The sequence below is a fragment of the Tenrec ecaudatus genome, chromosome 3 (genome assembly GCF_050624435.1).
Source record: "Tenrec ecaudatus isolate mTenEca1 chromosome 3, mTenEca1.hap1, whole genome shotgun sequence".
Lineage (NCBI taxonomy): Eukaryota > Metazoa > Chordata > Mammalia > Afrosoricida > Tenrecidae > Tenrec > Tenrec ecaudatus.
The window spans coordinates 74,067,745-74,194,866 of NC_134532.1; the positions used below are offsets into that span (position 1 = coordinate 74,067,745).

Consider the following 127,122-nt stretch of genomic DNA (forward strand, 5'->3'; position numbering starts at 1 on the left):
TCTCCTTAAACATCAGTATTTGTCCTTTCGAATTAAATGCTGACCTGGGGTAGTGCAAACAGTTAAGTACTTCATGATTAGCAGGAAGTTTAGCAGGCTGAACTCAAACAAAGGTGCCTTGGGAACCTGGCCTGGAGACCTGCATCTGAAAGGTGACAGCTTTGAAAACGGGATGGGGCCACTCGGCTTAAGTGCAGTGCAAACATTCTTGCCCCCAGTGTCATTACCTTGCCATATTCCCTTTTCTCTGTTGTCCCTGTGCACTAGCACCTCTTTCTCTACTCCAATTTTATGCTTAATGAACACGATGGGTTCCCAGAAACCCAATGTTTATCATTTAAAAATACAAGCAAACAACACCCCCATCTATTTTTCCATAGAAGGTTTTCTAAATTTTGTATTGTTAGTGTTTTGGGGAGGTGGGGTTGGCATCCTGTTTGTGTTTTGTATGATTTCCTCCATATGGAATTCGGGATCGGTAGCTCTATCCAGATGGTATCTGGATTAGTTATCTTGGGGCATGGCTGGGGAGGAACGGGGGAGGTGAGGAGCTAAGGACAATGGATGGGAGAAGAAAATGTTTTCAAGTTCATTGAGACGATTACTGCACAACTCCTCGAACATGATACAACGACGGCATTGTATGATACGTCAAGTGACATTGTGTGATGATACGTCAAGTGACATTGTGTGATGATACGTCAAGCGTATGCCGACAACGCTAAACATAAAAATGCCTCTGTGTTTAAGGTTTTGTCCACAGAGCAAGTCTAACCCTGTGACCCTTATAACCTTAGTCCTGTAACCTTTAACCTTTAACTCTCTACCTCTTAAAACTTCAGCCACTCAGATAGATGACATACGCCGTGCACATGCGTGTTCTTTTTGACAATGGAGAAGTAATTGCCTGCCTAATTTGACTTTTGCCATATTGCAAGGAGCCCATTAGTTGATGACAATGGTAACGTCTATGTGAAATGATGCTATTTTCATTCAACTTGTAAAAATAATGTAAAGAGAAGAAAAACTGCCATCGACTTGATTCTGATTCAGAGGTGGTGATTTTATTAATTTGAGGCTTAGTAGGATGGAGAGAGTGACTTTAAACTCTTCTTTCAGCAGCTGAGACGCTGCCTTCTGTATTTTTATGCGTGTCTGGATAAGAACCTCATTTCTTTTAGGAAGCAAAACATAAATGCTCATTAAAGCCTCTAAGCCCAGTTGATGTTTGTCTTACTCACTTCCTCATTCTGCCCTTGGTCCCTCATTGTCCTTCTTCTGCTCCTTAAACACCCCAGGATGCTGACCTAGACGTTTGGGAAGCTGTTTCTCAGTTTGGCCCTTCACTTCTTCCCAAGTACTTCCTCATCAGAAGTCATAGCAGAGCTCAGCCATCATTTCCCCAACTATCACTTCCCGGGCACACATGGAACGACACTCATCCCATGTGCAGACACTCACGACACTCCATCCTTCTTCTGAAAACTCATAATAGGGAACAAGCACTTGAGGGGCTGTCAGAATCCAAATCGCTGAGAGCTGAGACTACAGCTTTTTGATTCACAGTGGCAGTCATGGCCCCTAGTAGGACGTGCTGACATATTAGGCGTTCAGTAAATCTGACTGAAGGACTGAAGATGTTAGTAAAGGAAATAGAAATGACGACGACGATGAGGAAAGCAAGCCCATGCTGGGCTTCTCTGATGATGCAATTATGAAAGTACGGATAGTTCGTAAAAATGAAGCAGACAGTTTTGAACTGGGCTTCCATGTGACAATTCCCTATCCAATTCCTCTAAAATTTAACTTATTTTGTAATCCAAGACAGAAGAAGTAAAATAGGGAACAAAGTCAAGACTTTATTATTAATTACTCTTGAATTCTTCTTTTATGTGGCATCAGCTAAATTTCACCATCAGAGGACTTCTGCACGAGTTGGAAGCTTACCTTGCATAATAAATTCCTCAGAACACAATGAAGTCATCAGGCAAACTCAGAGTCAATGAAACAAATCTGTATGGGAATGGGATTTCCTCTGAGAGAATATTCACACACAGCATAAGGACCCATTGTAGTACTGTGGGTTAGGCACTGAACAGCTATCCACAAGGTCAGTGGCTCAAACTCACCAGTTGTTCTAAGGGAGAAAGATGAGATTGTCTGTTTTCAGGAAGATTTGCAGTCCTAGAAACCCTGTATAGCATCGGTAGGAGCTAGAATTGACTAGATGACATTAAGTTTGCATGCATATACTATCCACAACTCACATATGGCTGTGCAGAGCTAACACTATGCTTGTATTAGGCTTCTATCAACATATATATAGGGCTGTTATGAGTGAGAATCAACTCAATGGCAATGAGTTTATTTCTTTATTTTTATTTATTTCTATGTACCATGTATAACAGGTAAAATGAAAACTGCATTCTTGAATATTTGTATGAGGAAGAAACCATCATATTACTTTCTATTCAAATTGGAGATGTCAATTTGACCTTATAAGTCACTAAAATTGATAGCCACAAACAGTAATACATAAAAAACACCCGAGACCCCATAAAAAACAGGAGCACAACAACATACTTCTATTGTTTCTATCTTTAAAATGAGGAATGAGAGAATATAAAACTAGATTTGTGATTGCTTTTTAAATTCTCTGGTTCGCACATTCTGTATTTGTTCTGTTTGTATTTCCAGTTCTTCTGCCTTCTAGTCATGTTTGTTTATTACCAAACAGAGTGGACAGATAGTATGCCCATATATTACCCACACAATATGTAAATATTGTAGATATGTACAAATATATTTAAAGCTAAGTTAAAGATATAATTCATCAACATGGCTTTGCATTGTAAACTTGATTTTTATGTGGCTCACTTTAAGTTCTAAGCATATGGATTTGTTTTTCCTTTATTATATAAACCCTATCACAAATATTTTCAGCATTTAGAAAGTAAATGAGACAAAAAGACTGTCTTTTAACAAATGACTGGTTAGTCAAGAAAGAAAGATGAAGAAGACTAGATTCTGAAGCACAAGCAAAAGACTGATCTAATAAGAGTAGCTTAACTAGGAGTAACAGGCATTCAAAAATAAATTCAGTTTGGTTTACATGATCATTGTTTCTTAAGTTAACTAAACATATAGTTTTAAAAAGTTACAAATCTATGCCTCAAGTTTCCTAGATCAACTGAAGTGTTCCAGTCACGAAAGTGAAACGAATTCATAATTTTGAGCACTGCAAAATTCCAAAGGTTAAGTTGTTTGCTTATATATCCACACTATTACATACTATGGGTGATATGACCGACATTGCCATTTTCCTTCCTCCCATCCTACTAGTCTTTGGAAAGGAAGCTAATCTTGGATTGGAAATTCAGTTTCAATGAGTGAAACTTTTATGTTGCAAAGGAAAACACAGCAAAAGAAGGCAAACAGACAATACAAAAATATTTGTCCATTGCAATGGAAATTTTCAGTTGCCATAGCCCCCAAACTTTGTACTATGCTGCCAAAGATTTTCCTGAGAGCAGGAAATAAGAGAGGCAGCATACGACTCATTTAAAGTCATGTAGGATATAGACTTCTCCTAAACTATTTTAACAAAATATCTAAGTGCCCTTTGACAAGAATATTGAGATATGTGAGTGGGCATGGGGCACTATGTGGGAACATAATTTTGCACAGACACTCTGCACCGCAGACGGCAGAGGAAACTTGAAAGAGAAATACCAGTCGCATTCTCAGCTGATCATCCTTCCTACTCCATTGTCTCTCATTGAAGTGAATCAGGGTGGAACAGAAGAGATAGCATCGGCCAGACCGCAACCCTGCTTGTGATTTCCGTTTTAATAGTGAGTCAACTCATCTGGGGAAGTCTGACAAGTGACGAGAGACACCAGTTGTGGAAAAGGAAGACCGGATTTGATAAGATGTTCAAGATAGCAAACCCATGAATAAATGTTTACCGTTTTGCTGTCACTGTCTTCCTCACTAAAGTGTACCCTTGAACTATACCTGCTCGTTTGTCTGAAACAGGGGTTTCCTCCAGACAATCCAAAGCCCCGCCATTCGCATTGTTGCAGAAGTCTTGTAATGATGGGAACTGCCACTCTTGCCGTGTTTATACGTCTGCTTCCTTCTGTCCTTTTGGAATGCTTTCGAGGACTAGAAGTGCCCAAGGTCACACCTAGAGTCCTGATGGAAAGTCTAAGGGAACAAATCATGCAGATCTGCAAAAGATAATGTTTCCTAGAGGAAGTCAAGGACAGAGGGATGGGATGTTTGGCAAAGCTTCCTGAGCAAAAGGCAATGAGGTCACACCTTAGATTGGCCTACACGGAAAGCGCCTTCAGTTTCTGGTTTGGGTCTGCCTTTACGTTATTGGCAAAGTGGTATTTCATTAAGAGTTTCAAATCTCTCCACCTGCACATCATTATAATTGCAATTTTTCCTTTGAGCTGGCAGCAAAGTCTGATGCGAAAATAGATAAAGCCTAGTGGGAGGAAGGTCATGGAGACTGAAGAATAGGAAGTCCCTGCTCCTGAGAATAAAGAAGCACCTGACCAAGAGGTCTCAGAGCACCATGGCATGCTCGATGTGATCAGACATGAAGTGAGTAGTGACCACAAATGGGTGGAGTTGAAATTGGCACTCGGTTCTAAGCACTATCTGCCAGATGGAGCACAATGCTCTCTAAGACAAATATCTTACTTCTCATACATATGGAACTTTGGGTGGATCAGGTGGGAAATAGGTCAGATCTTACTAAAAGGTAGGAAGATTACGGAGTGGAGGAACTGTCTTCACTGATTGCCTATGCGAAATGAAAATTAGCTGGTCATGCCACCGTTAAGGGGTTGGAAAGAAATCAGGCACATATTAGACACCTATGGGGGACAACTGAAAGGTGGGCATTCGCAGACCAAGGACACCTAGGCACAGGTGAAAGTCAACTTGGACAAGAACACCAGGCACCAGCAAGAGTACATCACATATGCACCTGAACTCAGACACTAAGAACTGCCAAGATCCTCAAAAAACGTAACTCCCCACGACCACAAGTGAGGATAGGGGGTGTGGGGGGTGAGGGGGTGTTAAATAGCACAGACTGAGGGCAGGCCGCTCTCTTTCAGGTCAGATGGTGGGACCTCTGCCGTGTGCGTGGCGTGCCCTTGTGTGCCCTCTCAGGGCCTGTGCCCTTTCTCTCTCAGATATTCGCTTTCAGGTTAGGGAGGAGGGCGGGATTTCGGTCATGTGCACCCTGCCAGGGCTCGTGCTCGCTCACTCTCTCTCTTCAGTTTTTTTCCCGGTTCTCAGACACCTCTTTCAGTTCTGTGGACACCGCATTCTGACCATTTTCCACGTGATTTTCCTTAGAACTCGCTCCGAAGTTTGTTGAATTTTTCTAAGAGTCAAAATGTTTATTATCAGAGAAAAAGATATATTGGGGAAATTTTATCAATTCTGAGATAACTCGGTTATTACAAATTCAAGGCTCTCATATTCCCTTTGGCATAAATGGAGTTCAAGGGACAAGAGTCGTTCATTTATCTCACGGTTCTACAAGAGCACTCACTATAGTTTCAGACAGTCAATTGAGACAAAGCATTATAAACGATTATTTTCTACCAGATAATTGGTGACTTCAACAAATCATCAGTTTCTTTACTCTACACATACAGCAAAAGCAATATAAAAATAAAATGTCTACACTTGGGTAAACATAACATACATCAGTATTAGTTTTCTGCACACAAGTGTATTTATCTGTGAATGTTGATGATTGCTTTTGCCACCCCAAATTTACTAATGTGCATTTTATACCAGGCACTTACAATTTTGATATTTCCTTCATAAATGGGTGCTTTATATGTCACTGACAGCAAATACTTCCTCTGGGCTTAGAGACAATTGAAGGGTAAATGAAGGCTAGCAGTTAGTGATTGCACACTAGGAGGGTCATGCTCAAAATGTTCTTTAGGTCCAACGTTGATGATTAAACCAAACGTATCTTGGCTGAGTTGGTTCTGACGCCGGGAGGCCCTGCAGCCCCGAGTAGAGCTGTCACGTAGGCTTTGCAAGGTTGTCCATCTGATGACAGCAGGCTCTCACATCTTTCTCTCGCCACTCATAAGCAGCTCTTGCGAAAGAATCATCAAATATTTTGATTCTAACTCCTGAACACATCTCCTATTTCTTTCAAAAGGCAAGATATCAGTGCATTTTCAAATGTTAAAATATTTACATCATTTTATTTAATATTTTATGTTACACTAAATTATGTACATGCCCGGTAATAAATTAAAAATTAAAAAAAACAGAACAACACAACATGGTAGTTCATAGTCACTCTGTAAAAGTGATTGTGCTGGCTGCCAACCACAAGGTCAGAGGTGCAAATTCACCCAGAGTTTCCTCAGAAGAAAGTCCTAGAGATCTACTTTAGAAGGACGAGCCACTGAAAACTCTTTCAGAGCGAGCTTTACGCTGACACATATATAAGGACAGCTTGCCTTCTCAGCGAATGGCAACAGTTTTTTTGTTATGTTACTCTTTCCTGTCTTCTTTTCGGAGAATTTCTCTGAGCCAAGCTCCTGTTCATCCTCTTGTTAGAAAAATGTTCTGGCAGCCCATTTGAAATACAGTGTTTTGTTGTCCCTAAGCAGCACAACGATGTTTGTTAATAACAGAAATGCTGAAGATGATTAATCGCAATCAGGAATGGTAGTGGATGAACATTTGCACAATATGGGCAAAGCTCCGCAAAAACTCTTTAATATTCTTCTCCTCTAGTTCCTCGCATTCCTTGCATCCGGATTCGGTTGTATTCTGCCAAATTAAAAGAAAGGACTAGATGAGCTAGTCAACTTTACTTCTTCCCTGAGAATATCATATCTGAGCCGAATGATGAGATCTGGAGACATGGCAACCAGCAAATTGACACCATATTAGAAATCAATGGAAAAACAGAAGGGAGAGACGTGATAAGGGCTCTTTATCCCATCAGTGATTAGTAATATTGATAACAACACAATTAAAATAAGCCATGTGTATCAGACCGCAAACTTAGTATCTGAAGCCCTTGGCTGGCGTCTCATCACCTGTCCCTGGGAGAAGCCCACGCCTCTCTGCATGGCACGCAGACCTCCTGTGTGTTTCGGTTTTACCCATCTCTTGCACCAGTCCTCACAGCCTTAGACATGGTAGCCTCGGCACTCAGAGGTCATGCGTTTCCTTGAAGCCACACATCATACTAATGCACACTTCTAAGTTTGCTACATCCTTCCTGGTTGAGCTAGTACCACTCACACCTCAGAACTCTTAGGTGTTGTCTCTGTTAAGAAGGTGTCTCAGAATCCTTGAGATCCCAGGTGAAATACATATTTGTGCATTCTTAGAGCCCCCTGTTTAGAACTCAATCCCAGTGCTTCAGATATCATATTAATAAGTATTATGGGTGTTTAATAATTTTATACTATTATTCTCTTAGCTCTTCTAAGAACCCAAGGACATATTTGTGTTTGTTTGTTACCCCCACCTATACCATCATGTCTGGCACATGGCAATTATCCAGTCGGTACTGAGTAAACTTAGCTAGTGAGGGGAATACCATAAATTGTTGTGATATAAACACCTCAGGGATAATATGAGAATTTTCCCACTGGAATTTCATTGACATAAGCTATTTATTGTGTGACTAAATCTTTCTATTGATAAGGTGGAGATATATCATGGGAATAGTCCAACTAGAATATGCCAATCAAAGATGTACCTTCTTTATCATTGCCATCGAGTTGATGCTGACCCTGTAGGGCAGCGGTTCTCAACCTGTGGGTCACGACCCCTTTGGAGGTCAAACAACCCTTTCACAGAGGTCACCCAATTCATAACAGTGGCAAAATGACAGTGATGAAGTAGCAACAGAAATAATGTTACGGTTGGGGGTCACCACCGTATGAGGAACTGCATGAAAGGATGGCGACATTGGAAAGGTTGAGAACCACTGCTGATGATGGCAGAACTGTGCCTCTTTTGGGGAGTCGAAAGCCTTGCCATTCTCATGCAGAGCAGCTGGTGGCTTTGAACTTTAACCCTGTGGTTAGCTGAGCAATGCATACCTGCCATGCCACCAGGACATACATACACCTTCTTAGAGATACCTGTGCCACAAAAACTGACCCCAAAAAGTCAAAATTCAGTTTTTACAACAGTGAACATATGGGATCCCAATGTACCAACATTCCTCATTGCCAGAGAATGCTGTCCTGTTTAATTCTCAATGGAATCATTTCATATAGGAAGGTAGAAATATTCAATGACTCACCTCGTTCTCTAATCAACTCATATTCTCATGCCCAGGTCTCTGACTGTGCAGACCTGCCACTCATTCTGCCACATAGCCCTCCCAACTATGTCTTGATGAGGGTGACAGCAAAGGTACACAGGCGGCACAGTGGTTACACGATGGGCTACTAACTGCAAGGTCAGTGGTTTGAAACCATAAGCCCCTCCTAGGGAGAAAGATGGGACTTTCTCCTCCCGTTAAGAGTTACAGTCTTAGAAATCCAAAGGGCAGTTCTACCCTCTCCTATAGGCTCATTATGAGTCGGCATCAACTTGATGGCAGTGAGTTCAAAGTTCGGTTTGATTGCCATGAGTTATTAATTGTGCAGCTAAGTCTTTCCATTGATAAGGCAGAGATGTATCCTGGGAAGTATTTTGAACAATAACATATTTGCTTTGTAAATTTATCAAGGGTCTAGTCTATGCCAAGCACTGTCCTGGAACTGGGATAAATGCTGGGGGGTGGGGGGTGGGGGGCAGGTACAGTAGTACCAGCTTCCTTAAAGTTGATATTCCAGAAGGGGGAAAAATGTAAGAAATTCCAATATGGTATGGCATGCCATGAAAGAGTCAAGGCTTACAGATATGTAGTGCTTGCAGTAGGGATGGAATTGAAATGACCGAGAGGGTGAGATTTAAGCAAACCTTCAGCAGTTGGCATTTTAAGAGAGCATTCTAAGTGCCCCGTTACCTCTGTCCGAACATCCTTCCACAGGCATGTTCAAACTCACTTCCTCATATTTCTGGCAAACGCCATCGTGTCCGTTACGCCTTCTCTGATCATCCAGTTTAAACTAGCATCGCAACCCTCCAAACCCACCTGTGGTGCCCTCAGCCATGGAAGCGAGGGGGCTTGGTTCATGTGCGCCCCTCGTCTGCAGCGGGCGCCTCTCGCCTGTGCTCTCCTGGACCTCTCCCCTGCTCGTGTTTATTAGCACATGCGCACTCAGTTAATCACTCGAGTTCCTATCACTCTTCTATGAACTGCGTCTGTGTGACAGGAGGACAGACTCTGGAGTGCGACGGCTTGGCCCGGAATCCTTGCTTCCTTTCCCCAGCTGCATGACCACGGGTATTCACGTTCTCAGAACCGTCAGTTCGTTAACTCTCCAATCGGCAAGGCCATGCCTACCTCACAGGATGATTGTGAAGGTTAAACGAATGGTTCATTTAAAGCCTGAAGAATCATGACTGGCACATCTGAATAATCCAAGAAGTGTGCTTCCGTTGCTTCGATTCTGCTTGCTACTTAATTATGCAATCCTATGCCTGCTTATCCATTCCACATGACTACAGGCATTCGGAGGCCACTGAGCATGTAGGGCCGGCCACTATTCAATAAGTAGCTGTTAGTTAAGAAAGCCAGCAGCCATTTAAGAGTGCGTACCAGTAATACAGCTTTCAGAATCTGCTTATTCAGGGTAGTCGCTTAATGATTCTCCCAAGGAAACCAAAAAACATCAGTCATACCTGCACAGACTGTTAGAGAACTCACCCCATTAGATGATAAGCTGCTCTGTGCTAGGATGATCAGATTATCTACAGTTTCGTCAATCTCCATATTCCTGGATTCATGTGCAATAACTCTTAACTCAAGGATAAAGCAATTCATTGCAGTTACTTTGCAATTCGGCTGAAAATAGAATTATAAAAAACCAGTCTGAGCACCTTAAATTATTTTCAGATCATTCATTTTCACATGGACATAATTTTGAGTGTTTAAAGCTAATCCGAACCTTTTACATACTCAAAAAAGACCTCTAACAAATTTTACACAGGAAGCAGCTTGGTTTTTGTTTGCTTGTTTGTTTTTCCCTTTCTGGCTTTGAAATCCAAGTCAAGCCAAACAAATGAAACATAATCAAGAAGCATGGTGCTATTGTACAGAAAAAAAAAATTAAACTTGAAAGCCTAGAGCTAATAGGTTATTTTTTTCCCACTGAGTTTGTGCAGTCGCAAGATCGTATTGACCCTAGACTCTCAAAACATTGACATTACAAGCAAGAATGGTGGTAATTCGCTTATATTGTTAACACTCCAAATATTGGTGGCTATTAATCATGCTGTTCCCACAGGCTCAAGGTTAAAGGGCCAGAACTGACTCCAAAAATTCCACTCAGAATGTTTGTCCACTCAGATTAGGCAGTTCAGAAAAGGATCTCTTATGACCCTAGAAAATACATATCTCACAATAGTTAGTTTAACAAATGCCAGAATTTAAAAGAAAATGATTCTCTGTGGGGTTGGTCATGGACTGTTTGACTTGCCTGGGAGCCTGCAGACACTTAGTAATAAATTCTTCCTGAATGGGTGAAGAAAGGACAGAACACAGCCCCGTGACAGGCGTTGGCTGTGTCGCTCATCCCTCACTGGAGCTGTGCACTCCCGAAGGGGCAAATGTGTCACCCTGATAACAGTGGTGACACCGAGACTCAGAACCATATAGTGACTTCTAAGGTGGCACAACTAGTAACTGACTCAGTCACATAAAATATACATGTCAATCTCAGAGGCTTTCTACAGCCCAAGGCTTACAGGGTGACCTTCTTGCAAAAGAGTAATCTCACAATGCAGAGTGGTAGTAGAAAATGCAATATAGAGAGATGATGCTGAATCCAGAGGAGGAAGACAATCGTTACATGCAGTACCACTATCTTAGAGGTTAATCAGTACAATTTTCTCACTTTCTGGCTAACCCTATTTTCCAATGCTTAGGAGGTAGTCAGTTAAATATCAAATAATTCAGAGATGTTCTAAGTGAGAAGCAATTGAATAACTATTCTCACCCTTTGGAACACATCCAACATAGAGAGTGTTTTCCAAAGAGCAAGAATGTGGGGACCTGTTTCTTGGCTCTGTGTTCAATCCAGAGGAAAAGGATTAATGACATAACAGAAATCATACATGCCATTATCTTTTAATCCCAGTTTTCCACGAATTTTTGAAGTACCCTCACATTAATGAGCGATGTTTAATTTTGAATTCTGATTTATTTTAGGGGATGTCTTTTTTTTAAACACACAAAAAGTAACCAATTAGAGTTCTTTCTGACAAATGCAGACCTTCATGAAACATATAGATCATGGATGTGTTTAATCAATTTGTGGTCACAGGATTTGAGATGGTAATATACTACAGCATTGAAAATGAGTGATATATTGGATACTTTGAAATTGAGTAAGTTACCTGATTCTTGCATCTAATTTGCATCATGAGCTCAGTCTGTTACAAAGTCATAAAATGTCTCTTTTAGGCATTGATGGAATAAACCTTTTATATTTTTATTTTGGGCTATAACAATAAAGTTTTTGTCTTCAAGTCCTCATCAATAAATATCTCTAAAATTAATGAACCATTCTAGAAGTACATCAAAGTTAAATTTTAAAAAAGCACCTATATATATTAAATTGTTAAAATTTTAGTTTTAGAATATTTAAAGCTAGAAAATATAACAATTTTGAAAAAAAATTAAACTCACATGAGCATCACTTTCGGTATATAATGTGGCATCAAAATGTACAGACTGGAAGAGAAAAAAAATTAGGTAATATGAAAAAGTATGCCCTCCTTTAGGTATAATAAAACTAGACACATTAAGCCTTGTCAATCAGATTCTTATTTCTGAGATGATTTTAGCTTCATATGGGATCCCACGTATTCTGTGCCCATAACCTCAGTACACTATTGCAATTCTGAAACTGACATTGACACAATCCATCCACATTTCTGAGGTTTGAGTCAGGATTCACCTCCACAAGGGCCTCTCCTGGGGTTCCTCTTGTAGAACCACCTTCATCTTGTTGCCCACCATCCTCCACCACCCAGCTCTCTCACTCCGTATAACCACTTCTGTGGTCCCCAGTCCCCCCAATTTATTTCAAGAATGCAACTTGTTTACCCTTTGCCTTTTTGCTTCTTCGTCACACAGCACGATTTCCAAGTTGTTGAATCTACCAGTAATTTGTCAATAAAGTCAGCGAAGCCTGGTTATGTCTTTTTCAGAAGTTTGTAAATAATGAATGTAGTATCTTCAGTGGTTATAAGATATTTCTGATTATTTATTTCATTTGGGTAGTTTGTAGATTGAAGTCGCTTTTCCATTTCCTTAAAGTTGTCAAATCATCTGAGTGTACAGTTGCTCATAGTTTCTGTTAACTGTTGTAGTCATTGTTTCCTTTTCAAGGACTGCGGATTCCAGGGCAGTGTCCTTAGATTCACTTCTAAATGAATAATGTGTGTCTTTTCATCTGTGTAAGTATTTTATTGATTGTGTTAAAAATATTTGTTGCAAAATCTCTGTCTTTAATTTCTACTCACACACATATTATTTCCTGACTTCTCAATTCTCTCCTTTTTTTCTAGTTTCTTGATGGAGAGATTTAGAGGTTTCACCTGAGACCCTTTTCTTTCCCAATGTGCTCATCTAGTAATAGTAAGTTTCCTATTCCATGCTACTCTATCTCCATCGCACATCGCTCAGGGCGTTGCATTTTCATGTTGTCCCATTTCTACATAATGTTTATTTACTTCTAGACATCCTCTTTGCTCCATGGGTTATTTAGAAATACAGTGGTTATTTCAGGCATTTAGAGATTTTCCAGTTTTATTTCTGTTACTGCTTTCTCATGTTGTTTGACAATGGTCAGAGAACATACTCTGAGTAATTTCAGTTCTCATCATTTTGGGAGATTGTTTTGTGTCCCAGATATTTTCAGTCTTGATATCTGTTGTATGGATGCCTTCACAAACTAGGTACCTTGCCAATACAATGTGGAGTGTTCTCCAGACTTTAAGGAGATCCCATTCTCACAACAGTTCTTCTGCCTCTTTTTAGAGGTTCTTTTGAGTAGTTCTATCAGTTACTGAGAAAAGGTAGTGGTGAAATCCTCAGCTGCACTTGTAAAATTGTCTGTTTCACCACTCAGTGAATATGTTTACTTTATGTATTTGAGGTCTCTGTTGCTTAATGCATACATAACTAGTATCTTTTGCTTTCCTGGTGGATTGATCTTTTATTATTATGCAATGTCCCTTACTTACTGAATTCAAACATAATCAGGAAGATGGCACATAATCAGGCAATGATTTGTTCTGCTATCTATAATCTTGTCACCATGAATTGGATCTGACTTGATAACAAGTAACAAACCACTGTCCCTCTTAATCTCTGACAGTTACCTTTGAAATCTCCTTCATCTAATATTAATATAGCTACTTTGGTTCTAAAATATTAATATGTGCCTAGTATATCTTTCTCCACTATTTTCCTTCCAACCCACCTATTTAACTGTATTTCAAATGGATTTCCAGTAGGTAACCATACAGTTGTGTTGTGTTATGTTGTTCACTCATTTCTGTGTATTTCTTGAATGGTTAGAAAAAATCCATCTTCATTTATTTATATCTCTTTGCATCATTTTCTTAGTGGTTAACATAGTTTATAATCTACTTATCTAAGTGATCACCGTCCACTGGTGTCAGCATTTCACCAGTTCAAAGGAAGCAAAGAAACCTTTCTTCTCTTTATCTCTTCTACTCATAATATAATTGAGTATTTCCTCTACACACATTGACAATCACAATAGATAGTGTTATAATTTAGTTTCAATGATAAAACATAATTCAGGAAACTCAAAAGGAAATGACGAGTCCAGTATATTTATCTAAAATTTTACTCTTTCCATTATTCTTTCTTATTGGTGTTCAAAGTTGTCGTCTTTCTTTCTGATATTTGAGCTCACATTTGCTTGATTTCCTCTCCATTACTGAAGGGCAATTTATCTGGAAGCAGAACTCTGGGTTAACAGTTGTTTTCTTTCAGTTCAACCTTTGAAGAGTGTTTGACTCCCTCTGGTCTCCGTAGTTTTGTTGAGAAACCTGCTGTTCTTCAAATTGTTTTCCCTGCTGATAAGGTATCCTTCTCTCTCACTGATTTCTGTCTTTCTTTCTGTGTTTAGTTTTTAGGAGAACAACAATGTGTTTTGGTATGGATTTTTTTAAATTTACTTTTATTCCCTTTGAGATTCACCCTGCTTCTTGAATATGTAGATTTATGTCTTCTAATAAGTTTGTAGAATGCTTATCCATACTCTTCTAAATGTATACATATTTTTCATTCTCACCCTCTTTTCCTTTCTTTATAGGACATTGGTGACATATATACTATGCAATGAATTTTTGTTATTGTCCTACAGAGATCCCCCTTTCTTTCCCAGTCTGTTTTCTCTCTGGTGTTTTATCACCACGTTCACTGTTATTCAGTCTTCTCCTGGGTTTTTCCACTGAGTTTTATATTTCTGTTATTGTATTTTATAAGTACTATATTAGCAGTTGTTTCCTTTGTGCATCTTCTATTTCTTTGCTGATGTTGTCTATTGTTTCAGGACTATTTGTAATTTTTTATTGGAGCACATTTTCTGATAACTGTTGTGTTAGTTTGGGTAGACTTGAGAAACATATCCATAGACACTCACATGTGTGTAAGAAAGAGCTTTATATTCAAGAGCATTTCTCCAGATCAGGTTTATCTAGGCAGAAGACAGGAAATTCTGGTCCTCAGAGGCAAAGAGCACCTCTCCAAGTCACTGTTATTAGTAGGACTCCTCTTCAACATTTCCTGTTGATTCACCTGACCCCGATACATCTAGGTAGAGAATCAAATCGCCAGTCTGCTCAACAAAGACCAGTGGCCGTGGTCGAGGCCATGTTTTGTGGTGGGCTTTTCTCTTCAGATGTTGCCGAGTTAGTTTCTGTAGTTAGGGGAAGGTCGTCTCTGGCCTACAAGGGCAACGAGCTCCTTGGGCTGCTTGTACATGGTTTCAAAGAACATCAGAATATGAATCTGTAATCAAACGATTTGAAGCTTTACAAGGTTCATGATTTTCTACAAAATATTGTTCTAAGTGATACTTCATTAAGACTTGGAATAAAATAAAGGAGACGCATACTCTGTAGTGACCAAATGGAATATTTGGTGGAAAAATGAGTACTTACTTGAATAAGCTTTTCAATTTTTTCCAAATCACCCCTTACATCCTCCCAGTTAGCTTCTGTTTTCGGAAGACAGGCACTAACGCTGCTGAAATCAAAATATAATAAGAATAAGATTAAAGCATTTTGAACAATTTTTATCATCTTGATGAATACTACAAGCAAACTACCAACCAATATTGATTATTATTATCATCATCATCAAAATTATTAGCATGACCTGTGTAAAGACCACTATTATCCTTGTCTGTTTTTTTGGTAGATGAACATGAACACTAAACATAAAGTACAGCCTTGACTTATTAGGAAAGGCGACCTGGACTTGTGAGAAAATCCTGATTGGAGACACAATGTATAAATAAGTTCTATAACTTATCACAGTGAAATAGAAATAGTGGCTGAAATATAGGAAAATTTTAAGGAATGCTTTCTAATGAATTATTTGCTTTATCCAAGTAGAGGTCCCCTGAGACCTCTAAGTCACATAATTGAGTAAAATTATCAAAATGGACATTAACTGCTTCCAGGTAATGGCTGTGGCAATAATTATTCCTTAGAGCAGGTTGACTGTGTCCTTTCTGAGCCATTCACACTAGCACTTTGCTTACAGGATCTTTCTTCGAAAACATCACAGGCTTTAACCAAATCAGTGCTGAAGGGGCTTGTCTCTAGTAAAATCTAAATTTAATATCTGAACGAAAGATACACTGATCACATAAAACCATGGAATACATGTTAAGGTTTCAGGAAAAATGGTCGATCTCTGATGGCTCTTGTACAGTAGCATAATAGCCAACACTAATCTATCTTGGGAGGAAGATTTACCTGCACGAATCTATGATTCCCCATACCATGAAGGCATTAGTAGGGTAAAACTGAACTGGGAGCCAGACTACACACTACAAGTTGGGTGCTTTGGGTCAGTTGTGAGCATCTAAGAGAGAAGAAGAAGTTAATAAGCAGGAAAAATATGATTTTTAGGAAGAAAAGCAAAAAGTATAAATAAGGAAAAATATGTTTTAAACAGAGCTAGGATAGAGGCTCAAAGGACAGTGCCAGCCATAAATAAAGCAACAAGGACAAGGCCTAAGTATCTATCTTGTGAAATGCATGTCAATATCAAATTATAGAATGTTCTTCCAAGTTTAATTGCAAACCAATTCATTTGGGGATATATTGGGAATATTTCCAAAGTAGAGAAATTCTAAGTTAGGTGTTAATCAAATCTTTTCTCATTCTCCATAGCCCCATCTCTCCATATCACCATGGCTGTGATCACTTTTCAAATACTGAGTACCCAAAGATTTATGTCCACTGAATTCAATAAACCAATCAAGCATAAGAGGTTATTTCCACAGGACAGTGATTATAAGTATTAACATGTATGCCTAAACTGAAATTACCCTAAAATGAAAACATGAATGCCAACTTCATTTAAAAAATGACTGTTCAGAAGTAAACCCAAAAAGCACTGGATGGAGGTACTTCTCAGATACGGTTTCTGAAAAATAGAATTAGTGACAAAATTATTAGAATTATAAAACAGGAGATGTTAAAATAACATTGTATTTTATTTCTAGGTCTGAAAGGTATAAATTTATCATCATTTCAGAGACAGTATTTCTTAATAGAACTTTATAATGCGAATTAGTCTTTCGTGATTCCCCCACCTACCTCTACCTCTTTCCATGTGCAAAACTCTTTAAGCAGCATGTCTCCAGTAATATTTTAATGACACCACTTTTAACAGCACTTTCATATTTGCTCATTTACTTAAGTACTAATGTCTTCCACCACCTACATTTTTCTCCTTTCCATGTCCTCACCTCATCCTTTGCTCCTTTTTAATTAGCTGATATATTTTATATAGCAAATATTGGAAACATGTCATGCTAATGCAGGTTAATTATTAATGTATTAATTTCGTGTGACCATGTGCAAATACATTAGACATTGGTATAATTTGGAAAAAACTTGTAATAATTTAAGCCAACTAAAAGCGCTACATGCCATCCACAGAGCAATTCAATAGTAATTATTTGATGATTTAGGGAAAGTTTTATCTTAGAAGTTTCAAGATTTTATTATTTTTGCCTGCCTATTTTGGTTTTGTGCTGTCAAAGCCTTCACAGTTCCACTGATGATTTCATAAAGTCGTGCTTCCTGCCATCTTAACTACTAAGGATATATGCTTCATTTTCTCGATCCTGAATAATAGCCAGAACTTATCCTCAAAGACTACAGAATTTACAGAGAATATGCACATTTATTTCAAGACCAAAATGGAGTGGAATGAAAGAAATATGTTAATAATGAACTTGTATTAGTCTTACCTTTTTCAATATGTACTATATAAAATATGTTAACCAACTGAAAAAAGGGAGAAGAATAAACTGGAGGGTAAGAATGATGGAAAAATGTAAGTGGTGGATAGATGACAGTATATTTATAATGATGTAAAATGCATAATAAGGCTGCTAAATCATCAAAAAGAAACCTTATTTATTTTTTATTCTTGCAAAATAAGCATGATCCACATATAAGTAGATGTCTGTAACATCCTAAGATCATCAAAGAATAATCACATAACTTAAGAAACATCTAAGGCTCAAGTGACCTGCCAAGAAAAGTTCCTATACTATCTTAATCTAATTTTCTCTCACCGAAATTCTCATTACTCAATGCCACAGTAAATCCTTCAGTGTTGAAGAAGAGCTGGCTAAAGCAACGGATTTCCAGCAGTCATCCATCCAGAATGCCTCCTACGAGAGAATGCAGAATCAAGGATGAGTCATGAAAAACAAATGTGACCTACTTGGGCAGAAGTAAAGGAAAGGGATTAATATTTATTGAACAGTAGTACTTTTTAATGAGCTGCGCTTTAGTCATTTGTTCCAAATTTACTCACTTGTTCCAAATTTAATCCTCAAAACAAACCTGCAGCGTAGGGTTAGCAGTGGTTGGGTAAACTGTCTAATTCATAGTCTCTAACTACACGGACTTGAGCCTGGGTCTGTCTGATTATAAAGCGGAAGTCCTTTCTGCTCTGCTACACTCCTGAGGCGGCAGATTTCAAAGCCACAGTAAAAAGTGGAAGCATCAGAATACCTCGATCCATGTAACATATTGAGCATTAATGTTGCATTTAAGAAGTAGTCGCTACGTTTTCAGATAATGAATGGATGTTCTGCATCGTTGAAATCAATACTGTTTTGTTCATTAAAACATCATTTGAGAATTGTGAATGTCACAAGCAGCAACATTCTATTTTTTAATTAAAAAACAGTGAAGCATGTGATGATTCCACATTAGCATATTCAACACCATTTCTTTAAAAAAAACTTTTGAACACCATTTCATTAAGGAAAAATGTATAGCCAAGGCATATAAAATACAGACAATGACTTGCTGGTTCTTGAAAATGCAACTTACATGTTGACCAAAAAGGATGCAAAGCACGTCACCTCTCTTAAAATAAATACCCATTGCATCCAAGTCCAATAGCCCCCAATAATTAAATTATTTTACTTTCAAAATGTTTCTGAAATGTGAAACTGACTGCTTTAATATGTATTTTGAAACTTGGACCAGAAAGGCATATCAACTAGATATCCTACCCAGGACCTCTGTAACAAAGACCTGAGAAGCCAAATGAAATATACGTGAATGATACTGATAGAAAGTCAAAGGAAAGGATAAAGAAGTAGATCAAATACCAACCAGAAGAAGAAACGGATTAAAAATAGCAATAAACACACAGCATGACATAAGGAGGCTATTTTAAATTTCTGCAGCCAGCCACCCGGCAAAAACCCTCACAATTAGTCCCACTTATCCCAGACTACACCAGTGGCCACATCAGTGGGTAGGGATTAGAAAGGTACACGCTCCCACACCTTCCCGGTGACCCTAAGTTTGTCCCCTTCCTACCTTCACCACCACGCCTGTTGCTAGTAACATCCCCCAAGCTGCCACTGCTTGTCCTGTGGCCACAGATGCACGCACATGCGTGCTTCATCAATATTTGAAGGCACATGCTCCCTGTCCCCTTGGCCAACAGTCACCTCACTTGCAGCCATTTCCTAGGCCAGCAGAGTGCGCTGTCCTGCATTAGGTGCCCCACACCTGCTTCATCCTCAGGGAGCAAAAGCACCATCGCAGATTGGTCAGACTACGCATAACCTCCTTGGCTGGAAGAAGTGCCTGGATGTAATATATTGAGCAGGCGTCCAGCCCCTACCACCTCCTCATCTGGAAGAGTACTGTGGTCTGGGGACCCTGTTCCCCAGCATCCTTGGCTGGCAGGTGCGTATTCCCTGCCCCAGAACCTTACCATCCATCTCTTCAATTAGTAGAAGGTACCTCTGTGCAAACACCCTACCCCTACTGACTCTTCTGCCTGCAGATCCACCCCCACCTCCGCTCATTTTCGTCTCTTCTAATTTTCCTTTCCCTTTCCTCATTTTAATTTTTTTCTTTCCCCTCTTCTTTTTCATTCCTTATTATTTCTTCTCCCTTCCTCTTCTTTTTACTTTCCTTTGTTTTTTTTATTTCTCTTTTTCCCTTCCCTTTGGGTTATTATTTATTTTTAGTTTTTGTTGTGGGTATATTTTCCTCATTATTCTTTTTGTCTTAACTCAGCAAGAGTCAGAAATTGTGTCAATCCATCTTCAGAGACATCTTAGTTAGTCCCGAGGGAAATCTTTTCTAGTCAACATGTTAGAGCAGTCTCGTGCAGCAGATGGGCCCAGTGCAGTGCATCCCTTGTTTCTCAACTGCTTCCCCCATGGGAATTGAATGTGCATCTACGCAGGATGAAATCCTTCCTTTGTACACCTTCCAGCGATCTGCCACTTCTAAACTACAGGGCACCATTTGCCCAATCACAAAGTGAAGGAGGCAGGGAGGGAAAAGGAAAAAAGACGTAATCGAAATGGGAAATCCCAGGAGGAAAGTAAATGAGCGTTATTACGTTTGGGGGAGTGCAAGTAACAACACACAATGTGCATGAACTGTTGAATGGAAATCTTATCTGCTTTGTAAACTCCATCCAAAGCAAAATAACTAACTGAAAAATAAAGTGTGTGCATTCCTGTGCTTGTTTTGTTTTTGTTTTTTAATCTAACTAACCAACAAACCCACTGCAATGGAATTGATTCCTAATCTTAGTGACCTTTCAGGACTGAGTGGCATTCCTCCCAGAGGTTTCTGGGCTGCACATCTTCATGTGAAGAGACAGCCTCCTCTTTTTTCTTGTGGAGCAACTAGTAGGTTTGAATCACTGCCTTTTCTTTTAGCAGCCCAACGCTTGACCCCCATTATTGCTCCTCTAGTCACATCCCATTGCCTAGATTTCTATTGGCAGGCCTGGGAGACAGGGAGAAACGGATGCGCATATAGCCAGTGCTCCATGGAAATAGAGACAAAAAGAGGCCAAGGAATTTTAAGCATGTGAGTAATTGGGAGATTAAGTAGGGAGACTTCTCTCTTTTCTTTCTTTCTTTTAGACCACAAAATTTCACAGACAGAGCCCTATCTAACCCACGTCTTGAATAAGGAGTGCCTGCTTTATATAGCTTTCTGGCTAGAGGAAACGGCATGAGCAAGGACATAGGGAAAAATTTGCCATTTTGATGAATAAACTGTGAACACAGTGATAGATGTGTGCGAACAAAACGAAAGGCGATATGCAAAGCAGGAATTAGCATTCTCTTTTCTCTCAAGGGGCATGCAGTGAGTATTTAAGGTCTTGCAAGTGGCCAGCCTTTGCTGCAGCCACTGAACTCTCATTGCAGCACGGCCGTAGATAAGATCTTGCAAAAATAATGACTGTGGATGGGTTCCAATAGTTTTTTTTTTAAGTGATTTGGTGTGTTTGCCCATGGGTTATAATTGTTTGTCCCTTGATCTCTAAAAATTTCTTAATCTGTACTCATAAATGGCTGAGAAAGGGATTGCTTTATAAATCTTGAATTGTCTTATCATTAGTTGTCCTAGCAATTTTCCAGTAATTGCTCTCAAGCTGCTTTCAACTGACATCAGTATGATGAAATTTTCAAGTAGTCAAATCACTCAAACCCAATCTATGTTTAATAAATCGGAAAACAAACAAGTGAATGATGCTACCCTGGATCCGCAGTGGTATGAGTTTTGGAAAGTCCTGAGTTGACATTTAATTGCTCCCTGGAGCACGACATCATTTCAGTAGGTGCTGTAAATCCCAAGATTAATAAAAAACAAAGTAAATATATAGGTAAGGTATTTTTTATTTAAAAAACACTTCAGGAAGTATGAAGCAACATGGAGAAGTGGGCAAATGTAAGCTTTCGACTGTAGGGAAACATGAAAAAGGAAAGGCAGGCAGGCAGGCAAATATCGGCTATATTCGAACTCTGGAAATAAAAAAAAGGACCACTAAGTTAAGTCTGAATTAATTAAAGAAAGGGATTTCAAAATAGTTTCAAAGCTTGTGGCTTTTATCCTTGCTTTTTTAGCAGTCTATGCTGTTAGGTGAGTCAGGAGAAACCTCCAGCCTGATGTCTGACCCACAGAGACTTGGATGTGCAAAATCTATAAGCATGTCAGCCATTTCCTTGACATAAATTCAATAATCCCCCCTTCCTTTTATCTTCTTGCCCTTTTCCCATCTCTCTTTCTACACACACACACACACACACACACACACACACGCACACCCACACACAGGCATATTGCCTATATTAAATTTATAGATATAAATGTATGTTAATGATATATATATATGTGATATATAAATTTTTATATATCACTGATTTTGCTTATCTAAGGTCAAATAATCATTTTTACTCCAAATCCTATCTCTGTTCACTTTCCAAAAGTGAAAACCTAAGAACTGATCCTGCTGGCTCCCACATCACCAACTTTTCTGACTCTGGTGGACCATTCTTACCAGTCTGGCAACATGCTATTGCTTTTCTCAGCAGACATGAAAAAACAAAAAAAATGTAATCCATTTCTTCCAGCTACTTTCTAAATTTTCTGCTCCTCTATATAATTTAAATATTCTTTTAAATACTCTACATAATGAATAGGGCTGCAATCATTGAGTCTATAGGTGTGAAAGGGTGCTGCTGGTCTCGTCCTTATACCCCATATGAACATTAACTCAAAATGGATTAGTGATCTAAGGATAGATATTAAAATGACAAATTCTTAGAGGAAAACACAAGAATAAAACTGTGGTTACTAGTTTTTGATGACAGAATCTTAGATGTGGTATCAAAAGCCTGAGCAGCCAATGGAAAATTAGACAACATTACCAAAGTGAAAAACTTTGATAACATTAAGAGACTTCATTTTTTTAATAAATTCAAGGAAACCCACAGAATGGGAGAAAATATTTGAGAATCTATGTCTGAAAAGAATTGAATATCTAGGCTCTATAAATAACTCCTACAACTTGACAACCAAAGTATGTACAATCCAATTAAAAAGTGAGCCACGGACTTGAATAGCCATTTCCCTAAAGAAAACATAACAACAGTCAATAAACACGTGAAAAATGTTTTATATCATTAGTAATTATGTAGGAAAAAACACAATAAGACACCAACTCAGTCACTATCAGAAACATGGAAACCACCGCGTGTTGGTAAGGATCAAGAGGAATGGCTGCGTGCCTCACTGATGAGAGTGTAAAATGCCGCCATGAAAGAAAAAGGTGGGCATTCCCCAAAAAGTTAAAGATAGAGTAACAATAGGGCTTAGAAAACCCAAGATTAAGCACATACCCAATAGATTTGAAAGCAGGGACTCAAACCTTATCTTTGTCTTTGTCTGTAGCATTTCTCACAACAGCAGACAATCCCTGGTAAATGGATGGGCAAAGAAGGAGACCTTAAAAAATTGTGGGAAATGGAAATAACAGATAATGCAAGTTTTCCATGATCTGTTAGGCCCCCTCATATAAATATATATCTTAGAATATTGTTCTAACAAAAAGAGAAGTGAAATTCTGATACATGCTTTGATAGAGATAAGTCCTGAAAACACTAAGCTGGATGAAAAAGTACAAGCGGAACCAGCATATGATTCTTCTTAGATGAACTATTTAGACTAGCCAAAGACACGGAAACACGAAGTTTATTAGCAGTTGGTTCCCAGGGTCTAGTTAAGAAGAAACAAGAGTCGTTCGTGAAGGGATCGTGAGCTCCTGCGTGGGATGATATGCTACTTTAGGAAGTGGACAGTGGTGATTACAACTTGATGGGTGTAATTAAAGTCACCAATTTTGCAATGTGTTGTTATGGTTAGCTGCTGTCAAGGAGCCCCTGCATCGTGGCATCTTAGTTGTCTAGTGCGGCTGGAACAGAAATAACACAAGTGGGTGGCTTCCACCAACATAAGGGCGGGGGGCTAGAAGTCTGAATTCAGTGTGCTGCCTCCGAACATTGATCCTGGCTCATTAACATAAAAAGACAACAGATTCCCAAGTGGGATTAGAGCCACAGCCATAGACATTAGGAGTTACAATACACACTGGGATTTGCGGAGGAGGTCGACAGAGTTCAATGTAGGTTGCTGCTGAGTGCAGTGGAGTTGGTTCCAGCTCATAGCGACCCTGTCTACAACAGAACCCTGCCAGGTTCCAGGGCCTTGCTATCCAAGACGTGTCAGAGAAGAACTGTCCTCCACAGGGGTTTTCACCGGCTGATTTCAAGACACAAACTTCCAAGTTTTTCTTCCTTGTCTGGAATAGCTCTTGAAACAATTTTGCTCACCCATTCATGAGCATTACAGTAACAGAGCACGAGGCTCACTGATACACAAGTCGGTATTGGACTTGAAGTGCATCAGCCAGGAACTGGATCCAGATCTTCAAATGGCAAGTTTCATCACATATACTTCACCACAATGTCTTTTTTCAATTGTATATTTTTCTTCTAAGTCTTTTTCTTCTAGAATTCCCTCCTCCTTAAATACTGCCTGGAACATAGTAAGGTGTTCACCCTGTTTTCTGGTGAGTGACCAATGAGGTTCTCTTAATTTTATTTTTAACATATATTGGAAGCATCTAATAATAAGTCCTCTATCTATCTCATTTGAGGTTTCTTTCACATTACTTGGCATTCCATAAATAGTCACTGAATTAAAAAATTGACTGCATTATAAATGCATTAATTTTCTCCAGAAAGAATCCTAGGACTAGTGATAAGACCAAGCAAACCAGGAAAGAGTAAGTGCAATGGTGCCCAGTCCTCGATTCTTCACCACCCTCTCCTCTGCTCAGCAGATTTCCTGAGTACCCCTCTGAGTGCCTGCTACCAGGGTCACAGCTGCGCGGAAACCTAGTCCCTGTCCTTTAGGAAATTATGGAAACATTCACCATATTTTCATAACAGTATAATAAATGCTAAAACATTTTCCATGTCAGATTTTTGGGTTTAAGAAAACATCCTAGAGGATATAAAAATATAAATGACCATAAAGGATGATTACAGTTAGCCAATCTAAGAAAGGATAAAAGGGTTTTAGGCAGAGAAAAATTAATGAGAAAAGGCACAGACGCATGAAACAATACAAAGCACACAGGTAAACTCTAGGTGCCGCAATTGCACTAACACCCAAAGCTGGCCAGAGGAAGCGGTCTCATCACATGGTGAATGAGAAAGTGGGCGAAGTCACAGAAAGGTTTGCTTGACAAGAGACGCTGCTGGTTATTGTGTTCCTGAATGCAATGGCTTGATCACATCTGTCTTTGATAACGACGATCTTCGCCTATGTGCAGACGATGTGGAGTCCTTGGGTGGTGTCCTGGGTGGTACAAATAGTTAAGGGGAGCACGGCAGCTAGCTGAAATATTGCAGGTTCAAGTACATTCAAGCATCCTCGGAAGAAAGGCCTGGCGATCTATTTCCTTGAAAAATCAGCCATTAAAAAAGCGAGCACAGTTTTACCCTGAGACCCACAGAGTTACAGTGAATGGGAATCAACTTAGGGCAACTGGTGATGTGACTGCAGAGACTGTACCTACAAGACGTCACATAGAAGGAAGGAGATGAATGAATCAGCTAGCGTTTTAAGAGTCTATAGGAAGGACCTAAACTTGAGAAGCAGGAATACGAATTGTTTTTTACAAGACTGTTTTGGTTCATTCTTCCCAAAGATTATGAAAGGTCTTTTTGATTGTCTGGGGAGGGAAGAGACATGTAGAATGATTAACAGGTTTTATGGGTTGTAACATCAGAGTAGTTTAGACTGGAAGCCAATTAGGGTTGGAAGAAATTCAGGGCTGTTTTGAGAGGAAGGACGCCTCCGTGTTAAATACACATATGTTAAGTTCAGATGCCTGAGAGACATCGAAAAATGTTTCTGGCAGAAAGATGAATATACAAATCGGTGGCTCAAGAGATGGCCAGAATGGAGATAAACACATTGGCCTAAAACTAAGAGTTCGGAGGTCAAGCTGGGAGAGCTTGTCAAGAGAAAATTGCAGTCAGAAAAGGAAAGGAAACCAGCATGAATCTTTAACCTTTCCTCAGATAATAGCTTCAGTGAAAGGCCTCTACTTGCCCCAGGTTATTGGTCACAGCTAACACGATCTTCAAGCCAGCAATTACACCACTCTTGTGTTCTCTGGTAATAAATTTCCTTCCATGTAAGGAGCACTGTTTCTTTTTTTTTCCATTTGAACGATTCTGAAATTGAGTCACATCTTAAAAATGATTCCCACCCTCATTCCCCAGAAAAGCTGCTATTAAAAAAGTTGTGCTGCTTGGGGAAAAAAATATATATTTTCAGATCAAGTTCTGTTGGAAGAGAACTCAGAGACAGAGATTTGTGTGCAAGAAGTATACCAAGAAATGCTTTCAGGGCCCAGTCACTGAGCTGCTGCAGAGGACTCAGCAGCCTCCCCCTCGAGCCCCCTCGGTTCCCGATGCTCCCTCCCCCCTGCCCGCCTTCTCCAGCCGCCGCCTTCCGCAGGCTGTTTCCATCGAGGAAAAGGAATCGTATCGTATGTCCGCTATCCAGAACCTCCACTCTTCCGACCCCTTTGCTGATGCCAGTAAGGGTGATGACCTGCTGCCTGCGGGGACAGAAGATTATATCCATATAAGAATTCAACAGCGCAACGGCAGGAAGACCCTGACCACTGTCCAAGGGATCGCTGATGACTACGACAAAAAGAAGCTAGTGAAGGCCTTTAAGAAGAAATTTGCCTGCAATTGTACTGTGATTGAGCATCCAGAATATGGAGAAGGGATTCAGCTCCAGGGTGACCAGCGCAAGAACATATGCCAGTTCCTTGTAGAGATTGGACTGGCTAAGGACGACCAGCTGAAGGTTCATGGGTTTTACGTGCTTGTGGCTCACGGAAGCTTAGGTGAGGATTTCCTTGCAATGAGTAGAAAAATTCCCTCTGTCCCTTGTCACAAGTTTAAAACCTCACAGCTTGTATGATGTAACCATTTGGGGTCCACTTTTAACTTGGACTAGTGTCACTCCTTCATGCAATAAACTGAAAAGAGCCACACACAAAAAAAGAAATGCTTTCAGAATTGTTACCTGTGACAGAACAAAGCAATATGAATTTGTCAATGGGAGAAATATATCCTTGATCCAGTCATTACAAAAGATTTAACCTAAACCTGTGGAGCCTACAATGGGGATAGTTCTTCAGAGTTGCAAAAAATTTGAAGAAGATGACCAAGACTTTTTTTTAAACCTGCATGGGACACAGATTGTAGACTTCCTTGGAGAGAAGATGAGGCTCCGAGTGGAAATCAGCTAAGGTCAAGCTAATGGTGCTCCCAGCAAGGAGACAGAGCATCCTTACTTCCAGAAGGGTGGGACCTGGCCAGACCACACTGTCTACTCCACCTGATATTTAATAATGAAAGAAAATAGGTGCTTTGATCTCAATATGACCTGCTCTCAATATGATTATAAAATATTAAACATAAAATTGTTCTGGTACAACTCATTTGAAAGTCCATTATAGGAAAAGGTTGGGTCATCTGAGATTACACTTTGATTTGGATAAAGAAGAGAATAAGGATTATTCCTGGAAACGATAGCTATAGAATGATACAATCAAGCAACATGAGGTCTAAAAAATTCCCATGGACTTACTGAAAAAAAAAAGTTGGACAATGAGAATTAAAAAAATAATAATGGCAAGTGTTAATTCACTGGGCATTTACCACCCAAAGAAGATTGACCATGACATTTTTGCAATCTAAGCTTCAGAAAGAGTTCATAGGCAGCACAAACCGTTAACACTCTTGGATATGATCTACAGGGTTGGAGGATCAAGTTCACCCAGAGACACTTCAGGAGAAAGGTGATCCACTCATGAAAAATCATCCAGTCAAAACACAGTTCTACTCTGACACTCATGATGCCAGGATGAGGCAGAATTGACTCACTGAGAAATGGCTTCTTGATTATATTTAGAGACTCTAACTTGCATTGCTAGTAGTGAAGAATTAATAGCATGGGCCTGTAGTGGAGGCATGGAGGGCAGCCTGATTCGAAAGTCATCCAGGAATTTGCAGGAGGCTCTAGAAACAGGAAGACGCAAACACTTCCTTCAACCTATCAGTATATCTCCCACTTGTCTGGCAGTTTGTCCTACTGCAGTGGCTTGAGGTGTGATGCTGGATGCTCAATCACCCATATTTCAATTATCAGCAGGCACTCCTGGTGAATAGGTTTCAGCAAAGCTTCCAGCCTAAGACCAGAATGGGAAGATCTGAAAGATTAGCCACTGAAAACCTTATGAATAGCAGGACATTGTCCGATAAAGTGCCAGAAGATGTGCCCCTTAGATGAAAGGCATTTAAAGTAAGACTGAGGATGAGTCGCCTCGTTCAAAGAGTAGTCACCTGTAGTGCAATGGATGGAGTAAAGCTCTTAAGATTGTCATTTGCTGGTAGAGTGCACCTCAAAATGACAACAGTTGCAAACACCAGTAACAATCAGGACAAGAAATTTAAAAAGTATGAATCTAGAAAATTTGGAAGTCACCAAAGGTGAGGAAAAAAACGTATGCAATACCCCAGGCTTTAATGTGCTTAATTGGACCAGCACTGGTCATTTTGAAGCAAATATTTATGTTTTTTTTCTTATGCTTTTAGTGGGAAATTCAAGAAAGATGGCCTCACAGTGATCATCCTAAAGAGCATATGAAGATCTGTCATGAAGTGTAATGCTGTCTGTGGTGGGTATATGTTTGTATACACACAGATATCTCACATATATATGCATATAAATGTATATGCCCATAAGGAAGGCAATTTAATACAACTATGATTCAAATTCACAAACCAACCACGATGTCAATGATGAAGAAACTGAAGAATCCTACCAACTTCTTCAGTATGAAATTGTTCAAAGGTGCAATCAAAATGCATCCCTAATGACTGGCAATTATAAGGAAAGAGTGTGAAACAGAGGAAGGAATACTACTTGGAAAAAATGGGCTTGGTGATAGAAACGATGCTGAAGACCTCAGAGAATTTTGGAAGACCCACAAATTCACTGCAAACACTTTCTAACCCCCACATTAACATATAGAGCAACTGTACGCATGGATGTCACCATATGAAATACACAGGAATCAAATTGACTACACCTCTGGGAAGAAACAATATCATCAGCCCAAACAAGGAGACTGGCCAGCCATATAACAATTAATTGCTCATCTATAAATTCACGTTGAAACAAAAGGAAATGAAAACAAATCTACAAGACCCAAACCACAGCCCTACATGTATTTCTCCTGATTTTGGAGACCCATCAAGAACAAATTTAGCACACTGAACACTAATGAGCAAATACAGACAAACTGTGGGATGATTGCAAGAATTATACAGGGAGAAAATAAATGGTCATTAAAAAGACAAGGCAGAGGCCCAAAGTCCATCCACTTCCTCAGTGCATTACCATCTAAATAGATGCACATAGGCCAATGCCTCTATTTTTATGAATTAATATATTTACATATGGACACACTTATGTTATACCTCTATCCACAGCTTTGCTTCCTAGATCTATCCTCTGTTTCCTTTTATCTTCCTCCTGCCCCACCATCACGTTTTCCCTTATTTGCCTCTTATTAATTCCTCAAAGTTATATTGCTTTATTCCAACACCACCACATCTCTACGTCCTCCCTCACTGTGACTGTAGTGCTCCCAGACTGTTGACTTTAATTCGCTAGTTATTCCCTTGTCTACAGCATTGTTTGCTCACCACTCCCTTTCCCTGCCTCCTCCTCCTCCCCACAAGACCCTCTGAAACCATTGGTCCAGTTGCCTTCTCCTCTGGTTGTATATAGGGTCATGTTGGATTAAGGGTAAGATTGTTTAATTTTGCCCTCCGCTGGGTATAAAATGAGTCATTTTAAGAGAAGGAGAAGGGATCTTAGTAACATCAAGAAAGAAAGGGAAAAAAAGAGCCAGGAATGAAGTACATCCTTTGACCCCTGAGCTCTCTGCACAGTAAACCTGCAAGAACTAGGAGACAAGCAGCTATGAAACTAGAAGAGTCTCAGGGGAACAGACGGAACAGAGCCAGAGCAGAGGACAAAGCAGTGCGCTTCCAGGCCTACAAAGTGAGTAGGGCTCAAGTCCTCGGGCGAGGAGACTCACTAGTGAAGTAGGGTAGCTCCAGGTGCTTAATTGAGGAAGCTAGGCTTGCTGACCTACTGAGCTAGAGTTGAGCCTCTGTGAGCTTTTAATGTAGTTGGGCATTTATTGTTAGGTGCTATCCAGTTGGTTCTGACCCATAGCAACCATAGCCCAACAGAATGAAACACTGCATGGTCCAACACCAACCTTACAATCATTGCCATGGCCAAGCCCATTGTTGCAGCCTCTTGTTTAGGGCCTTCCTCTTTTTCACTGCCCCTCCACTTTACCAAGCATGATGTCCTTCTCCAAGGACTGGTCTCTCCAGACAATATGCCCTCAAAGAGCCTTGTGACATTGCCTGAGCAAGGTAAAGAACAAAGTGCCATATGACCCTTGGTCTGGTCAGGCATAAGAGAGAGGCATGCCTTCAGGCATGGAGGGGAAGAGGCTGCTCTGACTGGAAGAACTGTGTCCTGAGCATTTCTGATCCCGAATTGTTCAATTCCTTGGTAAGCCACATAATTATGAGCATGTTTGTGAGAATGCTCTGTGATTTCCCAAATCCAGCTGAGAAATTGAGAGTGCAGTGGGACTGATGGTGGGTGAAGGAGGACAGATGGTTGAAATGTGTCTGACTCCTGCATCACAGGAATCAGCTGTGAGCTGATTTGAAGTTTGATTCTCCTTCACCCTTGTGAAGTAAAAGCAGGTCATGCCTCACTTCCATAACATCTTTTACAATCTTCTTCCAAGCCAGATACTATGTTCTTCTTTGGTTGTGTGTGTATGAAAGAACTTTATATAAAGAGTAACTGTACATGAAGAACACATCCCAGCCCAGTCCAGATCAAGTCCATAAGTCCCATCTTAGCCCATATGTCTGATACAATCTAGAAAATCCTATTCAGACTCACGAAACACATGCAATGACGCTGAATGCAGGAAGATCACAAGCCAGTGGGTGGGAAGTTTTGTGGATCCAGTGGCATTGTAAGCATCTCAGCACTGTTCTATGTTCTTCTTTATGTAATCTAGTTTATAAAAAGTTTTTCACACCATACAGATTGAATAAATATTGTGTAAGGATTCAAAGCTGAAACATGCCTTTCTTGACTTTAAACCCCCTAATTCTGTTCAAACAACCACTTTGTGGTCTATGTACTGGTTCCACAATGAGCCCAATTAAGTGTTCTCCTCAATGGTATACATAATTTGTAATGATTCACATAGTCAAATACATTTTCATAGTCATCAAAGCACATGCAAATATCTTTTTGGTATTCTCTGTTTGCAGGGAAGATCCATTGGATGTCAGCAATAATATCCCTCCTGCCATGACCACTTATGAATCTGACTTGAATTTCTGGTAGCTCCCTGTCAAAGTACTATTGTTGAATTAGCTTCAGAAAAATTTTACTTGCATGGGCTATTGATGATATTGTTTGATAATTCCCACATTCTGTTGGGTCACCTTTGTTTGGAAGGAGTACATATATGGATTTTTCCTTTTGGTTAGCCATGGAGCTTTATTACTAGTTCCTAGACATCAGGGAGCACTTCCAGTGTGGTATCTGTTTGCTGCAGTGTCTCAGTTGGCATACGTTCCGATCCTGGAGCTTTGCTTTCACCAATACTCTCAGTGCAAGGTGAACATCCCCTTTGTACCATCAGTTCTTAATCCTATGATGCTTCCTGAAGTGGTCGAAAGATCAATTGATTATTTTTAATAAAGTGACTGATTATTCCTTCCTTCTTCTTTTGATGATGGGAAGCTAACAACAATGCATATGAGAAAAATACGTTTGGAAAATGACTGTTGTGTTGATGGCACAAATCTCCTTGACATGATCGAACGATTAAATTGTATGGAGTGCCGAGCATATTTCAATAAGATGATTTAAAAGGAAGTTTAAAAAACTGGCTCCATAATCATGAATTTTTTAAGTTTTTATTTTTTATTTGCTAATGATCAACACCACCTTTGCTCTCCAAAAGCCACAAAATGCCATTTGTTTCTAGAAAATAAGGGTAAGCACATAGCCCAATAACTAGATAAAACCTAAACACTCAGGTCTCTAGGAGATTCAGGACCACAGATTGAGGTTTCTCTGCCAGGTTGTTGGCTGTGTAAAAATGATTTATTGGTGCATTCTCTATAGGGTTTAACATTGTGACAACCATGGTAGAAACTTAATACATTTCCTTTTCTTTGAATTAATCAAAGACTAAATATTATGGTTCCATATAGTCATGCCTTGCTATTTATTAATCTCTCTTAACCATGATATAATCACAGCCACTGTGCATTCAGTTTTAAAGAGAAGATAAAAGAAGTAAAATAAGCACTAAATAAAAAACTTAAAATAACTATTTTATTGCCATATATACAAAAAATCATATTTTAGAGAGGAATATAGAAGGTATTCAATAAATATTTGTTGAATATTCCATACCTGTAATATAGAAGGCATTCAATAAATATTTGTTGAGTGATTTGAATAAATGAATCAGAAATAATAATGAATACATGAAAAAGCAACAGCTAATGAAAAATGTTTTAGGATGATGAAATAATCAAGGATACCCCAATCTAATATAGACATAGTATAATAGTACCATTAGAATATGTGGAAACATAAGAGATTTGGCTGATTGAAAAAATGAAGAAATCAACATTTTTATTATATTTGATTATATTTGAATTGGTTAATTAGTCAGATTGCACTGCGTCCTCAAAGTCAAGTTTAACCATCTAATTTAATTTGCTATGGAACAGATCCACTTTAGATTCCTGGGCAGCAATATTCTCTAATGCTTGTACTTGACAAGGATTAGCTAGTAAATAGATGCATCACTGAAGAGAAAGCATACACTGCTTTACATCAGCTAATATAAAAATTCAGACCAGTTGTTTAACTATCAAACAAAATGTTCTCATTCTGATAAACAGTTATTTTGCTTAAATAAATTAATTTACATTTACTGATCATCAACAATTGACCTTTCAATAGGAAGAGAGGGAGTATTGATTATTCAAGAGTGATAATTTCTTATTGGCTACATGCTGAATTTATGTATAAATTATTAGCTGGGTAGGCACAGGACTGAATCAGAGCTAGTTAAAATCTTTCTATAGACTGCCCCATATACATGCCAGCATAAGTTACTACCTAGATTTTAACACTCTTTCTTATTTTTGTTTCCTTAAGTCTATTTAAAGAAAATTTCCTTGGTAAAATATTCATATTTTTCCTGGATATTGACCTGCCCACTATTTCATTATTAAATTTCTACAAATGCATACATAGTATTATTGGGTTATAGCTACATTTTGAACTCTTTTTCCCCCAAAGTCTATACTAACCTGTTTGCCACCTAAAGCTTTAGTCAATCCCTTCAGCACCCCACCTTCACCTTCAAATAACTGTTATTTTAATTATGCAACATAAAGGAAATTTAGAGATGCTGCCCTATTATGATAAGACATAAAGATGCTGCCCTATTATAATAAGACATAAAGATGCTGCCCTTTTACAATAAGCCATAAAGATGCTGCCCTATTAGAATAAGCCAAAAGTTTGAGAAAACCTTGTTTCTCTATGAGAGCTGTTCATAGCACCACCGAGAGGAGACACCACATCTGCCATTCATTAAAAAAAATCATTTTAATGGGGGCTCTTATAGCTCTTATAACATTCCACATATCAATTGTATCAAGCATGTTTGTATATATGTTGCCATCATCATTTCCAAAACATTTTCTTTCTACTTGAGCCCTTAGAATCAGCTCATTTTCACCCTGCCTTCTGTCCTACCTCTCACCCTGTGAGTCCTTGATCAATTATATATTCTTATTATAAGTCTACCATTATTATGAGCACATCACACAGCCTCTCAGCTTTTCCAAACTGTCCTGAAGTTTTTTCCAATGTTGGTTTTCCAGTGTTTGTGTGTGCCCAAGCAGATAAATAAGCAAGAAAGCACGCTCTCTGATACGGTTGTACATATTGGAAGTGTGTCACGTGTGTTGTTGGCATGGGTCAGTGACTTTCTGACATGTATATGCTAGCTTGTACCTTCAATATGTTTTATCAAAAGTTTGATGCAGAATATTTGTTAATACTTGATAAAATTAATTTGGCCCACTTATTAATATTTTCCAAGATTAGACTAGCCTTCAAGTAAAGTTCTCCTATTCACATTTTTGTAGAGCACATTGGGATCTTAATGCAAGAAGAGAGCCTATGTGAGGAGAACAAAGCTGAATATTAGAGTATTAATCATTTATGTGGGAAGAGAACAGTTAAACCTGTCTTTGCTGTTAACTCTGAATAAATGTTCAGGAAAACTACAAGTCAGCAGAAACTATTTCTGAGGGGAGAAAGGTACACGAAAGGAACAAAGTCTTATATTAATAATCTCTGTAGGAATATTGCAATTCAAATGTTGTATCTAAGGTTGACTCTTTATCAAAACCTTGAGCAATTGTCTTGAAAAATCTCTTCTCAGCAGAAATTACTTCTACCTGAGCAATATGTTTGTGAATTAAATGGAAATCCACAGCTATACAGTGCCAAAAGAAAATGATTCTTGGCCTTAGGAACAACAAAATGAGTCACTTAATGTCTGAGCGTGATATACAACCAGTAGTTGTTCTGCACACACGATCCCGTAGTGAAGCCCACTAATGACTTAACTTGAGCTCTGGAAGAGATTCTGCAGGTTATTATCCGAAAAGATAGAAGGCCCTATCATAGGGTAAGAAGGCCATGCCAAATAATTGCTTATAGGGGAAAAATGTTTTCCAGTATCTAGTAAAAATGTATAAACACAAATTACATGGGAATGGCAAATATGTTAAGAATCCTATAGTTTTACTTTCATTTCCTCAGGCACCCATTACACGAGAGGCTACTTTTATCAAGCAAACATTAGCTGTGACCAAGATGAAAGAAAACCTTCTCCCCATTTATAGTATCTGAACACCTGAGCTCCGGTGAACCATTTAGCCACAACGAAATAGCCTGCCTCAACTGCCTTTCACTTACCCTTTAATTTGTTTATTTTAATGATTTTTTGCATTGTTTAGATTCCCTTTGGACACGGAGCAACCTGTTCTCAAGCAAAGCAAAAGATAACTATGAATTCTATTAGCCTTTCAAACGCTCTCTTCTCTTTCCTTTCACTCATGCTAATTAAACATAGACCAAGTTTGAAAGAAACCATGTTTAATTCTGAATCTCTTGTAAGAGTCCAGAGCCATCCAGAGCTGGAATCAAAGGATGTTCTGACAGTAAAAAGAAAATGTATAATAATGGGAGACAGCCAATGTCTCAGGCGCAGCTTAATTAAGGCAGAACAAGACCATACTGGAAACGAAGAGGCTATACAATTAAAGGGAGAAGAAAGGAGCATTTGGCTGGGCTGAACCTCATTAGCTAATCAGGGTACAAAGACATGTCCGCAGCATCAGAAGTTTAATGAGGAAGAATTGCCATGAAAATATATCCATTGCTTTGAATTCTGTTGAATTCATTGAGTGTTTCCCCAACTGTTGAATTCATTAAGTGTTTCTGATGTGAAACACTTCTCAGGTGTAAGAACACTATTAGAAGCAAACTGTTGAGCAGTGAAGATATTTGGTCCCTGACATCGAAAATATCCAAGGAAAATAACCAAAGAGCTTTGTTATCGAGCACAACAAAGATGGGTTGAAGGAGATGTTTGGAGTCCCTGATGGAAGGCTGGGGGGAGGAGAGCTATTCCATTAGAGAGCGGTGTGTGGTGTCTAAATCGGCAGGACGAGCACAGCTGGGAGGTAAGATGAAAGCCCAGGTTCTGAGCTTTTAATAGCTCGCAAGATGGCAAACCATAAAAACTATTTCCGATCAAATTTTATGAAACTTTATATCCAAGACATTAAGCCAGACAGGAAGTTTTGTAACAAGGCTTTCCATCACGTTTTCAGTGAAAACAGAACTAGCTGACAAGTCTCTGGTTTTCAAACAAAAGAATGGAAACAGCAATACAATATGCATTCAGTAGAATAAAGCACATAAAACACAGGAGATGGCTCACTTATGGACATGGGGTGGAGGGCATTAGCGTCCCTACCTCTAACATCCACAGTCCCACTCTCCCTCCGGCTATCATAAAATATTGCTATTGAGCTAGAAAATCAACACATTGGTTTTCAAAGCACATGGACTCAGTAGTTTTCCTATCAGAATCCTACAGCTTTATGAAGCCACGTACTGACAGAATGGCAGTGTAAAAAGAAAATAAAGCAAAAAGAGAAACAGATAAACAGCTGTTTTCCTAGCACTGACTGTGGCATCATTGCAAACATACAGTAGTATAGCTTCTTCAACAGTCGAAACTCTCTTTTGTTCTCTGCACACTGAATGAGAGCCTGAACAGTTGTGTTCTGTTCTGTATGGGATGCCACTTTCCAACTTCATTACCAGAAAAATCATTCCATACGTGCGTGTTACCCATAAGACACTGCCCTCCAGGGAGAGAAGTTACAGCCCAGGCCCCATTTCTAATTTAACTGTTCATTTAATTTCCTTTAAAACTTTAAAGTATCATATCATGTGATGTCATAGTTGGGCCATCATTTTTTGGAGAGAGAGAGAATTCATCAAGCTGACAAGGCCAGTGTGTCCTAAGATATAGCTCACAGAGAAAGGGAAAATCAAATTTGCCAAGGCAGAGCCATGTTGTCCACAGTATGCAAGAATCATGACAAGGATTAAAAAACACACAAACCGCAACGCATCCTCAATAGCAAAAATAGCAACATCTCATCTAAATAAGCATAAGCACATGTATGTTTCTTAAAACAAAATAAAATTTCAGTTAAATAGGAGGAGGGGGAAAGTGAAACATGTATGATGACCAGAATATAAACACTTGAAACATGATACAGAGTTGTTTTATGTCTAGAAAGAAAAACAATCCTATAACTTGTTCTAGTCTGACAAACCCCATACACGTTGACTTAATTTCTTTATGATATTTATGCACAATTTTCTGTACAAATTGCTCGCACGTTTCATGAGACTAAGAAGGTAAACATTTAAATCAAAATAACTGTTTCCAGCAACTTGAATGCAGATCAGAGAACATTACAGATGTCTGTGAAAAAATAATAATAGAAATATGAAACTGCTCATTTTATAATTGTTTGGGAACAGAGTTATGAAATTCGACTTGGTTTCTTCTAACTCTCAGTGGGGTTCTCTTTCCCAAACCTGTAGTATTTCTGATACAATGGAGCTGGCTGTAGTCTAAGAGACTCTCTGACAACTCCGTGCGACATCTCATTGGAGGAAAACAGATACTATCATTGTCTTTGGAAGACTCTGGGTGGTGGAAATGGTTTACAGGTAACACATAGCATGATATTAATCAAAATACTAAAAATATAGCATAACCTAATATTAAGTTTATTGACAATACAAAATGTACCAGCCCTTGTGGCAAAAATGCCTCTTAAGCTCAACTAGTAGGGATGCTCTAACTTAGAAAAGTGCTAAGGAGGCCTTAAAATAAGCAGGCCCTGAGCATCATTCATTCCGAAACCTCAGAGAATGGTGGTCTGGTAAGGCCCAGCCATACAAGGGCACAGGAAACTTCAAGGGATAATTGTCTAAAGACCACTGGAGAAATGTAGATACAGATAATTTTCTATGATCATTGCAAAACCTGTCTTTTCTTTTTCTGTCACATTGTTTAATTGTATCCTGGTATTTCAAAATGAGCTAATCGCTTCCTGCTATCATTGCAAGACCTGGTTAGTCACCTACTTTGGGGTGCTATAACTTGTGTGATTTTCACTGAATTCTTTAAGCAGTTTGGAGATAGAAAATGCTCCTCTTTCCTTCTGTCTCATGTTCCAGAGTTTTCCAAATCAACCCCATCTCTGCTTTTAGCTGAAACCGTGACAGGCAACCCTGAACCCTTATTTACCAGCAACATGATCCAGGATGTGAATTTATTGTTATTATTATTATTGATTGACTTTGTATCTTTTGAGGTTCCCTTAGTAGAGTGGTTCTCAACCTGTGGGTAGTGACCCCTTTGGGGGAGTCAAAGAACTCTTTCACAGGGGTCGCCTGATTTATAACAGTAGAAAAATGACAGTGATGAAGTAGCAATGAAAATAATTTTATGGTTGGGGGGTCACTACAACATTAGGAACTGTATGAAAGGGTTGCGGCATGAGGAAGGTTGAGAACCACTGCTTTAGTATATTACTACAGCAATAAGGGACTCTGAAATCAATGAATTACCTCTGAAAAATACATAAGAAAAATGAGGAGGGGGAGCAGGGAGGGAGGGGGAAGGATGAGGAGCTGATACCAAGGGCTTAGGTGGAGAGCAAATGTTTTGAGAATGATGAGGGCAATGAATGGACAAATGTGCTTTACACAATTGATGTATGTATGGATTGTGATGAGAGTTGAATGAGCCCCCAATAAAATGATTTTAAAAAGAAATTAAATAAAAACAAACCAAAAAAGAAATATGATTACTAAACAAAATAAACTGTAATGAGCATGACTCTTACGTAACTGAAATTTTGAAGTTTGTTTATAACATAAGCAGAGTGGCAATGGTTACAAAGAAGTGGTCAAAATACAAAACAGAAACAGGCAGACAAGTGCAGATCGCAGAAATATGAAAAGCATGCTGCTGCTGTTATTGTTAGCTCCTCTCATGGCCAATTTAGGAATTTCAAAAAGTTCATGGAAAAATGGATTAGGGATTATAATGAGAATTATCCATACATTTTTGATGCCTTCATGTATCATCGAACAAAATGTTGTCCAGTCCTGTGACATTCTCCTAGAGAATGAAAATGATATGAGCCCACTGTTAAGGCTGTAATGTAAAATACAACATAATCGCATTTTTGTCACCCCTGACCATCTAAATTAGCATCAGTGTGCATGGAAAATTTGTACTGAAACCATCGGTGGCAGTATGTTTTATGGAGGTACATAGTATGAACATATTTATCTAAAGAGCAATGTAGTTGATTTTGATAAAGGCTGCAGATACAAACAGGTCATCTGATAAATTCAGTATAGGAGCAAGGTTCTGGAGGGGAACTAACCCCAGGTGAGATTCTGCCACTGAGGAGTCTTGAAAGACATTACTTGGCCAACTGACAGGAAGAGATCCATATTTGTGCCCATTCCAAAGAATGGTGACCAAACAGAAGGCTCAAACTATAAAACTATATCATTGATATCACAGGCAAGTGAAATTTTGCTTAAGATCATGCAACAATGGTTGTAGCAATGCATTGACAGGAAACTGCCAGAAGTCCAGGCCCAGTTCATAAGAGGATGTGGAAGAAGAGATAACATTGCTGATGTCAGGTGGATCTTGGCTCAAAGCAGAGAACACCAGCAAGATGTTTACTTGTGTTTCATTGACTAAGCAAAGACATTCAATCAATTGTGTGGACCACAATAAACTGTTGACACCCTTGAGAAGAATGGGAATTCCGGAACGCTTCATTATTCAATTCAGAACTTGTTTAGGCATCAAGAGGCAGTGGTGTGAGCAGAACAGAAGGATATTTCTTGACAAAATCAGGAAAGGGGGCATCAGGGTTGAATCCTCTCACGATGCTTGTTTAGTCTATACGCTGAGCAAATAATCAGAGGAGCTAGGTTATGTGCCGAAGAGTGCGGCAGCAGGATTGAGGGAAGGGTTATTGTCAATCTGTGGCATGCAGATGACACCGCTGTCCTCGCTGAAAGTGAGAAGTAGAAGAAGCACTAGCTGGTGATGGTTACGGACTAGAGCCTTCAGTATGGATGACAACTCAGTGTAAGGACGACCCAAACCCTCACCATTGGACCAATTGACTGACTCGAGCCGTGGTCATCTCCATTGCAACATATGCATGTGAAAGGTGAACATTGAATAAGGAAGACCATAGATGCATTTGATTTGTGGAGACTATTGGAAGTACCATGGACTGCTAAAAGGACAAACTGATCAGCATTGCCTTAGAGGCAAGAACGGCAAGACTTCCTCTTACATATTCTGGGCACATTGTCCCATAAAAGACCAGTCCCTGGAGAATGACATCGTGCTTGGTAAAGTGAAGGGGCAGTGAAAAAGAGGAAGGCTCTCAATCAGAGGGATTGACCCAGTGGCTGCCTCCATGGGCTTAGTCAGAAGAATAGTTGTGCGGATGACACACAACCATGTCGTGCTTTGTTCTGTTGGGCACAGGGCTGCTGTGGGTCAGCACCAACTCAATGGCAGCTAACAACAGTTCTGAACCAGGCCTCAGTTTCTAGAAGCTCCTGCCAATGCGCTGCTACAACCATTGTGAGATGATTTTCAGCAACAGTTTACTTACATGTGATATCAACGATACTGTTCTATAATGTGAGCGTTCTGTCCGGTTACCTTTTTGCGGAAGGTATATAAATGGGGCTCTCTTCCAATCAGTTGGCCAATTGACTATCTTCCCAATGTCCTACAAGAGACAGTGGATGCTTCCAGGATTTCATCAGCTTGTTGAAGCATTTCACTCGGTATTCTATGAATTCCTGGAGCCTTGCTCTTGGCTAATGCCTTCGGTACAGCTTGAACTTCTTCCTTCCACACAATTGGCTCTTGATCATATCCTGCCTCTGGAAACGGTTGACTATTGACTAGCTCTTGTTGGTACAGTGCTTCTGTGCTTTCTATCCATCTTTTGGTTATTACTGAATCGTTCAATAATTTGTCTATAATATCTCGCAAAGTTATAAGTTACAGCTTGAATTTTTTTTATTTCTTTCAGTTTAAGATATTCTGCATATGTTCTTGCCTTTCATTTTTCTAACTCTAGGTCTTTGCACATTTTAATACTTGATTTTGAAAACAAACTTTATTTGGACTTCTGTAGCTGCTCTTTGAAATTTTCTAATAAGCTTTTTGAGGTCTTCATTTCTTCCATCTACCCTACGATTAAGAACAAGTTCCAGAATTTCTTATGACAACCACTTTGAACTTTTCTCTTTTTCAAACGACCTTTGGCTTTCTTCATGTATGATGTTATTGATATCAGCTTATCAGGTCTTCTATCATTAGTACCTCCACTGTCTCTCCTCACAGATGTAGTCAATTTGGTTGCTACATATTCCAACTCGAGATGGTCACATGTATAGTCACCTTTTGTGCTGTTGAAAAAAGACATGTGTGATGAAGTTGTTAGTATTGCAAAATTGAATCATGTGGCCTTGTTTTGTTTCAATCATCTGGATCTTATTTTCTAACTACCGTTCCTTCCTTTTTGCTTCCAATGTGTGCATTCCAATTGTCAATTAACAACACAGTCAAACAGATCAATATTTTCCTTGTGTCTTCAGTTTCAGGCCTGTCCCTGGAGCTTTTGGGGGTGCTGATTCAGGAAATTGCATCAGATAGATCCCATCAGCTCAGATTTCCTAGATATGGTGTTACACCATATTTTCAGCTTTTGTGTTATACTAGTTATTGCCATCCTAGTTTTAAACATGAGAAGAATTCAGACCTACAAATTCGAAGATAAGACATAAGAGGTAAGAAACATTTGAAAAAGAACGAGGAATTAAGGGACTTTTAAGGGAAGCCGTAGATGGACCCATGTTGGATAGTTGGTTATGCCAATCACAAGGTCAGTGGTTCGAACCCACCTGTCACTCTGCAGCCATTCTAAGATTCAAGCACTTGGAAATCAAAAGGTCAGTTCTTCTTTGTCTTGCAGGGCCACTGTAAATTGTAATTGATCAGATGGCAGAGCTTTTCTTTTTGGTGTGGGAGGCATTACAATATATACAGAGACTGCAAGTTGGATATTTCAAAGCCAGAACAGCGTGAGAAAAGTGGAAAAGAAAAATCTAAAGTCACACACCGGGATGGTGTGAGGGCAATTCAGAGTATTAAAATTATAGGATTCATAGCAATTTTCATAAATATCTTGGAGAGCTAAATGTTTCTTCTTTAAATTATGCAGTCAATATTGCAGAACACAGTTTAATATATAGATGCCAAATGATAATTCATTTTAATGTTTCAGAAGTGAGAGTGACTCAAAGCTTTTATATTAGAAAAACTCTTTTAAGAGTTTCTGTGCACAGATGGAGAAGTTGTGCCATCTTATAACAAGACTGGAACATATTCCTTTTAATTAAGAAATTTGAACTCTAACAGTGACCTTGCATGTTTTTTAGGATACAACTCTTTATGATCTCAGAGAGACTCGTCTTTCTCTTGCATCACTGAATCTGAAGAGCTGGCTAGCAGTCAGACATCTACCTCACTACACCCTCAGGGACCCTTAATTATTGTGCAGGGACTGTTATTTCTGGCCTCTTTTAAGGTAACACCTTAGAACTGCCTGCTTCAGTTCCTGGTGAGGGTGAAGTGATACTTGGGGGAAAAAATCCAGGTTCAAGTAATTTGCACTGTTCAAATATATCTTTGGATCAAAGCACACCATGTGAAATATAATTTGACCTAAATATTTAGTACAGCACAACTACTTTAAATAAAGCACGTGTGCATTTCCTCTACCTCGGGTGAGCTAACACTGCATTAAAATAGTCTTACAGGCAAGATTAAGATATTTTCAAGGGCAAGCAGAATGAAGAGTGGTATATAGTATACAAGGGGGTACCCCCCCAAAATGGATTTTCCCCAAAAGATATGTATTACATTTTTTTTAACAGAACAATCTTATTACCTTCAAAGTACTCTCCATTACACTTAATAAATTTGTCAAATCTGTGATTCCATTCTTAGAAATATTTTTCAACCTCATCTGTTTGAATGGCTGACAGCACCTCCCTCATCTTTTTTCTTCACCTCTTCTATGTCATCAAATCTCTGTCCTTTCATGTCTCTCTTCATTCATGGAAACAAAAAAGTCTCATCGAGCGAGGTCAAAAAAGTGTGCTAGTCCAGGTAGACTACAGAAAGAAATCCAGAGACACTCAGATGTGTATCAGAAAGAGCTTCATATAGAGAGTAATTGTATATTAAGAAAACATCCCAGCCTAGTCCAGATCAAGTCCATAATTCCAATATTAGCCTATATGTATGATACCAGTGTGAGAATTCTTCTTCAGACTCTTGCAACACATGACAAGACACAGAATGCAGAAAGATCACAGGCCAGGGGGTGGAAAGTCTTGTTGACTCAGTGGTGGTGGAGGCATCTCAGCACATGATTTCTTCAGATCCAGGGCTCCAGATCCATCAGTGTAACTCCATGTGTCTTAGCAGGAAGACATAGCTGAGAGTGTGGGTCTGGCCTCCAGTGAGCTATTTATCTCCTTAGCACCTCCAAATGAGGTCATCAAGCTGCAACCTGATTGACAGGCTAAACCCAACCATTCACTCTTAATAGTATCAAATTGACACCAGATTGTGTAACTACTACAGTAATTATGGTGTGTGGGGCAAGAGTGGTGCACTGGGATGGCTGTGTGAGCAGGTGTATTGTCCTGGTGGCAAAACCAGTCCCCCGTCTGCAACAAAGCAGGCCTTTGTTTGTTCCACACTACTACACAATCTTTTCAGAACCTTTAAACAGCAAGCTTGATTAACAGTCTGACCTGCTGGAACAAACTCAAAATGAATGACCAGTTGACATCTTCCTCCATTTGGGAAGTTGACAGATGTCTAGAACAAGGTTTGTGATAAGTAGGCATTTCAAACTTTTTTGAAACAAGAAAACCACTCATACACATGAGTTTTACCCATAGCACTGTCTTGCAAGCTGTGTTCAACATCACAACAGTTTCTGCGACATTTTTCCCACTCAGGAAGCAATTTCACAGCCGCATTCTGACCTCTTAAATCAGCCATCACAGATAAACAAGGTTTGAGGGAAACTGCTTTTATGAAAAAATTCACTGTGACAAAGGAGAATTTTCCCAGGTGATGCCACTGGGTGCACTAACTCAGAGCGCGTTGCTTGATGCTTGCTTAGCAAAGAAAAATGGGTACTACAAAAGTTCCACCCAGTGCAATTCCATTTTTACAGAGGTTCCCCCCTAATATTCTGTATCTCAAGCACTAGAGCTGATAGGGGGAAATTGGTGCTGTTTTGGAATCAGCGGATCCAATATATCCAGGCACAAGTTTAACATTTGTGCTACAAAATATGTGTAGGATTCTTATGTGAAACCCAAGGGCTTGTGCCTGATTGGACACTTTGGACCTCTTTTACGCAACCCTTGGTGACCGATTCCATGAGCTAAAGGCTACTGGGACTTTAGTGTCTTTTGTCGAGGCACACAATATCCCTTGTAGCCCACACCAGAAAGACGTGATATGGAAGCCCCTCTCATGAGCTGGACTTTTCCTCAAACTCACCTGAAGCCATTGGGCGTAAGTCTAAAATGTCCTAGTGTAAAAAGAACCAGAAGACTACTAGCCCCCAGACATAGAACTAGCATAGTTTGCCCAATGAATAGTGTCCCCCAACTACCATAAACTTACTATTTTAATGCCCTCCTTGCTTCGTTATGATATGTATTGATCTGGTAGGCATGGCTCTGCTGTTGTGAATGAATATTATCAGAAGAGTGCTTTGTGTAAATAGTATTGACACTTAAATTTGAATCTATACAATTCACTTCCTGTGGTCCATAGCTGGCCTATGCTCCTATAATTTCCTTTGTTCATCGTGTTTTAAATTCTGTGCTATTGACTAACCCCATGACACCAACAGTGCATATGGCTCTCAGTGGTCTGCTAATTGCAAGGTCCGCAATTCCAAACCACCAGCCAGGGAAAGGATGAGGCTTTCTACGCTTGTAAAGATTTGCAGGCTTTGAGATTCACAGAGGGCAATTCTATGATGCCCTATAGGGTCATTCTGAGTCAGCATTGACTTGATGGCAGTGGAAGTGATGACTCATGGGGTGATTAATAACCTTATCAAATATAAAATGACAATGATGTCTCTAAGATGAACCAAAGATGTAGATAAGCCATAGATGCAAAATAGATTTTTGGCTTGCACTTAATTCTAACCCCAAATCTAAGAATAATCCATTCTTATGACATGGCCCTCCCTACTTGAAGTACAGGCTCATGAAGAGCTCACTGAAGATATGGGCACTGTAACAAAGTGTGATGAAGAAACCAGATGGTGCCTGACTATCAGACAGAATAGTAGCTGGGGTCTGAAAGACTTGTTTTGAAAAAAGCAACCATATATGTGAGGCATCAACTAAGTCCACATAGAAGAAGTAATCCTAGCCTGTGTGATCCAAGAATTGTAAGTTATATAATCAAAATCTGAAGGAGGGATTGGGATCAGAGCTGGAATTATGAACAGCTCATATGCAGAGGCTGTGGCTAACAGTGAAAGTCTAAAGTCCATTTGCAGGGTCCATGCGTGATTTAAGCCTCCGGGGAATACCCCCTCTGATCATAGTTGAGGGATGTGAGCAGCCCTGTCATCAGACACTGTTTTCATCCTTCTCCATTGTTCCCAACTTCAGGATGGATTATAGCTCAGCCTAAAAACAATGAAACTACTCAGAACTGGACTAATAAGGAAACATGGAAAACAATCATGGTTAAACAGAGAAAAAATCGAAGTTGCCAGTGATTTAATTTAATCTTTGGCTTTCAATTCACGAGATGGCTGTCAAGAAATCAGTGTATTGCATTAGACATTATGCAATGCATTGCATTAGTAAACTATTGCACCATAGACCTCTTGCAAGTGTTAAAAAACAAAGACGTTACTTGAAGCCCATGGTGCAATATGGTATTTTCAAGCACCTCATAGGCTTTTAAAAGAGAGGCGATAAATAAGGAAGACTGTATAAAATTTGGAGTATGCTGTTGGAAAAGATATTTAATATATCACGGAGTTTCAGAAAAACGAACTAATTTGTCTTGTAAGATGTACTGTCAGATTGCTCCTTAGACGTCACACTGGTGCATCTTTGTTCCACATAGTCTGGTGATAGCCTCAGAAAGTGCCATTTCCTGGAAGGACATCGAGCTTTCTAGAGGAGCAGGGAAGAGAAGACACTCACCAAGATCTACTGACACCATAACAAACCTGCCAACAGCAGTGTGAGACCGGGCGATGCTTGATTCATTGTTTACATAGGGTTAATGGTTTAATTCAGACACTATCTGTGTTTGGTTTATCTTTTTTTTTTTCATTTTAAGTACACCCCACTATTTTTGAAGTTCACATTGCCTGTTTAGCAAGATTAAGAAAGAAGTATGTCTTTTGTTTTTCAGATTTGGCAAATAATAACTGACCATTGGTTCAATTGTAGGAAAGTAGGATGAAATTATATGAAATAGCAATTTTTGAGACACTTTTGTCTTTCTTAATTATTTTGTAATGCATAATGGATGTCTTGTAATATACCAGTACCCAAATGTACATAAAACTTAGCAGATGTGAAAACACTCTGGAAGGTAGTCCACAACTATAGTATTCAATATCATATTGGAAGCTTATTTATTAATCATATATCCTATTTTAATTTTCTAGCAAAATAGGCTATTTTAATGATCTATAAAAGCCTAAGGTTGCGTGCTTAATGTTTTAATGGAAAATTAAACTTTGTCTCCTGAACTGTCACAACTGGCAAAGCTCACTTTACAGAACAGTAATTTGTGCATTAAAAATTGGATTCAGTGAATCCGATTACCTTTTTATTAAAATGTATTTTATACTTATGGTTAATCACTTTTTGATTTCATTAGAACTTGTTAAAGTAATTGATTTAATGATATAGCACTTAGTGCCACATGTCCTGGAAAAGATTTATGAGTCTTTGTTAGGAAATGCTTTCTTTGGAATAGAAGACCCTTTGGCAGAGAGCTGCTGCCCATCCCCCCTGCACCTTAGCCACCTGCTTACCTCACTGGACATGTTTCTAAGCCATCTCTCCTGCAGTGGATTCAGTTTCCATCTGCCCGCTGCCTCTCTCATGGAAGCCCCTGGCTCTCTCTTCAGTCATCTTCCTTGTTCCCATGAGTTTAGCAGAAACTTGGGGATTTTTTCTTCCTTCTGCCTAACTAATTCTCACCTTTGTCACTCCATCACATTTGCCTACTTCTGCAGTAAAATCGTTGATCATGATTGTATCTGTTGTGAGTGGGGGAGGGGGCGGCAGGACTCAATCCTCCCGCTGAATGCATTTTCAATCTACGCCCTCACCAGTATGAGCCTGGAATAGAGCATTTTCCACACAAGCTTTTTTCTAACTCTATGTCCCTACCCTTCCTATCTCCTAGTTGAAGTGCCTCCCTGAGAAATAAATGTATCCACATACATTGGAGGCGCACAGCATAAGAAAACTATGTAAAATAATAAAATTCACTGTAAGAGCAGAAGTCACATCTTGTTGAAGGCTAAGTGGAAAATAAAATTGGAAATGTAGGTGTCTGTGTAAATAGGACTTTGGAAGTGCCTTGCAATTTAGGCATATATTAATGAGGAATGGAAAAAATTGATAGATTGTGAATGATTATAATATAAAAGTAATTTTACTTTAAATTACCTCCTTTGGAACACACATAATAGAATCAAAGAGTGCGCTATAGTAGATACAGGAATTCAGCAAAATAATATAGAATGATATTCACTTAGAATCATGCTGCCACTCTTGCCCCAGCCCATTCCATTCTGCCTCTACCCTGGTCTCTTTACTTAACTGTTTAGAAGGTTCTGTATATTTTGGAAATTTTCTTATGAAATCTAAATACATTTCCAAAGACATTCTTATATGGCCACATTTATTGAAATTAATAATAGCTGGCATCTACATGGTGTTGAACATATTTTTGTAAGTTGAAGTGATACCTGCATTTCTTTTTATGCAAATTGTCAAATGATGTCCTTTGCTTATTGGTCTATCTTGCTTAATCCAGCCTTGCCTATCTTCAGTTTCTAAAAGCTCCTGAATTGTTTTATTTTGTTTTGCAGCCCAAGGGCCTTTCTCAAATAGTTCGATTGACAGATTCATTATTTGTTAATTTTTCATTCCAGATGCTGGAGTTATCAGAGCCAAGTATTGTTTCAATTGATTCCTCTGAACATTCTAAGAATGACGTCATCATCTATAAATAATTTCATATTTATTTCTCGTGTCAAGTTTGTTGGCTAATATCTGGGAAACAGCATTCATTGTTAGTGTTGAGAGTTGTGCATCCTTATCTCATTGATATTTTCAACAAAAATAGCAGAAGTCCCTCTAGCATTTACTATTGAAGGTTAAGCTATGTCGGGACTCTGATGGCTTGCATGTGTGCAGAAACAACTTGTTACGGTTATTAAATGCTCAACTCTTACTTTATTAAAAACAATGTTTACTGCCCAGATGACTATTGCATTTTGACAAATGAAAACTCAGCAACTCCAAAGGTGTACATATGATTTTTCTTAGAAAAATTAAAATGATGAATTATTTTCATAGAGTTCATAATCTTGCATTCCTGGAATGAACTCCACTTTGCCATAATATAGTACTCCTTTAAGGAGCTCGGGAACTATTCTAATATTTTACTGACGAGTTTTGCACTGATATTTATAAACAAAATTAGGAAATTTTTATCAAGCTTGGTATCAATGATCTCACTTGATGCAAATAATTTAAGTTTATATTCCTCTGGAAGTGTTTAAATCATAATTCTCTTTAAAATATTATAATAGGATTTAATATACATAGAATGCATACTAAAATATCCAAACAATGAAAACATGAGTAAAATTGTGATAACTAAAATATTTCAGGAAAAATGAATTTCAAAGAGTATATTAATCAAAATAAAAGCAATAAATAAAAAGAGAGAACATTCTACATAAGTATGAGTCAAATAGAAAAATATATTAAAATATAAACACGGTTGTATTAGTAATTGTATTAAATGAAAATGAACTGCATACTCTAGCGATAGACCAAGAAATGCGAGACAGGATTAATAAAACATCAAATAAGACGATCTGCTGTTTACAAGAGACACACTTGTATCACAAGGACAAAGATAAAGTGAAGCAAATGGAAAAAATATTATCAAACATTTAGTGAAATGAAGCTCGGATACCTATATTAATACCAGAATTAGTACAGTTTAAGGCAAGTAGTCTTATTAGGAAGGCGAAGGAAAACCTCAAAAGGCCATTCACTCAGTAGAGAAATCCACAAGATTTTCAAAATCATAGCTTTAAATTTTATACAACAAAATAACAGTACAGAATGAAAAACTCCCAATCGCTGTGGGTGATTTTAAAATGTCTCTCAAAAACTAATTAAAAAAAACAAACAGAAAATTAAAATGCACCAAAGATAGAGTAGATCTTTAAGAAATTTAATAACAAAATCAAATAGGTCCACCAGATACATACAGCACATTGCATTCTAAAGTGGAAAAAGTCCTACTTTTTCCAACTACTCTGAACATTTACCAAAATTGACCTCATCTGGGGTGATAAAGCAAGTCATAGCAAAATTTAAAGGATTGAAAATATTCAAAGTTTGTTGTCAGATCGAATTCTAACTGTGCAATGAATAACAATAACAAAAAATTCTCCATTGTTTGAAAATTAAGTGTCTTAGACAAACCAGTGAAGCACATAAAACCAGATCCCCACTGTCATCAAGTTAATCCTAACTCATAGCAACCCTATAGGATGAAGCAGAACTAAGCTATTGGGTTTCAAAAAAAGCTACAACCCACAGAAGCAGACTGTTTCTTCTAACCCAGTGGTTCTCAACCTTCCTAATGCCACGACCCTTTCATACAGTTCCTCATGTTGTGGGGACCCACCAACCATAACATTATTTTCGTTGCTACTTCATCACTGTAATTTTGCTACTGCTATGAATTGGGTGACCCCTGTGAAAGGGTCGTTGGATCCCCAAAGGGGTCGCGACCCACAGGTTGAGAACTGCTGTTCTAATCATGATTGGCTTTTGGTTGGCAGTTGAGCACTTTAACCACTGTGTCACGAGGACTTGCTATGTTTGTTTGTTTGTTTCATGGAAATGACTCAAGAAGTTATGGAGTTCGGCAAGTCCCAAATGTGGGGTGAGGCATCAGGCTGCAGGCATTCCTGACTCATATGGTTACAGGGGATGACATACCAAATATTGGCAGATGCTGACTCTCAGGTTGACAGAGCTGGATAATCTCAACAGCTGCAGGGCAGGCGGTAGGGTCAGGTGCCAAGAACGGGAGGGCAGAGGGTAAGGAGTCGGATGCAGGATCCAGAGGGGTTAAGCATTGCTAGACATCCATCTATACTAGACGCAGGTCACAGCCCCCTAAGAAAACTGGCCTTACACCAGATTGTAATGTGGAGGAGGATAATGACATACTCCTGAGCATCATGACTTGGCAAATTGACATATCACGTTAACCATTAAGTTAAGCAATATTTATAAAAATGCATGGAACAAAGAAAACAATCAGACAATGGACCATTTGTTCCCCCCTTCCCCGCCCCTAGTAGAAATAAGACAAACAATAAACATAGTTTATCATAATTTGGATACAGAAAAAAAATTTTATTAAGGAGTAGGATTCAAGGAAAGCAGAGGAAATGAAAATGGAAAGGAAAACACACAGACATGTGGCGCTGGACACTTCTACACGTGAATGCTTCATGAATTTCTCATAAGCTCGTGCTCGGAGAAGCTGCACAAAATGTACCTTAAATGGCCACTCCCAGGCAGAGAAAGGAGGTAAGGCTGTGTTCCCAACACCTACACCAGAGAAAGATTATACCGCAGATAGATAGATATCCAGTATCACCTGTCAGAATGCACCTGGTCAGTGATATCCCTAGGGATATGTGGATTTGAGCAAGATGGGGTGTTGGGCACACTAGGGGACACAGGCAGAGGGACTGGCATCAAAATAGTGTTGTGCGCTGTTTCAGCACAGATTTATTATTTATAGAAAAGCACTCCTAGAGTTAGTTAGAACAACTGTAGTTATAACTTTTTTGGTAAAACTTACAGGTGCCAATAGATCTCCAGTCCGAAATCCTACGCCAGTTCATCTCCTAGTATGCTCAGATCAGGGCTGTCATTACCATGACGCTTCAAAGCACATGGTACCATGTGTGCGCAGCACCAGTAGGTGGCGCTCTTTTCGTCGCTGCAGGTGTTTCTACAGTCATTGATTTGGGGTCAAGTTTTTATTGTTTCAGCTACAATATTGTGGTAAGTTGTACGGGTGGACTTATACTAGTAAGGTTGTTGAGAATGAAGTAGTAATAAAGTAGAACAGTTTTTAAAGGCGTCTGCTCAGTTACCAATAGCCTTGTCCTATACTGTTGCTAATTCCATATAGAAAGATGTTATACTTTTGTCAATATTGATATAATCTAAGAAACACTACACTTAACCCTTTGCCAACTGTAGTTATCACATATGATTCTCTGATTAAGATTGATAATAAGCGTTACTAAGACTTCAGTATGGTCGGATGCAGGAGGAGATCCCTGGGATGCCGCTGTACCCGGGAAAGCCCAGCACAGCTTGTGAAGCTGTGAGCACCGTTTCTGAACTCTTTCAGCTTCATCCCCGCAGCGACACCAAGGGACACAGTTCCTTCCTTTCAAAGCATCTCCCTCTTCGAGAATCAGGCTTTTTGTGATTAGCCAGCTAGCGGGGTGCAAAAGAACCGTTCTCCGTTTATCTCAGAACTCATTCCCCCCGTTTCACCTCAGAACAGGCTTCTTTTACCTTCTTGGGATTACAAACTAGTTGGTTCTCGCTGAGGGGTGCCCTCATTTGCCCCCTGCCCCTTCCGTGCACAAATGCAATCGACCTCAGAAGCTTTTGCCGGCACTTGCGCATGTTTTGGGGTTGATGGCTTTCCCCTTCTTCAGCCTTGCTATAGACTCCTCGAGAACGCACTGCCATCAAATTAATTCAGACTCACAGTGACCCGAGAGGTCAGGGTTGAACCACCCACGGTGGGTCTCCAGGACTAGAATGCCTTACGGGAGTAGAAAGTTTTGCCTTTCTGCCGAGGAGCAGAGGGTGGTTTTGAACTGCTGAAACTTGCAGTAAGCAGCCGACGCTAACCCTCCGTGCTAACCAGCGCTTCTGTCGCTGCGGAGTTAGCCCTGCAGGCTTCCCCTGAAGCCCATTTTCCCTGTTTTTTAAATGGCTTTCAGGAGGACAGTTATATTTGAGGTAAATCACTGCCATGTTCCTCATGAAACCACAGAGGACTGTTTTAAAACCTTAATGTCTTAAAATTGGTGAGGATGCAATGTTACCAAGACTCACGCAGAAACGATAAAGGTATACATTTGTACATAGTTTATGAAATATGTGTTGACAACTATTAAGGTATTCATAATTTTAGACAACTTAATCAACAACCTAGGAGATTTTCCTACAGCAATTGTCAAAATTATGAAGACAGACCATGAAAAAAAGCAACAGCAATGCATGCACTGAAGCATTATTTTTATTAACCCATAATGGAAGAAATTAATGTTAAATTGAGATACTACTTTGAAGCGGGGATTACATACACCTTAAGACTATTTATTTGTTTAATGTTATGGAGAAATGACACAGCTGTTAAACAAAATTACAAGGCAATTTTCAGCCTTATTTTACCATCTGGAACAGTGGTTCTCAACCTGTGGGTCATGAAACTTTTTGGGGTCAAATGACCCTTTCACCTGATTCATAACAGTAGCAAAATGAGACCTGATTCATAACAGTAGCAAAATGACACCTGATTCATAACAGTAGCGAAATGACAGTTATGAAGTCACCTGATTCATAGCAGTAGCAAAATGACAGTTATGAAGTCACAATGAAAATAATTTTATGTTGGGGGGTCATCACAACATGAGGAATTGCATGAAAGGGCTGTGGCATTAGGAAGGGTGAGAACCACTGCTCTAGGAATTAATAACCTAGGTAAAACATGTAAAAATTGCAACTTAGTTAGTATATTTTTGATTGTTTCCTTGCTTTTCACTTTTCTTTTTAGTAAAATGACTGCATGTTACTCTGATGATCTGAAAAGCAATAACAATGTAAAAATAAGGGTTTTAACCAACTTGAATTAAAGGTGATGATCCACCACCCCACAACAGCACAGGTGACGGTCTGGCTAAAATCAGAGGAAAGGGCATGAACTGAAGGCATGCACAAATAGGATCTCTATTAATCTACTCAGTCTAAAAATTCAGCTTTATCAATAGAGTCTCAGAAGGTAAAGAAGAAACAAAGGCCACCATGATAAGTACAAGTGATGTTCAATTAGCAAAAATGTCATCACAGCCAAGCATCCTTTTCCGTAGAATTTATTTTGCTTCCCAAATTTTGATCCATTGCAAAATCCACCTTAGCGAGGGAATGGATTCTGTAGGAGTCAAGAGAAACTATACAGAACTCTCCAAGGAATGCCTTTATTACACAGGTTTTTACTATGCAAATAGTGAGAGGATCCATTGCCTTTGCGGTCTTCTCCACTCAAAACCACCCAGTAAGGTCAAGGTAGAACTGCCTCATAAGATTTCCAAGGCTGTGGAGCTTTGTGGAAAGACGGATACATTGGAGCTGATGAGTTAGAACCACCAACCACGTGGTTAGCAGCTGAGCATTTTAACCAATTTTCCAACAGCGCTCCGCGAGAAGTAACAAGTGCGACGTGAGCTTTTACACCAGACAAGAATGACCGTCATTGGTCACCATTACATAGCATGGCAAAATGCTTGTTTAAATTAACAAAGCCCAAAACAAAAAAGCCTAGGAATCAAGGCAAATTCAGAAAAAGGGAAAGCACTTTTCTTGTAAGTTCAGAGTACTTAACTCACTAGAGCAACATTGTGGAGATTCCTGTTGAATTTCCTGCATTTTGGGAGTGAGTCCATTTATTAAATTCCCCCTGGAAAGTTTGTTAGATATAACAGATTTGCAGTCTCAGAACCCCCAAGAGGCAGCCCTACTCTGCCATACAAGGTTGCTGTGAGTCAAAAGCAACTCCGTGGCTGTGAACTTGGTTTTGGTTTTATATCTCACAAACTTTCCAGGGGAATTTTACTAAATGAGCTCACTCCAAATATGCAGGGAATTCAACAGCAATTTCCTCCACGATGTTGCTGTAGTGAATACGTACTCTGAGCTTACAAGACAGTAGAAGTTTTAAACGCCATAGGCTTATTTGTTTTCAAAAGGATCTCATAGCGACAAGTTAGATCTAGGGTGCCACTGCCAAAAATATCCCCAGTGCTTCCCCCAATAACCAAAATACCCCGGTCCTTTGCAGACTCTGAGATGGCAGCAACACCTGACCTAGTATGTTTACCTATCATCCGTCACCTCACATGAATGTGAAAGTTGGGCAATCAGGAAGACCAAAGAAGAATCGACACATTGGAATTATGGTGCTGGCTAAGAATATCGAAAATACCAAAGACTGCCCCAAAAAAACAAATAACCTGTTGTGGAATTTGATGTCTCTACTTAGAAAAAGAACTGCCAAAATGCTCCTTCGAGCATTTTGATGACAAGACTTTGTCGCAGGTACTTTGCACATGTTGTCAGGTGAGATCAGTATCTGGAGAAGAACATCGTGCTTGGTAAAGTGGAAGGGGCAGAGAAAACGCAGGAGACCCCTGACAAAACAGAGGGACACCGTGGCTGCAACAGTGGGCTCAAACATAAGAACGAGTGTGAGGATGGCGCAGGACCGGGGAGTGGTTGGTGCCACTGTGCTGACCACTGTAGTGGTTACTAAGAGTCACTAAGGATCACTGAGAGTCAGACCGACGCAATGAACCTACCACCAACAGTATCAGACCTGACGGTGGAACTGTCAAGTGCTCAGGTGCTCACTAAAAACTGAAGGATGAAACCCAGCCAGCAGTTTCTCATGAGAAAGGCCTGAGCATCCACTTCCCTAAAGACCAGAGCCTAAGCTCCTTCTAGAGGACATTCCACTCACTGTCGGTGGAAATTGACTCAGGGCACAAAACAATGAATTAGACGATTAGGAAGTTATTTCTGTAGGTTGGGGAATTCCTTGAAAAAGAAAAAGACAATCCTTTAAGAAACAGACTGGTTTCAAGGAAGCACATGAAGCTTGGGGGTAAGTTTCACTTTCTGGGTAATTATTAATTAAGGGCATGTTCTTAATACTTTTTCTTTTGATTTTTATTGTTTTATAATAAGGGAGGGATTGTCTTTTTCCTCTAAGGGTTCTCAGAAAGCAGTTCTGTTTCCATCAACCCTTTGTTTTGCTGAACTTTATACATGCAACAGGATTTTCTTTGAAGGAATTTAGCATAAGTTGAAACAGTTAAGGCTAAATCAAAACTGAAGGTGAGAATGAAATGTGCACTCACTTATTACAAAACAAGTAGATGGATTTCCAATTTCTATATTTTGTGTCCTTTTAGAGATTGAGCTTTATTTTTGTAAATTAATTACACTGCTCTCAAATATTTTTCAAGGCCTTTAATTGTTCATTCAAAAACATCATCTACATTATTTCCTATATTCACTTACTAAGTAAGTATATTCAGAACTGAACCCTTACTTTAACTGTAATGTAACAGGAAACTCCCGCTGCCATGGAGTCAACGCTGACTCATAGCCATGCCCTGTGAGATTCTGAAATATAACTATTTATGGGAGTAGAAAGCCCAGTCTTTCCCCAGAGGAGCTGCTGGTGATTTCAAAGTACTGACCGTGTGGATGGCAGCCCGGCAATTAACCATCACACCACCACCGCTTCGAATGTAACAGAAAGTAAAATTTAAAACGTTTTTCTACTCCTGGAGGCCTAGGAATTGCCAACTAGGTGCTACAGGTCAAATCCTGTTACCTGTTTTTGTGCATAAACTTTTACTGCCATACAACCACACCTCTCCACGTCAATGTCTACTTTTAAGTTCTAAGGCCAGAGCTGGGTAGGGAAAATAGAAATAATTTGACAGAAAGGCTATAATAGTTATTATCTGACTTTGGGGCAAAAGTTTGCCCAATTCTGCTAGTATGAAATATTCGCTGATCTCAGAAAATGCCGTCAATATATATTTTATGATAAGTGGTCCTATCAGGCAAGATTTTTATTTTTTGATTTAGAACTCGCAAAACTTGGATATGTTCCCGGGTGAAACAAGGGGTTTGCTTTGAACTAGAAAATTAGGTGACGGTTTTCAGGCCACACGGCCAGACCACCAAAGAAAAACCCTGGTGAGTGATTGTGTGGTGTAAAAAGTGACACAGTCAAGACAACTCCATGGAACTGTTTCCCTGTTTAACACTTGGAACCACCACAAGCTGGAAAGAACTTGTGGCCACAGGGTTGTTTTGTTTTGTGTTTATACATAATTCCTCTTGGAGAACACAGCTTTCCCCCAGATCCTGGATGCTTCCTCCCCCCAACTACCATGATCCGAATTCTACCTTGCAGGGCTGGATAGGACAGAGGCTGTACACTGGTACATATGAGGGTTGGAGATACAGGGAATCCAGGGTGGATGATACCTCCAGGACCAAGGGCGTGAGGGACGATGCTGGGAGAGTGGAGGGTGAGTGGGTTGGAAAGGGGGAACTGATTACAAGGAGCCACATGTGACCTCTTCCCTGGGAGAGGGACAGCAGAGAAGGGGGGAAGGGAGACCCCGAATAGGGCAAGATATGACAAAATAACGAGGTATAAATTACCAAGGGCATATGAGGGAGGGGGGAAAAGGGAGGGAGGGGGGGGGAAAAAGAGGACCTGATGCAAGGGGCTTAAGTGGAGAGCAAATGCCTTGAGAATGATTGGGACAGGGAATGTATGGGTGTGCTTTATACAATTGATGTATGTATATGTATGGATTGTGGTAAGAGTTGTTGGAGTCCCTAATAAAATGTAAAAGAAGAAAAGAGAAAAAAATGATTAGGGCAAAGACTGTACAGATGTGCTTTATACAATTGATGTATGTATATGTATGAACCGTGAAAAGAATTGTATCAGCCCCAATAAATTGTTTAAAAATAAAATAAAATAAATAAATAAAACCAAAAAAAAAATTCCTCTTGGTTGGCTAGACTTTCATTAGTAGTAATTTAATTATTATATAAAAATTTCCATATTATGGGATATAGTTATAAAAATGCTACTTACATGGCCTGTCGTAGGCTGGCTGTATGCTACCTTTGACTTCAATGCTTCCTGTGCCATCACCAGTAGGCCACATGGTGGGGCATGGCCTCAAAGAGCCAAATGGCCTTCTGTGGGGATTGATTCTGTGGGAGCGAAAGATACGAATAATGTGATTAAGAATCATTTACAGAATACTCTTCCTCCCTCAGATTTATGCTTATTCTCTACATAGCCAATCAGACTGGAAAGACTTAAAGACCCTTATGGAAAAAAATTCCAGAAGTCAATATGGGGTTTCTATAGTTGTTGTTAGGTACCATCAAGTTGGTCTGACTCAGAGCAACTTTATGTACGACAGAACAAATCACTGCCTTGTTCCTGTGCCACCTTCACAATGGTTCCTCTACTTGAACCCATTTGTCACTGCCAGTGCCTCAACGTATCTTCTTGAATGCCTTCCTCTGGTTCACTACCTTCTACTTCCTACAATTAAACTTTGTGAAAATCTTAAAGATTCCATATTCAACTTACATGCAAGGTGACTGCAGCTATTTCATTTTGGATTGCCAATAACCATGTGATCCTTTGGTAAAATGTTTTGGTTGTTTTCCCAAATGCGATAGATTTGTTGAGTGGATGCTAACTTAGTAACCAAGTCGAAGGGGAGATGCTGAAGAACATGGATAAGCATGAAGGGGCAAAGCACCCACTCATGATCAGCAGTAAAACACAATGTAATCTTATGATTTCAAAGTATATGTGATTTTTAAGGGTTTAGAATATTCAAGGATTCCTGGATGGCACAGACCATAGCCTCAGCGATTACTAAGTTAAGTAAAACTTTAAAATAATCATAAATTCAAAAATGCTGCCTTTACATGCACCTGCCTGTAGACTGGCATTTTCCAAAATTAGTTATTTAAAATATTCACTCAGAATTTACTATGTATAAAAACTTGGGTTTGGTGTTCTAGTAACTACCTTTAATCCTTCAGGAACCCACTGATACGTAGAAAAGAATAATTGTAAACCATTAACTAATGCTCTGAGTGTTTTAACAGAAGGTCACCTACAAAAATATAGTCTGTAGGACTTTGAAACACTAAGTGGGAAATTGACACTTGAACAGGCCTTGATGGATATGTAAGCCTAGCAAAAGGTCATATAGTTGGCAGAGAATTAAGAGTCATGGAATCGAAGAAACAATATTTTAATACAATTTTGTGCGTGGTTTTACTCCTGCCCTGGAATTCATGACTAGAGCACCAATATTCATCTGAACACATCATTTTTACCCCACAGTTTAAACAGACTCCTGGGACCCAATACCTGCTCCAAGCCTAACTCAGAAACAGACATGCCTCTACGACTACATCTCCAATCACCAAATCCAAACCAAGACGCCACCATCATTCTTCCATTCACTTTTAATTCACTTCTCCATAAACTTTTTGAAGTCCCCTTGTATTTTCTTGTCACTTGTAGTAGAGCTCATACTGAATAATAGTTATACCATGACTAACAGGATGAAACATTGCCCAGTCCTGAGCCATAAGCTTGAGTTCATTGTTATGACAATTATGTCAATACATCTTATAGGGGATTTCCCTAATTTTCCCTGAGCTGCTAGAATCACAATACCTGGCCCTTTCATCCTTTGTCACCTTCCCAGTCTAGACAGGTATAACCAGAAGGAAGAGGTTAGAGGGAATTAAAACTTAGGCTATAAGAGATCCGAGGGGCTGGCCCCAATCCCAACTATGTGGACAGTTCCCCCACCCCGCAAAATAATTCACTTCATAGGACAACACTGGAGCTATGGTTCAGTGAGAGGGCCATGTCTGATCAGAACACACAGGAGCAAATGAAGGGAGAGGAAGAGAGAGTGGAGCACATCCTGGCCCACCAAGCCCTAAGGATGATATTCCCACTCAGAGCAGTCAAAGCACAGAGAGGACCATAGGGCTAACCCCACTGAAAAACACCATGTCCCTCACTGACCCATAGCACTACGGAGGACAACACTGGAGACACAGTGTAGGAATTGCACCCAATCTGCCCACGATAATGAGTTAAAACAATAAGGGCACACAACAGAACAACAAGGGTAACAGAGCAATGAAGTCACAATGGAATGCCAAAAATAGACTTTGGGACCAGGGCATGGCACCCCATCAAATACTCCTAAAGGTCAGCAAACAGACCTTGAACACTTTACAGGCTTTTCTTTTTGTGTTGTTGTTTTATTTTCTTTTGTTGCTTTGTTTTGCTCTGTCTTGTTTTTTTGTGCATATTATCTCTGCAGATCTATCTAGATAAGATAGGCGGGATAAACAATCTGGTGGAGAAAACAACAGCACAGGTGTTTCTAGGGGGACATGGGAGCAGGGAAGGTGGGGGGTGGAAAGGAAGTGAAACTAACAAACCCAGGGGCAAAAGAACAGCAAGTGATCCAAAATTGATGGCGAAAAGGGTGTAGGATGTCTGGTAGGGCTTGATCAAAGGCAGTGTAACCAACATGGTAGTGGGACAAGAGGGAAAGTAAAAGGAAATCAAAGAAGGAACTAGGAGGCAGAGGGCATTTATAGAGGCCTAAATACAGGCATGTGAAATATAAATATATTTATATATGATGCTGGGGAAATAGATCTATGTGCATATGGTAGCAGATAGACATTCGGCCTCTACTCTAGTACTCCCTCAATGCAAGAACAGTTTGTTCCATTAAACTGGCATTCCATGATGCTCACCTTACTCTTAGAATCACTGAAGACAAAGTGGTGCACAAGCAAATGTGGTGAAAAAAATGATGGTGCCCGGCGATCAAAAGATATAGCATCTGGGGTCTTAAAGTCTTGAAGATAAGCAAGCAGCCATCTAGCTGAGAAGCAACAAATCACACATAGAAGAAGTACACCAGCCCGTGTGTTCACGAGGTGTTGATAGGATCAGATATTAGACATCAAAGAACAAAAAAAAATCATGTCATTGAGAATGAGGGGGAGTGCAGAGTGGAGACCCAAAGACTATGTGTAGGGAACTGGACATCCAGAAGGGTGTCCCAGGGAGGAGATGAGCCAGTCAGGGTACAGTGTAGCATAGTGCTTGCATAAAACTTACATGCTCTAGTTTACATAAAATGTCTAAGATACTGTAATTCTATGTAGATAACACTTTATTCTCTTTCTTAGCCATTGAGAGATTGCTTTTACAAATATATATATATATATATATATAACAACCAACATATGAATCCTAGTGTTACTGCCCAATTCATTATATTATCCATTATCTTATAAGCACTTTTCCTTTCACAGCTTCACTTGGATGTTCTTTCCATTCTCTCCAGAAAACCCAACTGGTGCTTCAAAGCACAGCCAAACCATTCCTGGGAGCCTCTTTTGTTTCCAGTGAGAACACAACTAACATTTGTAGCTTCCACCCTGATGGCTTCTGCAGGCAGCATGAGGATCAAACTAGTAATTCCTCTAAAAGGCACAGGCCTGGCACTCAGACCCATCTCATCACCAAATGGAAAGTCCCAGAGAAATTTTGCTATCGTTTTTGTTTCATTTTTGCTGCACCTGCACAACCTCTGCCTTCCCCAAAGCGGATGAATAAGAGTTCTGAGACATCAAATATCTTTTCCTGGTGGATTTCCAATTACTAGCCTAAGTCAACAACACTTAAAGAGTATTGGGAGCTTTTTTGTCCAATATATTAGGCTTCATTTGAGCTTATATGTAAATTAATTAAAATTATAAAAGTTGAAATAAAATGAAGTTTCTAAGTTGAGCCAGCAACATTCCAAGTTCCTAACGGACTCATCTGACTGGTGGCTGTCTTAATGGACAAAGCAGATACAGACCATTTCCTTTGTTTCAGAAACTTCTATCTGACAGCATTGATCTTATGCAATAGTATAGGCTTTGATTTCAACAGTGAAGTTTAGGACAAGTTAATTTATCTCTCAGGGTCTCAGTATGTCTGTAACATAGGAATAATGTTTTGGATTATTTTGAGACCTGGGTAAGCTCTTTCAACTTGCTTCAACTAGCCTTTGACACACAATGAGCATTCAAAACTGTTAGCTATGCTTAGCAATCATCACTATGAATGTAACGCTTCAGCATGAACCAGTCTTCTAATCCCTCATATCTGAGTCTTCCACACCTCATGGAGAACTCCCAGAGGGAAAAAAAGGAGAAATTACCACTCTTGGAATCTTGGTAGTTCAGTGGTAAACTTCTCACCTTTCCCGAAGGAGACCCAGATGCAATTCTGGATCAAGGGACGTCGTGTGCAAGCACAACCTATCAGAGGAACCTCACCTGGGTGTACGATGATGAGCAGATTTCAGGGAGCTTTGTGACCACGGACTAGAAACTCTACTTCCAAACCAGCCAGGGAAATCCTGTGAATTATGATAGCCCCAACAAATGTGCAGAATCTGGGAATATTTCACTCAATCTTCCTCGGGGTCTTCCTGATGGCATCAACTTGATGGTAGCTATGAACAACAGTTTTAGTTCAGCGATAGCCAAAGAGCTTGGTGTAAAAATCTAAGTGCGGCCAACAATTTCTTACTGAAGAAAGCCTTATTATAAAGATAAGGCCTTTGCCATACCGAAGACTGGGTAACGAGCATCATCATATTTTAGGTTACCCTGGTCTAATTGAAGAGACAGACTTAGAGTTATATCAATTCACCATGGCTATATGCCATTAACCGGGGTCATAGCTAACAGAATAAGAGCTCATAGGGAAGGAAACTTGGTATGTTTTAGTTCTTTTTCCTTTACTCCATTGGCCTCTTCAAATAGTCTGGTTATTAAAATTGCTACTGTGAATACATTTTCATTCCTTCTTTCTAATCTTTGCTTAACTTTTTGTCTATTGATTACTGCTTCTCCTGGGTTTCTCATATTTTAGGCAATAAAAGGTATCAATTATAGACATTATCAAACACCCTCTGTGGCACATTCCCTCTGTTGTCTTGCTCATTGTCCCAATCATTAAGACGCTGACCTTTCTGCTGGGTGCTCCTCCTGTAGAACGCCGAGGAGCCATCATATTTATAGTCTAAGATGTTGGATTTCTTTTGACTTAAAAAAGATACATTACTGATTTATATGTTAGGGCTGTAAGGTGGAGATGTAAAAGGAAGAGGTGGGTACCTGATTCTTATAGTAGGGTCAACCAAAAACAACAGCTTATATAATTAACTGCTGTGAAAAACTTACAATTAAGAAGATTCTTTGATAAGCACGAAATGTAAACAAAGGTAACTGAAGAGTCTTATACCATCTAGGCTAGAACAGCATAGAAGGCTATGGCCATGTAACAGGTAGGTCTATAAAGACAGTAACTGGATTGATCATTGCTGAGGGGGATGGTGGGGCTGGGGGAAAGTGGGGAGCTAACAGCAATGAGTACAAAAACATGTCCTAGAATTGATTTTTGTGATGTTTGCACGAATTTAAAAAATATAATTAAATGATTAAATTGTATGATGAGTGAAGTGCATTCCAATTTTAAAAATTAAAAAGATTATGAACCTTTAGCTCTAGAACTCCTCTCTCCAGAGAATCATCAATAAGTGTGCTATTACCACGTGCTGAGATCACAAACACTAGATAAAGCCTCTCACTTTGAACATGCTGCTATATAAACAATGGTAATATCACCATATTTTATTTTACTAGTCCCTAGGCAGAGTATAAAATTTCCATTCTATCTGTCATTAGAATATTATAATTTCCAAAATTGAAGCTTGTCTAATATTAGAACTTACAATTCCTTGAGGAAAGATGAAAGCTGGAGCCCTTCTGCACTGATCAGAATCCTGCAGTGATCACAAAGGCACCATCTCGAAATCTAGTGACTTGGGCAAGGTTCTGTCTTGTTTTTAAACCATTATTTGATCTTATCAAGCTGCTTCATGTCTCTCAGTGTTAGTTTGCTTATTTTTATTTAAATAAAGAGAGCTAGAATAGAAGGTGCCAAAATCCCCTTCCAGTGTCCAAGTTTCACAATGCTATAAAATATCACAGATGGGGTTATGTCAGCATATGATCAAATTCATCCATGTGATGTTTGTCCTCAAAATCTCCAGATTTGATACCTAGGGAAGTTTTCTCTTTTGCTGATGCTTCAGTTTACTCATCTTAGAATTGGGAGGAAAGCATCTCATGGAGGTTGGGAAAAACTGACGAGTTTGACACGGTGGCTGACAATACCCAGTGGCTGGCAATAAACATTCCCTCGAGAGTCAGAATTGACTCAGTGAGATTTTTGGAGTGAGGCATTCACCGAATGAAGTTAAGAATGAGAAATAATTAACTCAACCACAGAAGTTAAGAGAAAATTCCAAGAAGGAGAATTAAGAAATTTTTACTTATGGATATTGGGTTTCTGTTTGGGCTGCTGAAATTTTGGGGGCAACACAACACAGAAAATCTAATTAATGTCACTGATTTATACACAATATGGAAAGGGGGTTGTAATATATATTTTTACGCCATAAAAAATGAAAACAAATATTTTTAAACCTTATCCTGGAAGCCAATGTTTTATAAACTGAAGAGGGAAGCTGAGGGATGTGCCTTAAAAAATATCAATATCAAGTTGAGAAAGCATCACCAAAATCACATGTCCGCATTTTCAAGGATTCTCTACAAAACAGTGAGAATATGACTCTCATTTTACAGGATAGACCCTCAAGACATTTTAGAAGATAGACAGATAGACAGATAGATAGATAGACAGACAGACAGATAGATATATAGATAGATAGATAGATAGATAGACAGACAGACAGACAGACAGACAGACAGACAGACAGATAGATAGATAGATAGATAGATAGATAGACAGACAGACAGACAGACAGACAGACAGACAGACAGATAGATAGATAGATAGATAGACAGACAGACAGATAGATAGATAGATAGATAGATAGATAGATAGATAGATAGACAGACAGACAGACAGATAGATAGATAGATAGATAGATAGATAGATAGATAGATAGATAGATAGATAGATAGGCAGACAGACTGATTTTTAAATAACATTTAAGGTTACTGGAAATTTTGATATATTATCTGTTATGCTTGTAGAACTATACATCTGTGCTCTTAGGTTTCCAGGAAAAGAGGTAAGAAATAAATTAAATAACAAAAATAGTACCATTTTTATAAAATTTCCCTTCTTCTTTTACTAGTGCAATCTTTTCCCCCAAAAGACTATAGTAAAAAATAGACTTAAAAAGCTAAGTGGGTTCTGCTTATAGGAATTTAGACACGGGGTGTGCCTTGTTTAAATTTCCTTTCACCTACTGAAGTATTTACAATTTATAAACTTATCACTTTGCTAATAAAATTGGCAGAAAATACTAAGCAATTCTATTTGTTTTAGCTTATAAAGTCCATGTTATTTAGAATAATGAAAACGCATATAAAAGTCAGCCCACAGCATGGCCCTAACCACACCCTCATTTCCTTTCTTGACCACGTTAATAAGGACTATGCTCACAACAGTTTCTCAACAACCATGTGATAAAGAAATCACTTGTCACTTGCTTGAAGTTAAATCTAGTCAAACTCCTACTCTCAGAACTCTGGCCCACATGACAACATGCGTTCAGTTTTGATGATAACAATAACAGTCTTCCTAATGGTCTACTATGTGCCAGGCCAAGGACAAGTGGCACATGGGGATGCAGTGTTGCCTAAACCCCAGCCCTTCTAACTCTACCATCACGAGTCTTGCAGTATGCTTGTATCACCTGTACTATTTACCAGAAGGGAGAGGCAGTCAAATACAAGTCAATGTGATAAAATATTTCAAATATTATTAGAAGCTATCTGTCAGTGGAAAGAACGCAGAAGTGGTCAATATTTGTAGGTCAAAATAGAAATAAACTTGAGGCTGGGCCAGGAAAACTTCATAGATGAAGTGGCTCCTTATAAAGAATCTCTAAAATTATTTGTATAGGGGATACAACCCCCGTCCCCCCTAGAGAAAAGCAGGCCAACAATGACAGGCAAGAAAGGATCAGAGGCGTGGACAAGGCTAACATTCTTTTCTAAGATCCTAGTTAACCCTTTCCTGAAGCTCTTTTCCAACATTTTCTTTGTTATGGTACAATTTGAATGACTAATGTGTGCCTGACTCAAGTTCTGTCCTTTTTAGTCACTGACAATAAAAAAGAAAGCTACAAGAAGAGATTCATTCAAATCGTGGTGCTAGTGAAGAATATTGTACCTACCCTGAACTGCCACATGGATGAACCAATCAGCTTTAGAAGAAATGTCACCTGAATGCTTCTTGGAAGCAAGGATGAACAGCATGTGACTCACTAACTTTGCACACGTCATCTTGTTTGATAAAGCAGAGGTTAAGAAAATATAAGAGGGAACCTCAATAAGATTGACTGTGGTAGTCACCTAATCTGGTGTCAATTTGAGGATTCAGAGTGTAGGGGTGGAGTTTAGGCTGTCAATCTGGAGATAGCCAATAAGACTTCTGTGAGCATGGGCTTCTTGTGAGAATTCTGGGAAATCTGGTACTTCCTCCTTGGAGGCCGAAGACACCTCTCTCTCTCTCTCTGCTACTCCCTGGGAGACATTGAAGAAGACAAGCCACATGGACCCAACCAGACCTCAGAAGCAGGAGAAGCCACAGAGAGACCCCTGCCAGCGCTGAGATGTTTCCAGTGACACTTGATCCAAAGACTTTGTACTCACTGGCCTGTGATCTTCTGCATTCAGCATCATTGTATGTGTTTCGTGAGTCTGAAGAGGACTTGATAGATTGATATTGGAAATGTGGGCTAATATCAGACTTATGGACTTGATCTTGACTGGGGTGGGATGTTTTCTCAATGTTCAATTGCCCTTGTATATAAGTTTCTTTCTTATCCACACAGGTGTTTCCATGGATTTGTTTCTCTAGTCTACCCTGACTGACACATTGACTGACACCAACACCACCACAACAGACTCAAACATACCTACTCCCATGAAGATGGCACAGTGCCAGGCACATTTTGTTCTCATATCCATGAGTTGGTGCTAACTTGAGGGCAACTAGCAACAACAAGCTCAGACGGGGCCCCAAGCCTTCTACACATGGAAACTTCTGTCTCCAATATTCTGACCACTAGCTGCAGTCTGTAGTTCTTTATTGTTAACTAATGAATCAAAATCACTTGTACACACAGTCCACTCAACCTGCAGCATCAATACTACAGGACACACTGTATTGCATGTTCTTATCCTACCAATATTTCCCAAAGCCAGTTAATCTATTCTACCACATTTCCCCAAGTCTTAGTTGTACCCCATAGCTACTCATGGCATGACTGTGTTTCCTTCCTCCCATGTTTAACATCTTGAAGTCAGTTTTGACTTGTCCCACTTTTACTGGGACAATGACAGCCAACTGCTCCAAGAGGGCCTAGCCCATTCTAGGCACTCAAAATCATGTAGTATTGAGTGCAGTGAATCGATGTGATAATAAGCAAAACAGGTAAGTACTTTAAATCTTCCTTGAAAATAACTCTTCTCCCTCTGGCCTATAATTGTGCATTCTATTCCCCTTTTAGCAGTACCTTACTCTGACATTCATTCATTCACTCAGCATAGACTTATTGAAAGCTACTATACCACACACAGCCAGGGCTGATATATCATGGTTATATAGCAATGAGCAAATTAAACAAAAATGCATGTCTCATGTACCACATATTTAAATGGAGAATGAAAGAAGGAGACAGGTAATAAATAATTACATAGAAGTACACAGATCCATAGTCTCTTATCGTTAAAACTGAAACCAAGGATACTAAAACTGAAAGTGTTCCTAAGTTAATTGACCAGCAAGAGCTGAACTGAAATGACCAGGCGCTAGAGATAGCAGTAGTTTGTAAGAATACGTGCTTTAGGGAGTAAGTTGAATCAAATGGGGTATTAAATATTATATTTTAAAAGCTGATTACTACCTTTTGAAAACTTGAAAGAATCTGAATCCCAAACTACATTTGACTCTAAGAGTTTGGGGTAAGTTATTGTAAATGTACTTTTATGTCAGACTGTTTATGTAGGTTCTATGGAGAGCCATCTCGGCAGGGAGTCCTGGAAGAAGTACACAGAATTTGAAGCAGTCCAGACAAGGAAAGCTTCACTGAAAAGTGGATATTTGACATAAAAAGATATGGAAATGGGTTATGTCCAGGAGAAGAACAATCTAAGCAAGGAAACAGCAAATGAAAATACCCTTCTACAAAACCATTCAGTATGGTTAATGAATATCAGAGTTGTCTACAACTGAATCAGTAGCTAAGGGGCAAATAGAAGATGAGATAATAGGAGTACAAACTATTTAGGGTCCTGTTGAGACTTGTAACAACATCTGGTTTTTGTCAACACGAGATGAGCAGGTAATGGAGGTTTCTGGATCAAGGAGTGGCACAGCCTCATTAATGTTTTAACAGGGTAAAAGTATGGCAGAGAATCCCCAAAGATGAATGCTATCAATCAATGCCATCATCTATGAACCTATATGTCAAGTTTCCTATCAGGATGCAGATTCTATACTCTCCCTTTGTGAATCTGACTTGCTTTGCCCAACATAATCAGACAAAAGTGAACCTCTGGGAATTCTACACCTAGATCTTAAGTATGCGTGAAAATCCCACTTCTCTGTTAAAAGCCAGGTAAGAAATGCAACAGCCCTGAGACGATCATGCTTTAAAGAAATCCAATGTAACCCTGAGGAAATACCAAGCGGAGAAGCACCATGGAGCTGACAGCCAAATTGGAGCACCTTGTAAATGATCCAAGTAGAACCTCCCAGACAGCACTCAGACATTGGTAGATAAGGCTGAAGACACGATGCACTATAGAGAAGTCACCACCAGTCTGTCCTATCTAAATTTCTAACACCGAAATCCTGAGCAAATGAAATATGTGTTATTTGAAGCCACAATGTTGTGGGGGCAGCTCATCACATGGCAGTTAGGAACTTGGAATGGGATTGACCTAACATCAAGTAGTGGGGAGAAAGAAGGCTGAGGAGGGGAAAGGCTAGAAAGGCAGTGATGTTGATACTGGAGGCTGGTAAAAGGGCAACTCATGTTATGTAGCCACAAGATGTCTGTCGATACTGCAGTAATGCAGATGAAAGAAAAAGCACCAGTGAACCTGCATATAAGGTTAAGAAGAATTATGGATGTGATAATTGGCTTCATTTAGCTGCCTCAGATAAAATATAGGAAAAGAAAGATGAGCTGAGAAACTGTTCAGGCAGATTTTAGACCCAAGTTAGAAAAGAAGCTATTAATGATTCTTGCCTCTCCAGATATCAAAAGATTCTCAAAAGCAAATCCATGGAATGCCAGAGAGAGGAGGTCTCCTGCTCAAGATCAAATCAATTGTTTGATTCTTCTAGTGTCATTCAGACTTTGAAAGAACTAAATGGTACCATATAGACCCTCTCAACAAAAATAAAAATTCTCCAAGATTTCTTCTACAACCTACAGTCTTACAGTCAAAGTAAAGAAAAGCATGTCTCAACAGTTTTGTGGGCATGACCTTTAGTGAACCTCACTAAAATTCTTAAGAACTCGCCAGAGTTCCTAAGCAAATGAAACAAATTCACAAGACCAATTAAGCAGAAGGAAATACAAAATATATCGCTCCATCACTAATTCTCTAAGAGCATGGAGCAGAGAGCAGGCTACTCAACTGTCAACCTGGGCTCGCTCTGTGAAAAAGTAAAGGTGATTCAGAGAAGGAGACAACGTCCAAAGGTTAGCACTAAAAGCCATAAAGAACCATCTCCAGGATTTGAACTTGAACCAGGATACTATTTGCTTCTTGAGCATGTAGAACGAATGCTGTCTGCCTGGCTAGGTTTCAGAACTGCTACAAATTAATGACTGCCACCTCACATGCCTTTGATTTTTCTATATTGAAATGATTTTCTCCAGTGCAATTGTCCTTTTGTCTACCTCTTATCTTTGTATGTTAGGGAAGGAAGGCGGTAGCAAATAATATGTCTTTTAATCACAGATTTCTGCGCCTTAAAAAGTCCCGTTGGCACCTAACTCTGGCTTAGAGAGTGATATATAATCTGAGCTTAATGCTATAATACCAAAAAAGAAAGAAAGACATTCACATCCCCTACCACTGAGTCAACTTCAACTCAGAGAGCGGATGGCCATAAGATGAACTATTTAGAACCTTGAAAGTGAACTACACCTAGGCCAGCAACTGGACAAAAAGTGCATGTGAGTTGTGAGTAGAGGCCACGTCGAGTAGAGCCCAGCCTCCAGCTTTCCCGTTATCCCAGACAAGTGAATGAAGGTTTAGGATATTCCATTACAAAGGTGAGGAGCCAGTGAGCCCAATGTTATTTGCCTAGATTGTGGAAGCATGATAGATAGCTCACTGTTGTTTTTGAAAGTCACTGAGGGTTGGTGTTGCTATTATTTTTAATGCATGGACTGAACTCTGAACAGATTGGGATGGAGACTGGGGAGCAAGTGAAATATTAACGGTCCCATCTTTGCAAGAATACAGATGAGGGACGATAGCAGTGGCTTAGACTCACATTACAGCAGTAAAGGTGGAGAAAATAGGTCAAATGTGAACCTTATTTTGAAGGCACAGCTAGATGATTGATGGCAAATTCAATACCGAGTGTGAGCATAAGAGCATCCTGTAAACTCCCAATGCTGATTAGTTAATTGCCTGTAGGATTCTCATAAACGAGATGGGGAAGACTGTGGAAGAAGTTTGGAAGCAATCCAATTGGAGACGTTGATCATGTAGTTGGATATATGGGTCTGTAGTTCAGAGTCAATGTCATGTCTTGAAATATAAATTTATGAATCACTAATATGCAGAAGACATTACAAACCATTTGATTGGATGAGATCACCAACGGAGCGAATATACATAGAAAGAAGGCCTAAGGTCTGAATCCTGAGACTTGTCTATATAGAGAGCTTGGAGATATAAAAGAGAACCAGTAGAGGTCTGAAATACATGCTGGAGAAGCACAGGAAGAACAAGGAAACAGAGTGGCCTAGAAGGGAAGTAAATAACTCTCAGATCCTCATGAAAGTACACATGTATTAATAACATGCAGTTTCTGGGCACATTTGCTAAATGTGAAGTCGTGGGGATGACAGTCCAATGGAGTTCAAGAGAGAATGTGAAGAAATATGAGTTAAATAATATACATACATTTCAAAATTATCATGCAAAGTGGAGCAAAATAATATTTAGAGTCATTCAGAATGGTTAAAAAAAAAGCAAGTTTCACACCTTTCCTAATTTTCAGCCAAGTAGCATCCCATTATTATGTTCCAATAAGCGCTGCTTACATGAGCACTATTATCACAAGTGTTCAGGAATTCTCCTTCTTCATGTATTCCATAATTTATTAGGATCCACATAATTGATGCTTTGCATACTCAATAAAACACAGGCAAACATCTTTGGGGAATCCTCTGCTTTTAGTCAGGATCTGTCTGATATCAGCAATGATAGTCCTCTTCTGACATCCTTTTCTGACTCTAGATTGCATTTCCAGAAGTTGACTACGGATGTACTGCTGCAAAGATTTTTCAATAATTTTCAGCAAAATGTTACTTATTTCTTACATTAACATTGTTCTATAAACTCTGCATTCTGTTGGCTCACCTTTCTTTGGGATGAGCCAATTATGGATCTCTCTCATTTGGACAAGTAGCTGCCTTCCAAATTTCTGGGTAGAGACAAATGAATGTTTCCAGCATGATATCTGTTTGTTAAAACCACTCTGGAGCCTTGGTTTCTGTCACTGTGTTCTTTCAATACCATTGGCCTTGATCACATAGTGTTTCCTGAAGTGATAAAACGCAGACATGTTCATTTGTTTATTTATTTATTTATGTTACAGTGACTCTATTTTTCCCATCTTCTCTTATGATGCTTCCTGTACTGATGAGGATTTTTCTGGAGAATTCTTCGATATTACATCTCAAAGCTTGAATGCTTTCTTCCGGTTGTTCACCTTCAGAAACCCCAAGCACATTCTCACTTTTGGCTTCCAAACGCCAAGTATTTACAGATTATATTTGGTCTCTGGACCGGCCTTGAAGGTTTTCTGTTCATCTCTTTTATGCTATCATTTCTTTCTCTCACTTTAGCTACTCTACATTCAACAGGAAGCTTCGAGGTCTCTCCTGATATTCATTTTCATCTTTTCTCTCTCCCCCTCTTCTCCCATGCATTCATTAATTTCTTAATAGTTTTGGATTAACTTTTTATTGTGAAGGGGAGGGGGTGGTGGTGGTTCCACTGCAGACTCTCAAGTCTGCCCTCAACAGTTCAGACCAATCATCAGCGTCTACCCCTGTATGCTAGCCCACTCTCCTTCCCTGATTTCTCTGCTCCGTCTTACAGAACCCCATCCTCCCTTTCACTCAAATCTGTGCTGGTTAACCTTCGGATCTTGCTTTATCTTCCTACTCTTGTCTGCCTCCCTTGTGAAGCTCATGGTCAGTTCCCTTTGGTATGCAAGCCTTTTGGCCTTGATTATTTTATTCTTCTAGTGGTGATCTCATACAATATTTGTCCTTCCGTGGTTGACTAATAGCAAAATGTTCTCCAGGCTCATCCAATAACCAAGTATGTTGTGGTTTCTTCATTTTTTAGCAATGCATCATATTCCACTGTCTTTAGGCACTAAAATTTCTTCATCCATTTTCCAACTGGCCGGCATTTGGGTTGTGAACTGAAGTGTGATAAAAAGTGGAGTGCACATGTCCAGTCCTGTTATGACTCTTACTTCTTTAGGGTATATTCTCAGTATTGTGTGGATTAAATGGGATTTCTATTCTTAGTTTGCTGGGGTAGCACCATGCCACTTTCCACAATGGTTGTACATATTTTTCCACCAGCAGTGTATGAGAACTCCAATCTCTTCAAAACCTCAACAGCTTTTGTCCTTTTTTGTTTTGTTTCTTAAATGGGCTGCCATTGTTGTGCAAAGTGATGGCTCATCAGTTTTTGATCTGCATCTCTGCGAAAGTTTTTTTTTCCCCCAAACCAGGGGTTCTTTGTTTACTCTTTTTCAAAAAGTCTTTTGATACACATAAGTGTGTTATTTTTATTAGGTCCAAGTCATGTATTTAAGTCTGCGTGTGCTTCCTCTCTATATTTGATTGTATGTTTAGGCCCTGAAATTGGGACTTTATGTTTATCTGTGTTCTTATTAATGATCTTTATACCTCTAGATTTCCATTTAACTCTTTGATCCATGTTGAGTTCATCTTTGTACATGGGTAAGGAATGGATCCTGCATTATTCTTTTGCAAATGGAGATTCAGTGTTGCCAGAATTATTTGTTGAAGAGACTATTTCTTTACCATTTTATGTTTGGAGAACTTGGTTGGAGATCAGTTTTCTGTAGGTGGATTAATTTATTTATGAATTTTCTATACCATTCTATTCAAGCTCTATTGGTCAATATACCTACCAATGTACTAGTACCGTGTTGTTTTGTGGCTAGGTGATGGGTTTTGATGTCAGGTTGATAGACCTCCTATTTTGTTCTTTATAAGAATTTCTTTGCTTTTTCTGGTTGGCATAGCGGTTATGCATTGGACTGCAAGGTCAGCAGTTTGAAACCACCAGCCACTCCATAGAAATATGGGGATTTCTGTTTTTATAAAGAGTTACACTCTTGGAAATTCACAGGGGCAGTTCTACCTTGTCCTATATATAGGGTTGTAATGAGTCAGCATTAACTCAATTAAAGTTCCCTTTTCTTGAAAAGTTAGTAATTGGGTTTTCCATTTCTTTAGAGAATGGAAATGGGACCCAGATTGAAATTCTATCTTATTTATGGATTTCTTTGAGCAGTGTTGATATTTTCACAATGCTAAGTCTTCCTTATAATGAACATGGGATATTCTTCCATTTATATAGCTTTGTGTGGTTTCTTATAATAGTGTTCCATCGTTTTCTTTGTAAATCACTTTTGTTTCTCTGATTAGGTTTATTTTAAGTATTTCATCATATGTATGGCTTCTGTAAATGCTATTGTTTTTTATTATTAATATTTTATTTTTGGTATTGTTTTTTATTCTTTTTCAGAGCTATCTTCATTAATATATAGGGATTGGAGAGATTTTTGTGTGTTAATCTTGTATCCCATCAGACTGATGAATCATACAATTCTTTCTCTTTTAATCATTACCCAAATCTTTATAATTTTCTACATATAAAATAATATCATCTGCAAATAGTGATTTTTTTCTTTTTAATCTTTTAATATGATTTACGTGAAAGGTTACCAAGCAAATAAATTTCCCATTCAACAAGCATGCACATTATTTTTAATAGTGAAATTTTCACTTCTTGGCTAATCTGATTTTTTTTCCTCTCTAAGCTTTTTGTTTTCTTACTCTTCTGACTGTGACTTCCAGCCCAGTGTTGAATAAGGAGCTTCCTTCCTCTTTTGGTTCTCACTGAGAGAATGCTTCCAGTTTTTCACCAGTGAGTGAGATGCTGGCTGTTGGTTTTTCATGAATACAGCCTTTATTATATTGAGAAATGTTCCTGCTATTCCTATTTTATTGAGTTTTTATCAGGAATGAGTGCTTGATATGTTCAAATGCCTTTTCTGCATCCATTAATGTGATCTTGTTGTCTTTATTTTTTGTTTTGTTTACATGATGGGTTACATTGATTGTTTTTCCAAACAAGGGTGTATTAAACCATCCTTGTGTACTTGATATGAAACTTATTTGATCATGATGTGTTGTGTTTTTGATAAATAGTTGGATTCTATTGGCCAGGATTTTACCAAGAATTTTTGTGTCTATGTTCATAAGGGATATTGCTCTGTAATTTTCTATCTTTTGGGTTTTATTGTATTGTCACTTTTTTAGACTCTAATTTGATGTATTTGTATTTTCTGTTTCTTTCCCTTTGTTATGCTTTCTTGCTGTTTTGTCAATTTGTTAATTTGTTGATTTGTTAATCCTAAGAACGAATTTCTTTCCTTGACTTTTTTTCCTATTGCTTTCTTTATTACAATACATTTATTTCTGATTGAACCTTTATGATTTCTTTTCACCTTGTGGTTGAAGGTTTATTTTGTTGTTCTTATTGTAGATGTTGAAAATGCTGGGTTAATGTTTGGATTTTGAATTTCTACTCTTTTTTCATGTGCTTGTTGATTACTATAAATTGTTGTCTGAATTCTACTTTGGCTGGGTCCCAAAGATTCTTGAATGTTGTGTTGTCATTCCCATTTGTCTCAAGGAATTTAAAAATATCTGTTATTTCACTTGTCACAAAGTAATTTTTAAATACTGTGTTATTCAACTTCCATACATTTCATTTTCTGTCCTTATTCTTTCTATTATTGACTTCTAGTTTTATAGCATTGTGGTCTCAGATTATGGACTGTCGAATATCAATATATTTCTTAATTTATTAAGGCTTGTTTTGTGACCTAACATGTGGCCTACTCTAGAGACTGTTCCATATGCTGTAGAAAAGAATGTATGTTGGATAGAGTGCTATGTGTATGTCTTGGAGGTCAAGTTGGTTAATTGTGTTATTTCCTGCATGTGGTTATTGACTTTCTTTCTTGATGATCTGTCTTTCTTTGAGAGTTGTGTATTGAAATCTCCTACTGTTAGTTCTGTATTGTATTGTCTATTTCTCTCTTAATTCTGTAAGAGTTTGATTACTGGATTTTGAGATTATTTTATTTGGGTGCATATAAGTTTATAATGATTATGTATTCTTGTTCTATTGTTCCTTATAAAATTATCTAGTGTCCTTTTTTGTCTTTCATGATGCTTTTGCCTTGAAGCCCATTTTATTGAAGATTAATACTGCCACTCTTGTTCTTTTTTGGGGGTTTTCATTAGCATAGAAAAATGTCCCCATATTTTGGTTTTAAGTCTATATCTGTCTTTGTAACTGAGGAGTGCTTCTAGTAGGTGGCCTATTGGTGGGGCTTGTTTCCTTATCCAGTCTGATGCTCCCTATTTATTAAGTGGTGTGTTAACATTTAGTTGCATTGATATGTGCAAGTTTTATTTATGTCTTTATTTTGTTGATTTCTGTTCAGTATTCCTTTTTTTCAAACCCATTTTAGTTCAATCACATCAAGCAATATTTCACAATTGCTACCACAATCAGTTTCAAAACATTATTTTCCCTCCTTGAACTCCTTGACGCCAGCTCCCTTATGATATTTTGTAAGTCTAGTTTTGGTTTTACAAATTCCTTGAATTTCTCTCTGTCTGAAAACACCTTTATTTCTTCCTTATATTTGAGCTGTAGTTTTGCTGTATATAAAATTCTTGGCTGGCAGGTTTTTCCTTTTACACTGTTATATACATTGCACCATTGTCTTCCTGCCTGAATGGTTTCTGCTGAAAAATCTGAGCTTATTCTTATTGGTTTTCCTTTGTGGATGGCCCTTCACCTTCCACTTTGCTTGGATTTCGTGTCTGTCTCCAGGGTATTTGCCACGTGGGCTACCAACCCTGAGAGCTATAGATGCTCTGCCATGTTCCCACCAACTTTGGATCCACGTGATTCTGCATCCACCGGCCTGCGGTCTCCCTGCTTCCTGCTTCTGTGGCATTAGCGTGTACTTTTGTGAATCTGAAAGCAGCTCTGGCTAGCCTCAGACGCATGTACCTGAGTTGGACTGGGCTGAGATGCCTTCTTAATATACAATTAATTCTTGATATAAAGCTATTTTAATATACACAAGATTGTCATTGGTTTTGTTCCTCTAAACAACCTAGCTTCACATGAATTCTAATGGAACCAAATTCCAAACTTGCTACTTCCAAAAGAACATCTTTGAAAAGTGATCACTCTAGGGGGTTACTACTGTACTAACCACGTGGTTGGCAGTTCAAAAGCCACAAGCTTCTCCACGGGAGAAAGATGAGGCTTTCTGCTCCCATCAGGATCAACATTTTCAACAACCCACGGGGCAGTTCTAATTCTACACGATAGTGCTGAGATCAACCCAGTTTGAATCAACCCAGTGGTAGAGAGCATGGTTTTTTTAAGTTATGCTTGAAAAATGCCTGAGAAATAAGTCTTCTAGCAAGTTCTCCTTTCCAACTATCCCTTTCATAATTACCCTCCTTCCACTTCAAGAAACAAAGGCATATCTCTCCACTCTGTGTCAAGCCTCAGGATATTAAAATCACCAGGTTGCTGAAACAAAAGGGCAATTTGAAAAATTGATATTAAAGAAACCTTCCTTAGTTACTCCAAATTTTAATGTCAACACTACCTCTAGCTACTTCTGTGATATACATTTTCAATAAAATCTTAATGTGTATGCCCAGTACTCAAGGAGCCCTGGTGAAACTGTGGCTAATCACTAGACCGTTCATTAAAATATCCTCCATTCAAACCCAGCTGCTTCAGGGGGGAACGATGAGGCGGTTTGTTTCAGTAAAGAGCTTAGTCTCTGAATTCCTATGGGACAATCCTACTGTGTTTCATGGGGTCACTATAAATCAGGACTGACTTTATGATAGCTGGTCATGAGTACTTACCAAATGTGAATGAACTATTTCAATGAATTGTGTAATAATATTATTTTAGGTATTATAATCTAGCATAATTTTAGCACTAAAATCTTTCTTTTGAAATATTAAATTTCCATTTGTATCCCTAAGTTTATTACAGAGAAGGAGAGAAAAAAGTAGAAAATATTACATTTATGACTCTAAAATATTCAAATAAAGAATAACGCTTGAAAAATTTGGAGATAGTAGTAATAAATTGCAGGGGAGGTATCTTTTGAAATTTTAATTACAAGGAATCTGAACAAAATGCCCACCATAGAGCAATATAAATGCTATCATGAATTTCCTCTGGGCTCCTTCCGCACGTCATAATTGTAGACAGAACTTCTCGCTCCCTAATTTTACAACCATCCGTTTTTCCTCTTCTAAGGGCATTTTCAGTTCCAATTCTTTTATTTGATTAAATAATTTCTGTCACTCTCCCTGGTCTTCTCCTTATTAACAATACTTGGAGGAACCATTAGCAAATATAAAGTTTTGAAATATGGTTGACTAAAATGCATTCAAACGATTTTATCCATTGTCATATGCTCCATATACATTCTTGGCTGCTAACTGAAAGGTTGGCTATTCAAGTCCACCTAACGGAGAATCAGAAGAAAGGCTTGGAACTACTCCCCCCCCCCAAAAGCATCATCTGAAAACTCCATGGAGCATAGTTCTACTCTAAAAAGAGTAGGGGGCGGGGGGCGGGGGGCAGGTAGGGTCTGATACCCAATGACTTCACAATGGAGAATCAAACTCAACAGCAAACCAAGGCTGACTCCTATGAGGAGAAGGTCACCCACGCCTCCACCATGCAATCTTTTTACAAATTCTCATGCCAACCATTCCTCCAAAGGCAATCTCTGCCTCTCTCCTAGGGTCGCATGTTTTGTTCCAATGGCCACACAGAATTCACAAACCATACTTATGGTTATAGGGTTTATTTGGGAAATTAACAAATTACAATCCGGGATAAGAAATGCTCAGGGTACAGTTCTTCTGGAAAGGACTGTTCAATCTCAGTTATGTCCACAGACAAGCCTCTCACTGGTCCTTGCCCCCTTAGTTATGCAGTCCCTTGGCCTCTGCTCTGCTCAAACATTGCTCCAGTTTGTTTATCACTGCCAATAAATGCCCAAAGAGCACTTCACTCTGCTAGAGCCCTCAGCTCCAAAGCTATAGCTCTGGGGCCAGCAAATCTAGCTCTCCTAATCAAGGGTTAGAGGTGTCCTACCCCATAAGGGAGCCCCCTGCCCAAAGGTACTCAGGGTTACTCCCTTCATGGGAGTAACACTGTCCTCTGTCTCATTTTATTGGTTCTGCCTCTACTGCTTCTTGGGTGTCACAGATCAGTTTCTACAGCACTGTTTCTACCTCTATGTCTCCTGGATCAAGGAGTTTTGGTGTCCAGGGATATCTGAGTCTAAAAGACGCACTCAATTCCTGACTCATCTTTCTTGATGATAGCCGGGTAGTGAGATTCCCCCCTTCCTGCTTCTGAAATGGCTCACTTTATACTCAACAGGATGACAAAACTGAGCAATCGCCATGTGAAGTTCCAACTTGTTACAATCACAGGTAGTACTGGTAAAAAATTTTTAAAAATATCAAAACTGAAACATATAATGCTATCAGCATCTTTTCTCATCCTCTTTTATCCACACTCAATAGATAAAGAAGTGTATTCAATCTACATGGTCAAAGCCAGTTATCTGGCGAGGGTTATAAAGTACTTTCACACACAGGAGGTCAATACGAATCAATTCCACAATAATCGATACTTGAATAAGTAGTCTACTATAAACCACCCACAAGGCACCACTAGGCTTGCAAGGGGATAAAGCACTATAAAATATATGTATGCAAATACCTGTTTTATTTAGGCATAAATTCTTTATAGATATTTTAACTGCATTCAAAGCCTTTTATTTCCTGTTGCTGATTGATGGTAAATGACATTTTTAAAAAGGATAGAATGCTTTGTGGTAAACCAAAGTGATAGATACCATTGGGTCACTTCAAAATATAGCCCCCTCTATTACCAGGCAAAGATAGGGGTATTTTTTTTTTAATTCTACTGAACACTTGACCTTTTAAATAAAATATATCACATGATAGCAAAACAAGAACATGATCTTTGAAAGAAATATAAATCTCAGGTTAATCTCAGGTTAACTATTGTATTCTAATCCAAGTGCGTTTCTCCATTTCAAAACCTTTATGTGCAAAGTGAGGATACATATGGAATGGCTATTAGGACTAAAAAGAAGACCAACCTCCTAGCAAGGAAAAAGACTTTTACAGAAACCACGGGGACAGGATGCCTGATCCCATGCTTTTGAGAAGGTGCATTGGTCCAAATTTCTGAACACCCCTTGGGAACCCAGGCCATAGAATACTGGGACATGGATCCCTGACTCTTGAGGCGCACAGCTTACTCCAAGGGCCACAACAGCATGATGTGATGCAGAAATCCCATGAGGTGAACTGGGCTCAAAGACATCTGTAACCTGAGGGTTAAAGGCCAACATTACAGGAAGTGTCAAGAAGCAAAGGACAGCCAAACCAAGAGGATTGGTCTAGCAGTAGGCAGATGAATATTTACTGAAAACATCAATGCCCTACTTGCTTTATTAAGGTAGGTATTTTGTTATTGTTAGTAGCATTCTTAACTCTGTTATTTATCTTTCTTATGTTTTCCAGTATATGAAATCCAGGTTGGGTGAATCTATAGAGACCAAAAATAGAATAGGGTTCCTGGGGGTACAGCAAGGGAAAGCAGGGATTCTGGGGAGCTGGTTCACAGAATACGCAAAGAAAGAATATGTTTTTAAAATGATTGTGTTAGTGATTGTACAACACTTCTTGATATGGCTAAACTATTAAATGGTATAATGTTTGGATTATGTTCTGATTCGAATGGTTTGAAAAAGAAGTCATGTAGGTAACTGTGAGCAGAGGACAAAAACATATTATGACTTTCTTCTCAAATTTTTAAATCACAATATGTTTGTGCTGTAGTGATATTAATAACTAAAATGTATACTTCAGTATCTTTTAATATCTCTTGACTATTCCATTTTCCTCCTATAACACAAAATCTAGGAGCCCTGGTGTCATGGTAACTATAATTTTGGACTGCTAACCACAACGTGTGTAGTTCAAAACCACCAGTCACTTCTCAGAAGAAATCCAGGGCTTTCTACTCCCATAAAGAGTTGCAGTCTTGGAAACCCACAGGGGCAGTTCTGCCATGGCCTATAAAGTTGCTATGATTTGGAATCAATTATCTGTCAATGAGTTGCTAACCACAAAGTGTGTAGTTCAAAACCACCAGTTACTTCTCAGGAGAAATCCAGGGCTTTCTACTCCCATAAAGAGTTACAGTCTTGGAAACCCACAGGGGCAGTTCTGCCATGGCCTATAAAGTTGCTATGATTTGGAATCAATTATCTGTCAGTGAGTTGTTGTTGTTTTCAATACAGAAATCTGAAAGTCAAGTAAAAATAGTCTTTATATCTGTTCACCACAGTCCATGATTCTAGAAATATCATATCGGAAATAGACTCTTGCCGCTGTTCTTTGGTGCCATTGGGTTTGTTCTGACTAAGAGCAGACCTTTGTAGTAGAGAATGAGCCCCTGCTGAGGCCTGTGCCATCCCCACATGCATTGCTGTAGCCCCTGTGTCAGTCCATCTCGTCGAGGCTCTGCCTCTGTTTGGCTCACCCTCTATTTTTCTCAGCAAGGTGTCCTTTTCCAGGAATTGGCCAACAGTGGGTGAGATGAAGTCTCCTCATCCTCACTTGTAAAGGGGAAGATGGCTGGACTTGTTCCCAACCAGACTTGCGTGTGCTTTGGGCAGTCAGTTGTACTTTCAAAATTCTTCACTGGGACGATGATTCGCATGCATCCGTTATTCTACAGTTTCCTTTATTCGTTGTCCAGCTTTCTCGTGCATGTAAGGAAAGTGAAGGAATTGAGCCAGGACTTGGGTATGCATGAGAATCTGCACCATGGCTTGCTCTCCAACACGCTCAAGAGGTATGGTGCCACAGATTTGCCCCATGCAATATGTTCTTGGATTTTTTGACTGTCACTTCCATGAGCAAAGATTGTGGACCCAAGCAAGTTGAAATCCTTGACAACTTCCATCTTTTCTCTTTTTATCATGATTTTTTCTATGAACATATGTAGACAGGTATGCACAATTTAACATCCTTTTAGAAAATGGGCAACTGCATCTATCTCCTTAGCTCCACAGCCCCCACCCCCAAGGAAGGCAGCTCTCCTTCGGTTTATTTCCCCCTACATAACAATTTCAGACCTCTCGAATTGTTTAGTTTGGGTCTTCAAGACCCAAGCCCAGGCTCTTGCAGCTGTGAGCCATGTGAGGGTTACAGCAGATAAGGCAGAGGACATCGGGCTGGGCACGGGTTCTCAGGCTTTGGTAGGTGAGGTGGGCAGGCAGTAACAGAGGCTTTAGGGTCTGCCTGCTTTAGATGCTCAAGCAGGCAGAATGGCAGGCACAGCCAGGTGTGCTCAACTCCATCCTCATTCACTCCCTCTTGCCCCACTCCTGCTGCTCTCTCAACCATCACCCCTGTGGGGACCTGTTCATCTGTCCTCCACCATCACCTCCATCAGCAGCAACAACCAGGATGACTAGAAGCTTTCTCACATAGTTTTAATCTGGCATTCACGCATGTCCAGATCACAAAACATTCTATGTCACAGAACATAATGTGAGCATTGAGCAATGTATATCTGTATGTCTCCATGTGTATGTGGCAGTAAATCAGTTTTCAAATCTTAGAGACCCCATTTGATAAAAGAGACTGTAATCTTTATGGAAGCAGATCTTCCTATCTCTTATCCTACAAAATTGCTGGTAGGTTTAAATCATAAACCTTATGGTAAGAAGACATATGATTAACTGTTGTGTTACCAGGATCCCATTATAAATATGCATACATTCATATATATATATATGCATATGCACAGACATAAACATACATATTTAGAAAAAATCATAAACTTTGGGCATATGTTCATGAATATACTTTGACTGATAGCTAAACTCTTAAATGTCCTCTCAACTTTCTCTGGAAATTTTCCACCCAACCCAATGAAGTAGCATAGCAAGCATTTAAGCCATGTTTAACATCATTATTTAAATGCAGTCACTGTAACCACTAAATAAATGCATTTAAGAGCTAATACTGAGATAAAGAATTTAGCTGCTTGTCATTGTCCTTCAGAAAATGCTGTTGGATAAAGGAGAGCTCTCAAATTGTTGGCAACTCCCCCTCCACTTCGGTAGGATGGGAAAATAATCTTCTTCCTGATTTCTCCATCAACCTAGCCTTCTATCATCAAGTTGGTTGGCAGGGCTGGGCAGACACACAATAAGACAGACATATAGGGCAATCCACATGTGTCCACCCATTGTCAAGTTACTGCCACAAACTTACAGCATACTAGATAGCTCTTTTAATTCAGGGGCCATTTAGAGAAATCTCAGCAAGGAATCAAATATATATCAACACTGAAGTGACTATCATTTGATTATAAGGATACACTTTAAATATATAATCAATAACATCAAGCACCATACAAACATTGCTTTAAAATGAACATTATATCCGAATATACTGCATCAAATGAAATCGTGGTTGACTGTAATTATCAAAGTGAGGAAATACTTCTACCTAAATAAGATTATCTTTCATAAAGACCAATAACTTTCCACCAGTCTTGCTTTGCATCCTAGCTCTACCATTTTCCAGTTCTGTAACTTTGGGCAAGTTATTCAATCAAGCTTTGCTTCAGTTCATTCAGGTATAAAATATAGTTCTTGCCACAAAATATACTATGGTGATTAGAGAAAAATGTACATATTTGTAACAACATCTTAGAGTATTTCAAGCTATTGGCCTAAAGACAGGATAAAGAATATTTACAAAATGAGCAAATTTTGCTTATATACTCCAAAAGAGATAGGAAGAAAAGGGAAGTTTTCAAAGTTTTGATACAGTTTTTTTAAACCATGCTAGGTCAGAGACTGATTTGAAAAGCCAATTAAAGAGTTACAAATATACATATAATTTCAAGGGCTTCATTCACAGCTTTCCTGAATTTCACCCAAAACCAGCACCCTTGAGTTTGAAAATATCCTAGGGTTTAAAATCCTTCAATGATCACATTTTATTTCAATACAATTTAAATCATTGTTTTCCACGTCCCCTGAAGAAATTGATAATCATTTTCTTTGGAAAACATTACATATTGCAAACTAGCTCTTGCCATTTACTCTATTGATTTCTGAGGTCTTTTCATTGTCTTTCCTCCCTAAAGCATTTACTGTTTTCCTCAAACCCACCAAGATTCTGCAGGAACATTCCAACCAGAACTCTCCCATCAAATCAGGACCTGGAGTTCCCGCTCCCATTCACGGAAAAACAGTAAAACCTGAAGTCTGGGGACACCCTGCCTGTCATGCTTTAGGAGCGGTCACCTCACCCCCCACCCCCACTCTGTCTGAGAGCAGATGGCTCTGAGAAGAGGGCATCTTCTGGGTTTAACTAAAACACGGAGTGAAGAAAACAGGCAGAGAATGTAAGAATTTGACATTAAAGCCTCATCTTTGCAGACCTTGGGAACTTTTCTGATGTCTTAATTTGGCTAAGTTAAAAAAGATGGAAGGAACATCAAGCAACTATTCTGTCTGAACTTTTGAAAACTAACGAGGGTCTTGATATTTACTCCTTACCTTTACACATTTGAATGGTCTCTGAATAGTCTATTGGAATATTATACCTCAGCTCTCTTGCTAACGACCCTATCAAACTGCCTTTTAAGAAAACAAGACACTTCAGTTCCAACAGGCCCTGCACCTGTGTCTTTCAACAGAATGGTTCAACTTGCAAGCTCCACATTCCAGAAGGGAGGAACCATCCTGATTTGTTTATTCTGTAATTCTAGAGCAAGAAGGCAGCCAAGTCACTGTCCTCTTTGAGCACAGGGACAAGAGGAATATGGGAACAGTGTCAAAGAAAGGGCCCTAACCAAAATCACAAATTAGAAAGTAACTTAAACACACATGCATAGCTGGCCACAACCACTCTAAGTTCGTTTCCCAACTTCTGGGTCATCCCGTTTCAATGTGTATTAGGCATTATTTAAGCATCACATTGGTTTTTAGACATTCTTTGAAATTCATGTCACTGTAAGTGCATGGAAGTATTTCAGTGACATGCAAATGAACGGCATGCCCTTGCAACTGGCAGCCAAAATCACCCTTGAGAGAGCTAGATGGTTTTTACATGTAGGTCACCTTGAACAAGGATTTTATTTCAATGAAAATAGTCTGCAAATGGCCCGTTTGAGCTGGCATTCCAAAAGAGAGAAATGGCTTGTTCAGACTTATGACCCATGCCTGCGTGCGGAGCAGTGACCATTTTGGTCAACTCCTTTCTCTAATATCCTGATAAAATAAAGGAGGAGAAAGGGCATCATTTGATTTTGCAAGCAGAGACAGAGACATCACAGCGCGCGCCCTCACATCCCCTGCCAGCTGGGCGTGGGAGAGACAGAGGCGGAAGCAGAGAGCGGCGATACCTTTCTTGAACTTGCCTAGGTGGATAGCTAAGCAGAACGCAGCGCTCCGAGCGGCAGAACTGCGTCTTCTCCGAAGCTGGCGGTTTGGCGGGGACAGCCAGAAGCAAGTCCCTCCGCCGTCCTCCTGCCGCCTGAGGCCGGGCGCCTTGACTGCTGGCCTCGCACGGCCTCCAGCTCCCGGAGCCCAGCGCTCGGCGCCCACAGGACCAAACCGAGGAGCAATCGCCACTGCTCAGGAAGCAGGAAACCGAACCAACCCCAACCCGCCGCCTCCTCGTCTTTTCTGGGCAGGATGGTGGCGAAATAGAAAGAGTCTGCAGGCGGGAAAGCCTTTGCAGGATCGCAACCGAAAACTTAAAAGTCCTGAGCAAACTCCCTCTAGGAGGAAGCTTGGCGGCCCGCCCATCTGGGAAGACGGGTGGGTCCCTGGGAAGTTGGGAGGGGCTCCGGGAAAATTCCATTTCTCTGGGAACCACCAGCACCTCCCTTGCCAAAGCGATGAAGCCTAGCTCCGTACCTCCATGGAGGGCAGGGTGGGAAGCAACAGCGGGCGCAGCCTGGCGGGCACCACCGCCCTGCTTCCTTCCTCTGGGCGTCCTCGGACTTCGACAGTTGCAGGCAAGTTGGCTGGGGTTCCCTGAACCTAGGGAGTCCCCACCCACAACGAAACGAAAAGTGAAAGGGGAAAGCAAGCCTGGAACGCCTGGACTAAGAGAAACACTCCCTGCAGAGGTTGGGGGAGGTGCGAGATGACAGCTGTCCCCAGAACCTTGGCCCAAGACTCCCACCACATTGCTGCCAATGCCTGGTGACTAAGACCAGAAGTGAGATGACTAAAGGCATTGGCCTGGACCTCCGGGGCACCTGCAAAGATCGCTCGTGGAGATGGTCCAACTTGGCGCAACCACAAGACCTGCCACTGCACAGTTGGCGTCCCTGCCAGAAGTCCAAAGGGTCCTGAAGAAAACCCTGGGGGACCCACATAGGTGGCGACTTTCGGTACCAACTAGCTAGATTACTCCAGACCGGCTGGCGCCAGTGTGGAAGGAAGGGTCAGAAGTCTTACAGGAGAGACCCTCGAAGATGTCTGGTCTATCGTAGGGAGAACTTGACAGAAAGACCCTTTGGTGACTCCCTTTTCCAGTGGGGTGTGGATTGCCGGGGAAAATATATTCTCCATGGTCCCATTTGATAGTCTAGTGCACTGTTGCGGGTGAACGCTGTGGTGGTATTTGCAGGTGCCGGGAGGATTGGAGTTCCTTTGGGACTGTGGGATGTGCTTGCCGCTGGGAGGCAGCAGCAAAATCTGGGGCCCAGTTGTGAAAAGGGTTTGGGGAACCCCCGAGAGCAATGTGAATCTCTGAACCGCCCTAGTAGACAGTGCTTCCCCAAACACTTCACAGGGTTGTGGCCCTGAGAAGGTCAGTCTCTATAGCTACATATATGACATATGTAGAAATTACTAGACAATTGTGTAATGACGCGTTATTGAGCAAGTTGAAAACTACTCCAAAACATTATTAATATTTATTTCAGCTTTTCCACCCTGAGGCATAGCAACCCCATAAGAAAGCGTTAAGCGTTTTCCAGTCTATAAATCTTGATCGCAGCAGAAAGCCTCGTCTTTTTCTCTTAGTGTGACTGGAGGTTTGGAGCTGCTAACCTCATGGATAGCAGTCCAGCTCATAACCCACTACGCTACCAACCCTCTAAACCAAACTAACTACGGTCTAATTGATTCCAACTCTTAGGGACCCTACTGAATAGCACAGAACTGCCCGCGTGCATTTCCGTGAACATAACTCTTTGCTGGAATAGAAAGCCTTGTCTTTCTCCCAAGGCACGGCTGGTGGTTTCAAACTGCTGACCTTGCATTTAGCATTCTAACTCCCAAACACCGCACCATCACTGAACCGTAATTGAGATTTTGTGTTCCTTAATTTATTTTAAAAACTCGTGATTTTATTTGAATTGTATCCCAACTTTTTCAAGCCCTAACTCCTGGTTCTTAAGAGAATGAGCTTGTTTGGAAATAGGATCTTTAGGGGTGCTAGTAGATCAATTCAGATGAGATTGTGTTGGAAAAAGTGGGATCTAATCTAATGAAGCGGGTCTCTTTCTAAAAGGAAAGAAGCGATACCAAGAAGGCCATTTGCAGGCAGATGGAGAAATTGGAGTGGTGCTGTCACAAGCTAGAAAACACCTCAAGTTACAAGGAACTGTGAAGACGAGGAAGGACCATCTCCTACAGTCTTCTCAGAGATCATGGTCCTGCCAAGAATCTGGTTTTGAACTTCTATACTCCGTAATGCAAAAGTTGGAATGTGAAAACTGGAAACCAAGAGGAAAGATCAATTAGTATGACCTAACTGATAAAACTGCAGTTGGACATTGGGTGATTGGATCTTGCAAAGCCAATGACTTCTCTGTGAATACATTTTTGAAGCACCCACAATGGCTACTGCACACTTGAAGGTCAATAGGAATCAAATAGATTATATCTGCAGAAAAAGATCATGGAAAAGCTTAATAACATTAGTGAAAACAAGACCAAGAGCTGACTGTGCAACTGGCAATCAATTGATCATATGTAAATTCAGATTAAAGCTGAAGAAAAAACACAAACGTTCATGAAAGCCAAAGTACGACCTTGGAAATATTCCATTTGAATGTCTAAGCATCTCAAGAAAAAAAACGAGAGGCGAATTGAAGCCTAATGACTAAAGACTTGATGAGTTATGAGACGGCATCGGTAATATATGAAGAAAGCATAAGGTCATTAAAAAGATAGCAAAGAAAGAAAAAAATCAAAGTGGGTGTCAGAAGAGACCTTGAAACTTGTCTTGGAACGCAGAGTAACTAAAGGAACTGAAGATAGGAAAAAGTAAAAGAGTTAAACAGAAAATTGGAAAATGCAGTTCAAGCAGACCATGTCAAGTATGATAACAAAATATGCAAAGACCTGGAGCTGCAAAGCCAAAGAAGGGAGAACACACTGAAAAAGTTCAAGCCCCCGATCCCAATATTGGAGGAGTTGATGGGCAAAATAGTCCATCAGTGGTGAGATTCAGTCAATCTGCACCAGTTAGACGGAATCAACACCTAGTTTTTGCTGAGTCCAGGGAGGTGGTTATTAAATGGCAGTTGTAATCAGGGTTCTTTCTAATGTGGATAGCAGGGTAGCCGCTCAATGTGGAAATCACAGATTTGCACTCTCTACTCTTTATTAATATTTATCTGCACAACAGCATATTCTAAGAGCCCACCGTAATGTTAATTCTTTTGATACATATAAGAAACAGAGAGAACTGTGCTTGTAATACGTATTTATTCATTTCATAAACTTGCTACATATTTGATGAAATACTACATTTTATGCCCTTGAATTTTTTACATTAGTAAACAAACATAGAAGAGAGATGGACGGCAGAGAAGATGGACGGCAGAGAAGGGGGGGAAGGGAGACTCCGGATAGGGCAAGATATGACAAAATAACAATGTATAAAGTACCAAGGGTACATGAGGGAGGGGGGAGCAGGGAGGGAGGGGGGAAAAAAAGAGGACCCGATGCAAAGGGCTTAAGTGGAGAGCAAATGCTTTGAGAATGATTGGGGCAGGGAATGTGCAGATGTGCTTTATACAATTGATGTATGTATATGTATCGATTGTGATAAGAGTTGTATGAGCCCCTAATAAAATGTTTAAAAAAAAAAAAGAACTTAAAGAGAAAAAGTGCCAAACAACCAGAGGGTGACATGCTGTCATTTGTTTCAGCTTTGTGTATTGCCCTAAATTTCCAGGTATTATGAGGGAATTATGCAAACCCTGAAAGTGTTCAAAGAGCAACAAATATTGGCAGAATAACTCCTGTAAGTTACATTCAGCAGAAGCAGAAAGGGGGTTTTCAAAGATAAACTTAATAGATTCTGAGAAGGGAAGTCACCTGTTTCTAATATATCAAACATGAAGACTATTGTCTAATTGGTCTACCTCTGTAGGAATGGGTCCCTACTCCTACAGTGAATAGTTAAGGAAAAATCACACAGCTGATGATGGTTGAATAAAAGTGAAGAAGATTGCGAGTGAGGGCACCAATGGAGAAGCAAAATGGAAGCATCTTAACAGTTTTATTGAGTTTTAGTTAGGAATTATTTAATATGTTTTCATTAAAATGTTAAAAATCTTATAACAATTTAGTTTTGTGTACCTCTTTTATTGGTCTTAATAAAGTATTAACTGTATGAAATAATAAACTACTTGTTGGTATTTCTTTTTTAATACATGGAACACTCTGTAGGGCAGCTCACTGTTAAATTAATTCAATCCCACCACTATACTGAATGATGCAGAAAATGGAAAGACTACAAGAGTCACTGTATGAGAAAGAACTGGTCAACATTCAACCTTTTCAAGTGGTCACGTTATGATCAAGAACCAATAAGTCCAAGCTGCACTGAAGACCTCAGCCAAGAAACAGGGCTGCGGAAACTGATGGAATAGCAAATGGAATGTTTCAACAAGTTGATGAAGCACTGGAAGAACTCATTGTTCTATGCCAAGAAGTTCAGAAGACAGCTATCCCAGCAAGCTCATGGAAGATATCGATAGAGGGGACAGTGCAAAGAAAGGTGACCCAACAGAACAAGGGAATTATCAAGCAATCTCATTCATAGCACAGGCAAGTAAAGCTTACTGATGATTATGCTTAAAATGGTCGAAGCAATATAGCAACAGGGAGCTGCTAGAAGTTCAAGCCATCTTCAGAACAGGAGATGAAACAAAAAATGTCATTGCTGATATCAGAAGGAACCTGGCTGAAAGCAAAGAATATCAGGAAGGTGTGCTTCATTGGTTATTCAAAGGCATTCAACTGTGGACAGCACAGACCAGAGGACTCTGAGTCAGGATGAGCCTGATGGCTCCTCATAGCAAACAGCCCTCTAAGAACTGTGAGAGGCTGCATGTCAGTGATCCTCAGCCATCCAGACGGGCAATTTGTTATAGCAGACCTAGGGAACGAAGACATAGCGCGCCATAAAAAATTGTTCAGTCCAGATTAAAGACTTTTTTAAAATCTCATTTTTACAGGAAATATTTATTTAATAAATAATACTTATGTTTTAGGAACTTGGGTGAATGTTTCACATGTATTACCTTATCTATTTAAATTATATATTTAATCATCACAGCACCAAACTGGCTTGCTAGTGCCCAGAAAGTTACCAATGGATCCAAATTCTTATGTGTCTTATTTCAGATATCTGTTCCTCTGTATGTTTCATCTTAGTATTGTTCATGATAACAGGTACCGGTTTTACCAAGTCATGGTGTCCATAATCTGATATAAAGAAAGAATATTTTATTATACAAGAATCTTCTCTCATCTAAATCAATAGTATTGTAAAACTGAAAGAAAACCGAAAACAACTTAGTCTCATAGTTGCCAAATTGTTAGCAAATATAACATTTGAATATATTCAAAGATGCATAGATAAGATAGATTTATAACAAAGAGCATTATAAAAGGATGCAGTTATTGTCAATGCAAAGTTAAATCCACTGATGTTGGGTCAATCCTGACTCAAAACAACCCTATGTAGGATTTCTGAGATGGTATAGCTTTTTATTTATTTATGTATTTATTTTATTAATCATTTTACTGGGGGCTCATACAACTCTTATCACAATCCATACATACATCCATTGTGTAAAACACATTTGTACATCCATTGTTCTCATCATTCTCAAAACATTTGATCTCCAATTAAGCCCATGGCATCAGGGTCCTCATTTTCCCCCTCCCTCCCTAATCTTCTCTCCCTCATGAACCCTTGATGATCGATAAATTATTATTTTGTGCTATCTTACCCTGTCCGACATCTCCCTTCACCCACTTCTCTGTTCATTGTCTCCAAAGGAGGAGGTCACATGTAGACCCTTGTAATTGGTTCCTCCTTTCCAACCTATCCTCCCTCTACCCTCCCAGTATCGTCACTCACACCACTGGTCCTGAAGGGATCATCCGCCCTGGATTCCCTGTGTTTCCAGCTCCTATCTGTACCAGTGAACATCCTCTGGTCTAGTCAGACTTGCAAGGTATAATTGGGATCATGATAGTGGGGGTGGGGGGGGAGGAAGCATTTAGGAACTAGAGGGAAGTTGTATTTTTCATCATTGCTACAACTCACCCTGACTAGCTCATCTCCTCCCTGAGATGCTTCTGTAAGGGGATGTCCAGTGGCCTACACATGGGCTTTGGATCTCCACTCCGCACTCCCCACCCTCATTCACTATGTAAGATTTTTTGTTCTGATGATGCCTGATACCTGATCCCTTCAACACATCGTGATCGCACCAGCTGGTGTGCTTCGTCCATGTGGGCTTTGTTGCTTCTGAGCTAGATAACCGCTTGTTTACCTTCAAGCCTTTAAGACTCCAGGCACTATATCTTTTGATAGACGGGCACCATCACCTTTCTTCACCACATTTGCTGATTCACCTACTTTGTCTTCAATGCTTGTTTCGGGAAGGTGAGCATCATAAAATGCCAATTTAATAAAAGAAAGTATTCTTGCATTGAGGGAGTACTTGAGTAGAGGCCCAATGTCCTTCTGCTACCTTAATATTAAACCTATAAATATATGCACATAGATCTATTCCCCATCCTCATATATAAATATATTTGCATATATACATGTCATTATCTAGACCTCTATAAATGCCCTTTGCCTCCCAGCTTTTTCTTCCATTTCCTTTGACTTTCTTCCTGTCCAACTATCATTTTTAGTCCCCACCAGGGTTTCAGCAATTTCTCTTGGTTACATTACCCTTGATCATGCCCTACCAAGCCTCCCACACCCTCATCACCACTTTGGATCATTTGTTCTTCCCTTGTCCCTGGGTTTGTTAACACCACTACCTTTCTCCCCACCTCCCCCTCTCCCATATCTCCTGGAACTGTCAGTTCCATTGTTTTATCCTCCAGATTATTCATCCATCCTCTCTTATTGAGACAGATCTGTAGAGATAATAACATGCACAAAAACAAGACAGAGCAAAATCAAGCAACAATATACAACAAAACAACAACAAACCAATGACAAAAAACAAAACACCACAAAAAATGAAGACTTGTAGTTAGTTCAAGGATTGTTTGTTAGCCTTTAGGAGTGTTTTCCAGTCCAGTCTGTTGCAGCAACATGCCCTAGCCCCAAAGTCCACTTTCAGCATTCCCTGGGGACTTTGCCACTCCATTCCCTTGCTGTTCTGTTTCACCCCCTTAGTGTTTTGCCTCAGTGTAGCAGGATCAGATCGGGTGCAATTCCCACAGTTTCTCTGGTGTTGTCTTCTGTAGGGCTATATGTTGTCCCCTGTAGGGCTATGGGTCAGTAAGGGATGTCGTGTCTTATATCATAGTGGGACCAGCCATGTGGTCCTCTCTGTGGACTGGCTGCTCTAATTGGGAACATTATCCTCAAGGCCTGGTGGGCCAGGATGTGCTCCACTCTCCCCTCCTCCCCCTTCACCTGCTCCTGTGTGCTCTGATCAGATATGCCCCTCTCCAGGAGCTGCAGATTCAATGCCGTCCTTTGAAGTAAATTCTTCTCGGGGGATGGGCAGGTGTCCACTTAGTAGTTGAGATTGGGGCCAGATCTCCAGTTTTGTTTTTGTTGTTTTGGTAAATCTTAAATGGAGCAAACAGCCTCCTTGTTCTCTCTTGGGCTTGCGGGTGGATTCAAACTGCTAATCTTGCACTTAGCAGAAACCAATTATGCCAGCAGAAACACAATTTTGTTTAAAATTATGAAACATAACAGCATGGGCCAAAAGCCCTCATGGCTGTTGACCCTGGACAAGTTGACCCTGTCCTCATTTGCTCTGCTCAGCATTTTACTCTTCTCTTTAAATGAATAAAAATATATTTATTTTAATCTCTTCTTTAGTTACAAAATGCTGTATAAAATTGCATGGGGGTTAGACTTTATGTCAACCTAGCCTGACACAAGTAGTTTTAGAGAATCTATGGAGATGAAAATGATATTAATATTTAAATTTTTTTATTTTAAAGTATGCATTTGTTGTTATAAATAAGTCAATAATCACTATATATTTCATTTTGTATATCTTCCAGTTCCATGTTTCCAGGCACTTTTGGAAAGACTTCTGCTCTGGTGGCACAGGGGGTACGAGTTAGGCTGACAATCGCATGCTCAGCAGTTGGAAACCAGGGGTAGCTCTGTTAGTTTACCATTTATTCCTTTCAGTTCAGCAACTCTACATCCAAAAGCAAGTTTCAGAATCTCTTCTGACATCCATTTTGGTCTCTCCTATCATTTCCTGTATTTTTAATGATCGCTTCCTTTCTTCATGTATATTGTCTTTGCGGTCATCCCACCACTCGTCTGAGCTTCTGTCCTCGGTGTTCAGTTTGACAAATCTGTACCTTAAACGGACTCTACATTTAGATGGAATGCACTCCAAGTTGTATTTTGTCTCTCATGGACTTGTATTCATGTTCCTCAGCTCCACCTGAACTTTCACATGAGCAATTGATGGTCTGATCTGCAATCAGCTGTTGGCTTTGTTCTGGTTGATGATATTGAATTTCTCCATAGCTACTTTCTACAGATGCAGCTGATTTGATATCAGTGTGTTCCATAAATAGCCCATGAAAGTTAAATAGAATTGCTATTAACGGGCATCAACTCAATGGCAATGTATTCATATGCTCCTTTACATTTTCTATTTATAATTATTCTTATTTTGCTCTGTTTTGATATGCTGCCAACTTGAATTAGGTTTGGATCAGATATTTTCGATTATATTTCTATTCATCTGGTGGTTGTATTTGATTTATAGAGATACATACATACATATATATTTTAAAACATAGTTTACATGAAAGTCAGGTACAAAGATCATATGTGTACAGTTTGATTAGTTTTGAAATATGCACACACCTGTATAAAGTGCATTCCTATCAAGATTGCCACCACCTAAGAAAGTTCACTGGGGCACTTTCTCAATATCAACCACTCATAACAAATACTGTTCTGATTTCTGATGTCATCATGTAATTAAGCTTTTTCTAGAATTTCCTATAAATGGAAGCACCAAGCATAAAGTGTTCGGTCTATCTCATTTCTGTTAGGATTCTCTGAGTGGTGCCAAGATGAAGGTGCTTGACTGCCAGGCAGAAGATTTGAGGTTTTAAGTACATTCAGAGATACTTTGGAACCAAGTCCTAGTGATCTACTTTTGAAAAATCAGTCATCAAAACTCTGTGATGCGTAGGCAGGTCTATGCTGATTCACCTGCTGTCACCGTGTGTCAGAATTAACCTGAGGGCAACTAGGACTGGTGATTTCGTGCAGCCTTTGTTTTAGATTGCTATCTGTATGATTATGCATGCCAATAAGTCATCCTTTCTCCTGCTAAGTAGTATTCCATTGCTGGAAAGAGAGTGTGTTTATTAATTCAGCTGCTGCTGGGCATTTTGTTTGTTTCCAAATGTTTACAATTATAAATGCAGCTAACATGGAGATTTACTTAGAAATAAATCTTAGTGGCTATGTCAAGAATTCTGAATTGTCAACATTTTACCTTGTTTGCAACCTAACAAATTTGCTTGGCACTTCTTGGATTGTGGCGGAAGACTTGAGGATGCTAGGTCAGAAGCAAAGACTTTATTTCTGAGGCCACAGTAATCAACATGTATCATAAATAACCAACAGTGAATATTGGTAAACTGAATCTTTCATAAGCAAAGCTGCCTGACCTTTGACCCAAAGAGAATCATGCCCTATATGATTTCACCAACTTATTAGTACACATAAATGCACTATCAAATATTATTTTAAAAATATATTTACAACCAAAGGCAAACTAGATGACTACAACTTCCTAGAAATTAGACACGTGTAGGCATCAAATATTTCACCAAAAGTTTGTTAGCATAAAATAGTCCAACTAATTTTTATTTGTTCGCCTTACACTCTGCCACTTGCTGAATCATTTATTTCCAACAATTTTCTTGTCAAGTCTTTGGGACTTTCTAGATATAGAATCAGATGATCTGCATTTCAACAAAGTTCTCCTTTCCCCTTGCCATTTCGGTTGGCATTTATTTTCCTTTATTATTGTTTTGGTTTCCTTACACCTCTCACTAAGACTTCTAGCACAAATTGAGTTGTTCTTAGGTGCCATCGAGTAAGTTCCGACCCATAGAGACCCCATACACAACAGAACAAAACACTGGCCGGTTCTTTGCCCTCCTCACACTTGTTCCTATGCCAGAGCCCATTTTTGTTCAATATTGCATAGGAGCAAAATAAAGGGCATTCTTTAAAAAATCATTTTATTGAGGGCTCATACAGCTCCTATCACAATCCATCCATCCATCTATTGTGTCAAGCACATTTGTACATTTGTTGCCATCATTTTTAAAATATTTTCTTTCTATTTGAGCCCATTGTATCAACTCCTCATTTTATATATATTCATGTCTTACACTGATATCTCTCTTCACCTATTTTTCTGTTTTCCATCCCCCTGGGAGGGGGCAATATGTAGATCATTGTGATCGCTTCCTCCTTTCTCCCCCACCTGCCCATTACCCTCCTGATATCGCTACTCTCATTATTGGTCCTGAGGGGTTTATCTGTCCTGGATTCATGTGTTTCCAGCTCTTATCTGTACCCATGTACATCCCCTTGTCTGTCCAGATTTGTAAAGTAGAATTGGGGTCATGATAGTGTGGAGGAGGAAGCGCTCAAGAACTAGAGGAAAGTTGTGTGTTTCAAGAGTGCTATGCTGCACCCTGACTGGCTCATCTCTTCCTTGTGGTCCTTCTGTAAGGGGATGCCCAGTTGCTTACAGATGGGATTTGGGTCTTCACTCTGAACTACCCCTCATTCACATTGACATGGTTTTTTATCTGGGTTTTTGATGCCTGATAGCTGATCCCATTAACACCTTATTATCACATAGGTTGGTGCGCTTCATCCATGTGGACTTCATTGCTTCTCAGCTAGATGCCCTCTTGTTTATCTTCAAGCATTTAAGACCCCAAACACATTTAAGACTCCCAAGCCGGGCACCATCAGCTTTCTTCACCACATTTGCTTCAACAATCGTGTCAGAAAGGTGAGCATCACAGAATGCAGGTTATTAGAATAAAGTTTTCTTGCCTTGAGGGAGTACTTGAGTAGAGGCCCAATGTCTTCCTGCTACCGCAATACTAAAAATATAAATATATGTCCATAGATCTATGTCCCTGTCATTCTATATAAATATATTTACATATGTGCATGCCTGTACTTAGACCTCTATCAATGTCATAGAGGGCATCACTGATTTGTCCACATTCACAAGTGGAATGCTTTCAGCTTTTCTGCATTGATATTAATAGTAGATGTTGGTTTTATATATATGCCCTTTGGTATGTTGAAGGGTTTCCTTTTTGTCTCTATTTTATCCCTAAGTCTAATATTTTATCAGAAATGGGTGTTGGATTTTGTCACATACCATTTCTGAATCACTTGATATGATCAGGTGACTCTTTTCCTTGTTTTATTTATATGATTGCATCGATTGTTTTGTTGTTGGAGCTGTTGAATCAAAACCAGGAGGAGAAATCACTAAGAAAAAGAAATCAGAGACCAAAATCAATGAAAAAATTCGCAACAAAATCCTAAGCGTGCCTGGTATGAATTAAACTTTATTATGATGTATTATTACTTTTTGATATGTTATTGAAATCTATTGGTCAGCATTTTGTTGTTTTTTCCCACCCTCTTCTATGCTCTGGAGTGATTTCAGTAGAATCAGTGTTACCTTTTCAGATTGAGTGAAATTCACCAGTAAAGCAATTGGGGCCCAAACCTTTTGTTGCTGCTGGGCATTGCTTAATGACCTGATTAACTTCTTCTTTTGTTATAGGGCCTTCAGTTCTTGTTAGTTAGTTAGGTTGTCCATTTTCAGACCTTTATCCATTGCTCCTGGTTCTGCGGTGTTAATACTCATTTCATTTTGTAAGCATGTTGTGTTCTTTTCTTCTCCTTTTTAGATTTGACTATGTCTTTTTCATTCTGTTGATCCTTTAGAAGAACAATTACTTGTTGTTCCTTCTTATTTTTTCTTTTCTGTTTTATTGATTTCTACTTTAATCGCTTCTTCAGGTGGTCATAGGCTTATTTTGTTGCTTTTTTCTAATTCTTGGTGATGTTGAATTAGTGTTGACTTTGATTCTTTCTTCTTTTTTGATGTGTCCCTTTATTATAAATTGTATGTTGAACACTGCTCTTTTTATGTCCCAAGTATTTTAATACATTGAGTTTCATTCTCATTTGAATTCAAGGAGTTTAGATTTTTAATTATATATCTTTGGTTATCCAGAGTTTTAAATTATGGTTTTCTTTAATTTACATATATGAAATCCTCATTCCCCTTGTTCTTCCTATTATTGGTGTCTTATTTTACAGCTTTCTGGTCTGAAAAGTGGCTTTGTGACATCTTGGTTTTCAAATTTCCTGAGGTCTGATTTATGGCTTAAAATTTCTCAAGTTGAAGATCAAAGAGACAACCCCTCATGTTCTCAGCACAGAAAAGGGGGGAATTAACCACTTAAAAATGAGTCCAATTCACTGTTTCTCTTAATGAAGGTCTTCTGTCAAGGTAACAGTTTAACCAGTGATTAACTAAAGTAGATTTTACCAAGGACTAAATAACCTGGGAAATAGAAAGTACCCTATTTCTACCTGTTTGTAGTTTTGATATGGGGGAGGAAGTATAACCAATTCCAACCTTAAACTCTCATTTTACCTACCTCAACTAAAAGGGGAAAAAAAGAAACAAAGATTACTTTTTAAAGTTGCAATCATCACTAGAGAATTGAGACTCATAAAATTCTAGACTTCTACTCTCTCTACATTTAGCTTCCACATTAAATAGGGCTTCTGCAAAATAAGATGAGATTGAAGCTGAAAATAATCACAAAACACAACTTATTTAAGAAGGGGGTACCCAGGGAAGCTCTAAAACAGTAGTGGAGACCATATAAATTCTGAGGACCTTGTTTTCAGAAGGCTATAGATGACAAGTAGAGCCCGAATTCTATGTGCACAGTCCCCACATGGATTAACCCTCTATGGAATTCCCTGGGATCATTGGATGGGCATTTAAATAGACTTGCCCTCAGATACATGGCATTGTAAAGTGCATTACTGCAGCTATAGTAAGGTTAACATTTAACATGTTATCACTTATTTTCCCTTTAACTGGGTTTTTTTTTTAATGTGTAAGAAAAGAGCTTTAAACCAAGAAGCTTTATATATCAGGAAAACACACCAACTCAGTCCAACTGAAGTACATAAATCTGAAACAAAGTCCATAAATCCCTCTTCAGCAAACTCAACACCATTATAAGCAAAGATACAGGAAGCGGGACTATCACCAGCTGGGATATTCAGAGTCTTGTGGCTCTTGTGGCAGAGAACATATCCCCAGGAGTTGTCTGCATGAAAGTGAAGGTAGAAAGAGAGACTGAGAGGGTCCCAGGACCCACCCTCTGACAAGGCCACACCCAACTAGGAAGTACCATTCGGCTGTGACCTGATTGACAGGCTAGACTCCACCACTACACTTCTATATATCAAGCTGACATGAAATTATGTAACTATCACAACCTTTTACCTCAAACTTATACAAAAATGGGGATAAAGCCTTGAAATAAACATTGAAATAGGAGAATATATTCATGATTTAGAAGTAGGCAAAATTTCTTAGGCAAGATATAGAAAGAAAAAGTCACAAAAGAAATAAATTCATTCAACATTGAAAAGACATTTTAAAGAAAGTGAACAAGTAAGCTATAGATAGGGAAAATATTTCCAAAATTGGTTAAAGAATTAGCATCTAAAGTATATGGAGAAGGTCTATAATTATTTATAATAAGTTAATCTAAGTTTGTTGTTTTCCCCAACAGTTTTATTGGCACATAGTTTACATATAATAAAGTTCAATAGTTCAATTGTTCAATCACAGAGAATTGTACAATAATTACCACATAAATTGTAGAGCATTACCCCAGCCCCACCCTTGCCCCGTGCTTACATTGCCTGAGTTATACAATTACACTCTGTTCTGATGCTCCCTCCCCACTTCATTATTTACTCCCCAAATCCCCTTTCCCTCCCTGCTCCTCACGTTCCATTCCCACCCCTGTATCCCCTATATCTCCTTGTATCAGTTATTATAACTATGCATCCACTCCTCTGCTTCACAGCTAGGAGACCAAATAGAAAACAATAAAAAAACAAATCGGACTAAGGTGATAAGGATCAAATGATAATGGTACAAAGACAAAAATACAAATAATGCACAAGAAGTAAAAGACCCCCATCAACATTCAAAAACCCAAGGAACAAACTTCTGCTATGGAACCAGAAAGAGACACCTGCACCCCAAACAATTTCAGGTCACCCCCATAGGTGGTCATCTGGCCAAGTGTCAAGTTCCATCCACCATAATCAGGGTTACCATGGTCTCTGCCTGATAGTAAGGCTGCTCGCGACTCTTGCCTGTAGCTAGAGTGGATCAGCCAGCAGCTCAGTCTGAGTTGATGCTCTGCACATGGCTTTTGGGCTCTCACTGGCCCCGACAGCCCTCCACCAATTGGGTGCTCATCATTGGAGCTCTGATGCTCTTTTCCTCGCCGTTTTCGTCTTTTGTAGTTGTCATCCTTGGATTGCACAAGCTGGTGTGCTTCTTCCGCGTGGACTTAGTTGACTCCTTGCTTAGATGGCTGCTTATTGAATTTAAGCCTTTAAGATCCCAGACACTATTCCAATTGATAGCCAGGCACCATATACTTTCTTTACCATATTTTGCTGTAGCACCTTTTCTTGAGTGATAATCTCATGATGGTGAGTATAGAGTGGGGCCATAATGTAACAACAGATTATTCTTAAGGTGTAGCTAGGAATTAATGCCAGTCCCAAACCCCTTGTGGGATCTATGCTTTTGTGTTAAGGTACTGTAACTTGGGTGCTAATACATATGTCCTATCATTCCATAGTTCAATCATGTCAAACAGAATTGTACAATTGCTTCCATAATTCGTCTCCAAGCATACTTTTCCTTCTGGGACTCCTTGACATCATATGTGTCTTCTCTCCCCTAACACTCTATATTCACATTCCCTCCAAACCCTTGTTATATTTTCTTTCCCTAGAGACTCCATGTCCCTGGGTTTCAGGTACCAAACACAAAGAAACAGATAGCACAGCTTCACGCGGGGGAGCCTAACGGTGGCACACCTCTGAGATTCACCCTAATATAAACAAGCAGAAGCAGAATATAACAGAAGGGACATCACCGGACTTCCAGTCTAATACAGCACACGGGGCATTGGTGTCACAAGATCTTGTTTATTCGCCAACCAATAGTACATTACTCTTGCTACAGCTGTTTTCAGCTTCCTCAGAAACATGTGTTTTCCAGCTAAATCCTCAGGTTATAAGTGTGTCTGAAGTAGAGTCCAGCTCATCCAGTGGTGTTCCCACCTGGGGTCTCCCTGATGCAGACTCTGGCATATGATGTGAACCCTGAGGTTCCAGAATTCAGTGTCTCAGTGTTCTATGACCCTCAGCATTGGATACTGGGATATCCTCCCCCCTAATCATCCTAAGAACATTAATCTCTAACAAAGTAGATTTCAATATGCACAATGTAATGAGAGACAAAAATGGGCATTACATAATGCTCAAGGGATCAATAGGCCAAGTGCTCATAGCCGTAATACCGCACCACATGACAGACTCTTGAATTTCATCAACCAAATCCCCAAAGAGATGAAAAGAGAAATCACCAGATCAACAAGTAGAGTATGTGACTTCAATACACCAATCTCAAACAAAGATAGATCAGCTGGAAAGAAATTCAATGATGCCCAAAGCAGGAAGATCAGCCACAGAAAAAGCCCCGGAAAAGCTGAACAACTCAAAGAACCTGACCTCCTAGATATTTACAGAACTCTCCGATCAACAGCAAAAAAGTACATGTTGTTCTCTAATGCACATGACTCATATTGTAAAATAGAGCACATGTTATGACATAAAGCGAGCTCGAGAAAATTCCAACTGCCTTCTCTGACCACAGTGCCATTAAACTGGAAATCAACAATAGAAAGAATGAAAAAAACAAAGGCAATCATTTGGAGACACAACAACACGCTAATTCAAAAACACTGGGTAAGAGCTCAGATAAGAGAGGAAATTAGGAAGCCCTGGAAACTAACGTGAAGATAACACAGCAGGCCCGACCCTATGGGACTGCGCAAAAGCAGTCACCAGAGATCGCTTTGTGGCCATCAGTGCTCACCTGGAAAAAGGGGAGAGAATCATGGTCGACTCCTTAACATGGCACCTCCAACAATTAGAACAGAGTCAACAACATAATCCTTCCAACAGCAAAAAAAAAAAAAAAAGAAATCATAAAGTTAGAGCAGAAATAAATGAACTGGAAAACAGAAAAACAATGGGAAAAAATCATCAAAGCACCACTCTGATTCTTTGAAAGGATCGACAAAATCATCAAACTGCCAGCAAACTTAACACATGAAAAGAAGGAGCAGACATCAATATCTAGAATTGGGGATGAAACAGGGATAGCCACAACAGATCCTATGTTAGTCTGGGTGGACTAAAGAAACAAATCCAGAGACAAGCATGTGTGTATGAGAGAGTTTTACATCTGAGAGTAACTGTATATTAAGAAAACATCCCGGCCCAGTGCACATCAAGTCCATAAGTTAGATATTATTCCATAAGTCTGATATTAGCCCATATGTCCAATACTAGTCCATACAATCTTCCACAGACTCGCACAGCACATGCAATGACACTGAAAGCAGGCAGATCACAGGTCAGTAGGCTAAAGGTCTTGTGGAAGCATCTCAACACTGGTGCGGCTCTCTATGTGGCTTCTCCAATCCCGGGCTCTTGCTGCTGTCAGCATAGCTTCGTGTGGCTTGTCAACAGAATGTAAAGCAGAGAGAGTGTGTGTCCAGGCTTCAGTGAGGAAGAAAGGAAAACTCCCAGAATCCTCATGGGAAGGCCATGCCCACAAGTAGACATCCACCAGACTGTGGCCTGATTGACAGATTAAGATGCCGCCGCTATAATCTATTTTAAAGGGTGACATGAAATTATTTAACTACCTTCGATACTTATGAAATGAGAAGATTAAAATTTCAGCCATATGGGAACCTGTCCTCCAAACAAATTCAATAATATTGAGGACATGGACAGATACCTAGAATATCACGTTGTCCTTAATTAACGCGTGTGGATATTAGCAACTTGAATAGACCCATAGAAAAATAAGAAACAGATAAGGTCATCCAGAAACTCCCAACTAAAAATAGATGACTTCACAGGACTGTTCTACCAAGCATTCGAGAAGAGCTGATACCCATCTTACACAAACTCTTCCAGAACATAGAAAGGGACAGCAAACGCCCAAACTCCTTCTACAAAGCCAGCAGAACCCTGCTGCCCAAACGGGCAAAGACCCCAAAGGATAGAGAACTACAGACCGATAATCTCTCATGAACATTGATGGGACATTCTCAGCAAAATCCTGGCCAATAAAATCCAACAACATATTTTAAAAAAAAAAAGAAAATTATACATCATGACTGAGTGGGATTCATACTAGGGATGCAGGGATGGCTCAACATTTGAAAAGCAATTAACGTCACCCACCACACTAAGAAGAACACAGATAAGAACCATATGAGCATATTGCTTGATTCAGAAAACAGTATTTGACAATATCCAACAATCATACATGAAAAAAGCTCTTAAAAGATAGGATTGGAAGGGAGAATACTCAACAGAATAAAGGCCATATATGAAAAATCAGAACAGCTGAAAACATTTCCACGGAATGTTTATCTGAGCAGGATGTCCTAATTCCCACGTTTATTCAACATTATGGTGAAAATCCGAGCCAGTGTCAAAAGACAATGGCAAGAAATCAAGGGAGTACAGTTGAGTAAAGAAGAAGTAAAACTTCCGCTATTTGCAGATGATATGATTTTGTATGTTGAGAATTCTCAGGTGTCTATAACAGGATTGCTGGTAACAATAGAGGAGTTTAGTAGAATGGCAGGATTAAGTAGCGCAAATCAAATAGATCTCTCTATCCCAGTGAGGGGAATACTGAAAAAGATATCAAGGAAACAATACCACTCACAATAGCCACACAAATACGAAAACACTTAGGAATAAACCTAGCCAAAAGAACAGAAGACCTGTACGAAGAAAACTACAGAAAATTGCTACAAGAAACCAGAGGGATCTACACAAATGCAGGAATATCTTCTGTTTGTGCATTGGAAAGACTCAATATTGTGAAAATGTCCATTCTACAGAAAGCAAGCTACAAATTCAGTGCAACCCAGATCCAGATTCCAGCATCATTCTTTAAAGAAATGTAAACTCTGATTACCAACTTTATTTGGTGAGGGAAGTCCAGGATAAGCAAATAACTCCACAAAAAATAAGGACAAAATAGGTGGTCTGGCATTATCTGACATCTATAAAGTCGCAGTTGTCCAGTCTGTTACTGGCATAAAGATCGCTCCATGGACCAATGGGTCAGGACAGAGTACCCAGATTCAAAACATCCTCATATAGGCAAGTCACTGTTGAAATATGCCCTAAAAGCATTACATGGGAAGCAGATGCCCTCTTCAGTCAATGGCACTGGGAAAACTGGATATCCACATGCAGAAGAATGAAACAAACCCATATCTCAACGCATGCACAAAACAAACTCAAGGTGGATCAAAGACTTAACTGTAAAACCCAATGCTCTTGGGAGCATCAAAAGAAAAGTGGTACAAAGCTCGGAGCTGCAGGGTGGAGATACACAGGCTATCAGAGCTAACAAGGGAAACACAATCTGTTGAAGTTATTAAAAATAAAACACTTGTATGCATCAAAAGACTTCATTAAAAGAATAAAAGAGGGCCCACAGAGAGGGGAAAAGTATTTAGTAATGACATAACAAAGGACAAATGACTAAAATCTACAGTATTTTAAAAGTCTACAACAATTTAAGAAAATTAAATTAACCCTCCGAGAAGGTGGGCCAAGGGCCTGAACAGATGATTCACAGAGGATGACATGGCTAATAAACATAGGAGGGAATGTTCTCATTCACTAGCCATCCAGGAAAAACAAGTCAAAACAACCATTAGATGCCATCTAACTTCCATAACGGTGGTCCAATTTAAAAAAAAACAATAACTGAGAACAATAAATGCTAGAGAGGGTGTGGTAAGATAAGAACTCTTATCCACTGCTGGTGGGCTTGTAAATATGTGCAGCCACTGTGGAAGGTGTCATGGCAATGCCTGGAACAGATGGCAATTGAAATATCATATGATCCACCAATACCATTACTAGCATATACCCAAAAGGAATCAGAAACAGATCAGGAACAGATGTTTTCTCCCTCATACGCATTGCAGCATAGTTCACAATAGCAAGAAGTTGGAAACAGCCTAAATTCCCATTAAGAGAAGATTGGATAAAAAAACCCATCTGGTAATATTGAGTACTATACATCTCTAAACAATGGTGATAAAGCCACACAACAGCTCAAGTCATAGAGGGATCTGAAAGAAAAACACTCTATGAGCCCACTGTTGTGGAAAAATACCAAGCAGGTAAATATATATCTCAAGGCATCACATTTCTAAATACTCAGAAATCAAAATCAAAGATTAAAAATTGACAGAACTAGGAAATAGGATGGGGCTTTTTTACATATACAGGAACAAGAATTAGAAGCCTATCAGAGTTTTTCAGAAAATATTCAAGAAAGAAGGGAGTAAAATTAAATAGTTGAAATGATGAACTAAAAGCACAAAGCAAAACTCAAGCTGACTAATCAATAATTCTGTACCCAGCAAAGTTATTCTTCAAAAACAAAAGGAAATATTTGGGGGAAAACGAATACTAGGGAAATGTATTACTATTTGACCTGCATTTTCAAAAAAGTTAAAAGATGTTTTTCAATGAAAAAGGAAATGGCTATATAGAACAAACTGAGCACCAGAAAAGTAACAAATGAAGGTAAAATAAACTTTCATTTTCCTCATCAATTTATTTAAAACTCTTTGTTCCAAATAATGACAGTATGTTGGAAAATTATAGCTTAGGGATAAGTTAGATGATTGATAGTCATGTTGTAAGGGTCAGGAGTGTGGAGTACTGCCTGAGGGTACCTGTCCTAGCAGTGAACAATACAGTGTTGGTTCAAAGTGATTAAGATCCTTGCAAATATACATTTCAAGCTCCAAGGTAAACACTAAAAAGTTTAAAAAGCATCATCCATCTAGTTAAAATAGAGAGAAAAAGGAATCATATAAAACGTTTAATAAAAATCAAACCAACAAACACCCAACTCCCTGCCATTGAGTGGATGCCTACTCATGGTGACCCTAGGACAGGGTAGAACTGCCTCTGTGAGTATCCATGGCTGTAACTCATTCTAAAGGTAGAAAGCTCTATCTTTCCATGTAATCCAGTGGTTTAAATATTTTTAAAAGAGTTCTGTAATCATCACCAGTCATCTTTAGAACATTTTCTTCATTCTTATACCCATTATGATTAGTTCCCCACTCCTACTCCCCAACTTCTCCTGCCATAAGTCTAAGGAGCTACCAACCAACCTACCTGCTGTCTCTATAGAACTATTGACTTTGCTAGCAGCTCAATGCATAACCACTACATGACCAGGGTTCCCTGTCAAACCAAAGGAAGAGAGAGAGAGAGAGAAATTCAAGGAGTAACAAGTTTTTGGACACTTCAATACCCCGCTATCAGTAATTAACAGCAGCAGAAAATAACAATGAATAAAATTGAACTGAATCAACATTGTCAGTGAACTGGACTTAGTTGACATTTATAGCATATTTCTTCTACAAGAGCAGAATACATTCTTTTCAATGTCCCCAAAACCAGTCACCATAGTAGATCACACACTGGATCCTAAATCACATCTTAACACATGTAAAATAATTTAAGTCTTATGAAGTAATGTTGTCCACCATAGGAAAAGGAACTGGAAATCAGTAACAGAAAGATAGCTTGAAAATTCAAATATGTTTGGAGATGAAACCACACTCTTGTTAGTAAAGCCTTCTAAATACTATGTGCATCAAAGAACTAACTCTCAAGAGAAATTAAGAATGATTGTAAAGTAAATGAAAATGTAAATACAACTCGAAAATCAGCCTTCAAAACATCATTCTTTGTCCTTTAGTTGATTTAGCTTATCAATGATGCTTCATTTTGAAGGACATTTCAAGATCTATTTTGAAGTACAATGCTGTCTGTTATAAGATTATATATATCCAATTAATACAACTATTGTTTGAGTTTATGCACCCCAAGTACTAAAGCTAGTGATGAAGAATCAGTCCTGTGTTTGAATTCGATCAAGATGCATTGATAATTATTGGCCAATAGAAGGCAAACGTTGGAAACAAAGAAGCAACAGTAGTTGGAAAATATGAACTTGGTGATAGAAATGATGCTGGGGATCATATGACAGCATTTTGAAAGACTAAGGACTTGTTCATAGCAAATACATTTTTTAAACAAGACAAAAGGAGACACATACACAGGCTACTCCAGATGGGATACACAGCAATCACACTTAGCACTTCACTGGGAAGAGACTATGGAGAAGCTCAATATTAGCTGCTAAAATGAGGCAAAGCTGTCTGTAGAAGAGACCATTCATTTCTCATATGTAAGTTCAAACTGAAGCTGGAGGAAATTAAAAGAGGACCACAAGAGCCAGAATACAACCTTGAGCATCTCTCACCTGAATTTTGCAAACATCTCAAGAGCAGATTTGACAAAAGACAGATGAGCTGTGGGAGGACATGCAGGTCATCATTCCCGAGAAACGCAAATGGTCTTTTTAAAAACAGAAAAGAAAGACATGATAAAGGTGGATGTCAGAGGAGACTTGGAAACTTGCTCTTAATCGTAAGGTAGTTAAGACCCATGGAAGAAAGGAAGAAGTCAAAGAGCAAACGGGACACTTAAAAGGGCAGCTCAAGAAGACAAAGTAAAATGTCATAATGAAATGTGTAAAGAACTAGAGTTAGAAAACCAAAAATGAAGAACTTGCTCAGCATATCTTAAACTGAAAGAACACAAGAAAAAAAATCAAAGGCTTGAGTTGCAATATGTAAATGTTCTATGAGCAAAATATTGAATGCTGAAGCGAAAATCAAAAGAAGATGTAGAGAGCTTTTGCTTAGGGGGCATTGAGTTCATTTTACTGGTGGTGGAATAATTTGCAGAGGGAAAACAATCATGTTTGCACAACACCAAGAGTCTAATCAAGGGCACTGAATTATACATCCAGAAGTTGTTGAATTGGCAAATGTTTTGTTGTGTATATTTTTTCCAAAATGGAAAAAATATTGCATGAATAACAATGGGTATCAGGGAAAAGAAGATGTTTCAAAATTGATTGTAGTCAATATTGTATAACTATTCTTGATATGGTTGAACTATTGAATTGTATGACATATGGGCAAAGTGCTAACAAAACTTATATTAATAAAAAAGAAGAAGACAGAAAGAGTACACTGAGTCACTGTACCAAAGGAACTAGTTGATATTCCACCATTTCCAGAGTTAATATATGAGCAAGAACCAATGGTGTGTAAGGAAGAAGGCTAAGCTGCACTGAAAGCATTAGCTAAAAATCAGGCTCCAGGAATTGATAGAATACCAATGGAAATATCTCAGCAAGCTGAAGAAGCACCATTAACATTCAGTCATCTATGCTAGGAATTTTAGAAGACAGCTACCTGACCAGGTGATGGAAGAGATCCATATATTTGCCCGTTCCCAAGAAATGTGACCCTACATAATGCTCAGAATATAGAACAGTATCATTAATATCACATGCAACTAAAATGTTGCTGAAGGTGAAGCAGTCCATTGACAAAGAGCTGCCAGAGGGCCAGACTCAAAGAAAAGAAATGGAACAAGGATATCATAATTTATGTCATGTGGAACTTGGCTGAAAGCAGAGGATACCAGCAAGGTGTTTCCTTGGACCCGATTGAAGAGTAGACCAAAATTTGGAAAGGACCAATTTACCTACAGAAATCTGTGACCGGAGTTGCATGCAGAAACAGAGAGGAGAAAGTGGCTTCTGCTTGTCAGAGTCTCTCAGGAAGAGAGGAAAGCGAAAGAAGGGAAAACTAGACAAATGTTAGAAAAGCGGAGAGGGAAGACTCCCAGTTCTGGCCATCGGTGCAGAAAGACAGATTTCGGCTTTAGAGAGATGCCTGAGGGTGCTCTGGCAAAAATCTCATCAATTCTAGAAATCTTAGACCCATGTACATACTCCGTCTTCACAGAAAAAGGCGGGAGGGTGGGGTGGGAGAGAGAGAAAGGGTGAAGCAGGAGCAAGCCCAGGGCCTGCTGCCACAGCCTATTGCTTCTTGAGTAGTAAGGACCCACAGGGAGGAGAGAAGACAGAGGGCAGTCACCACCCCATTTAAATCAAGGCTAGGCAACCACCTCACTCACATGGGTCATCAAACATTAGAATTTTAAATGGTGGACTTGGAGACCTAGAAGAGACTGGATGAGAGACTCAGTGGGAAGCAGGATGATTGGAAGGAAACAGAGAGACTCTTCCGACTAACTCAAAAGGCCCTCTCTGTACAGACTAGCCAGCTTCTATCAGACTGACGTAGGGGGATTTTTTCCGGTACTTTTGTAACAAGATGTTTCTTCAGCAGGTTCTTGTGTTGCTCGTGCAAGAACAGGAGGGCTTCTAGTTAGACATTATCTTTCAACTAGGGTAAGACATTCATGGATCGCCTGGAGAATGGTGGGAAATCCAGGATGCTTCATTGCGCTCCTGGAGAACTTGTCCATGAATCAAGAGGCAGGTGCGGGAACAGAACAAGGGAATGCTGGCTGGTTTGAAATCAGAAAAGGTGTGTATCGGGGTTATACCCTCTCATTGTATTTGTTCAATCTGTATGCAGAGTAAATCATCAGAGAAGCTGAATTGTGGAATGTGACATCAGGATTGCAGGGACGCTTATTCACAACCCTTGGAATGCAGATGACACAGCCTTGCTGAAAGTGAGGACTTGAAGCACTTGCAGATGAACATCAAGGATCAGTCTTCCATATGGATTGCAACTCAATGTAAAGAACACAAAAATCTTCACAATTGAATCAGTGAGTAACATCACCATAAAGGGAGAAAAGATAGGAGTTGTCACAGATTTTGTCCCATGACAGGAGACCACAATCAATGTGTACAAAGCAGCGGTCAAATAATTAAAGAGCATGATGCAGTGTACAAATCTGCTGCACACAACCTCATTAAAGTGTTGAGAAGCAAGGAGCTTACTTTGAGGATTAAAGTGCACCTGACCCAAGATGTGGCATTTTCATTTGCTTCATATGCATGTGAAAGTCAGACCTTGAATAAGGAAGACCAGAGAATAGATGGGTTTGAATTCTGGTGGTTTCAGAGAATATCAAAAGTACCGCAGACTGCAAAAACAACCACCAATCTGTCTTGGAAGAAATAATCCCAGAAAGCTCCTTAGAAACAATAATGGCAAGACTGCATCACACATACTTTGGACATGTTTGCAGGAGACACCAATCTCTGGAGCAGGACAACACACTTGGTAAAGTAGGAAGGGAGTACAAATGAAGAAGTTCCCCGACAGGATGGATGGGCACAGTGGCTGCAACCTTGGCCTCACAAATAAGAACATCAATAATAAATAAATAAATGTATTGATGCAAATGATGAGGGTCAGGAAGAACCAAATCCCATCTCTAGACAATTGGACATGTCCTCACAGAAGGGTACAAGGAAGAAAGGAGTCAGCCAGGGTGCAGCATAGTGCTGACAGCACACACAGTCCTCTAGTTCTTTAATGCTTCCTCTCCCCCCCACCCCCCCAATCTCAGGATGCCAGTTCTACCTTACAAATCCAACTAGGCCAGACCATGTACACTGATACAGACAAGCGCTCTGGACACATGGAATCCAGAACCAATGAAACTCTCAGGAACAGTAATGGGGGTATAGATACCCTGAGGGTAGGGAGAAGGTGGAGGAGAGGGAGAAATGGGCATCCGATGACAATAATCGACATATGACCCCAAACCCCCCAGCCCAGAGGGATGAACAACAGAAACATGGGTGAAGGAAGACAGTGGATGGTGTAAGATATGAAAATAATAATCATTTCTAATTTATCAGGGGTTCATGAAGGTGGGGAAAAAAGAAGAGCTAATACCAAGGCCTCAAGCAGAAAGAAAATGTTTTGAAAATGATGATGGCAACAAATGTACAAATGGATTTGATAGAGAATAGAGTCAAGATGGCATCCTGGCCCCACGTACTGACCTGCATCATCCTCCCAATTGTTCTTCTTATGTTTTAAATTAATGTATCATTTTATTGGGAGCTCTTACAACTCTTGTTACAATCCATGCATCAATTGTACCAGACATATTTGTACATATATTGCCATCATTCTTTTCTAGACATTTATTTTCTATTGAGTCCTTGGGTTTAGTTTCTCATGACCCCTTAATGGATTATAGATTGTTATTATTTTCATATCTCACACTGACCGCTGTCTCAGTTTCCTTCTGGTTTCTATTGTTCTTCCCCCTGGTGGGGTGTGTGTGTGTGTGTGTGTGTGTGTGTGTGTGTGTGTGGTTATGTGCCATTCATTGTGATCAATCCCTCCTTGTTCCCCTTCTCTCCCTTCCCCCTTCCCCCTACACTTTTGCTCTCACCATTCCCACTCCTCTTCCTGGGTTCTCTGTGTGTCGTGAGCTTTAACTCTTGCCTATACCTACGTACATGTTCTGGTCCAGTCCAGAGTGGGAAGCAGCACTGGGGTCATGATAGTGGGAGGGTGAGAAATCTGATTCATCCTTCCCTGCAACCCCTCTGTGGGGGGATGTTCCATTGTCCACAAATGGACTTTGGGTCTCCACTCTGCCCCCTTTCATTCACACCAATGTGTTTTTGTATATTTGCTTGCTGTTTGTTATGAATCTTCTGATGTCTGTTACCTAGTCCCTAGGCCACCTCAGGATCACACCGGCTGGTGTGCTTCTTCCATGTGGGCTTGCTGATTCATGGTTGGATGGCTGCTTGTTTACCTTCAAGCCTTTCGGACCCTGCCGACCTAATGCTTTCTGTTTCAGAAGGTTATTAATTATTGCCTCACTTTAACTGACATAGGTCTATTCAGATAACATATTTGTCCTTTCATGTGTTTTATCAGATTTTCTATGTAATTAATCTAAATTGCCTCATTTATAACTAGAGTTGTTGATAAATTTCTCCATTATCCTTTCTTATCTAGTATTTACCATTTTCCATCTGCTTATGTTGGATGTAATTTGTCTCTTTTTGCATTTTTTAAACATTTTATTAGGGGCTCATTCAACTCTTACCACAATCCACACATATACATACATCAATTGTATAAAGCACATCTGTACATTCTTTGCCCTCATCATTTTCAAAGCATTTGCTCTCCACTTAAGCCCTTTGCATCAAGTCCTCTTTTTCCCCTCCTTCCCTGCTCCCCCCTCCCTTATGAGCCCTTGATAATTTATAAATTATTATTTTGTCATATCTTGCCCTGTCCAGCATCTCCCTTCACCCCCTTTTCTGTTGTCCGTCCCCCAGGGAGGAGGTCACATATAGATCCTTGTAATCAGTTCCCCCTTTGCAACCCACTCACCCTCTACTCTCCCGGTATCGCCCCTCACACTCCTGGTCCTGAAGTTATCATCCACCCTGGATTCCCTGTGCCCTATCAGCAAGTGAAAGTTCCAAAGATTTTCTTCTAAGAACCTGACATATTGTGAAGCTAACTCTCTGGGCATGGTTGCTGAAGACAAATGGGTGCTATATCAGCAAATGTGGTGAAGGCTGACAGTACACGGCTATCAAAAGATATAGCATCAGGGTCTTAAAGTTAAACAAGCGGCCATCTAGCAGAGAAGCAACCAGCCCACCTGGAAGAAGCATACCAGTCCGTGCTATCATGAAGTGTCAAAGGAATCAGGTAACAGGCCCCAGAATACAAAAAACAAAACAAACAAAAACCTATTGTTCAGAGCAAGGTGGGTCAGCGCAGAGACCCAAACTCCATTTGTAAACAGTAGGACATGTCCTCACAGAAGGGTCACAAAGAAGGATGAGTCAACCGAGCTACAGTATAGCTTCAATGAAACACACATTATTCCTCTGGTTCTTAAAGGCTTCCTCACCCCCCACCATCACGACCCCAGTTCTGTCTTTCAGTTTGGCTAGACTGGAGCATGTACACTGGTACAGATAAGAGCTCACAGCACATGGAATCAAGGCCAGATAACCCCTCAGGAACAGAAATATGAGTAGCAATACCAGGAAGGTAGAGGGAAGGTGGAGGGGAGGAAGGGGAAACTGAGAGCAATGATCAATGTATAACCTGCCACCCCCTCCCCCCAGGAGGATGAACAATAGAAAAGTGGGTGGAGACAGCAGTTGGTTTAAGATATGAAAGCAATAATAATTTATGATTTATCAAGAGGTCACAAGGGTGAAGTTGGGGAGGGAAGGGAAAAAGCAGAGCTGATGTTAAGGGCTCAAACAGAAAGTAAATGTTTAAAAATTGATGATGGCCACATATGTATAAACATGCTTGATGCAATTGATGTATGGGATAGTATAAGAATGGTAAGAACCCCCAATAAAATTATTTTTAAATTATATATTTACAGCCTTGGAAAAACACAAAAGGGAAATTCCACTGTTCTGTAATATCTCTAAGAGTCAGAATCCACTCAATGGCAGCGAGTTTATTTATGTAAAAAGACATTCTTTTTCATTTCAAACAACTTTTTTATTATAAGAATTATTACATTTTTCTTTCATCTATTTTCTCAAATGATATGAATTTCCACTTGGATTTCACATGCATTTAATTGAATTAATTTATTTACTTTAAATTTATTTTAATTGGGAGTTAATATATATATTATATCATTCTGTGACTTATTCATGTGAAGCAGTATTGTACAATTGCCACCACAATCAGTTCCCAAACCTTGCTGGACTCCTTGGCATCGTCTCCCTTTTACATCCCACCACCACCACCATTGTACCCCACTCCCAACACCCTTAACCTACTTGCTTCCCTATAGGTTCATCAATCCTGGGTTTCATATTCTGAAAAATAGAAGAACATATAACACAGTGTCAAGAGAATGGCCCCCAATGACATAGCACATCTGAGATATATCCTAAAAAAATACAGAAAGTGATGAAAACCATATCAGGTCTGTCTGCAACAGAGGGTGGATGGACTGACGCGGTTGTAACTGTTTAAGTCAGGTTTATCCTTTTGATCTGTAGGCGTCCCTCCGATGCACTCTGTTTAGTCACCACTTTCCTCCCGTCCATCGATTACGGGTAGAGGAAGATCACTGAAGGCTTATTTCCTAGGCTGTTCCCAAAAATGTATCTTGGGATCCAACTGTCCTCCACAGCCTTCTGCAAACTGGATTCTCAAAATTTAGGCTCTGATACTATTCTCTCCTTCAATGTTGGATGATATGATTTGCAATCCTTTGGTGGCTGATGTTGTTGCGCTTCTTCCACGGGGACTTGGTTGACATCTCACTTAGATGGCTGCTTGTTTGCCAACAAGCCTTTCAGGCCCAGATGCTATTTTGTCTGATACCTAGATGCTATTTTGTCTGATAACTGGGCACCATCTAATTTCTTCATTACATTTTTCTACTGGACCCATAGTTTCTGTGTTCCCTTCATGTGGGTGAGTATCAGGCAGGGCCATGACGTAAGAACTAATTGTTCTTATGTTGGGGCTATTATTTAATGTGAGCCCCAAACTCATCCCTGGATCTATGGTTTTGTTTGTTTGTTTTATCTGCCTTTAGCTTCCTTTCAAAAGCTCCTCGGTAATTTATGATAGAGAGTGTTATCGATCATCCCTCTGGGGCATAACAATCTTCTCTTAATATTGTCTTAGACTAGCCCCTGGTACTCATTTTTTTAAAATCCTGTTGAGAAAGAGATATTGGGCATCACAGTACCTGAATTATTCACTTGTGCAGAATCAATGTACATTCGTGGCTGGATTCTATTTACACAAATGGGGGTGGTGGTAATTGTCTGAGAAAATTTTTAATAATATATGGAGGAATGGCCAGCCCCACAACTAATTGTGGGTTCAATCGGTGCAATCGTATGGTTAAGATATATAGAGATTATAATAAAGTCACAGAGAACATGAGAGATAGAGGAGAGATCGAAATAATAGAGTCAGACACATTTCATAGTAGCATGCTCACTTCAATCCCGCTCATGGCCCACGTGGAAATGGGAGACTGGAGGGCAGGAGCAAAGGGGAGGGGAAGGAGGACAAGGGGAAAGGGAACAGGGGAGTGAGGATGGGGGAGAAGAAGGGGAAGCCAACCAGAGGCCAAGGGGTCTTTATTGCTAACCAAGGCTTATATATCTTTGGGGGGAGTGCAAGCCCCCTACTTACAGGTAAAGACATATGTCACAGGAAGGGGTTGCACTATAGGTTATACAGCAATGAGAGGGGGGCAATCTAGGGAGATACAAGCAATAGGAAGAGGCAGGAGATATATATATATATATATATATATATATATATCTCAAGAAGGGTGGATCCTAGATTCAGGATGACAGCCTAACTTTGTATGTCATTGAGCAGGTTTGACCTGTTCTCTGGATCTCCATAGAAACCATTATCAGTAGGGTGTAAACCCCACCTACAGGGACCAGGCTAATGGTCACAAACCTTTAGGGAGAAGTAGCCCATTGTCCTTAACAGCAGGGAGTGGGCCTTTCTAGGGGTGAGACCAGACAGTAGAATGGCAATTGACTGCCTTCAGGGAGGATGTCTCTAAGCTTCTGGCCTCCCACCATAGCCTTTAATATTTGGCATGTCTTTGGGGGAGACAAAGCTGGGGAAGTCTCTATAATCCCACAATAATAATCACTAAGAATGTCACTCACAGGTTTGCTGGAATAACGCGTGTCTTAATACAGCGTAGAGAGCACTGATGTAGCAAAACCATATTTGTCCACCTACTAACAGTTCAACAAGCTTGGTACACCTGTCTTCTGCTTCCTCAGACACCATGTATTATCCAACTTAAGTCCTCAGGTTACAAGTGTATCTGTGGAAGAGTCAAGTTCACCCAGTGGATTTTCCAAACTGGTTATAACCACTGCAGCTCAAGAGCATGCTATGTACCTTGAAGACGCAGGATTCGGTGTCCCAGCATTCCATGGCAACCATATTGGTCCCCAGGATGCACCCAGAAGTCCGGGTCAATGTGGGCCATTTAGTGTATACCATCAAAGATGCTCCCCACCCTTAGGGTCCCCAAAAGCATTTTTAGTCATTCTTCCTTCTTTTCCTACCAACAACCATGCATTTGTGTTCCCCCAGATGTGTTTGCTCCCTTTCCCTTCTCCTGACTTGTTTTCCTCATCAGTATCCCTCATCCTTCTGATAGGGCTGTCTATCTGTCCGGGAGGACCTCGCCATAGCTTTATATGGCAGGCATTCAGTAGACAACATCTCCTTCCCCTCCCGTGACCATCTGATCCCAGTTGATGTGAGGCTCTCACCCGGCAAAGTGACCTTCAAAAGAGTTACTAGAGAGGATGATGTGTGCTTCATTTTCACTGGTCGGGCTCTCTACCAGCACACTGGATGCCCTTCAAGCCCATGTTGTGCCCATTCTACTGCTCTTGCCTACAGCAGTGGACTCACACAGTCATTGTCCTTTTGTGATTAAGTAATCCCACTCAGCATCATGTCTTCCAGATCGCTCAACCTTTTGAGGTTTTCATAGTTTCATCACAGCTTTTTAGGAATGCGTAGAATTCCATTGTGTGTGTGTACCAGAGGTTTTTTAATCCGATCTCCTGCTTATGGGAATTTAGTTTTTTTTCCCCCAAACTTCTTATTATTATGAACTGTGCTGAAATGAACATGAGGAAGCCTAGGGAAAATACTTGTTCTTAAATTTTTAAAATGTGTAATAATTTACTATAAACTTGGGAATTTCAGCTCACAATTTATTATCTCACATACTAGATGAGTCAAAACTCTGCATATCATGACTTGATCTTTTATTCAGGATCTCATCCAGCCGAAATTATCCTTGCCTGGGATGAATTCTGTCTGAAGACTCTGGGAAAAGTCAGCTTCCAGGTTCACTCATGTTGTTGGCAGAATTCAGTTCCTTATGGTTGTAGGAGTGAGGTCTCTGACTTCTTTCTGGCTGTCAAACAAGAGTACTCTCAGTTTCCAAAGGCTCTCTTCATTTCCTGTCTCATAGTCCTCTCCAGAGCGTAGCAGATGTTTCATCAAGACCAGTAAGAGAATGCTTCTACTGTGAAAACAGCGACTTCCATGTCCTCTGACCCCTATATCTTGACGTAATGACTTGCGTGCTGAGACCTGGTCTACTCAGACAACCTCCCCTACTTTTATCTATTATATTAATAACCCCCAAATGTTATGCAATTTACTCATTAGAATCCAGGAATCTTCCAAACTGTATTAGAATTTCACTTAAAATAACTCTTAAGGCCAGTATGTTCTCAAATTTGAAGAATAATTTGACTAGATATGAAATTCTAGGTTAATATTTTTCAATATTCTAGAGTATTAGTCTGATGTCTTGTGTGTGTGATATTATAACTCAATAATTTTATCTAAATCAGATTTTAAAAAATACTTTAACTCTTCTAGTTTCAAACCTCTCAAGGGCATTTGAGTTTATGATTATGCTTCTCAAATATCCTTAAGTGTGGAGTTTCCCTTTTCTTCTATTTGGTACGCAGTTTCCCTGTTTTTCTGAGAAACCTTTCCATCAGAATCTATCATGTTTCATTTTAAAAGTAAGGCTCCTCATTTCTTGTTACTTTGGCTTCCCTCTCTCTCTCACTGACCCCCTCTTATTCTTTTACGAGCTCTATTACCTAGATGTTTGTAAATCATATATTACCTAGATATTTGTTCAGCATATACCTTTACTTAATTTTGTATTTTTTATTTCTCAGTAACTGGAGCCCTAATTGCATCATGGGTTATGCAGTGGGCAGCTAACCACCAGGTCAGCAGTTTGAACCCACCAGCTGCTCTTCAGGAGAAAGATGAGGCTTTCTGCTCTAATAAAGATTTACAGCCTTGGAAACCCATGAGGGCAGTTCTACCCTGTCCTAGAGGATCATTATGAATCAAAACAAACAACATGGCAGTGAGTTTTGGTTTGAAACGCAGCGACTTTCTGGGAAAATTCCTAATTTCACCACTCAACTCACTGATTTGTTCTTTAGCTTTATCTACTGATTCTCCAAGGTATTATGGATTTTATTTCAATAACATTATCTCTCATGGATTATAGAGATTTTATTTTACAATTTTAAGGTAATCTCAAATTTTCTTTTATTTATGGAAAAATATCGTGCTAATTTTAAAATTTAAGTCATTATATCTTAATAGTTATTCTTTGGACCACCTATATTACCCCTTTGCTTATTCTTCTTTTTGAAGCAGTTTTACTTCTCAAGTGTCCAGTCATTTAGCCAAGCAACTCACAGTTTACCTTAATCAACAAGGATGTGGAAGCCCAGAGAAGTGAAGCAACTTCTATATCAGAATGCAAATATCTTTGAAACAAAGCATAAAAATTAAGCATTTAAATTACCACCAAAGTAAAAGACATGAAAGTGTATTTTGTGACAGATAAAATAAACTGATTTAGGGTAGCCTAGATGAGTCAAAATCAGCTTGATGGCTGTGGGTTTGGTTTCTTGGACCTAGTTTTATTTCTCCGCTGGATTGTCCTCACGAGCAGCCTTAAACGTTCAAAGCTAAGATCTCTATGACAGGAGATGAAGGTACTGCCTAGAGCAACCAAACCAAACTCACTGCCTTCGAGCCAGTGCTGACTCATATTGGCCCCCCTGTGGGGTTTTGAGATGGTAACTCTTTATGGAAGTAGAAAACCCAATATTTCTCCTGTACTTAGATCAAAAAGGCTTATATTTTTCCTTGAATCTCAAAGGTAAATGGAGAAAAGATTGAAGTTGTCAGATTTTGTCATACTTGGATCCACAATCAATGTTCATGGAAACAGAAGTCAGGAGATCAAAAGATGGGTTGCATCAGAAAAATATGCTGCACAAGACCTCTTTAGAGTATTACAGAGCAAGGTTTCTTTGAGGACTAACATGTGCCTGATCCAATTCATGGTATATCCATTGCATCCTATGCACATGAAAGTTGGACGGACATTGAAAAAGACCATAGAAGAATAGATGCATTTTAATTGGGGTGCAAGAGACAAATACTGAAAGTCCTATGGACTTCCTGAAATACAAACAGATCTGTCTTGGAAGAAGTAAGACCAAAGCCCTCCTTAGAAGCAAGGATGGCAAGATTTGGATATAATGCCAGGAGAGACCACTCCCTGGCTCAGGACATCATGTATGCTAACGGGAGGAACAGCGGTAAAGCAGAAGGCCCTAGAGGAGACGGGCGCACCCAGTGGCTGCCTCAATGGGCTCAGACACAGGAACAGTTGTGAGGCTGGCACAGGACTGTGCAGTGTTTCCTTCTGTTGTGCGCGGGGTTGCTATGAGCTGGAGCTGACTTGCTGACAACTAACAACAACTGGCAAGGAAATAGCTAGGTATGCCAGATGTCCAGTTAAAGGGGGGAAAAGCATCTGTTAAATTGTTTCATTTCACTCTTCACATCTAAAGACACATGCCTAGTGGGCTTTATTATATTCTCCTCTGAAGGGAAGTTCCACAATATTCTGAAGAGAGGCCCAAAGAGGAAGGGGAGAAACCCAAATCATAGGGGCCTGGTGGATGGTAGAAAGATGAGGCTGAGGAAAAAGAGTACTATCAAACTCTTTTTCATCCTCGCCCAGCACCAAATATGGTCATCAAAGGGATGTGGTAGATGGTGTCATTAGTCTATAACACATCACCTCTCTCAGTATCCATACCATTTAGCCTAAAATCTCACAGGTATGTGGGAAGGATATCCTTCCAAACCCCTGATTGTGGACTCAATTACTGACTTACTTTGGCCAAGAGAGTAGGTAGAAATGATATTAGGGAATCTAGACTCAAGAAGTGTTCCTGTCTGTGCTTGCTTCTTTGTGCCTCTTTCATAGCCGGCAAAACATGCCCCCTTAGCCTGATGGAGACTAAGAGGCATGGGAGCAGAATTATGTTGCCTAGCAACTGACAAAGCAACTAAGATCAATAAACATCCAGCCAAGCTCCCCCAGATGTGAATGAGCTCAACCAAGATCAATATTGCTGCCTGGTTGATCTACAGTTGACCCTGAAAATGTTATTTTTAAAAAAGAGGTGAGATTTGTTTCTTCCTTTTCTGTAGCTTTATTTCAAGAAAAGCTAACTGGTATGGAGGCATGAGGTATGGAGTTAGGAGACATTGTGGTGTGTTTCCCCAGGAGTAAACCAAGGTGCTAATCAAGAGAAGTCTTCCTTCATAGATGGGGAAAATGGCAATGTATTACAAGTGAGTCTGATTCAGTTTGCTGTGTTCCTTATTGCCTGCAGATGACATACAAAGATCAAGCCGAGCCAAAGTACATAAGAGAAAAGCAGAAATGATAAGCCAGTGGATCAAACAGGGTTTTCAAATCTGGCCGTTGGGAACCAGCAGCCTGACCCAGGTGCATCATGCACTCAGCGTGCCCATGCGTCCCAGGCAGTCAGTAGTGTGGGAGTTAGATGATTTTGTGTCAAGTATGCACTCCTAACCAGGGGTTCAGTAAAACCTGCCAATTAGATTGCACCCTGATGTTGTCTTCTTGGGGGGGGGGGCAGGGTTGTCCTTTCTCTCTCTCTCTCTCTCTCTCTCTCTCTCTCTCTCTCTCTCTCTCTCTCTCTCTCTTTCAGCTCCTACTTGCTTAGCCTGCCTGAGAGCTGTCAGAGCTCTGCCATGTTTCAACCAATGTTGGATCCACAGGACTCTGCACCCACCAACCCGTGATCTTCCTGTGTTCTGCACCATTGCATGTGGCTGCCTGAGTGAAGAGGTACTTAAGGACTAGTATCAGACATATGGGCTTGAGTTGGACTGGGCTGGGATGCTTCCTTGATATATAATTACTTCTTTATAGGAAGTTATTTCTAATTCATATATATGAGTGTCACTGCATTGTTTTCTCTAATCAACCCAGCCTAACACAGTAGGGACCAGTCTAGCTGGCAACTCTGATACATCTATGGCAGAAATCATATCTTGGAATTTCCTGAGTCTTTTTTTCAAAACAACAGTACGTAATTGTTAGCTGAAATCAGCTTCTTATTATTTTTTCATTGAACATTCCAATTGGCAATGATATCTTCAGTCCATTTGGTTTATTAAAGTCTTTCCAGAGCTCCCCAGGGAGTGTTAGTGGTTCTGGTGTTGATTCCTCCACCCTTCCATCTCAACCTTCCCTCCCCATAAGTTCTTTTACTTTAGAAGGAGCTCAATTCGTAATTAGAAATAAGAATAAATATTAAATATTCCTGAAAGCATAATAGAGGTCACAGTCAAGGGGGACATAGACAGAAAAAGAAAATTTGAGACATAAAAAGCAAACTTTTAGCTTGTTCTCCATTTGGGCTCTGATCCTTAGATTATCTCTCCTAAATGGGTCTTTGGGATATAGTGCTCCATGAGATGATCCAAATAAAAGAAGTCAGGAAACAGCACTCTGTGCACCAACACAATAAAAATGCAATCAATTCCACAGTCAAATAACTTGAGAAATATGTCTCTTAAAATTCAAATATTAATGTCTGCAACATGTCATATTATAAAATTAACCAAATTTATATATATAATTTTTAAAATGTGTTTTATTTAGGCTAGGTTATTTTGGAATTGCCTTTTTATGTTTTAATAACTCATTATATTGGGGGCTCTTACAGCTCATCCCTACATCAATTGTATCAAGCACATTTGTACATATATTGCCATCATGGAATTGTCTTTGCTTGCCTCGAATCCTTATTAAATCTTGCCTCTGCCTTGGATAGAATTTGTGTCCTTAGACTCATATCTACTTGCTGAATACTTCAGGATCTTTAACAAGTAAATGTATCTGCCTTTCTATAAGGAGTGGGATTATTCGTAATAGTGAATTGTAAATTTTTTAATAAAGACAAGCAGATCAAGGTTTAAATAGGATTCCTATTTAGTCAATGAGACAAAAAATAGTATATGAATATTCAAACTTTTAATGTATTTTTTACTCTGTTCTTCAAAATGACAAGGCTCCTACTGCCACCATGCCCTGCCCTCCATCCTCTTTCTTTATGGCAGGCACACAGACATTATTTTTACTATCAGAAATATATTGGGCTTATAAAATACAGATTAAATATTGCATCCTTGAAAATATCCACAATAGAATAGTGTTCAGATCATCTTTTCTTACAATTAAATGATTATTCTTGCTAACACTGCTTTACAGGAGCTGCATAGATGGAAAGTTGGACACGCAACAAGTTAGGGATTGGTGTGAATCTCTTATGGCCGGGGAAAAGAGGAGGAAAAGGAAAAAGTGATTAAGACTATACATTTCTTAATATGAAAACATTGCCTTTCTGCATTTCCCGGTGTAATAATCATTCCCCACAGAAGATCACAGTTATATCTTGATAACCTAGGAAGTATATATAAAGAGGGTTAGGAAAATTTTGAGGCAGAAAACCCAAGCTTTGGGAGTGTTTTTTGCTTTAATTATATAAACTAAGTGTTTTCTATGACCACATTGCTTCTATTCTTTTTATGTAATTTTGAAATAGAACTTCACATTGGTTTCCCCCTATTCAGTCATGGCTGAAGTGAAAGTGGAACAGTTCTGAATTTCTGAAGTGTGTTTGTACCAGAATGTGAAAAATCATGGCTTGAATCTGCTGGGAAATTAACTCCTCTTAGAAAACAAGAGCAGCACTGCCTCGGATAGCAATCAAATCTTTTGAGCGGCTGAATTGGACTGTGACTCTTTGCAATCCTGAGAATCTTCAACCCTCACTCTTTAGGATTCCGAAACGGCTCATTATGCTTCCTCCAAATCTCTCCTTCCAGGCCTTTGACCTATAATTTTCCCAGTCCCGGTGCCTGGCCCAGCACACCCACATTTTACAGATTCAGGTCTGTTCTGATTTCACTGAGTCAGATAACAGAGGACTTGTTGGGACTGGTTTCAAGCTTTGTTTCGAAATGATCCCAGCATTGTACCCGAAAGTGCATTCTTTGGAAGGAAGAGGTGTAGGAAGAAGAGTGGAGGAGACCCACGAGTCGATAGATATATTTGACCGAGGATATTTGTATATGTGCAAAGGCTTTGCTGCAAATAAATCCAAGAATGAGCTGGAGCACACAGGAGACAAAGTTATAAAGACTTCCTACACATAACCAAACACCTTAAGGAAATGAGTCTGGGCTTAGGTCTCAGGACCAGAGTCTCATGAGATTTCGAGATCTATTGGCTTAAGATAGTTCACAAAAACAGTGCTCTGCATACTAATTCATGAGTAGGGGCTCCAGATATTTTCACACTTCATTATTGTGCCGTCCTTTGGCTTCCAGAGCTGCCCTCTGTAGCCTTTTGTTTAATTCTTTCTTTATTCCTTCCATTTGTTTCAGCCACTCAACATTCAAGAGCAAGTTCCAGAGTCTCTTCAGACATGGAGTGTGGTCTTTGCTCTTTCTCTCGTTTTTGGTTCTTGTTCTTTTTAGTGACGTTTCCTTTGTTCAAGTTTGTTCTCAATTTGTCTGGTCATTATTGTTCACTGCAACAGAGCTGTTCTTGATTCAGTGTCTGCATCATACTCAGGGTTATATTTTTTGCTGTCATGGATGTTTCAACTTGCATGTGATCAAGGGGCAGCCTGTCTTGCCAGTTGTGCCCCGTACGCTTTCTGACAGATGATACCGAGCTCTTCCATCATCTCTTTCCACAGAGGCAGGTGATTTGATTTCAGTGTGTTTCATTAGTCAATGTCCACAAGGATAATCATTATTTATGTTGCTGAATAGGATATTTGTAGTGAATAAGTCGTCTTATTCATCCCCTTCCAGAAGGGTCTTGGGGAGGAGACAAGCCAGTTGGGGTGCGATGTAGCAACAATGAAACATGCAACTTTCCTCTAGTTCCTAAATGCTTCCTCCCCCCACTATCATGATCCCAATTCTACCTTAAAATTATGCCTGGAGCAGAGGATGTACCCTGGTACAGATAGGAACTGGAAATGTAGGGAATCCAGGGAGGATGATCCCTTCAGGACCAGTGGTGTGAGTGGCAATACTGGGAGGGTAGAAGGGGAGTGGGTTGGAAAGAAGGAACCGATTAAAAGAATCTACATGTGACCTCCTCCCTGGGGGATGGACAACAGAAAAGTAGGTGAAGAGAGACATCAGACAGGGCAAGATATGACAGAATAATAATTTATAAATTATCAAGGGTTCATGAGGGAGGAGGGAATGAGGAGGGAGGGGGAAATGAGAAGCTGATTCCAGGGGCTTAGGTAGAGAGCAAATGTTTTGAGAATGATGAGGGCAATGAATGTACAAATATGCTTTACACAATTGATGTATGTATGGACTGTGATAAGAGTTGTATGAGCCCCTAATAAAATGATTAAAAAAATAAGCCATCTTATTAGATCATGTTATTAGGGCATCATTTTTGTCACAAAGATTGTCTTTTCCAACATCTTGTTTCTGACTTTCATATTCCAATCACAAGCAATCAGCAATACATTTTGATTGCACGTGTCAACAATTTTAGGTTGTAGATGTTGGTAAAAAAGATAAAAACTCTACTTTTCATTTTTGGTCCATACATGTAAATAATCATCATATTAACAGGTCGTCCTTGTAGGTCTATGCATTTTGTCCTATCTGTACTCTAGGATGAGTCTTGGAATGTTCTTGTTGATGGTGTTGATGGTGGATGTGGTACCAGTGTTCTTCAATCTGCCATTCCCATGACAGGAGACCATATGATCATCTGATTCAAAGGCCTCTCTCTGTCAACTTCAGCTCATGAATGCCTAGAATTACAAAATTTTAAAAACATTTTTAGATTTTCTTTTCAAGCATTTCCTTTTGGACAAATTCCGATTTTCCTTGATTCATACCTGGAACATTCCACGATCTGATTGTTATTGGTTGCTTGCAGCTATTTCTTCTAATTTTGTGTCATTAAGCATCAGCAAATAAAGCTCCCCACAGCTTTACTCCATCCAATCATTAAGGTCAACTCCATTGTGAAGAGGAAACTCTTTGCCAGGCTGCTTTGAGTACCATCCAACCATAAGGGCTTATCTTCCAGCCCTGAACTAGACAATGTTCAGCTGCTATTTATAAGGGTTTCAGTGGCTAATTTTTTTCAGAAGTGGACTGCCTTTCTTTCTTCTTAGTCTATTCTTAGTATGGCATTTCCACTGAGGCGTGCTCACAATGTGTGACCCCATTGGTGTTATTTGAAATTTGGGCATCATATATTCCAACATCACAGTTACAGGCAATAGCCATCACAATACAATCAGCTGATAGACAAGTGGGACGGGTAGATGGGATGGGTAGATATTGAGCACGCCTGGAGGTGGAGAAAGGAACTTACATGATGGTCTCTAGACCTGGCAGTTACACATTGGACTAACAAGGTCAGCAATTTGAATCCACCAGCTGTTCTGCAGGAGAAAAGTGCCCAGGAAAAATGACAATCCTGGAAATTCACCGGAGCAGTTCTACCTTGTCCTTGTAGGGTTTCTATGAGTTAAAATTTACTCAAAGACAGTGAGGTTGGTTTGAGTTTGAGTCAACTGTGTAGCAAGATTCCTCTTCCTATAATCCAGCTTATCTGGTTATTTTCTCAGCAAAAAAAAATCGCATAAGTACAGTGAGAGGGTACAACCCTGATGCACAGCTTTCTGAAGTTTCAGCCACACAGAATTCTGTTGTTCTCTGAACACAACTGCCTCTTGATCCATGTACAGGTTCCTCATGAGGACAATGAAGTGCTCTCGAATTCCCATCCATAGTTTGTTACGGTCCACACAGTTGAATGTTTTTACAGAGGAAATTAAAACAAACCGTCTTTTTTATATTCATTGCTTTGAGCCAAGATCCATCTGACATCAACAATGATATTCCTTCCTCCACATGCTCTTTGGAATTGGGCCTGAATCTCTGGCTGTTCTCTGGCAATGCACTGCTACAGTCATTGTTGGATGATCCTCATTAAAAATTCACCTGCATATGATATCAATGAAATGGTTCTGTAATTTGAGCATTATGTTAGGTCATCTTTCTTTGGATATAAATATGAATCTCTTCCAGTCAGTTGGCCAAGTAAGTCTTATGCCCTTAAAGTAGTTATTTCTCTAAACGTAGGTTGGAAAAGTGATGCCTTCTCCAAACAGGATGGAACATTCGCAGAGGAGCAGGCGATGTCTAAACCTCTGCCAGAATCTCCTCTGCTCTCTTTCAGAAAATTCAGAAAAACCCGCACTGCCACCAAATCAATGCTGAGTCACAGGGTTCCTGTAAGAAAGTCTCATGTCAACCCTATAAGGCCGGGTAGAATTGCCCCTGTGAGGTTTTGAGTCTGCTACTCTCTACAGGAGTAGAAAGCTCCATCTGTTTCCCACAACGCATAGCTGGGAGTTTCAAACTGCTGACCTTAGGGTTAGAAGCCCATCGGGTAAGCACGACACCACCAGGGCTCCTCTCCTTCAGAAGGGGAACCACAATTCCATACCTCCAGACCATCTCTGAGATGTCCCCTGAAGAAGAGAAACAAGTTTGATCCTCAGACCCTGAAAAAGAAAAGGATTAATATTCTTTATAATGTGACTTGACTACAGTATAAGTTCAACAGTTGGGAAATTCCGCCCCAAAATATTAAATTATGATAACATTTTACAACTAAACTTATTTTTTAAAAGGCAAGAAAAAATGAACAGAGGTCCCATATATGTGCAAACCTCCCTGGTATGCAGAATGCTCCTTAATTGTGCAGGAATAGGCAGCTGGGTACATCATTCTAGGATGAAACCTTATGATCCAACCCAATCCAAAACTAATGAAATAAAAGAAAGTAACTCAACCTGCACACCACTGAAGCAACCTACATATGCTTATTACAAAGGCCAGATAAGTGTAGTGTGTAGAACTAAGGACCCACCCAGTGCCATCAATGCAAGCTTTCCCTTCTGAGCTACTAGAACGAAGGGAAGAGTTTTCTGTCCTTATGCCTCCCCAGTTAGACTTTTCCATGAAGGCAAAAGGATCCCTACCAGATGGCTTCCCTTTCTCTTTGCGCCCTGCCTGCATCAGCCAACTCCTCTTTATTTCCCTGTTACAATCCACAGGTATTAACATTTACAACAGCCCATGTTGAATAAATTTAGAGCATTAGGTCGGGCCAGGGAAGGAAGGGCAGGCCCTTTGCACCTTTGGGTTCAATGAGAAGGATTTCTAGATCCCTCAACCCCCTCAAGATACCAGGGTATGTGTGTGCCCACAACAAAGTAGGGCCTCACCCACCCCACCCCCAGCCCCCATGCTGCAGAACTGGTTTCCACTAGCACTGTACGTTCAGGCTGCTCTTTGTCTCCATGCCCCTGCCTTCCTGATAGGGTGTCCAGTAGGAGTCCCGAGCCATTCATCTTACAGTATTACAGTAGACAGGTAGTTTGTCCAAAGGAGGCCTCCCCTCCTCCAAGATCCCCCTTCAGGAAGCAACCACTTATCTCCTCCCACAAATACTTGCATATCTCGGAAATTAAATTGCATGGGAAGTTTTTGCCAAGGGAGCCATCTGAGCTGCATCTTTTACCCCCTAATGGCAACCTCTAACTTGGGAGGCACCAGAACAGACAATGGTCCCCTTATTTCTAGTAGCTCCGAAGGGAAAAGTCTCACTGACATCATGAGGCTAACACTGACTTTGAGAAGTGGGTCTCCCTCCCCGAATGGAAATTTAGTTTGCTTGTGGAAGCTTTCTATTCTGGGAGACGCTGTACCTACTATATCTGTTGTTAAGGCCACAGCTCCCATGTCCACTCATAGACTACCCAAAAGAGTAAGGCCACTAATCCCCTTTATATTAGGGATCAGCACTCTGACAGTAATTAGAGAAACTGCTACAGGAACCTGTGGTATGGTCATGCAGAACATATCAATGTTAACCTTTCTTTCAAACTAGTTCAACTCAATATCCAAATCACTGACTCATTAGTTATGATGCAGGCTCAGATCATTTCCTGAGAGGCAGTTGTTCTTAAGAACCAGCAGAGCCTACTTAGGCTGGAAGTGGCCCCAGGAAGAATTTGTACCATGTTCAAGGAAGAACACTGCTTCTGGGTAAACCAAATAGGTCAAGTTCAAGAACATATCTGTCAATTCCTGGAAGAAGCAAGGGGCTATGGGCACAAACATATGGTTAGTGCTCCTGGTCTGGTCATAGGGCTCTAGGTTACGATTCTTCCCAGTTCCTTTAATCTCTACAGTTCTTGCTTCTTTTTAAACCTTGTGTTGTTGTTGTTGTTTTAACATTTTATTGGGGCTGCTTACAGATA

The 127,122-nt window shown here is 39.6% G+C and overlaps 1 protein-coding gene across 2 annotated transcripts; it reads right to left on the minus strand.

Annotated features, from left to right (window-relative positions):
- Positions 1–2,478: 2,478 nt before the first annotated feature.
- IL15 (interleukin 15) lies at positions 2,479–85,007 on the minus strand. 2 transcript variants are annotated; one of them, XM_075543755.1, is made up of 8 exons: positions 84,836–85,007; positions 57,095–57,216; positions 18,000–18,098; positions 16,740–16,837; positions 15,340–15,424; positions 11,825–11,869; positions 9,842–9,979; positions 2,479–6,831 (listed from the first exon to the last, which is right to left on the minus strand). In XM_075543755.1, the coding sequence occupies exons 3-8, from the start codon at positions 18,009–18,011 to the stop codon at positions 6,718–6,720; spliced, it is 492 nt and encodes a 163-aa protein (XP_075399870.1). In that variant the 5' UTR covers positions 18,012–18,098; positions 57,095–57,216; positions 84,836–85,007; the 3' UTR covers positions 2,479–6,717. The 2 variants fall into 2 exon arrangements, with proteins under 2 accessions (XP_075399870.1, XP_075399871.1); XM_075543756.1 differs by lacking the exon at positions 84,836–85,007 and adding an exon at positions 84,319–84,695.
- Between the last annotated feature and the right edge of the window lie 42,115 nt (positions 85,008–127,122).

What these genes read in the sequence shown, in the direction of transcription:
- IL15 (XM_075543755.1), bottom strand. An exon ending in AAATTGAAAAGCTTATTCAA is followed by an intron (nt 11,870 to 15,339) that starts GTAAGTACTCAT and finishes TTTCTCTTCCAG; the next exon opens with TCTGTACATTTTGATGCCAC. An exon ending in ATACCGAAAGTGATGCTCAT is followed by an intron (nt 9,980 to 11,824) that starts GTGAGTTTAATT and finishes TTCTATTTTCAG; the next exon opens with CCGAATTGCAAAGTAACTGC.